This window comes from Phyllostomus discolor, chromosome 13 (assembly GCF_004126475.2).
Source record: "Phyllostomus discolor isolate MPI-MPIP mPhyDis1 chromosome 13, mPhyDis1.pri.v3, whole genome shotgun sequence".
Lineage (NCBI taxonomy): Eukaryota > Metazoa > Chordata > Mammalia > Chiroptera > Phyllostomidae > Phyllostomus > Phyllostomus discolor.
The window spans coordinates 35,876,124-36,016,567 of NC_040915.2; the positions used below are offsets into that span (position 1 = coordinate 35,876,124).

The 140,444-nt window shown below is 57.1% G+C and overlaps 1 protein-coding gene and 1 long non-coding RNA gene across 3 annotated transcripts; one reads left to right on the top strand and one right to left on the bottom strand.

The window, feature by feature from the left end:
* Positions 1–12,405: 12,405 nt before the first annotated feature.
* Positions 12,406–87,958, bottom strand: SH3PXD2B (SH3 and PX domains 2B). Of its 2 annotated transcripts, XM_028528024.2 has the most exons (13): positions 87,760–87,958; positions 63,168–63,248; positions 52,874–52,949; positions 47,147–47,223; positions 35,599–35,690; positions 34,253–34,278; positions 30,674–30,808; positions 27,749–27,853; positions 23,267–23,384; positions 20,307–20,533; positions 18,228–18,277; positions 17,230–17,355; positions 12,406–14,422 (listed from the first exon to the last, which is right to left on the bottom strand). In XM_028528024.2, exons 1-13 carry the CDS (start codon positions 87,832–87,834, stop codon positions 12,878–12,880), a joined length of 2,733 nt encoding a protein of 910 aa, XP_028383825.1. In that variant the 5' UTR covers positions 87,835–87,958; the 3' UTR covers positions 12,406–12,877. The 2 variants fall into 2 exon arrangements, with proteins under 2 accessions (XP_028383825.1, XP_035870694.1); XM_036014801.1 differs by lacking the exon at positions 27,749–27,853.
* Positions 87,959–114,231: 26,273 nt separating this feature from the next.
* LOC118497925 lies at positions 114,232–116,167 on the top strand. The gene is made up of 2 exons (XR_004900440.1): positions 114,232–114,385; positions 115,985–116,167. It is a non-coding gene; the product is annotated as an uncharacterized LOC118497925 (long non-coding RNA).
* Positions 116,168–140,444: the final 24,277 nt, after the last annotated feature.

Below are 140,444 nucleotides of genomic sequence, written 5' to 3' on the forward strand. Positions count from 1 at the left end.
CAAAGAGTTTTTAAAGTCTTATAATTCAGTAGTGCGATGGAAGGAGGATCAAAGTGCGGTCGGTAGGCAGCAGGGCAAGGCCCACAGGCCTGCTGTGGCAGGTCACCAGGGTGGACAACTCCTGGTACCTAGGGACGGGCAAAACTCAGCTGGGACTTCAGCCCCAGGGTGACTTTCCTCCCCTTGCATACGGCTCGCTGGTCATGTGCTCTAGACTCCCTGACCTTTCCTATGCTGGCCATGCAGTCGGCTCAGGCCCTCCCCTGACCTTTCCAACTGGCATGTTGCTAGTCCCTCAGGTTAGGACCCCCCGCCTTAGAGGGGCCTGGAGCATAGCCCTTAAGCATTAAGCCCCCAGCACGATGAGGTTGTGACCCACATCAAACACAACTAGGCCGAAGTTGTTTGAGCACCAGGCCCAGGAAACCTCTCTCCCTCCCCCTCCCCCTCCCCCTCCCCCTCCATCTTTCTCCTGCTCCATCCTGTACTTCTGAGAATCTCCACAGTTCATCCCCCATGGGGCATCTGGTTTGGATTGAAAATAAGCCTCATGAGTAGAGCACACCTAGAAAGGCAGGGTCTCCTACTGGGCTTTGCTGTACTTGCCAGGGGCAGGAGTGATTACTGTTTCTCGCGCTTTACTTACTCACGTTCAGCAAGGGTCCTGGGGCCTGGCGCCAATCCGGGGCAGCCCACTGAAACTCTTCCTTCAAAGTCTGCGGTGTTATCCTAAAGGTGAGGGCGAGTTTTATATTCTCCTGCACAACATGTTTGTGTTTGTTTCAAAATGAACATGTGTAAAGTAACTTACTGGTTAAATTGCTTACATTTATTTCTACTGCCAACCTTTCCCCCCATAACTTCATTTGGGTTGAAATGAAGTTCCAGAAGCAGCTTTGGGTATCTCTCAACACCCTGCTGCTGTGCACTCCCGAGAGACCAGCCCTGGGGTGAAAGTGCACCCCTGGGTGATCTCACCGCTTGCCAAATGCCTTCCAGAACAAACACAGAGTGTCTGTACACCCTCCTCTGCACGCCGAGGGTGCTTATGAGAACTGGAGAGGCTGGTGGCAAGGAGACTTTCCAGCAGAGAATGTCTGTCTGCTCAGCCCCGGGGCCTGGCACAGTTAATGGGATGGTTATGATTAAACAGGAAAACAATGTTTCCTTACTTGGGGATAATACTTCTCTGCGAGAATGTTTAAATTTTGCATTTCCATTTTGGGGATAATTCTGAAAGATGGGTAGGCATGCATATGTCAGCCTCAACAACTGTGTTCTGTTAGCAAGTTGAATTGGAGTCCCAGGCTGGTTCTTCCGGTGTCACGGGCTAATGAGAAAAGAACCGGGTTTGACTGGATACATGGTATGCACTGAATGTTTATGTCCCTTCAAAATTCCTATGTTGAAATCCAACCCCCAAGTTGCTATTTGGAGGCAAGGCCTTTAGGGGGGTGATTAGGTCATGAGGGTGGGGCCCTCACGAAAGAGAACAGTGCCCTTATACGAAGAGGCCAGATTAAGAAGAAAAAGAAAAGAGCCAGAGAACCAACTTGCTCTCTCTCCACCATGGGCAGACACAACAAGAAGTGGGCACTTGGCAACCCAGAGGAGGGCTCTCCCCAGAGCCCAACCATGCTGCCACTCTGGTCTCAGACTTCCAACATCCCGAACTGTATGAAATCAATTTCTGTTGTGTGTAAGCCACTTGGGCCACCGTACTTCATTATGGCAGCCCGAGCAGAGGAAGACAGTGTGTCGGTGATGTATTTGCACCCAAGGAGGGCTGAAGGCAGCAGAGTGTGCGGCTTTAACAAAGGGGCCAAGGGCAGAGCAAAGGGAACGCGGAGTGTTTTCAGTACATGGTGCTGGGGACACGGGACAGCTACGTGCAAACCAATGAAACGGGACCACTACACACAAAACTTAATTCAAAATGGGTTAAAGGTTTGAATGTAAGACCTGAAACCTTAAAACTCCGAAGCAGCAAACATAGGCAGCAAAGTCTATGACATCAGCCTTGGCAATGATTTTTTTGTATTTGGCCAAAGCAAAGGTGAAAAAAAAAAAAAAAACCCAAGCAAAAACAAACAAGGAGGACTATATGAAACGAAAACACTTCTCCATAGCACAGAAAACAATCAACAAAATGAAAAGAAAGACAACCCATCAAATGGGAGAAAATACTTCCAAATCACCTATCTAGTAAGAAATGAATATCCAAAAAGTATAAAGAATTCATATAACCTAAGAATAACAAAAATCTGATTTAAAAGTGTGCAGAAGATACAAATAGACATTTTTTTTACAAAAAAGACATACCGATGGCCAACAGGCACACGAAAAGGTGCTCAGCACCACTCATCATCGGGGAAATGCAAATCAAAACCATAATGAGGTGCCGCTGCACACCTGTGAGCGCGGCTGTGATTAAAAAAAGAAATGGGTGACGGAAAGGATGTGGAGGACAGGGAAGCATCAAGCCCTGATGGTGAGAATTCATTTAAAAATTAAAATTTTTAATCGGAATCACATACCCAGCAGTTCCACTTCTGGGGTTTATGCCCCGAAGAATTGAAATCGGGGGCTCGAAATTTGCACGCTCACATTCCCCTCACTATTCCCAAGAGCAGAAAGATGGAAGGAACCCAAGGGCCCATCGACAGGTGAGAAAACGAACACAGCAGGGCATAAATAGACAATGGAATAGTATTCGGCCTTAAAGAGGAAGGATATGTGGACACACGCTGCAAAATGTCTTGAAGACTTTAAGTGCAGTGAGGCAGCAGCCAAAGAACAAATACTGTGTGACTCCACTCGCATAAGGTACCTGGAGGAGCGGGATTCCTAGATGGAAGGCAGCACTGTGGTTGCCGGGGGCTGCGGGAGGGGAGAGCGAGGGGTCCTTTAAAGAGTGCAGAGCCTCAGCTGGGGAAGCTGCAAAGGTTCTACAGATGGACGGTGGTGACGGCTGCACAACGAAATGAATGCACTTAATGCCGCTAACCCGTACGCCTAAAAGGGTTGAAATGGGAAATGTTGCTATGTGTGCTTTACCGCAATGAAAAATACAGTGAAAGTAGTTTAGCAAGTCCATCTTCACAGCAGCAAAGAGGGGACCTGGTTCTCGGGTCTCCTCCAAGGCCACCCCAAAGCCATTGCTTACTCCCCAAGGGGCACAAGTGCTGTACCAGGCATCCCGATCCTTCTACGGGAGACTTCTGGAAGGCCCTCCGAGGGAACGTTCTTCTGGGCCCGAGATAAACGCAGGGAGAAAAATCAGCCCATCTGCGGTTCTTTCAAACAGAGGACCGAGCTGGCCCGGGTACTCTGCTGAATATACTCCGACATGCCCTTGGAGTCAGAGTCCTGGAGAAGCATCGCGGGGCCCAGACCCAACCGAACGCTGCAACATTCGGAATAATGATTAAATTCTAGGATCTACGATGGCATCTTCCAAAGTGTGTTTCTCTGGGATGTTCATCAACATCACATGAAAAAAAAAAAAAGAATCCTGTTGTCAAACACAGCTTGGGGACCCTGGATGGAAGCAGGGCAAACAGCTCCTTTCCCACGGAATTCTCAGAGCCCCCACCGTGCGCCGTGTGACATGGCCACCGAGGAGGGAGGCTTGGATGACACTCACGCAGCATCTGCCAAGTGGATTTGACCACACAGTGCTTTGTCACAATCATGTGAGGGACTGATATTCCGTAACCACACTTTGGAAAAACTTTCAGTGAGAACAAAGTAATAAAATAGGAGCTACACCAGGCCTGGGGGTTGGCAAACCACCGTCTTTGGGCCTGATCCATCCAGCTGCTTGTTTTTGTGCGGAGCTAAGAATGGGTTTTCCGTGCTAAACGGTTACATTTTAAATAGTTATGCAAGTCCTTGCATAACCTTCTGGGTTTGCCTCTTGGCTCCCAAGGCCCAAAATATTTATTATCTGACTCTTGAAGAAGAAGTTTGCCAACTCCTGCATTAGGCAATGAAAATATCTGAAGGCTATAAATTCTATGGGTGAGGCATACATTATTTGTATTCATCTTCACGACTCTGTTGGAAGGGCTTTCTCGCCCCCATTTTACAGAAGAGGATGCGAAGTATCACAAAGGTAAAGCATTGTCAGAGCCAGAACTCAAACCCAGCTCTGTCTAACCCCAAAGTCCACCCATTGTTCCTTTGTCGGTGGTTTACAAAGTGGGGCCCTTGCATTTCAGGGCGCGGATCGGACTTGTCCCTGAAGCACAGTGAGAAATTAGATCTTCTAATTATAAACCCTTCAGTTTATCCTTTAGATAACTTAAATTTTGTGTATATATACAAGGTCCGGCAGAAGTAATGATGTTGAGTGTGGTTGGTGGGATACACGAATGTCTCGCAGGAGCTGGACAGCATTTTGAACCTTGCACCTAAGATGTCATGTGGTGCGCTTGAGTGTGATATTGTTATGTTGCAGAACTACATGCTTATGATTTTGTAATGAAAGATCTTGTCATGTAAAAGGGACATTATTTGTGCCAGACCCTGTATTTTATTATGGTAAATCAGCTAAAATCAGCCTCATCAGCAGCCTACAGATATTTTTTGTTTTAGATTTTATTTATTTATTTTTAGAGAGAGAGGAAGGGAAAGAGAAAGAGAGGGAGAGAAATATCCATGTGTGGTTGCCTCTTGAGTGCCCCCTACTGAGGACCTGGCCCACAACCCAGGCAGGTGCCCCGACTAGGAATCCATCCAGCGACCCTTTGAGAGTTCAAGGCAGGGCTGAAATGTAGAATTGGACATTTTCACAGGCTGGCACTCAGTCCACTGAGCCACACCAGCCAGGGCCCAAGAGACAGTTTTTGAGAAGCCTACAAATTGCTCCCTTTTTTCCTTACCTGAGTTCAAAACCGAGAGAGAGGTAAAGAGGGATCTGGTGAATGGAGAACAAGATGTCCCCTTTATTCTCGAGACAGCCGTGGCAGCATCCGGCTTAGGTGAGGCGGGCTGCAGTCGTGGGTTTCCTGACCCTGCACCCCAGAATCAGACACACTCACTGACCCAGGCCCAGGCGCCCCCGAAGAGCACAGGACTCTTTGGGGGGCACCCTTTACGGTGACGCCTCCCCCATCAGGAGCCGAGTGGGAGGTGTGCCCCTGCGGACATTGGACCCCGCCCCCCACACACAGAGGAGATGGAGGGGCTGAGCTCTGCGTGCCTGACTCCTCCTCCCCTTAATATCAGTCATTGGGACAACTCCCTCTTCTCCCCCAGGGAGACAGGGAGGGCCGGCGCGTTGGCCTAATGGAGCTCTCTTCACATGGACAGGAGCCCAGGCATGGCGTGTAAAAATCTCCCACCGAACAATCTTGGACATGATATATGCACTTAGTAAACCTAAACACTGCATTGATAGCATACAATAAAAAATGTCCGAAGACCGCTCTTGTATACTGTATTGCACAAGTGTGCGGCCAAGTCCCATGCACTTGAAAGGAATTAGAAAATATAATTCACTGTAGGGTCTGGGCTTCCTGGGTCCTGCGAGATGAACCCGGGCTTTATTGACTTGAACTTGAATGCTCTGAACACTGCCGGGAATGGACAGGTCTCTAAAGGAAAACTCGTTTGTGGGGGAGGAAGCAAATTCTCCCCCTGGCGTATTCTCCGAACGGTTTCCTACCTGTGGCGGTCTCGCAGCGGGAAGTCCATCCAGATTTGGCCGAGTTCGGCCAAGAGCAAACAGGAAACTTCCAAGTTCATGTGCAGCCCTGCATTCACAGAAGTTCTGTGCGCTCTGATACCGCCAACGTTAGCAGGGAAGACTGGGTCGCACTGAGCAGGGGAGTTGCAGCTGGAATTAGGGTTGGGGGCCAGCTAAGGGTGTGTTCAAAGAGAGTTCAAGGCAGGGCTGAAATGTAGAATTGGACATTTTCCAGTGTATTATTTCCCGTGTGAAACATTGCTCCTGCCAGATGCTCTGTGAAGTGCGCATGCTCTGGTCAAGTACGTTTGAACAACCAAATCTAACCTCCCTCTCCTTCACGCTGCAAGTTATTATATAATGAGCTTCTTCGAGCAGTCCTGCCTTCAAGAAACCATTTATATCACCCAGTATTGATCGAACTAACATGTCCACTGAACACTAATTTCAAAATACTTATTGATGCGTGTCCTGGAAAAGGCCCTTTGGGAAATGGTGAATGAAGATTACAGATTTGGGAGTCTTCTCCAGGTCTTTCAGTGTAAGGGGCTTCGGAGTTAGACCCCCAGGTCCATCCCCAGATCAGCTGTGACCACGGGTCAACTTAGTCTCTCAGACTATTAATTTCCATCCACTAAATGGGTATAATTCCTACCTAGAACTGTAGCGAAGATTCAATAGATAACCTACAAGGCTCCCAACGACAGCATGTACTCAACAAAAGTTAGCCCTTTTCCTTAGGTGTGGACTTAGGGTTTTGAAAGAGGAAGTCTTTCTTGAGGATGCCCTTGAACCCAGGAAGTAATTACATCAGGGTGCGATCTGTATTTGATTAGCATCTGGAAGGGGACACGGTATCGGGGAAAAGAGCTCGCGTAGGACCAGCCATGGCACCAGCTCTGGGAGACCTGACCCACTGCCTTCACACGTAAAGTGCAGGCATCAAGGTCACGGGGAATGTTTAGGATGAAATGAGTGTATGTAGCGTGGTCCACAGGCCTGGAACACAGCACGTGCTCAGAAAACTTACGGTGACACAGTTTGCAACAGTACAGGGCACTATTTTCTGAGCACTTGAAGAGCACGCCAGGCAAGGTGTTGGCTGAGTCTGGCCATTTCCTGGAAATGGAACACGCACACTATCTCCTCACAATGGACTTTTTTTTTTTTAAAGATTTTATTTATTTATTTTTAGAGAGGGAAGGGGGAGAGAGAGAGAGAGAGAGAGAGAGAGAGAGAGAAACATCAATGTGCAGTTGCTGGGGGTTCTGGCCTGCAACCCAGGAATGTACCCTGGCTGGGAATCGAACCTGGGACACTTTGGTTCCCAGCCCGTGCTCAATCCACTGAGCTACGCCAGCCAGGGCACAATGGACTTTTTTTATGGGCGCAGACGCCTGCTGATTCCGACTCCCAGGGGGCGCAGCCCAGGAGGGTACACCTCACAGCTCCCTGCCTAATTCTCACGGTCACTCAAGTTCGGGACCATTGCCTGGGAAGCATGGGTAGCAAGAATGTGAGGACCAGATGGACACTGGACTGGAAGAGGCATGGACATTCGGGGCCCTGGGCTCAGAGGAGAGTGGCCCCGTGACGCGAGTCTCGGACCCACAAGGTCACCGTGACCATCGAGAGGAGGGTGTTGGCCAGTGTGTGAATGGGAGCTGGCTGGTGCTCGGTGCGGCATTTCTGGGGCAGTGTCACAGGAGCGATGGGGCCTGGTTCTGGGCCTGCGGGAAGGGGATGGGAGAGTGCCCCAGCGAGGAGGCCAGGGCTGGCTCCTGACCACGTCCGGCTCCCATCCCCTTCTGGCCCATGAGGCCTGTGCCCTTTGCACCCACCGAGGAAGCCCAGGCCATGGGCACGGGTCCTCTTAGGGCTAAGCGCTCCTGGTTTGGAAGAGTTGGGAGAAAACGTCCCCAAGGGGACCCGAACCCCATGATTCTCCCTTCTCATGGGAACAGATGTAATGAACAAGTGTATGAAGGACCAGGACCCCTAAGCCAGGTCTGCCAGAGCGCACTGCCTGCCTTCCTATGTCCCCTCCAAGGGGGGATGAACAGTGTACATAAGCCCCCCCTCCACAGTTCTTCTGTTCAGGGGCTCTGCCGGCCCTCTCCTCCTCTCCCTGGAAGGTGGGTGGCGGTGTCATTTTGTTTGAAGACTCACCTGGGACACAGAAAGACTCCAGGTCGGGGTTGGTTCTGTCTCAGCTCTGCCCTTGGGAAAGTACTAGAAGGTCAGAAAACGGCCTCCACCTCCGGGCAACAGACCGCCTGGGCCGTCCCTGCAGAGCGGCACCCTCCAGCATGCGCCTGCCTGTCTGTAGACTGCACCAGTGACGTACTGAAGACTCCCTCCCGGGCCCTGTGAGTGCAGGCAGAGCTGAGAACACGCGGGAGACACCCAGCTTCCCCTTGGCTTCCGGACCCTGTAGCTGAGAGAATCAAGATGCACGAGGGTCCGAAGAGAGAGGTCACTCCCATCTCCGGGCAACGCCCAGGCATAAAAGCTCCCGTAGGCTTCTGTTCTCTGATCTCAAAGCTCCAGGCCCAGATGCCGGGCCACAACGTGACGCCCCCTTCCTTCAGCCAAATAAAGTCCACAGACACCGCATTTTCACAATGGGGCTTGAAACCAGTCAAGCATGTTTTTTTATTTAAAAAAAAAAAGAAAGAAAGGAACAGTCTAATGGTAAGTATATCGTCTATACATGCTACAGCTAACTGTTCATCACCCCTCCTCCTCACATTATATATCCTCGTGGATTTTTGTGTGTGTTCAGAGGGAACAAAGCCCACCACCGGAATCTGTGTGTGCCGAGGGCAGAGCGAGCGCCGCGCGTCCAGAGGTGTCCGGCATCGCCCTGCGAGTTGACGCACGGTGGTGGGCCCATGCCGGCGGGGCCCACGGTTCCTGGAGGGTCGCAGGTGACAGCCTCCTCCCTCGGGGGCTCCCTGAAGCAGAACGTGCGGGCTGCAGCTAAGGTGGCCGCAGCTGCTCCCCACCCCCGGGAGAGTGAAAAGGGGTGCTGCTGACAATGGCAGGCACACGCGGGGGCCAACTATGGGCGCCTTGGTGGCCCCACAGTTGCTCGCTGCTGGAGCGAGCCTGGCGGGCACCTCCTCCTGGGTGTCGACAGAAGAGCCGGAAGAGAGGGCCGCTGGCTGGCGGTGGCCCCGGTTTCGGCTTCCTCAGGGAAGCAGAGACTGAGCCCCCCTTGTCCCCAACGGGAGCCGGGAAGGCCTCCTTTAGCGTGAAGGACAGAAATGGGGAGGGGTGGAACGCTGCAGCGCGGGGAGCGGCTCAGTGACCCGCAGGGTAGCACCAGAAACCAGACGTCACCCCACCAGGTGGACAGTCACGCCTGGGGCGGGAAGGGTCCTCCACACCTGGGCGGCCTCCTGGTTCTAACTCCGCAGAGTCAGAACCTTAGCCAAGGTGGGAGCGATTCCTCCAGGCTCAGGGAGGGCACCCTGTACCCTCAGGCCTCGGCGTGAGCCAGCCACCACCCGTTCAGGCCACAGTTGGGCGCATGGGACCCCACGGCATGGCTGTTGGCAGCAAAAGCCCCGAAGGAAGAGCCTGGACAACCAAGGGGGACAAGGCTGCCGTGCGTGGCTAAGGCTGTTGCGTGCCCACTGTCACAGTTCAAAGAGCAGGGCGAGGCCTCCCAGGGGCGTGCAGACCCGGCACTTGGAGACTCAGCGCAAGGCAAGGCTGGGAGGCAGGCCACGGGCCTTGGCCGTCTCGCTGTCCAGGGGCCAGCTGCCGGGGGGCCGAAGCAAGTCTTCCTCCCCACCGCTCCGTGCTGGCATCGGCACAGGCTGTGTCAATACTAGGCTGGTCCATCCCTTGGGTCCCTCCAAACCTTGGGGAGATTTGGCACCTGCCCTTGAAGGTGGCAAGTCTGTTTTCCTCTGTTCCACCTGGTGACGAAATCCCAGAAGTTTTCAGGCCCGGAGTGTAGCCTAAGAAATCGATGACACGACAAGGCCCGTGGTGGTGGTGGTGGCTCCCAGCGTCGGCTGGAAGGCTGGCCCAGGCCCTCGCGACTCCTCCAAAGTGACGGTATGACTAGCGGTTCCAGCTGGAGCCTCGTCCCCAGGACAAGGACCTACCCCCCCCCCCCCCCACCAATGGCGAAGAACGTCTGAGTGACAATGTTGAGCAAAGGCCCGTTTCATCCAGTGGAGGCGCTTAAAACTCAGATTCTTGCAGAGATCTGGCGGCACCACAGCTGTGGTTCCACGTTAAGACCTAAGGTGAGACGCAGGAAGCAAGCAGGGCCAGGAGAGCAGAGAACCCTGCCCGTGTCTGCCTGTCAGAAGTGGACGGGTCTAATCGTGGGGTGGGGGACGGGGAAACTCCAAGCCAGAAGGAGGGCCACCTGCCTCCCAGGAGGCCCCAAGGACATTTCACGGCCGGTGGCAGAGGACGTCACGGGCATCGGGGCGGGGGGAAACCCCTGGATTCGAGGCTCAGCTGGGTCACTGCCACTGTTCAGATAAAGCTAGGAATGGGGCCTCATCCTCTGGGCCTGTTTTCTCACTGCAGATCGGGGCTGACCCCCCCGCCCCCATAGGACTGTCGTGGGCACTGAGTTAAAGCAGGGACCTGCCGGGGCCTGGAGTGGGGGCTACTCCCATGGCCCAGGCCACTCCCACGGCCGGAACTCCGGGGCAGTCTTGCACACGCTCCGTCAATTGCTCACAAAGAGTGGCCACAGCCCTGGGTGGTGTAGCCCTAAGTCCACAATCAAAACCTCCCTCCCCCCGCAACTTCCAGGCGCCCCGGGAAGTGCCCACCGCTGGGCGGAGGAACTCAAGAGAGGAGTACTCAGGACACAAAGTATCCTGAGGAACAACAGTGAACGGAGAGAAGTGTGGCTCCTGTACCTTCAGTTCCCGTCAGAATAATAATAATAATAATAACAATAACAATAACAGCAACGACAACAAAGGCAAGTTCTTTCATTTGCAGAAAAAACGTTCTGGCCAGAGAAAGAACGAACCAGCCCGTTCCCACCCAGCTGACTCCCGGGAGGCGGGAATGAGGTCAAAGTCAAACCCTTTCGGTGGAATCAGCAAACAGAACCGCAGCTCGCCCAGCCAGGCAGGCAGGCAGGCAGGCAGCCGCACGCAGCCTGGTCCACCCGGCGCCTAGCATGGGGGCAGGCGCCCACAGAATTCTTGGAAAGGTCAATGAAAGCACAAAGTGAGTCAGGAAAAAAAAACTTAGAGCTTTGTCTTTTGAAATGCGTGAGTCAAATCCTGCCTAACAGCTTCATAAAAGCAGTTTAAACCAAAGTGGATCACTCAGGAAAACATGCTGCGGGGCCTCCTCCTGAGTGAGGGGACCGTGAAGAGGTGGGTGGCCCTTCTCCCCCACCCCCGGTTCTAGAGGAGCACCTCAGGGCCCTGCCCCAAGATCCTCAAGGACAGCACCCTCAGACCGACGGAAGGACAAGGACAGTACTGTACAGGCCTGAGGACACTCCTTCTTCTGCAGACACACCCAGGGTCCACCTGGTGGGGTGCGGGGAGGGGAGAGGACCTTGGGCGAGGCAGGTGGACAGCGAGCATCCCCAGGAAAGCTGGCTTTGTGGTTCCAAAAGCATTGCGGCCAAGGGACCCTCTGACCGGGCGGCTCTGGGGCAGCACAGGCCACTTCCTCCTCCTCTGCAGGGCGGGGCGGGGCAGGAGGGGGAGGGGCACTGCCCCCTCTCCCCCAGGCAGCCTGGTCCTCCGGCAGAAGCTCCTTGCGGGGAACTGGCAACCCGGGGACCTGGTTCTGGTTCTGTACGTGATCGTGACTCTAGGTGAACTGCACCCTCGACACGGGCGGGAGGGCTGCCCTGGGTTCCTCCCAGTGAGACAGAGAAGGAGAGTGCCGGGGGGGGGGGTGGGGGCGAGAAAACTATGGAAACCAGAGCGCAGCAGCAGCAGCAGCAGAGTGTGACAGGAGGCATCTGCCTGGCCCTTGGGTCCCTGTCACCTGAGGGGACCACTGCTTGCTAACGCTCAGCTCGACGGGAGAACTAGCGGCTGGTCCTAGATCCACCAGGGCCCCTCAAGGCTGGCACGAGGGACCCCCTGAGCTCCCCTGGCGCCCTCAACTCTCCCTCCGGGACCCCAGCACAGGAGCAAAACACGGGCTCGGACACCCACGCTTCTCCCTTCCCTGCCCGGTCGGCCTCCTCTGGGGTGAAGGGCACGGGCCTGGAGGGCAGGCCGGCCTGGATGCAAACCCTCTGCCCCTCCTCCCAGCTGGTGTGCCCCGGGGCACCCTGAAGCCCCGGTGCCTCCTCTACGGAAGGGGCGTGCTCTCACAAGGGAGGGCTCAGCGTGGATGTGAGCTCGGCACATGGGATGTGGCACCGACCAGCGACTCGGCAGGGGGTGCTCACACAGGAGCATGGCTTGGGAACGGTCCCCCTTCCAAACAAACACTGAGATTCTTGCTCAGGGTTGCCGGAGTGAAACGCCCCAGGGCAGGGAGGGGGCTACCTGGAGCCTGGCATTGCTGCGAGCTCCGGGTTGGACCCACCCCTTCTGGACCCATCGGGCTCCCGAGACAGGCGATGGGAGGCAGCATGGGCCGCAGCCGGTCAAACCCGAGAGACCCCGGGGCCTGAGGCCTTGGAGAGGAGGACACCCCCTTTTGGGATTGGCTACAGAGCCCACTTCCATAGGGTAAAGTCCTTTTTGGCGCCAAGCATTTTGGAAACTGGGTGAACAGAACGTCGCTGGGCTTTTCAGCACGTGGAGGAGCTGGAGTCAGCTGTCCCAGACTGCGGGGGCTGCCCCTTCCTTCGCTGGGTCCAAGCAACGAGAAACCCTTTCTGTGGTGTCTCCAGATGGGGGGGGTCTGGTCCTGGAGGCCTTGGAGAGTCCCAGTGGCGCTGCTGGGGGGGGCAGAGGAGCTTGGTGGCAATGCCACTGGCCTTCAGGCAGGGGCGGTGGGTGGAGAGAGAGCAAGCGTGCAGCCTCTGAGAGCCCCCAGGGGCTGCCGTGGGGGGAGGGCTGACCTGCCCAGGGGAGGGAAGAAACCATAGTTCTCCCGGGCCTTCCTTCCTCCGAAGCTGCGTGGAGAATGATAAATTAAGAGGCATATTAAATATGTGGGCAAAACCAGCAAGGACACGCAGGCCCCCCTCCCGGCAGCGGGGGGAGGAAGAGGCGGCTAGGGCTTCTTTCTGAGATAGTTGGAAGGAATCCACCCCTCCCAGGAGGGCGCCCCGCTGAGGACGTGGCAGAACCACCAGCCGCTACTGTTCTTCTCTCGGACCTCGAACACCGTCCCCTCCCGGAAGCTGCTTGTGTCTTCATCACCCTCGAAGTTGGCCACGGCCACGTACAGGTCCTTCGGGCTGTCGGCGCTGGGGAGGGGGGCTGCGGCCACCCTCTCCCTGTTTTCTCCCATCTTGCCCACCATCCGCGGCCCCAGCCCACCTTTGCCTGGATTGTCGTCTTGGCCCCCTGAGGAGTTGGCAAGGAAAGGTTTGGCTTTTGGAGGGACCAGCAGGGCACGGCCTGGGACAGGGACTGCCCGGCCTTCGCTAGCCTCCCGCTGCGGCTGCGGCCCTCGGGCCTCGGGGAGCGGCCTGGACTCGGAGGTTTTCTTGGGGGGCGGTGGTCTGCGGGGCGGGATCATGGGTCTCTGCGGCTGGGGGCCATCTCGGAGAGGCACAGGTGCGTTCTTGGGCACAGAATCCGTGGTCTTGGCTGGCCTCGGAGGGGCTCTGCAGGGCGTCTCCTTGGGGCCGAGCCCCTCCGGCTTGCCTGTCTGGTCCTGTGCCCGGCCAGGCCCCTCCCCCGGGAGGAAGCTGCGGCCACCGGCCACGTCCTGGCCCCCGCCGGCCTGGTGGCTGCTCTCTCCATCCAGCGAGGGCTTGTCTTGGGACTTGGCAGGCCTGAGCTTGCTCCTGAGGTGGCAGAGGTCCACTTGGTCTTCGCCCTGAGGTGGCTCTGTCCTGGGGGAAGCAGCCGGCTTGGGCCTGACCTGAGGTTTGGACTTGAAGAAGGGGTTCTGGGGCACGGCTTCCGGCTTCTCCTCCGGTGGGTCAGCCTTGGCCTTGGAGATGGGCCGGAGGTTGGGCTTCTTCACCTCCTTGGCCAAGACCTTGTGGCCACACTCCAGCCCCATCTCGTTTTTCAGCTGGAACAGCTTGCCCCTGTCGGGTCTGGGCTCTGGCCTCCTGCCGTCCCGGGCCGGGGGGCTGTGTTTGGCTGGTATCATTGGCAGCATCACGCCGGGGGGCTTGGGCGAGGAGCCCCGCAGCTGCTCCACCCTCTGCCGCTCCCGCTCCTGCAGCTCCCCCTCGGACTTGAGGATGGACTCTTTCCGGGGAGGCAGGCTGGGCTTCTCCTCCTGCTCACGCTCCGAGATCTCCTCGTAGCCCGCACACAACGCGTCCGAAGACCCCTTTCTCGGGCCCTCCTTGCCTCCCTTCCAGTCTTTGGACCAGGGTATCCCAGGGTCTGCGGCACCGAGCGGTGCATCGGGCAGGGGCCGAGAGGGACCGCTGGCCTCGCCGCCCGTGGTGCCCTCCATCGCTGCTGCGTCCCCCAGCCGGAGCTGGGTCACCTCGTTGGGCAAGGGAGCCAGGAAGTTGGGTCTCGAGGCATTGCTGGTCTTCTTGTACTTGTCAATGAAGGTGGCCGGGGCCCACCCTTCCTTGTCTTCGATCTGAATGTACCACCAGCCGCTCAAGTTCTTCTCGATCACCTGAACAGAAGGATGGAGGGAAGTACTTAGTGGGTTAGGGCTCCAGAGCCAGCGGACCAGGGTGCCGGAGGAGAGGAGACCCACAGGCAGCTGGACCTGCAGAAGTGGGGCTTTGCGCTCAGCAGGTTCCCAGACCACGTGTCTGGTGGGCCGTCTGCGGAGACCACCATGTACCAGGAATACTCACGCACAGGGGACGTTTCTCCTCTAACTTCCCCACAAGCGGTCTCCAACACCTGGACTTGCAGACAGGTGGTCCACGTGAGAGATGACTTCAGGAAGTCACGAGTGAGGGGGTGAGGAGTGCAAGAGCCAACCGTGAGCAGGTTAGGGCTCTGGGCCGCTGGGGCTTAATCCACCAGGGACCCTCTGAGAGGCCGTGCAGAATCAGACGGTCCCACTGGGGGCGGGGACATTTACCTCTGGACTCCTAGTTGTGCCCGCCCCCCAAGGGATCAATCCCCCCTTTCTGGGCAGTGCCCTCAGGCTACATAGGAGGAGGGAAGCTGTCGGCTTCGGGGACCTGCATGCAACTGCAGGTCAGACACTCAGGGGGGTCAGGATGCAGGGCGGGCCTGTAGCGGTGTCCGCTATGATTCTAAAGAGGTGCCGATGAAACCGATACGCAGCCCAAACCAGCCCTGGTCGCTGCTCCTGCGGCTGCACATGGAATAAAGCGGTTGGCTGGTGTTTGCAGGCCTTGCTGGATGAGAAACGTGTATCCTTAAACGTGGGACTCACACTCAGCTCATGCTTCCATTCAGGGGAATGGATACGGAAGGAGGTAAAGCGAACTTTCACCTCCTCTCCTTCTCCCTCTGGGGTACACACCCATTGAATGGAATGGTGGGTGGCACCACCCACGATTTTAAGATGCTGTTTTACCTGCTGCCTTTCGTTCAGGACCCTGTGTCTAAATGCACATGGGTGAAAGGTGTGCACGCTTCATGCCATGAGCTGAACTGTATCTACCCAAAATTCCTATGTTGACGTCCTTGCCCCTGTACCTTGGAATGTGACTCTATTTGAAGACCGAGCCTTGGAAGAGGTAATTAAGTTAAAGGGGGTTCTTAGGGTGGGCCCTAATCCTGTGAGTGGTGTCCCTGCAAGAAGAGATCAGGACACAAGAGAACGTGCAGAATGAGGGACAACCATGTGAGGACACAGGGAGAAGATGGCCATCTGCAGTTAGGGGGAGGAGCCCCAGGAGAAGCCAGCCCTGCAGACACTCTGATCTTGGACTTCCAGCCTGCAGAGCCACGAGAAAATAAATCCCCAGTGTTTAAACCCCCAGTCTGTGGTACTGTGGGACGGCAGCCGGAGCTAACTAACGCCCGCCGTTCTCTGGTGGGCGCCGTGCACAGGGGGTCTGATTAATGCTCACAGCCGCCCCGAGTGACGGGGATTCTGGCTCCACTGCACAGGTGCGGAACCGAGCCTCAGGGGCGCCAGGGACGCGCAGAGGGTCCAGCGAGTCAGTGGTGGAGGTGGGAGACGAAGGCAGGCCGGTGGGCTCTGGAGCCTGAGCCTTTTCCCTATCTGCCCCTGTTCCAAAAAGGGCACCCTGTTCGGGGAGGGGCTGTGCCTGAAGAAATAAAACGCTAGGAGCACAGAGGGCAGAGGGAGCAGCTCTGTGCCCCGCTGGGAGAGGAAAGGCAGCCACAGACCCGGTGCAGGAGGCAGAGGTGGGGCTCCGGGGCCTGCAGTCCTGGGCCCCAGCCCTGGCCTCACCGCTTGCTGTCTGAACGGCCCTGCACAAACCACATTCCCGAGATTCCACCCCACAAAAAAGAGATACTGGTAAAAGCGACCACCCCCACCTGCGGGTTTTCATGATGATCACATAAGCTAAAGCATACACCAGCACTCGGCAGATGCCAAAAGGTAAATGTTACCTATTATTAAATTACAGCAAAGGTTACGGAGAGAGCAGGATGCACGTGACGGGCATGTACGTCAGTCCCACTGGACTCTCTCCAGGAAAGGGCACGGATAAACGTAAGCCTTTCACCTGAGGGCGACCAGCATCTTCCCAACACTTGGTAGCTATGGTAACAACGAAAGGTGATTCTGGGCATACGAGTCGTTGTGGGCACATCTGTGAATTCAACAATTCTAACCCTACATATGAATAATAATCAAAATGAAAAATATCGATGAAAATTTGCTAAGCTTACACTCTATGCGAAGTACTATGGCAGGAGTTCTAAACATCTGTGCTACTAGTCACGACTTATGGGAGATTTTGCTTACTAGAGAGAAGCTAAGCTATTCGGAACAAAAGCAAATGCAACATCAAAAGAATGAGGGGGAAAGAAAAGAGCCCGGGCTTTAAAGCCACAGGGACCTGGGTTCATATCCTAGCGGCACCACCAACTACGTAGGTAACCTTGACCAGTTTACCTAACCTCTCTCTGTCTCAGGTACATCTGCAAAGCAGGCTGAAGATCCTGACCTCTCGGGACTTAGATTAGTTACCGAGGATGTAAGGTACCTGGCGCAGAGAGATGCCTGCGTCAGCACCGTCATTACACATTACAGAGACACACAGACTCGGCAAGGGGTCAGGTGGGCCTCACAGCTCCACCGCTAGAACACTGACTGCGGCTCCCCTAGCGAATTCTGAAGGCTAACGCGATGTTGGAGTGAACCAGGAAGCAACCCCGAGAGGAGGAAAATAGGGTATACAGAATGTATCCCAGGAAAACACCACTTGGATAAGCCAAATACTTTATATACTGCTATGAACCGATGTTAGCACGATAAATGTAAAAAAAAAAAATAAGACTCACAGCAGGCCCACTCACCTCGACCTTCAGGCCCGCCTGGAAGCTGATGCCGTCGGGGATGGTGGTCTGGAATTCGGCAATGGTGTAGTACTCTTCCTCCACCTGGGGTGGGATGGGGGGCTTGGGCAGGTTCAGACCCCGAGGCTGTGTGAGTAAACACAGTGCTAAGTCCAATGTGAGTCCATTACCATGGCGCTGAAAGAGGGGGGTGTGGGGTGCTAAGGGACAGAGGTACACGGCCGTCCTCAAGGGGGCGCTGATGGACCCACGGGACAAAACCAGGAGGACCGTTCAGAGCATTACCTCCTTGATGAGTTACTGGCCCTTCAGCTTTAGAGCAAAGAGAAGGAACATTTGCCAACAATCATGAACGTCTGAGGCAAGACCAATATTCTCTGAACTTAAGAGGCAGCGAGCGTTGTGGAAGGGACACAAGTTTGCAAACCTCTCCCATCTGGGTTAGAAACACCGATCGCGTGTGGGACTGGGGAGTCTCTGTTTCGTCTCCCGGGGAACTCGGACATGACAGCATGCCCCCGGTGGGGTCCCTGCAGGCATTCCGTAAGCGGATGCAGCGAAGCGCCCAGCGCACTGCATGTACCCAGCAGGTGCTCACTGAATGGCAGGCGGTAAAAAGAGATGACCCACTTTTCAATGTATTGGTCAGCCAGGTCCCAAAGGAATGAAAAATGCATGAAGTAAAATGTCAGAATGGCACCACAAATGGTCTTCGGGCCTCATCCCAGTTTCCGTGTTAAATCACCGTGTGTCTGAGAAGACTGACCTAAGACAAGGGGACATGGGCTCGGGAAGCACGGGGCACACCCCGAGGTCTAAGTGTCGGAAAGCCACGGGCAACTTGTTTTTCCACCTGTTAACGGGACGAGCACTTGTCCGGCCTGCCGCAGGGGGCCGCTGGGTGGACAGGAAAGGAGCTTCTTTGGGAAGGGCCAGGTACACGTGAGAGGCCGGCGTCGGGCCAGGGGCCAGCTCCCCAGAACCAAGGACCCACTTACTATGGTCATATCCCGGCGAGGAGGGGGTCTCTGCCTCATCTTGGGTGATCCTGTGAAAAGACAAGGTCTTATTTCACATGCGTGCAGAATTCTACAGGTGACATTCCTGGGGGGGGGGGTGATACCAGGAAAGACCTGTTCTGTCCTGTCCAAGACAAGGCACAATGCTCTCTACAGGCCTTAGTGAGCTGCTGGGGGCCTTCCTGCAAGAACAGCCGGGTCGGGAAGGGGCCGTTCAGACTTGGGTCAGGAAGGCCATGGCTGCAGTGCCGGAAAGCTCTCCAGGGAGGGCAGAAGTGCAGGCTTCAGGATAGCGCAGAGGTGGGCTGCCGCAAGCTCTCTGACTCTCTGAGCCCCAAGGCCCCCGTCTGCAGAAGGGGAGCAGAGCCTGCCTCCCAGGGGCGGTGGGAGAGATGGAAGTAAACAGTATGTGTGAGGCTCTCGGCACATGGCAGGTATGCCAGCCACGTTACTGCCTCTGGCTTTGTGTTCTAGAACAAATCCAAAGTGAACAACATGTAAACCAGACCAAACTCGGGCTGATGACTTCTGGAGTCTTTACTCTGGAGTGGGGCTGCCCTCACTGGGGGCCTCAGGGTCAGGAGCAGGATGCCTCTGCAGTGGTCCAAGGCTCCTGGCTAGAGGCAGAACGTTGAGAAAGGCGCCCCATGTGTTGCCAGAGCTGGCGTAGCACGGGTCCACACAGAGGTGTAGTTTGGCAGCTGGGTGTGGAGATGACTGCTAATCTCTCCAATAACCACTTCTTCTGTCTTCTATCAGCATAAGTAGCAACAGAGTTTTAGCCGGACAGCTAGCTGCCTATATCAAGACAACATTTCCCAGACTCCCTTGCAGCTAGGTATTGCCACGTGCCCAGGTTCTAGCCACAGGATATGAGAGAGCAGGAATAGTGCAGCTTCGGGTCTAGTCAGCCACTTCTCTCTGCCTTGTTCCATGGACCGGACTAGCCATGAGCCGTCTGAGACTAGGCAGATGAGAGCAACACACGACAGATGCAGCATAACAAGACCCTTGACTGCACGCAGTAGCCATGGAAGCCCTAGACATGTATCTGAACTCTTTCGTAAGAAAGAAGGAAACATCTGAATGATCCGTGCCACTGTTATCGGGTGTATGTGTGTGGTGGTGGTGGTGGGGGTGTGCGTGTCTGTCTTTGAGCATCGGAACCTATCTTAACACGGGGTTTCAGACCTTTGCTCGCTCCTCTAGGTTAATGGGGATCCTCCTGTGCTCTTGGCCGTGACAAATCAGAATCACAGAATCTAGGTGCTGGACAGAACCCCTACCACGGCTTGTCAATGGTTTCTCAGAGCAGGTCAGCAGAGAAGGTGAGGCTCAAGAGGTTCTTGGGCTAAAAGAGCCATTAATCAGCTCGAGAAGCCCAGCTGGGGGCAAATGACCTCATCCCCATGGCCCACAGGTAGCCATACACTTGAGGCTGGAGTCCTAGGAACGTAGCAGACAGTAACGAACCCTAATCTCAGGTGTGTCTGACACACTAAATGGTAAGAGAGATACTTGCTTCGAGAAAAGCAAGATGGATAAAGAACTGCCATTAGAGTAAACCCAGTGTAAAACGGCCAACTTTTTCTTCCTCTGGCTCAGAAACGAGGCCATGCGGAGAGAGCACTGGTGCTGGAGTCGACGGGCCTGGGTTCAAACCCTGGCCCCACCGTTTACTAGCGGGGGCTGCCTGGGACAAACCACTTGGTTTCTCTGTTTTCCAATCTGTAAAGTAAAAGTAATAAGCTCCTCTAAGGTCATTATGCAGAGTCAATGAGACTAATTCCAATGTTCCTGGCACTCAGCAGGGGTTGAGGAGCAGTAGCTATCTGATCATCGCGAGACGGTGGAAAACGTGGCCTGGAGCAAGGAAGCGGCGTCTCTCCACCCGGGCTCTGCAGCTTGCTGGCTGAACGATCTGGAACAAGCCACCCAGGGTTTCGGGGCCTCTGCTTTCTTATCTACAGCATGAGTGACAGTGTATGAGGAGCACTGAGCACAGAGCTGGTCCCCCAGCCTCTGGGACTGGGGGTGGGGTGGGGGGGGGTCACTCACTCGGCTTGACGTCGCCGTCTGGCACCGGGCGGCCTTCAAACCGGCCCTCCCTCTGGTTGCTGAGCGACTCCTTCTCCCTGCCCACCGAGTTCTGCGGCCGGGAAACGCCATCCAGGTCAAGGACGCCCACGTGGGCAGACGAGCCGGGGCCCAGCTTCGGGGGTAAGGGCTCCCCACTGCTCTTCTTCAGGTACGAGGCTGGGGCCCAGCCCTCTTTGCCCTGGTACCTGCGAGGAGGAGGAGGAAGGACACTGGTCAGGCTGTTCTGCCACCCACGGGAAGAAGCCGCACCCCCACTGGGAATCACATCTTGGGGCCCAGATGGCAGGAAGGACAGGTCACAAGGGCCCAGGGCCAGAGGCTGGCACAGCGCTTGCTGCCTCCTGGTGAAGCCTGAGCCCTTGGAGATCGGCATTCAAGGCCTTCCAGCCCGACCTCTGCTTGTCCCCCCCACTCCCCTCCCACCCCACTCGGCCTGCAGCCTCCCCCAACACACAGCCGTCTTCAACCGCCACGTCCCTGCTCTTGGAGATCCTGTGCCGGCAAAACCCCTTCCCCGGCTCCTCCTGCTTCTCTTTCCCAGCTCTGCTCAACCCCCTGTCCTCCCTCGAGCTTTTTCTGAGCCTCCCCCCAGGGCGCCCCGCCGCCTGCACGCACCAGCCCCAATACCGACGACGCAGACACACTGGGCAGGCCTGTCTCCCCACGGAAGACACGAGCTCTGGGGCACGGCCACGGCTAACCCAGCAGTGTGTGTCAAGGGTCTCAGTGCCAGTGACGTGCAGAAAGAAAGGGCCAAGGGGGCAAACTGCCAAGGGGCCTGGCCAGGGGGAGGAGCCTCTGCTCTAGTCTCCGTGCCTTACGGCCATCGCTGTGATGACAACAATAGTGATAACTGGTGCTCAGTGGGCACTTGCTGCTCTCCTCTGGGAACTTTACAGCCACGGATTGCTTTCATCCACCCAGTCCTAGAGGTGGCGGACAGGGACTCAGACCCAGTCTGCTGGCACCTGTGGGTGCTCCTAGCTCCCAGGCTCAGCCGCCTCTTCCCAGCAGCTCCAGCTCTGGGCGCAGGAAGGGTGGGGCTCTGGGCGGCTGGCTCCACTGGCATTCAGAGGGAATGAAGCAAGTGGGGGCTGGTTTCCCCATCTCACCTGGGATCAGCTGGGCCCCTCCCCGAACTGCAGAGTGACAGACATTCTGACAGGCCAGCTCACTGAATGCCAACGGGAATCCAGGGAGTACAAGGGTCACCGACCTCTCTGCGAGGAACTCAGCTCACGGCAATGACCCAAGGGGCTGGGCAGGGACCGAAGGCACCTCAGAGCTGCTGACGCTGTGCGTGACGGCCGACGGCACCCGTCTCTTTTGAGCTCCAAGTTCAAGTCACGTCACACTGGTCGCCTGAAGCTGGCCAGGGCGGGAGTGTTTACACCACGGAAATTGGCAAACACGGCAACTCAAGAGCATGTTCCCTTCGGAGAGCAGCTGCGACCCACCTCCCTGCACCCACGGGTCTGGCCTGGAGAACAGGTGTCCACGCCCTCAGGAGAGTGGAGCACACCTCCCTGAGCGGCAGGGACACGTGACGGGCCCAAGCACCTTGTCAAGAACTACTTGAAGAACTAGGTGGCACTGTTTCCATGAGCAAGAGATCCTCTACAACCGAAAGCAAATGTGTAAGGATACAGAGGTCTGCAGAGCCTGGCGTCTACCCATCTTAAAACACCAACCCTCTGAGCGGGAATAAACCTTGTCCGAACTGGAAAATGCCGCGCTCCGTGCAGCCCTCAGCCTCAGTACGAGACAGTTCACTCAGGCGCAGAGCCATCGGCAGAGAGAGCACACAGGCAGTGGTGAGGGGGCTCTGGGGTGAGGAAGGGAGGGGTTCAAATCCTGACTCTGCCCCTTTCTCCCTTCAGTGCAACCTTCGGGTGACCGCAGACCTTGCTGACGCCGGGCTGCAGCCTCAGGGCGGACCCGGGGCCAAGGAAGCCATTCCGAACCCCACAGCCACAGGTTTGGGGATCATGTGTCACACGGCGAGGTAGCATGTGTGTTCAAGGGGCTGTGCATCACTGTCACGACTCCTTCGGACCTCGGTTCTGCGGATCCCCTCCCCCAGGAAGCCTTCCTGACCCCGGGGCTCAGAAGCCCCTGTTCTGTGCTCCAGACTCCCCTGGGCATCTCTGCCAAGTATCACGCTCCACCCTGGGGTGGGGTAGGAGCCCGTCCTCAGTGCCTGTTGCCGTGAACTGCTGTCTTGTCTTCCTCCCTGTGGACCTCCCCCCCCGCCCCCGCTCCCAGAGCAGTGCCGGTGCGTGTCTGCGGAGTGGAGGAAGCGCCACACACTCAGCCCCACCTGAGTAGCCCTCACGCCCTGCCTCAAATCACGGCACAGATGCCTCTCAGGCTTCCTCTCCCGCCCCAGTTTGCTGTGGTCACTGGCTGGCTTCTAGGGGGACCCAAGAGGGGGTTCCCCAGGGCTCATTGCTAAACCTGGGAAAGCACCAGGCAGACCAGTGTGAGGAGCTGGCACCCTGCCTGCCTATGGGGGCTCCGATTTCACGACCCAGGGGAAGGAGCCGTGATGACGTGTTTGAAAGGCCCTCACTGCGGGACCACGAGAGACCCGCACTGGCCGCAGAGCCGGCCGCAGGGGGAGATCATCACACAGGCGGCAGCTCCGCCGCCGGCTCCTCGTTGAGAGGAGCATCGGGGGGTGGAGGCCAGTCTTGCTCAACAGGGTTACCGCGCTCTGTGGTTCGCTGTGTTTGGAGAAGGTTTTGCTTATTATGGATTTTTAGAGAAGGATCTGGGCAGGGAGCGAAGCCAAATAGCACAGAGGAGAAGTGTCCCTTTGTGGCTCGGGCCAAACCCCACCCCATCCGCCACGGCTCACAGACCTCTGGGCGGCTGGAGCCCACATGACCTGGCACCCACCCACCCGCAGCGAGTACCTGATCTTCCACCAGCCTTCGAGGTTTTTCTGGATGACCTCCACCACGGCCCCTCTGTCCAGGTTCATCTCATCCTGGTCACGAGCCGTGTACGGGTAGATGACTGTGTACTTCTCCTCTGCGGGCACAAAGGGGTGCTGGGTAAGTCAAGGCCACTGAGGGTCCCCGGACATCGATAGCCAAGGCTGTGATCTGTCCTTGCCCACCAGAGGGAAAGATTTCCTCCAGATACTTCTATGCATCCCCCAGGCCCACACGTGGCCCTGGCTGACCGTGTGCAAGCAGCAACAGCACACGGACCGAGGGCAGGTCCAGATTCCTCAGCGTCCCACATTCCTCTCACCTCCTTCAAATGTGTGCTTCACGGTCACCTTCCCTGACCTTGCCTCATGCCATATTCAGACCCACAGCGTCCTCATCGTCCTTACCCAGGTTCACTTCCCTCCCGTACCAGGGATTACGTTCTCTCTCTCTCTCTTTTTTTTAAAAAAGATTTATTTATTTGTTTCTTTTTAGAGAGGGAAGAGGGGGAGAGAGAGAGAGAGAGAGAAACATCAATGTGCGGTTGCTGGGGGCCATGGCCTGCAACCCAGGCATGTGCCCTGACTGGGAATCGAACCTGCGATGCCTGTTTTGCAGCCCACGCTCAATCCACTCAATCCAGAGAGCTACGCCAGTTAGGGCCTCTTTTTTTTTTTTTTTAAGATTTAATTTATTTTTTAGAGAGGGGAAGGAGAAAGAGGGAGAGAAACATCCATGTGTGGTTGCCTCTCGTGCTCCCCCTACTGGGGACCTGGCCTGCAACCCAGGCATGCGCCCTGACTGGGAATCGAACTGGAGACCCTTTGGTTCATAGGCTGAGCTCAATCCACTGAACCACACCAGCCAGGGCAGGGATTACGCTCTAACACACCATATAATTTACTTATTTATTGTGTTTTGTCTGGGGACTATTTCCCCTTAGAGGCAGGGATCCGTGTCTTTCCCGTTCATTCCTCTGTCTCCAACACTGAGTACTGAGTAACTGCGTAGTAGCACACAGGTCCCGGCGGCCTGTGTGGCCCCCGCGCAGCCCTCGCTGGGGGAGGGTCAGGGACGAGCTGGACCGGGCAGCGCGTGGTCTCAGGCTGAAATCACTGCTGGGGAGGCAGCTAGCACTGTCGTCACCTGGCTGGTAACTGATCTTCATTTGTCATGAATTACTTTCACGCCCCTGCGTCCAACCATGCCTGACGCTCAACTTCACGTTTTAAATTAAATTTTAAATTAAGATGTAATTGACGTTTAATGGTGTACTATTTTTAGGTGTACAAACATAACAATCTCTATAGCTACACACAGACGTATCTCACAAAGTGCCCACCTGCTTCAGTTTTCATGAATGGGACCGGGGTGCCTTTCCCCCCACTCTCCGGGCTCCTGCTCCCTCCCCCGAGGCCAGGGGACCACCCTTGGGGCCCCAGTCTCCTGTGAGAGTGCTGCCTCTAGCCGTGTCCCTCCCACGGCAGGGGCCTAGGCTCTGCTGCAAGGGCTGCTTACTGTTGCCCTCAGGCAGGGTCCACCAGAGGGCAAGAGGGCGGCCCCCATCCCCAACGCCGTGGGCAGTGACTGCTGAGCCAGAGCAGCTGAGTGTCCCAGGGGAGCCCAGCGCGGAGGGGAGAGGGCTCTCCTGTGTGGGTGGCATCCCGGCCCCCAGGGGGTGAGCCAGCCAGCTGTGGGCTGGTGTGGACGGTCAGCGTGCGGGGGCCGCCTCTCCCTTCGGGTAAACACACCAGTCTGCCTGTGGCCTGCCCAGCTGGGGCGCAGGGAGGCGGACAGCACACCGGGCGTTTATTTATTTATTGGTCTAGCCCGCTGACCTGCTCCGCGGGGGCCGAGCTGACTCGGGTTGCACAGATCCTGTGCACAGCAGCGTCAGCTGCTCCCCCGCTCGGGGCGGCTGCAGGCTGGGGGGCGGGGTAATGCAACCCGGTCTGCGCACGGAAGTGCTGTCTGCCTGCGCCCCAGGCCAAGGGCAGGTCGCCCCACAGGCCCCGGCCGCCTGGGGCCGGCACCCTCCGGCTGTCTGGCACGAGGGGATTCTCCAGCCCAGAGGCCTCTGTGGGCTCTGTGGGACCCTCAGTGACCCCTGATGAAGTTTAAGGTAGAAGACCTTGTAGATTGCATGGTGGGTGCTGCCTGAGGCACCGCCACTTAGCACCTGCCTGCCCCCGTCCACATGGTTTGGGTGAGGCTGACTTCCCCGCTTCCTGGAGGGAGAGGAGGGTCTCTGGCCCTGGCCTGGCATCCCCCTGGCCACCGGGATTGGACCAGGGATGGCATATGACCCACATGGGTCAGCTGGAACCCATCCTGGGATTTGTGTTTGGTGGGTGTCCCTGCAGGGTTCCTGGAACTACTCTCGCCTTGAGAGAATGGCTCCAGCAAGGTGGAGGGCAGAGCAGAGAGGTGGCAGGAGTATCTCAGGCCCCCAGGATGTTTTCAAGCCCCTGGATCCAGCCACACCTGCAGCTATCCCTACTCTGCGCTATTTAGTGCTATGAGTCCATATACTTCCCTTTTTTGCTTAAGCCAGTTTGACGTGGGTCTCTTTTCCTTGCAACTCAAACGTGCCCGAGGAAAAGAACGGGTCACTAGCTCAGCGTTAGAGAGGCCCCAGACATCACTCTTTAACCCGGGAACTTGAAGGCCCAGGACCTGTCCTCCCAAACCCACATGCCAACACACACACGGCACCGACAACGCACACGGCACAGACAAGGCCACCGCGTCTCACATGCAGCAGGCACAGAGCAGGCAGGTGCGTGCAGGTGCGTGCAGATGCGAGGACCCGGCTCCCAGCCCCGAACGGGCAAGCAGACTCCGAGGCAGACACCTGGACGCCAGCTGATGGCACACAAGTCCCCCAGGGTGCGGCGGCGGCCCACGGGCCGGGGCAAAGACCAGTACCTCCACGAGACTGGACGGGCGGCGTGTGGAGGGGAAGGGCAGAAGGCAGAGGTGAGAAGGATGTCCAGGGTGTCCAGGCAAAAGGGACGTGTCCCCGCTTCAGAGAAATTATTTCTGAGTCTATGCCGAACCCGGGTGTCTCAAAAGGACTGGGTTCCTGAGGGTTAACCTTGCACTTGAGTGAAGAGGCATCCGGAAGACATAATTCTATCCCTGGCACGATCTTAGAAAGGCCCTAAGAGAAGTGTGTGTGGCAAGGGGAAGAAAAATGCACAGATTCTCGGGAAAACGTGGTCTCTCTCCCATCTACTGGCTGTGTGACCCTGGGCAGGCGTCTCTGCCTTTCTGAGCCTGTTTTCTCATCTGCGGAATGGGGGTAACAATCAGCCCCTTACCGAAGCACGCCCGTGTGGTTGTCATTGGCGGTCTAGGGGAGCTGGAGTTTCCAGCTGTCTACACCTCTGCCCCCTGATCCAAGTGGATTCTGGGATTCTGTAGTATTCCCGTGTTACCCCAGCCCCTCCCCCCCGACCCCACAGACACGGAGCAAACCAGCAGACATTTTACTCCGGGGGCTGCTGGCCCCAATAAAACTGAACACAGAACCACACATAACCCTTGAGCACAGAAACATCCCCTTCTTCTCGCCCTCGGTTCTGACAGGTGCTCCGGTGGTTGGCGCTTCCTCAGAACACCTAGCTAAAAGGCCCAGGTGCTCAGCCCTAGGTAAGCACAGCTGTATGATAATGACCGGTCCCCGTTGGTTATTGCTGGGGATCTCTGTCAAGAGCTTTGCACGTGGGACCTCACTTAATCAAAAAAGGAACCCCACGGTGCAGACATATTTCTGGTTTGGGGGGAGATGGTTGCGTTGCACAAAGGTTAAGATGCCAGCCCAAGTACACTCAGCCAGTGAGTCCTGCAGCTGAGATTCCAATTTCTGTCTGTCTGACCTTAAAATCCTTCCGTTCGTTAGCTAGGTGAATGCACACGCTAGCTTTAGGGATGCTGTTGGGGGGGAGGGGGTCCGCTGGGCCTTAGCGGTTTGGACACGGCCAGAGCCGCCCCTTCAGGGCACCTGTCGGGGGAAGTTCTCCGGGAGTCGGAAGTGTGTGTCGGCCAGTGAGGGGGGTCGGCTCTGACCCTGACACCCACTCGGGGCCATTAAGCCAGCCCAGAAGGCAGAGATCTTTACAGATGGCTTTCGTTGTCTTGCAGATGAGCTGGGTGCAGCAGCCCCGTACTGTGGCCGTGAGAATGATTCAGGGGGAGGATAAGTGACCCTGTTGACAGGCTGGGGCCCCCTGGGGTTCCATGCAGGTGTCAGGCAGGGCCCAGCTCCCTCCAGGTTTCCCTGGGCTGGCTCCCAAAGGGCCCTAAGAAAGGGCGGGCTCTCCCATCAACCTTGACCCCACGCCTGGCTTCACATCCCCAGGCTGCTCAGAGGCAGACTCAGAGAGAAGGGACCGGGGGAGGAGGGGGTCGGCCAGCCCAGGTCTCCCCAGCAGGCCCGAGGCTCGCGCTCCGGCTTACCTTCCTCAGGCTGCAGGGAAAACTCGTCCTGCCCACCGTCCTGCCCTTCCAGGCAGGTCGCGGGCACCCAGCCTTGCTCTTCAGCGGTGCTGACGAACCACCAACCTGGGGAAACGAGAGTGCAGACCGATGTCGGCGGGGTCGGGGTGAGGTCTGGGTGTCAGAACAGAGTGACACGTTCAGCCACTGTACACGTCAGCCCTCAGGGAAGGCTACGAGGGCCCCTCTACTGGAGGAACACACCTCGCCACGTCAGCTGACTGCTACCTGGTGAAGAGAACCAGAACCGGCCTACCCGGAGACCTGGGCGGGGGTGGGGGGGGGAGAGGCTGTTCTGAAGAGGCGAGAGTAAAGAACGCAGGTACCTTCTTTCTCTAGGGCGTGCGAGGCACTCACTGTTGTACCTGCACTGTCTTACATGTCTTCACGTTACCATCCTCCCTGCACCGATGAGGAAACTGAGGCTCCACGGGGGGACAGACCTGTCCAAGTTCTCCCGGCGGATGGCAGCGCTGCCCGTGCCCCAGGCCGTCTGCCACTGATGCCACCGCCCCCAGTGACTCACCTGGTCCCGCACCAGTCTGTGCGGCAAGCTCAAGCTGCCTGCAGACGGGGCTGCCCCAGAGGCCTCTGCCCCAGGCTCAGGCCCTCCCCCTTCAGAGAAAAGTCTGCTTGGAGCGGGTGCTGGGCAGGGTAATGGCTCACCAAAGAGCGCCACATAATCCCCACACGGAGCCTATGCATGAGCCAAATTACGTGGCAGAGGGCCTGAAGGTTGCAGATGGGATTAAAGCTGCCAGTCAGCTGACCGTCGGATGGGGAGACGGAGGGCCCTGGATCACATGGGTGCACCAGTGTGATCGCCGGGGCCTGAACCGTGGGAGGGGGAGGCAGGAGCGCTGGGGACATGGCTGTGGAAGGAAAGCACAGAGGGACGACACTGCTGGCTCTGACGATGGAGGACGGGGACAACACACAGGCACGCACACAGGCACGCACACACACACCTCACATTATGGAGCTTTCCTTTGTTGCATTTTGTTGATAGTGCACTTTTACAATTTGAAGGTAAGACACCCCCACCGGCAAAAGATTATGACTCACTGAAGGCTCAGATGATGGTTAGCATTTTTTCACAATAAATTGTTTTTAATTGAGTTATGTACTTTTTTTAGACATAATGCTATTGCACACTTAACAGGCTACAGTACAGTGTAAACGTAACTTTTGTATGCTTCGGGAAACCAACAGGAATCCGTGTGACCTGCTTTATTGTGATATGGAAGTATCTGCTCTATTGTGTAAAACCAGACCTGCAATATCTCCAAGGTCCGACTTTATGCACATGCCTGTGCACGCACGTGTGTGTTGTGTGCATACAATTGTCATGAAGAATTCATGCCAACAGAATGGAAGGGCTCTCTGGGGTGTGCACAAGGGACTAGGGTTGAAGTCAGTGGGAAAAACAGATTTTTAACTTCATCATGAATGCGTTAAGAAGAATGTATCCATATATATGGCTTGGATAAGTAAAAAATATATAATTAAAAAGAAACATTGCCAGTTTGTCGGCCACTTGAAGATTTGACTGTCTGTTCCCCCCCCGCCCCCCCGCCCCACTAGCCTCTGGATGTGCCAGGCTTGTCCCCAACCCTCCACCCTGGCCCCTACCCTCTCCCTGCCACGCATTCTTTCCGGCGTCACTCAAGCAGGCGGCCTGGAGGGTGGGGGGACCACTTTCTTCAATCTGCGTGGGGCATCCCAGCCACACCAACAGTCTGCACGTACCCGTTCCCAGAAACCAGAAGGTCACATGGCCCGGGGCCCAGCTGGAGTTGGTTTAGAATTCCAGCTCAGCAGGCTGTCGGGAGACCTTGGGTGAGTGACCCAGTCCCTTGGAATCTTGGTTTCTTCAGCTTTGAATCAGGAATAACAATTGCCATATTGAGTAATTACGGACATTTGGTTGGCTAACCCCGATCTCATGACAGACGGGAACACCATCCACGTGCTGCTGAAGACACAGTCTTTCCCCTGGCTATTGAATCTGAACTAGTCATCGGGGCGTCACAGAGATGGGCCTGCTAATGATGCTGCAGCCGGTGTCACATTTTAGTCGCCACGAAGCCAGGGGATTTATGTCACTTTTTTCTGGAGAAAATCTGCTCACCTCCTGCTCCCTACTCTGTGCCTTCAATGGTGCCAACAGCTGCTGTGTAGCTAAGGCAGGCAAAAGGGAAGGCAACGCACTTTTCTGAGCACCTACTGTGTGCCCAGCACAGGTTCAGGCCCTCTCCCTAGGTCGTCTCCTTTAATCGTCACGCTGGCCCTCGGAGGCAGAAGTGCTCTTTATTTCGCAGACGGGGAGGTGACGGTCAGAGACAAGCACCCGCCTGGATGGCTGGGAAAGGCAGAGCTCACAGGGAAACCCGGGCTCAGCATCTCGAGGCACCCCATTCGGTCCCAGAGGGGCCAGCGTGCGTGACCAGAGGTCCCTGCAAGGGCAGGTGCGCTAGGGAGCCCGCCAGTGGGCCCAGCCCACGCCAGAGCCCACAGCTGACGGAACCTTCGTGAAGACTCCCGTGGGAATCAAAGAAAATCCACAGAGCCCATTTTCAGCGGAACGCCAGACTCTGGGCCTCCAAGTGCTTTGAAACCAGAAGGAATGTTCATGAAACGGGAACCTCAAGACAAATAAGCCACGTCCGACCTGCTGATCAGTGACGACACGCTGGTAACCTGTGACCCAGTACGACATCTGAACGCTGGGGCCAAACGGCGGCAGCTTTCTAGGAGGTCGTCGGCCCAACCTGTGGACACTGATCGGCCTGGACTGGCTACAGCGCTTCCCGAGTTCCCAGAGGCCTCCTGTCCTTGGGGCTCCGTGGGGGGATGGGGCCAGGAAGGAGGTGGCCCAGGGCCTACCTGACTCATTCTTCTCGATGATGTCCACCACCTGCCCCACACTGAGGCTGATCTCCGAGCTCTCCTGCTTCTGGTAGTCCGCCACCACGACGTACTGCTCCAGGACCATGGGGTCCGCCGAGGCCGCGTCACTCCCTGTGGATGGAAAGCACCACGAGAGGTCACAGCTGGCCACTGCCCATTGTGTGAGGGAGCAGGAGCTGGAGGAGGAGGGTGGCTCGGGAGGGCACTCCAAATAGAGAAAGAAGCTGTTACAGCGCTAGTCTCAGCCACTCATTCTTTCATCCACTCGCTCACCCACCACAGGGTACCGAGTGGCTGTCCTGTGCGGGCACGGGGCTCGGGAGTGGAGGTTCAGATTAAGACAGGATTCTTGCCCTCTTCTGTTCACAGTAGCTTTTAGACGGTAGTTCCCTGCTGCCAAGTGGTTCCAAAGAGAGCGCCGGGGTTGGTTTTTCTGCCCCAGTTCTTCCAGAGCAGGTTGCCTTCAGCACCCACACACCCGCAGCACCCGATTTATCCAGGCCAGGAATACCAGCATTTGAAATGCCAAGATGCTCAAACGAGGCTTCATTCAGGTCAGTTAGGTGTTAGGTGGAGACACCTCCTGGTGGGCTGTGAGATTGCAGCCAAGCTCTATCGTGCACAGGTCAGGGCCAAACCCTGACGTCGAGGCTGGTAAGGTAGCTAAAGCTCTAGGAGCCCCAAGCGTGAAAGGAAAGTATTCCTAGGTAAGGAAAGTCATTCTTGGGGTCCCCGGGAAAGAAGAGAGAAAGACAGAAGGGAAGGGAGATTTTACCATGGAAGAACTGCTATGGAGTATTCTTGAGACACAAGTGTCTCATCGACCACAGGCTTTCCTCGTTGGCCCCGTTTTTACCCGAGATGACACGTCCTAACATGTAAAGGTAACTGCTGTGGGCAAGCCTGTTGAATCCCCCACTGCCGAGTGATGGCACTAGCACGGGGTGGGGGGCCCTGAGGAGGGAACTGGGTTAGATGAGGTCTCGAGGCCACATGCCTCCTGCTGGGGTCTGTGCTTCTTTGAGGAGGAGATGGCAGGGAGCCCCTCCTCCATCCCCGTCTCCGCCATGTGGGGAGGCAGCCAGAAGGCAGCAGCAATGGCCTACAAGCCGGGAAGGGGGCTCCTCTCCCCAGATCCCACCCACACCCCCCGTCTGTGGGAAAACAGGCCTCTCAGTCTGTGGCTGCTGGGCAGAGCAGCCGCGCAGACGAACACCAGGAGTTAACAGAGAAGCAGGAGTTTCTTCCCAGAAAGCTGCCCGTCTTGCTCCGAGTCAGGAAAGGGTAGAAAATCAGGGAGAAAGATGCTTCTTCCAGGACCATTGATCCCCGTCATCCTCCCCGGCCCCCTGCAGTCACCGCACGGCTGTCCACGTCCCTGACTCCTTTTTCCTTTTTGCTCCACCCCCTACTCCATGCCCCTCCCCCATAGCTGTCATCCTGCTCTCTGTCTATGAGTCTGTCTCTATTTTTGCTTGTTAGTTCAGTTTGTCCATGAGAAAGGTGCTTCTTAAACAAGCACATGACCTCTTCGCTTTTGGGGGAGAGCTCTGGTTTGTTTTTTCATTCCTGCAGGAGGAACAGAATCTGAGATCCCAGCAGGCCCAAGTCTGCAGGAGCCGGCCAGCGCGCCCTGGCTGGGCAGTTCTGGAGACAGATAAGCCTTCTCCAGCTCAGAGCTCTGGCCCAGAAATCTCAGGGCTTGGCTGTCAACTTTAAGTCCCTTTCAAATTCAATCAAGAAGGCTGGTTCCAACCTAAAGGAAGGGCTCCGAGGTCAGGCAGAAAATAAGGCTAATCCCAGCATGGGCGCTTCCTGGGAAAAAGAGGCTATTTTCCACCCCGCCGAACTATAAATAAGTCACTGCAGGTGGGCAACAGACCAGTGGTTGCCGCAAATTAGAGCTTCCTCTCTCTTTTCCAGACCAGTCCCCTCATCAGGGCCGTCTGCTGGGACACTTTTGTTTTCCCAAACCAGAGCTGTCTCCTTCCTCCCTGCCTCCCACCCGCTCCTTCCAGGAAAGCTCAAAGCCAGAGACCCGTGACCCGCCGGAGAGCGGCCACTCGGCTCTTTTCTAAGAAACGTATCATTATCCCCAGGGCTCAGGGACTATTTGCAGCTGTCGCAGGACGCCAGGGCGCTGGCCAGTACCTATTAAACCGGAAAGTGGGGCTGTAAACAGGCTGCGCGGGCAGGGGCCAGAGTTCATCTCAGAGCCGCACCTGGAGGCAGAGAGAAGCTAGCACGCTTCCCTGGGAGAACGGCATCGGGGGCCTGGCGCGCGGACCCCCGGCCTTGGACCCAGGGGACCAGGACTGTTGCAGTTGTTGCTGGTGCTGCTCAGGGGCAGCACCAGTTAACAGGAGCAGAGTAAAAGCAGCAGCAAACATGCATCACTTCCAACAAGCCAGGCACTGTTCTAAGTGCTTTGTACCTGTTATTACAAATTCTATAATCATCCTGTAAGGTAGGTGACTGTTATTATCCCCATTTTGCAGATGAGGAAGCTGAGGCCCGTGAGAGGAGGCATCCTTTTTCACTTCTGGGGCCTCTGTGGGGTGTCCCTTTCCTCAACTCCCTGACGTTTCCTGGGGTCCCAGACGAATAAAAGAGCTTAGAATTCTGGAAGCTCTGAAGACCCTGTGGCTCCAGGCGTGGTGCCGGCAGGGCCTTTGCAGATGCGGGGTGGGGGGGGGCGGTGATCCTAGGTGTGGGCAGGAAACATCAGTGCTGACGGACCCAGGCCCGGGAGAACCTAACTGCTCCTTTGCCTGCATCCAACCAGCTTCTCATTTTCCACAGCTGCTCTCTCTGAGAGCGGGGGTGCTGGGCGGGGAAGGACAGGAACGCTCGGAAGGAAGAGAACTGACTTTTCCGGAGTGCAAGGGAGTGCGGGAGCTGCGGGAAGCCGCAGCTGTCAGAGCCCCGAACGGTGGGGACAGGAGGAAGCACAGACCTGGGCCTGGAGCTCAGGATGGCGAAGGGATCGGGCCCAAATCTCTCGACACTTCCACCCCACGGCCGGCCGGCACGCTGACTGACCGGCCCCTCCGCCCCGAACGCCCCTCGTTGGGCAGAGAGGTCTGCTCCCTCTTCAAGACCCGGGGTCTCTCCTTTTTAGCTCCTGCCAGACACCCGGGAAGGATGCTGTTAGTTCTGGGTTACCACGTTCCTTTGTCTAGAATAGAAGAAAGGCAGTGAGCACCCTTCAGCGTGGTTGGGAAGCTGTCATGTGACCCCTCCGGGTGCTCTCTGGGAAAGACACTGGGCCTGATCCACTTTGTAATTTTTCGGTCTAAGATGAAACAACCTCCAATCATTTTGCGGGGGAAAGAGTGTGGGGTATCGACCAATCTATCAAGGGATCAAGTATCCATCCATCCATCCATCCATCCATCCCCCATCCATCCATCCATCCATCCATCCATCACCCATCCACCCATGCTCATGGCCGTACCCCCAGTATGGAGCCCGGAGCCTGGCGCACACACCCTCGTGCTCAGCAGGGGTACGACGAACACTGAACGAACAAAAGAAAACAGAACATATTCTTACCAGATTTCTTTTTCCCGGCATGCTCCCTGCACAGGAAGGAAGGGGTGAGAAAGAGTGATGAGTCAGTACCTGCCATGTGTTGACATAAGTTCGTCTGTTAGGAAACTGAGATTCTCCATCTCCTAACGTGTCCAGCCAACAAATAAAATTTAAGCCAGCCCCAGGGACCCAGATTCCTTAAAAAAAATCCTCTTAATTTTCTCCCTTTCCCAGACAAGTGCTCTGGTGCCCTGGGGAGGAGCTGGGTGGGTGGGTGGGGGCCTCCACATTGCACCAAGCCTGACGCCCACCTCACCAGGCACAGCGGGGGCCCCGCCCCATTCTCGGGGTCCCCTGAGACGTGGACCTGGAGCAGAAGGCTCTTGGCGGTAAGCAGAACACGCCGAGAAGACGGGGCAGAAGTCGGACAGCAGTGAACGAAGCCCATCTCCCCCACGGTGACACGGGGACACTACCGCGGGCGCACGGAATGCTGCGTGAGGGCGACGCCCTTACCCTCGTCAGTCAGGTCAGAGTTCACGCATGCAATTGCATGACACACTTGGTACCACAACACAGGGTCTGCCAAGTGCCTTCCTGGGGGGATTATCCCGTTAGCAAAAAGGTTTCCAGCATTACAGGGAGAAAATCGAGGTGACCGGAGGTCCGGTTGGGACAGGTGTTGTGGCAACAGTAACATCAGCTACTTATCACTTAGTAATTTCCCTCTGCCGGGACCCAGCCCGGTACTTCTAACTCACTCGTTTACTTCTCGTAAGAACCCTAGGGAATGGGTGCTCTTTCTATGCCCATTTAACAGAGGAGGAAAATGAGGCACAGCTAGGTTAAGTAACTTGCCCTGAGCTACACAGCTGGCAAGTAGCACAGCCAGGGTCAAAACTCACGCCTATCTAATTTTTAGAAATTGAGATATAATTCACACAGTGTGAAATTCATTCTTGTGAAGAGTACAATTCACTGGTGTTTAATATAGTCACAAGGTTCTACAACCATGACTACTATCTAATTCCAGAAAATTGTCATCACCCCAAAAAGGAGCCCCCCCCCTTCCCAACCAGCAGTCACCCTCCAATCCCCCTCCTCCCAGCACTGTGCGCTGTCTCTAATTCTCCGTCCATCGTGGACCTTTCGTAGGAATGGGATCAGACACTGGGTGGCTTTTCACGTCTGGCTTCTTGAATGCAGCGTCCTGTTTTTAGGGCCCCTGCGGTGCTCACAGGGGTGCCCCCAGCCGGCTTCCTTCACCTGTAAAACTCGACTGTCACCACCCACCTACAGTGACAACGGAGGCTCCATATGCGCAGTGAGGCCCGGCCCACTCGGGGGAGGTCCTCAAACCAACTTACTCTTTGGGGGGATTCAGGTCCTCAGGTCTCGTCTCAAAGAACTGCAGCACCTCGTCACACTGGGAGATGTAGGGGGGCAGCTGGATCAGTGCCTGGAGAAGAGGCACGGGTGAGCTATAAACTCAGGGTGCTCCAACCAGGGCCAGTGGCAGGAGCCCGGCAGGAAGGGGGGCAGCTTGTTAAAACACACTGCCTGGGCTCCCCCACCCAGATCTTCTGATTCAAGTCGGGGGTGGGGCCTGAGAACGTGCATTTTGAACGTTCCGTGGCACTGCTGGTGTGGGGACCACACACACACACACACACACACACACACCCCATCAGTGTATGTACGGGGGGCAGCAAAAGTTACGTTTACAGTTGTGAGCACGCGGAACAGTCTATTCTGTATTTATTGTACTATTTGCCACACAGACAACGGTAAACCTATGCTGGCCGCACCCTGTACGCACACATGAATATTACAGGCGTATCTGCACAAAAACTACGCAGGTATTTAGACAAGACCACAACCTGTGACCCGCACGCCACGCCATTATTCTTCTGCCACACCCCCTCCACCGGAGGGTGGGCGTCTGCCGGTTAACACACCCCCGTTCGTTCAGTGGGCTGCCCGCCCTGAACATTGAGGTCGTTTCCGACAGGCCTGTGTCTATGCCCTAACTCATGGACCTGAAGTGGCAAAGGGAAGGGGCTGGTTTTTATAAATATATATATATATATATATATATATATATATATATATAGTTTTTAGAGCAAGAGGAAGGCGGAGAGAGAGAGAGAAGTATCAACATATCAATGTGAGGGAGAAACATCAATCATTTGCCTCCCATACGATCCCCAACTGGGGATCAAACCCACAATCTAGTATGTGTCCTGACCAGGGATCGAACCTGCAACCTTGTGGTGCATGGACTCGACGCTCCAACCAACTGAACCACCCGGCCAGGGTGCGAAGGGACTGTTTTACGAGTTAGGCAGAGGTGAGAAGTGCCCGGCTTTGTGGGGCTGAAACATGCAGGACCTCCCACTGCCCAAGTCTCGGCTGTATTGCCACCTGGGCTCCCCGTGAAAGGAGCCGCCACCGCCTCTTCCGTGAGGAGGGTCGGGGGGGGGGGGGGGGCGTGGGGGTGGGGGCACGAAGCGGGGCTGGGCCTCCGTTGTGCTGGTGGTGTGCCCACCCATGTCTCTGCACTCAACGGCTCAGCGGACGTGTTTTATGCCCCGCTCTGTCTGCACTGGGTTCTATGCCAAACGGGAGAGAAGTCACGGGTGCATGTGAGCATGAAAGAGTCCGACAGGAAGGCCCGGCTCCGCAATAAACAAACAGCTCCGTTGGACAAACATGGGCTCAAGCCGCCTCTGACCCTGTCCCGAGGACGCAGATCTGAGGGCAGTGGAGTTGTGCCCCCCACACACTTCTTCACCCACTTGTACGGACGTGCGCAGCACGGGCGACTCTGCCGGCCATCCCACCGGGCAGCGGAGGGGCAGGGGTGACGCGGGACCGGTTCTCTGTGCAGAAGGTCCTTGCTCCCCAGTGCCTGCCCGAGCCTTCCCGCCGCGCTCAGGGTGAGGCTGGGCTGGAAAGAGCGAGCCCTGCATCGTCTTTGCAACGAGCCCATCACAGCTCCCTCCCCGCCCCGCAAGGTGACGCTGCTCCTGGACTGTGACAGGTTAATGGGGAGATGGCTGGAGCGAGGTGAGGCACCTTCCGCAGCGTTTTCGGGCATTTTGACCCCGTGTAATTTATTTCTCCAGCCCATAAAAAATTCTAACTGTGGTGAAATACACCTAACCTAAAATTTGTCTTACCCATTGTTCGGGGTCCACACGGCTCAGAGGCACTCAGCACGCGCACACGCACGCTGTCGTGCGCCGCCCCCACCGCCCGTCGCGAGAGCGTCTCTCATCTGGCAGAACTGCACCTCCGTGCTCATTCATCAGCTCTCTGCCCCCTCCCCCGGCTCCCGGCACACCCCGCCCCACCCCACTCTGTATGTAAATCTGACGACTCTAGGAGCCTCGGGCACGTGGGACCATCCAGTATTTGTCCTTTGGTGACTGGCTTCCTTCATTTAACATAATGTCCCCAAGGGTCATGCATGCTGTGGCCTGTGTGGGCATTTCCTCCCCTTTCAAGACTAAGTAATAGTCCGCTGTATGGCTATATCGCCTTTTGGGTTGCTGACCCTATACGACCTTGGAGTGAGGCTCTGAGTTTAAAAAGCCCATCTCTGCCCTGGCTGGCATAGCTCAGTGGATTGAGTGCGGGCTGCGAACTAAAGCATCACTGGTTCGATTCTCAGTCAGGGCACATGCCTGGGTTGCAGGCCACAGCCCCTAGCAACTGCACATTGATGTTTCTCTCTCTCTTTCTCCTTCCCTTCCCTCTCTAAAAATAAATAAATAAAATCTTAAAAAAAAAAAAAAGCCCATCCCTCCCTGCATAAGACCTGCTCCAGACCTGAAGTGGGCAAACCTGTGAGATGGGTATTTAGTTGTTTTCTAAAGGTTTATTTATTCATCTAGAGAGAGGGGAAGGGAGGTAGAGAGGGAGAGTAACATCCATGTTAGACAGAAACATCAATCGTTTGCCTCTCGAATGCCCCCCAACCTGGGACCTGGCCCACAACCCAGGCACGTGCCCTGATCAGGAATCGAACCTGGGACCTTGTGGTTCGCAGGCCTGCACTCAGCCCACTGAGCCACCCCAGCCAGGGCAGAGGTGGGTGTTTCAGTAGGGTCCCTCCCCTGGTCCCTGGCTGCTCCACCCTTCTGGAGTGAAGGACGCTGACCTGGTACTTGCAGCTCACTGACTTTTGACATTAACCTTGCAGCGGCTGCTGTTCTGCAGCAGATCCCCAGGACCTGGCTTCTCCGGGCCAGGGCCAGCAAGCCCAGGAGGGCGCGTGCAGGCCCCCCCGCCCCGCTCCCATTTCTGGCCGCCTCGCCGGCTGGGTCAGCACAGCAGGTATCCTTCTCCAGCCCAGGTCCTGCTGCGGTCCCCAGCCCCCGTGGGCGTCTTCCTGAAATCCTGCAGCTCTGGCAGTCGGAGCCACATAATGAAGGAGCTGGTTACACGCTGGACTGTGGTGTGTCCCGGCTGCTTCGTGTGCAGAAATCTTGCGGCTTCCCCCAGACTGCAGTAACAGCATCCTGACTGTTGGCTCAGCAGTCAAGGGTCCGTCTGGGCCGCCACAGGGACTCCTGGGACGGCTGGCCCGTTTTAGAGATAGGGAAATGGAGGCTCTGGGGAAGTGCCCAGGCCTTCCACCCCACATCCACAGAGGGCACGGGCATGTGGCTGTTCCTCCTGCACCCCCCTCCACATCCAGACCGTGCTGGGGAGACCCTGATACCTGGCTGAAATGGAGGAGGGCTAGATGTGGCCACGTGTGACTGTTTGCAGTGAGCGGGGTGGGCCCCAAGGTGGCCACGGCCTCTGCCCAGAGGGGGCCTCCCAGGGTGCTCCTTGCTGACGTGGGCCGAGGCCCTGAACCGACCACGGGACAACGAGGTCCATGGAAACCTCCTGGCGGTGCCAAGTTCTCTTTCGGTTTTGAGCAATTCCTGGGAAGTCGACGCCAAACCAAACCCCCAAGCCGTAAACTACAGCCAAGTCGCTAATGCAAGGCAGCTCTGAAGGCTTTGATGTGTGCCCCTTCTGTTGCGGAAGGACAGGCTCGCCGAACAAACATGACCTGGGGCAGGGGAATAACTCTGCTTCTGAAGTATTCCAGGGCTGCCTGGCGTTGGCCCGGGGGCGTCCAACAGCTGCAGTTCCAGGAAAGCCCGGGTCTTGTCCTGGGGGTGGAATCCTGGCCCCACGGGCACGAGTGGCTGGTTGATGCAGGGAAAAGGAGGAGCAAGTTGTCCTTGCCGAGGGGACTCCTCAAAGGTCAGACAGGCCCAGCTCCGGATTCTGGCTCTGGGTATGCCCGTCCCCTCCCTGCCCCTCTGGGTGGGTGCCCATTGGTAAAATGGAAATAAGGAGCCCCCGCCTCGGAGGGCTGCGTCACGGAGTAAGTGAGCAAGGGGCTGGAAGGACCCCGTCGTGTGCGAGCTGCCTGGGAGAAGCAGTCCGTCCGGCCGTCGGCTCTCTGGGCTGCAGCCAGCACAGCGCTGTGGTGGTTTCCAGAGGTGAGCCTGGAGTCAGCAGACGCTTGCGCTCAATAACGGGCCTGGGCCGGAGGGAAAGCTCCGTGGTTTCCCAGCGCCCTTTCAGTCCTCTCTAACTTCCAAAGAATGTCCCAGAAAGCGGACGCTCCTCTCTCTTTATGCTTTAAAAATTAGATTCCACTGGGGTAAGAACGCTTACCAGGAGACGCCCCTCCTGACAAATCTGTGAGGGCCCAGCACAGTGCTGTTGGCCGTTGTACGGAAGGCCTCTACAGCCGGCTCTTCTTGCTGACCGAAACTCTGTGCCTACTGGTTGGTAACTCCCCACTGTCCCCTCTCCCCAGCCCCCAGCCCACCATTTCACTCTTTCATTCTGTGAGTCTGGCCCTTTTAGGTCCCTTCCACAAACGGAATCATTACAGGGTTTGTTTTTCGGTGGCTGGCTTGTTTCACTCAGCACAATGTCCTCAAGCGCCACCGGGGCTGTCACACATGGCAGAAGGGCCGAGGAGTGTTGCAGCGGTTGCACCTCCTGCATTTAGGTGGTTCCCGCATCGCAGCCACAGTGAACAGGGCGCAGAGAACTCGGGTCACGAGCGCACTGAGGGAGGGGAGGTGGTGGGCATGGGAGAGCCAGAATCAGAGCTGGACCTATCTGACCTTGGATGTGAACCCTCAGCAAGTGTCATTGTTCTTCGAGATCCTGATTTCAATTCTTTTGAGTAAACACCCAGAAGTGGGATCGCTGGCTTGTACGGTAGTTCTGTTGTTAACCTGATGAGGGACCCCCACACCGCTCTTCACGGCAGCTGCGCCATTTTGCTTTCCCACCGATGGGCGTGCAAGGGTTCCAGTTTCTGCACACCCTCACCAACACTTAACCCCCCCCCCACCAATAATAGCCATTGTAACAGGTGCGAAGTTATAGCTCATTGAGCTTTTTTTTTTTTTAAAGATTTTATTCATCCATTTTTAGAGAGGGAAGGAAGGGAGATAGATAGAGAGAAACATCAATGTGCGGTTGCTGGGGGCCGTGGCCTGCAACCCAGGCATGTGCCCTGGCTGGGAATCGAACCTGTGACACTTTGGTTCGCAGCCCGCGCTCAATCCACTGAGCTACACCAGCCAGGTCATTGAGCTTTTTAAAAAAGATTTATATGTGACTCTTTTTTAAAAAAGGATTTTAAAAGAAATAAAATCTTTTTATTTTTCGAGAGAGGGGAAGGGAGGGAAAAAGAGAGGGAGAGAAACATCGATCTGTTGCCTCTCGCACACCCCCAACTGGGGACCTGGCCCACAACCCAGGCATGTGCCCTGACTGGGAATCGAACCAGTGACCTTTTGTTTCACAGGCCAGCACTCAATCCGCTGAGCCACACCAGCCAGGGCTCACTGTGTTTTTGATCGACATTTTCCTGATGATCAGTGACACACTGAACATTTGTACGATCAGGTATATGTACCTGTTGGTCATTTGTGTATCTTCTTAGAAAAATGTCTATTCAGGTCTTTAGCCCATGGTTTAAAAGGAGTTATTAGTAGTGTTTTTACTATTAGATAGAGGAGAAGTTCCTTTCTGTTTTAGAGATGAACCCCTTATCCAGTATGTGGTTGCAAGTATTTTCTCCCGTTCCACAGGTCCCCTTTTCACTCTGCGGCTTGCTCTGCTGTGCAGAGCTTTTTAGTATGAGGTAGTCCTACTTGTTTGTTTTTGTTTTTGCCGCCTGTGCTTCTGGTATCATATCCACAGGAGCTCACGGCCAAGAGCTCAGCAATAAACCCATACGTATGGCCAACTGACCTTTACCAGAGGCGCCGAGAATGCACAGCGGGGAAAGGACAGGTCTCTCCCACAAGCGGCTCCGGGGAAGCTGGGTGACCACATGCAGAAGAGTAACACCGGGCCCTGATGTGATGCCACACACACAAAAATCAGCTCACCAGGGAGTGAAGGCTTCAGCAGAAGACACACTCCCAGAAGGACGCACGTCTCGGGCCTGCCTCCCGAGAGCGGCGCCGGGCTCCGCGGAGCCTCCGCCGTAGCAGGTGGACAGGCTTTTCAAACGTTTTTGTTGCTGCTGTTTCGTTTTTATTTATTTTTTCTTTTATGGCTCATGATACCCAGTTGTACCTTCTGGTTCTAATCTAAAATCACCTCCAAAATATATACTTTTCTGGAAGTTAACAAAGTGAGTGCAAAATTTAAAGGGAAATATTCATAGTAATACATATGGGGGGTAGTATATGGTAAAAATCTCGAAGGGAGGTCGCCAGGGACTGGAGTCTGGTAAATACTATCACACGGCCTAGAGAGTGCTTGAAAATACGACGGCAGGGCGTACACATTCACAGATGCATGTGTGAGTGTAAGTGTGTGTGTGTGTGTGTACGATTTAAGCTGCGCCCTAATGACGGCCAGTTAATTGCTGAAGTCCGTCCCGCACCAGGAACACATGCTTCAGCAAGTAAAAGACTGCTCACTAGTCCTCACTTCGGAAAAGGCTCCTTCACAGCTTCAGTGACCTTGACCTCTGACCGATGCCATAGCCTTCACTCGCCAGCAGACCAGCCGCCAGAAATGACCTTCTTTCCTGGTGAAGGAAGGGTGTTCCAGAAATAGTCTCACACTCGACTCTGGCCCTCGTGTGGATCGCACTCGGTGCGCCCAGCGTGGCCGTCGGGTGCGGGGGGGGGGGGGGGGGGGAGGCGGGCGCACCCTGGGCCTGGAGTCCCGAATCCCCTGTGTTCCGCCTCTTCCTGAGGATGTCACATGGTCAGGGTGAGCTGGTCCCGCGTCTGTCTCGAGGAAACTTCCACGCCAAGTGGGCTCAGACAGACAGCTGGTATCTCACCGAGCTCCCGGGACCACTCGAGAGGCTGTTGGGGGAGCTTGCAGGTGGGGCAGGGCTTGGCCGAGTCTCGTTTTCATTGTGTTTTGATGAACAGAACTTCTTCAATGTAACGGAGTAAATACGTCGATCATCTTGCCGTTGGTATTTTTGGTGTCTTTAGAAAATTCCTCTCTACCTAGAGATTATAAAGACGTCCTCCTATTTTTGTCTTGTAGAACCTTTTATAGCTGCCTCTTACATTTCGGTCTTTCATTTCCTTGGCAATAATTGCATGTGTGGTGCGAGGGAGGGGTTCATTCCTTCTGTTTTTTTCACATGTGGATGTGCATTGATGCAGGCATCCCATCTCTCCTCGGTGATCTGCAAGGCTGCCTTTGTCAGTGACCTCTGTGGCCAAATACACATGGGGCTTTTTCTGGGTTCTCTGTTTCGCCCCGTTGGCTCACCTCTCCGTGGGCCAACGCCACACTCCGGGAAATGCCGCACCTTTACAGTGGATCTGGGAGAGCAGAAAGCTGCTTCCACTGCGATGCGCACACACCTGGTAGCCCGCTGTGGGGGGCGTCTGGGGTACTCATCTGCGTGTACCTGGTGGAGACCACCAGTTTCTGTTCCAATAAAGGTGACAGTGACAGATCGAACTGGCCCGCCACAGTGACATGGACAGACAGAATGCCATGTGAAAGCCCACGTAGCCTGAAGAAGACTCTGCGGGCCTTGTGAAAAAGGGGGCAGTGTCACCTCCTTGCAGGAGGGCAGCTCGCTCCAATCTGAGCCCAGGGGATGGGGCCAAAACGAAAATCCCACAATACCCGCTCTGCCTCCGGCACTGCATCGACAGCCGGGGGCGGTCACTCCCACCCCGAGCTCACAGAATGCACGCAGGTTCCCCCCCCCCCCCCCCCCGGGGTTAATCCAGGCAAAGTCCAGGTCTCCTCACACTCCCGGTCAGAGGCAGGCAGCGGCTGCTGTCCCTTATCGCTTCAGACTTTAAACCTCCCTTCCCACATCAAACGTCCAGCACTTGGGACTCCCTGGGCGGGAGGAAGTTGTGACAGGAGAGAAGCTGGGTGGCTGGGGGAGACGCGGGAGGGTGCGCTCTGGGCTGAGAGACGACGGCTGGTGGGGAAGGTACCAGCTGGGACTTCCCAGCTGCTCAAGGTGACCCCAAGGGCCCAAAGTTCTTGCCAACGGCTCGGACAAAGGACTTTTAAGCTTCAGATGTTTGGAAAGCCACAAGGAGAGCTGGGAGACGGGCCTCGTATGTTTGCGGCTGGCTGTCCCTGTCTCTTACCCCTTTATATGTACGAGTTCTATGAGATATGTGCTTCAGTATTTCGGCCCCTTGAACTTTACATTCTCAGAGAGGCCGTGAGCGTCAGAGGGGTGCCCAGGCCTAAGAGGTCTGGTTCAACGCTCAACCCCGCCGATCCGTCCCCGTGGGCAGCTCTGTAGGGCCTCCCTGCCTCACAGACACAGTGGAATAAGACACCCACCGGCAAGGTTCCCGGAGAGATGAACCGAGGTCGAGTGTGGTAGAGAAGACACACCATCCAGAGGGATGGTCCACCCCTCTGTGACGTCTCCTGCCATGCGAAGGGTCACCTATCCATCCCTCCTCTGCCCCCTTTACATTTTTTTCTAGATTTACTAAAATATGATTTCTATTCCCTAAACATCACCCGTGATAAGTACACTAAGCTCGATGATATTTAGTAAATTACAGAGTTGTACAACCGTCACCACAGCCCTACTTCTAGAACTCTCCGTCACCTCAAAAACTTCCCCCGGCCTCATCTGCAACGGAGCCCTCCGCCCAGCACCCCAGGCCCAGGAAACCACTGGTTTGCTTTCTGTTTCTATAAATCTGCCTTTTCTGCACATTTCACATAAATGAAATCATACGTTAGGCTGTCTTTTTCATCTGGCTTTTTTTTTTTCCATTGAGCATCATGTTTCTTGAGACTCATCCACATGGCAACATTTATCATTATTGCACTGCGTTTTATTGCAGAATAATATTCTATTCTATGGTCATTCTGCATTTTATCTGTTTACCCGACGAGGAACATTTGGATTGCTTCCGGCTGTGGGCTGTTAGGAAGTGAAATAATGATGTGCTGTGATGCGAACATTTGCATCCAAGCCTTGGTGTGGATGTTAGTTTTTAATTCTCTTGGGTATATACTTGGGAGTGGCCATATGATACATTTCACTTCCAAAGACACTGCCCAGCTGTGTTCCGAAGTGGCCTCCCAGCCCACGTTCCCAGCTCGGCGAAGGCTCCGTCCGGTCCCCCCACGCCCTCAGTAACTCTCGGTCCTCTCTGACTCGTGACGACGGCCAGTCTAGTGGCTGTGTGGGCATCGCCTTATGGTTTTATATTGCACTGCCCTAGTGATTACTGATTAACGATGCTGAGCCCTTTTTCATGAGCTTATTGACTATCATCTACCTTCCTTCTATTCAAATCTTTTGTCTGGTTTTAAGCGGGGTTGTCTTTTTATTACTGCGTTTCAAGAGTTCTCTACATAGTCTAGCCCTGGCTGGCGTAGCTCAGTGGATTGAGCGCGGGCTGCGAACCAAAGTGTCGCAGGTTCGATTCCCAGCCAGGGTACATGCCTGGGCTGCAGGCCATGACCCCCAGCAACCGCACATTGGTGTTTCTCTCTCTCTCTCTTTCTCCCTCCCTTCCCTCTCTAAAAATAAATAAAAATAAAATCTTAAAAAAAGAGTTCTTTACGTAGTCTCAATACAAATCCCTTATCAGAGATATGAATCACGAATATTTTCTCCTCATGTGTGACACATCTTTTTATTTTTTTTGTGGTATCAACTTACAGAAGTGTGTCAGTTTAATGAAGTCAAATTTACCAACTTTGGCCCTGTGGTGTCCTATCTGAGAACGGTTTGCCTACACTAAGGTCATGAAGACTTTCTCCCACGTTTTCTTCTAGCAGTTCTGTAGTTTTCGCTCTTACGTTTAGGTCTGTGATCCCCTGTGAGTTGGTGTTCTGTGCACGATGGGTCCAACTTATTTTCTGCATGCGGATGTCATGTTAACTCACACCGTTAGCTGAAAAGATGATTCCTTCCTGTTGAATTTCTTGGTACCTTTGCTGAAAATCAGCTGCCTGTAAACCCATAAGACTTTGCTCCTAGACTCTCAGTTCCGCCCCGCGGACCTGGGTGCGGATCCCCGTAACAGCCCCACGCCGCCTGGGCTCCCGCAGCCGTGCAGGGAGTGTTGAAAACGGGCAGCACAAGCCCTCCGGTCTCATTCTTCTTTTTCAAGGCTGGTTTGGCTATGTTGGCTTCTGTGCATTTCCCCAAACACTTTAGGGTCATCTTGTTAACTTCTAAAACACAAAAAGCCTACTGGGACCTGGACAGAGATCGCACTGGCTCTGTCGATCAACCCGGGGGACACCCCCACTTTACCGCTGCTGAGCCTCCCTCCCATAGACGCGGAAGGTCTCCCCGTTACAGCGGAGCTTCCGCAGTTTCACTCGGCGGTGTCTGCGATGTCCGTGCACAAACCTCGGGCTGCTTTTCCTCGTGCTCCCCTGCGTGTTTCACTCTTTCCGGTGCTCCTGGGAGTAGAATTCTTTTCTTAATTTCATTTCTGGGTTGTCCGATTCGTGAGGATGAATCACATTGAACGTATATCTAAATGCGTGTAGAGACACACAATTGATTTCTGTGTACCGATCTTGTATCAAATGATCTTGCTACGCTCGTTATGAGTTCTGATAGGTTTCCGGTGGGTCCCTTTCGGTTTTCTACAATAGAATCAGGTCATCTGTGAATCATGGCGTTTTCCCTTCTTCCTCTCCAACCTGTATGCCTTCTTTTTCTTTCTTTCTTTTTTTTTTTTTTGCCCGCCCGCCCCGGCTAGAACTTCAAAATAGAACAGAAGTGACAAGAGCAAATGTACTTGCTTTGTTCCTGGTCTCCAGGGAGAGAGATCATTAGCTGCTCCATTTTTAAGGCATTTCTTGCTCTTCCTACCCTTTCCCCATCACCGTGGCTAATGACTTTAATTTAGAGAAGTAAGTACTAAAGATAAGAGAAGCTAAACAAACTAACAAACATAACAAATATGCTCTTTTCCGACCACAGCCTCGATTCAAACAAAATGTAAGCAAGAGCAGGCCCCTTGTGTTTTAAAACATTCAAGAGATTGGACACCGGCTGCCCCGTGTGCACTTTTGGACCGTTCACGCGCAGTGGGACACTACCCAGCCAGTAAGGGGAGGCGCAAGAAGGTGTTTTAATAGCGTGGGAAAGCCTCACATTATAACACTAAAGAGAGCAGCAAAAGTAACACAGATGGGATGGTCCCGATGCCATAAAGAAACGCACGTAGGACAGAGAGGAAAGAAAACATGTAGAACTCTCCATCACTGTTGCCTCTGAGTTGAAGGATCACGGATGATTGTTTTTTCTAATTCCTTTCCTTTTGTTTCAACCGAACAGCTTTTCACAGTGAGCCTCCCACAGCCAGGGAAGGAGAAGGGGAAGAAGCCTGCCCACGGGGCAGACACAAGCCGCTGTCACACACACACACGTACCTTGCAGTACTCGTCGATGGGGATCAGGCGCTTGACGGCCACGTCTCGGATGTGGCTCCGCCGGAAGAGAATCTTGCCTGGATGAGAGAACACACGGCATCGTCAGCGGGCAGCAACCAGCTCTCAGCCAGCGGCAGGGTGCGCTGTGGGCGTCTCCGGGAGGCCCGAGTGGGGCCCAAACTCCGGGCTGTCATCAGTATCCCCTGTGGGGCCTGCACGGGGCCTGGGGGACCCCCTGCTTGGTCCTCCAGAGCCCTGGTCACAGCCCTAGTGCGAAGGCTGGAGGGAGTGGGCCCGGCGGGTAAGTTACGATGAGTTAGAGGAGGCTGGCACCGACCCGTGGGGGGGCAGGCACCCCTACTCCCGTCTGGCGCTCTGAGGTCCGCCGTTCACCTCCAGGGTCCTCAAGCTGCCGGGGCGGTGCAGCGAACACTCAGACATGCCCCAACCTTGTGGTTCGGTCTCCGATCCTCGTCCACCTTCTTTCCGCCCTAGACTTAAGTTCCCCGGCACACCACATGATTCTGCACCTTTCCCTCTGCCCGGAATACCCAACCTCACCCACCGTCCCTGTTGGGAAACTCGCACCCACTGCACGTGGCTAAGAGTTGCTGCCCCTTCCTGACTGTGCACATCTCCTTACCCCTTTGCCGGTGTTCCCACCAGTCATGGGGCTCTGCACAGACAGGGCCCGGCTGGGGCTCCGTCAGGGCTGTGCCCTCACCACGGGGCACTAACATCTGACCGATGCAGGGAGGTGGCTTCCACACGCAAAGATGACAGACCCCTCGGAGGTCTTCCCTGACTGGTGTTTGCAGCAGAAGGATCCCGGGCCTCCCTCCCTCCCTCCCTCACTGCACACGGAGGGTCCACCCACTATGTCCCCGGTGCCACCCTGGTGCCGCCCCGGGGTGAGGAACCGCAGCCTCCAGCGCAACGTACAGGTCGAGGAAGTGGGTCACAGGCAAACACGAGTACGTAAATGATGCCCCCAGCGCCCCTGGAAATACCCAAGACACTGAAATGTTATGGGCAAGGGTCGTTTAAAGCAAGTCTGTGGGTTCCCAGGAGTCCCGTCAGGAGAGGGCAGCCAAGCGCGTGCACCAGGCTAGCCTGGGCTCTGGGTTCTGAACGTGCCACCCACGGGCAGGGACAGGGAAAACCAGAAAAAAGACATCATGGAAGGCCACAGAGGTGGGAGACGGAGATGAGCCCCTCTGCCATGCTTAGGGAGGGCCTCTGGTGGGTGGGGCGGGGTCTAGGGGTCAAAGGCGCAGGGAGACCACAGCTGTCCAGACAGCACAGCACGGACACCCGCTGGAAGCTTCACCGACCCTGGTCTGAGGTCGAGGGGCGGAGTCTGGGTCCCGAGGCTGGCGGGGCGAGGAGCGCTGAAGCACTCACCGTTCTAAGACCAGGCCCGGGCGAGTGGGAACAGGACGCTAGGACAGGATTGACAGGGGGGCCGGGAAAAAGCCGATTGATTCTGAAGGATTTGCAGTGCAAGCTGTCAAGGAAGATTCGAAGCCAAAAAGACCATTTAGCTAATTCCACATTTAAAATAATCAGACAACTTGCTTCTGGGTACAAAAGCACCATCAGGAAATTAGGTAGCTACGGTCAGCATGACTGAACCTTTTTTTGCTCACGTTCACCAGCCAAGTCACCGTGAGATAAAACACGAATTCCTCATACTCCTTAATACCTAGGAATCTCCTTTCTGGATGATGGTGATAGGTTTGGTTCTGCTTAGGAGTCGATCAAATTTCTGATGCACCATGATCAGAAAAGAAAAATCGAGAAGAAAGCGCATCCCCGAGGTCAGAGGGTTTGTCTCTGAGGAGTGGAAGAAAGAGACTTTTGTTTTCTCCTTTACACTTCTGCCAAAGCTCCTACCAGAAACATTTAAGGCGTCTAGAATCAGAAAATGTCCATGTCATTCAGAACAACAACAACAAAAAAGGCAAAGAAGGCAGCCAAGGGGGAAGGGGCTTGCAAGCTGGCTTTCCTGGAACGGTGCCCCTCACCCACGTGGTGGGTGCAGGCTCTAGGTGGACCCTCAGTGTGCCCGCGCTGGGGGCCTGCCTGGGGGCACTGACAGAGGGTGCTCCCCAGCAGGCAGGGGCCCTGCTGGCGTTTTGGGTGAGGCCGTCCTCCCTCGAGGGGGAGCGCCCCGACCTTGCAGGATGTTTGGCATCCCGGGCACAAAGCCAGAGAGGGCTGGTGGCCCTCTCACCCCCCTCCCTCTCCCACTCCGTGAGAATCAACTCACCACCGTCGTGGGTGGGAATCAGAACCCTTAGCCTCGTCCCGAGCCTTCGGCAAGGCCAATGCCTCCCGCCCTCTGAGCTCCTTCTCAGAACGGGAGAGGAGTCCCTGCCAAAGCCGTTTGGTCCCATTTGGGTATAATTTCCCCTTCTGTGAGCCGCAGGGAGGGTGCAGAGTGGGGGGGGGGGCACGGGCTTCTTCCTGAGAAGGGGTGAGCCGGCTGGACGACGGGCATGGTGCCGGCCGCGCTGGCGCCCCTCCTGCCCCGCCCCCCACCAGCGAGGCCGGCCCGGGGCCACCACCATCAGAGGGGATTCGCCCACCCCCTGGCCGGCAGGGGCTGAGAGAGACGGACAGAGAACTCAGGTGCCTTCAGTGTCCCCACAGGGTGTGGCACAATGATAAAGGCATCGCTCCCCGCCCTGCGCAGCCTCAGTGGGACAGGAGTCTCTGGGCACGTGTCAGGTGTCCTGCCGCCAGAGGCCGGGCGTCCCGGTCCACCCCGTGGGCTTGCAGCCCCTTTTCCCTGTGGGCATCCCCGTCACACACCCCGCGCAGGGCCCAGGCCCTCACAGACGGCTAATGTCCTTCTGTTTTGCTCCCTCCGTTTAGAAGAGGCTGCACTACACTCTGCACTGGAGAGCGTGTCTGAGCTCTCAGCTTCGTTTCTTAAGACCTGCCTCCTGCTGGCCCATTCGCCATTCGCCCTCCGCGGGGCTGGAGTCACTGCTCGGGCCGGGCCGAGTGGCCCGCGGGTCTGCACCTGATGGGACGTGTTTCTGCGTGAGCCGTGGGGAAGAGGGCGAGCGAGCCCGCACACCCATCCCTTGCCGGCCGGCCGGGCCGGCCTGCCTGGGGCGGAAAGGGTGCGCAGTGTGGAGAACAGCCTTCGGTGGGAACGAGCAAGCTTTTGTTTTCCACAGTGGAGGAAGGCCAAACTGTAATTTTTAATTTTCAAGCTGCGTCCTCTTGCCAAGTTGGCCTCCCCAGCTCTTGCCGGGGGTGGAAAATTGCAGAGGGCGGCTCTCCCCTCCCCCCGCCTTTGTGCTCACATGAGACCTGCTTTTGTTCTGCGGACGTGGCGGGCTTGGCAGAAAAGTGACCCCTAGGAGAGGGGACTTTGTCCCATGGGTCCTTGACCTTGGCCTAGGCTTCGAGGAAAAGCGAGAGGTGGCCCGGGAAGGGATGCTCCAGGCGTCCTGGGGCCCAGCAGGACCTCTCCAAGTGACAGTGGGTGTCCTGACTAGGGAAGTCGGCCAAGGCCCTGAGAACGGCGTTTTCACGAGTTCGTGGGTGGAAAGGAATTACGTAACCACGAAAGCTTTCAGGGGCTTGGGAGAGGGTCAGCTCAAGTTCCTCCCCGTCCTGGGAAGCTTCTCCAGAGCTGGTTTTGCCTCTCATCCAGGAAAGACTTATAACTCACTGCTTTCCTTCCCCTCCTCGGAGAAAATCTTCCATTTAGAGCCCAGCTCAGCGTGAACATTCAGACTGACCACCGAAGTCCGACTGCAAGATACGAAATACCGAGCAATGCCAAAAGAACGTCGCTGGACCCTGTTCCTGCCTTTACGGAGAACCTACTATGTGTCCGGGAGAGAAGCCCGTGAAGCAGGGACCATGTCCCATTTGATAGACGTGGAAACTGAGGCTCAGTGGGGGCGGGGGGGGCGGGTGGAGGTCACAGGGCCGGTCTGTTTGACTCCAAAGCACGTGCTTGGAGCACTGACATTTGGCTGTTGCAGTTGGCACTCCCGGGTGTCTCCAGGAGGGAAAAAGAATTCCAGTGCGATTGCACACTTTCCCAGTGGAAGAACTGAAAACATTGGCTCTTTTAGGCAAATGACCCTCCCAGTGGATGCGCGTCTGGCAGACACACCTTCCCTGTCCCTCAACCCAACCCTGGAGTGGGGGAGGGGGAGCCTGGCTCCTGTGTGACCTGGGGCGTCTCCCCCACCGCTCGCTGGGCCTGCTCCCACTTCTGCAAAATGCAAAGATCCGAAGGGCCCTTCGGGCTCGACGTGCTTGTGATTTAGGGGGCCTGCCGCCTGGCTGAGGATGCGTGCGTAAGGGCAACGGGAAGCACTAGCCTGCCGCCAGCTCTGCGCCCAGGCGCTTACCGGCCCGGCCACAACGCTGCTATTTACGCGCCAGCGTGAACTCCAAGTTGCAAATGAAGAAATGAAACTCGGGGCACCGAAGCAGTGCCCCCCGAGGCACCAGAGCGCACGAGGAGAGCGCTGGGGTTGGAACCCAGGCCATGTGACTTCGGGCACAAATTTTGGAGCCGGGCCCTACTTGTGTGTTTGGGTCCCAGCTCTGCCATTTGCGCGAGTGACTATAATTTCTCTGAGCCTCAGTGTCTGCAGCTGTGAAATGGGCACCTTGGTAACGCCTACCCTGCGAGGCTGTTCCGAGGACGAAGTGAAGGAATGAACGAAACATCCTTAGCCCAGCGACGGGCACACAGTACACAGACACCCAGTCAGCGGCCGCTATGGAGACAGCAGCACTGGTTCAGGTAGCCCGGTTTCTGAGCTGAGGCCTGATGCTATGCCCTTGGTAAGGGATTTTTGGGGGAAAGGGATAGGAATGCCTCAAGAGCAGGGCCCCTTGTCACATCTACCGCTCCACGGCGCCCGGAGAGGTGCCTGGTACCCAGGAGGTCCGAGGTAGGTAGGCCGGTGGAATTTCTACAGTGCCCCCCCGGCCCCACAAAGATGTCCCGCCTGAATCCCCAGAGCCTGTGCCTGCGATGCGATGTCACAGCCGTGGTCCTGTCACGCTGCACACCACGGCTCCCTTTCAGAGAGGAAGACTCCCCTGCATTAGCCAGGTGGGCGCAACGTAGCCACAGGCGCCCTTCAAAGCAGGCACCTTCCTCCAACGGCTCACAGGAGGGGCCGTCGCAGACATGGAAAGCACAGGAAGGATCCACTGCCTCGCTGCCGGTCGGGGGGAGGCGGGATGCAGGCAGCCCGCGGAAGCCCTGGCTGGCGGCGGAGCGAGGAAACAGGCTGCGGGCATCTCGGTTCCAGAGCTGCATGTCACCGGATTCCTCCCCAGATGCTCCACCTAGGAGCCCAGCCCAGCCAAGGCCTTGATCTTGGCCTCGTGAGACCCTAAACAGAGCCCCCCTACTGAGTGCACTGGGACTGCTGGCCAAGAGAACTGTGAGGTGATACACGGGTGCTCTTTTAAGCGGCTAAATCGGTGGCAGTTTGTCATGCAGCGACAGAAAACTGACGCGGCAGCCGTAATAGATGCCACTCATTACAAAACTTGACAAGCTTCGTTATTCCCATTGTAGAGGCGAGGGAAACTGAGGCCCAAGCTAGTAAGTGGGGTAACATCTAACCCCACGGCATGTGCTCTTGGCCACTAAGACCCACAAATGCCTGAGACCCTGGGCACGGGGACGGCGCCCCAAGGAGGACGTCTCAGAGCGCCCGCCTCACCTACCGGGCAGAAAGGGGATGATCCGCTGTTTGGGGTCCTTCTGGCCGCCTTCCGTGGGGAACTTGTCCAACATCTGCATCTGTGAAGGGGGAGGACGAGAAAGAAATATGAATGCATCTCTGACATTCAAAGGAAGCATCTGAAGTATGCGACCCGATACACAAAAGCTCCCACTGTTTGGCTTTTCAGAAACCCAAACCGATGGGGACGATGACGTAAACGGGACCCAGGATCTCCATGACAATAACTCTTCAAGCCCCATGGCTGCCAGATTCGTGAGGGCCCAGAGGGCTAGGAGAGACCATTCCAGGTTTCCCCAGGCGTGTCCCGCCCCAGGGTCTGAATGTGACAGCACCTGCAGGGCTACCAGAATTCCACGGGTGGCGGGTCACTCTGTTTCCTAAGAACTGCCAGGTGGTGCCAAGGCACAAACCACGGAGACCAGTCATGACACTTGCCCACCCCACGACGATCCCCCCCCGGGGGGGGGGGGGGTTTGACAGGCAGCTCTGTGCCTGGCGCCACGCCGGCCTGTGGCACGCAGTGGTGAAGGACTCACCGTCTGCAGAGGAGGCTGCAAAGGAAGTGGACCACTACTACAGGTGTAAGAAGCGCCGTGAGAGGGAGGTGTGGGTGCTGTGGGGACAGAGGAGGAGCGGAAACAGGGCACTCCACTCGTGCAACAAACGCCTCTCCGACCTTTGAAGGGATGAATGGGAAATACCTGATTTGATGTACGAAACCACGGAGATGGGCTACTGGTGGTCCTGGGGAAGCGACGTGCCCTGGGCCTCATCTTTGAGTCAGTCATTGTGATACCAGCCTGCACGCAGGGTTACTTTACAGACTAAAGCCGGGCTGTGGCATCATTAACGCTGCCATCCGATGTCTGGTCCTGTGTTTGTGCATGTGGTAGATTTGAACCTCTTCACCCCTTTGAGGTAGGAGGTGGTCAATTAAATGTGAGCGGAGGAGATTTGTGTCACTCGGGGTGGAGGAGTTATGAGTGGTTCGTGACTCTCTGTTTCCTTCTGCCACGGGGACTGGCCACATTCCAGACGGTGGCTTCTCTGACAGTGAGGGTCCAGGGCCCCCGACCACCTTTGATGGACAGGTAGCCCGAGGGAGAAATAAACCCTTGTTGTACAGAGAGGATACCTGTCACAGCAGCACATCCTAACCCATCCTGCCTAGTGCATGGGCCCAGGACTCAAGCAGAGAGAAAGCTACCCTGGGGCTCAAGATGTGTCCCTCTGACAGAATGACGGAAGCTTCCAGTAGCCCAAAAGAAATAAGTACAGCCGCTGGGTAAGCATTTAGGGGGTAGGAGAAGATCTGACGCACACGAGAAGGAAACCATGTATGTGCGCCAGGCACGGGCTGGATTCTTTGCACACATGCGCTCCCTACATCTTCAGAATGCTCCTTCAAGGTGGACATTGCTACCCAGGAAATCAAAGCCCAGAGAAGTGAAGGAATGTTCCGTGAGCCTGTGACCAGCAGGAGGTGGGGCCAGACACTGAGGCCCATGAGCTTCTTCGCTACCATGTCACGGAGAAGCACCCCCCCACCCCTGAGGGACTGTGAAGACAGTTAAACAGGACTGCCCCTCAGCACTCAGGGAACAGGGCCATCGACCCCGGCTGGAGCTCCCTGCGTCCTCCGTGCTGCTGTGTGACACCCCTGGGGCGGGGGGTGAGCCACAGCTTGGCCAGCACCCTGAAGGGCTGCCCGCGGAGGCTGTGGTTTTATTCGTGCGGCAGGGCGATGGGGAAACGCTTGGTCTATGTGGTTCAGCAACTGGTGGGGCCACAGCGGGCCTCGCTGGGAAAGGTAGGCTTCCGTTTAGGAATCCAGGGACTCTCCAGCAGTGGCACACAGTAGGCACTCAGTACGAACGGACAAAAGCGATGAACGCAAATGACTGAGATTTTGGGGGCAGCAGCTTCCGGAGATGTTTGCCGTGTACCCCTGACTAATAATATTCATGTTTTCATGTTGCTAATCTCAAATAATAACCAGTAACCTCTACTAACATGATGGGCAGTTGCCTGTTCTCAAGCCTTCTCACACACATGATTTTGTCTGCCCTTCGTAAGAATACGGTGACATAAATGCACCGCCCCATGTCACAGATGGGGGCGCCAGGGAGCAGAGAGGGACAGTGCACTGCCTCAGGTCCCTCGGCCAGGTGGCCATCCAGCCAGTTCAAACACCTTCATCTGAATGCCATTCTCCTCCCCGAGGACCACTCTCTTAGGCAGTCTCGGAGGGTCATGTGAACGTGAAAAATCAGCCCAAGATGGGGAAAGTTTAATATTCCGAGCACCGGCACACAGCACGCTTTCTCTTCAAAAGCAGGGGGATGAGCCAGTCCCTGCTGTAGGGGGTTTTAAGGATTTATAGGTGTTGTCTAACGTTATCTTCTCTTTCCTTTCTCAGTTTTAAGACAATGTTGGAACACCATGAAAGGGAACTTAAAAAAAAAACAATGCATGCACCGGTCATCCAGCACAGCCCATGCCTGTGTCCACTCTCCTGGATGCCCAGGGGCCCATCTGAATGGGCACGCCCACCCAGAGGCCCCGTCCAGCGCTGTAGCTCGGCCCCCCGGCTCCGAGGTCTTCACTGCTCTCTCACAGGAAGTGACTCTCACGCTTTGTCCTGACTTGCTTTTACCCAGAGGAGCGTGGCCCAAAGGGCAGAAGTGTTATTTATTAATTTGAGGCAGCAGATGTGGGCTTAATGCTGCAAAGTCTAACCACAGGTATTTTACCCCCGGGGGCCAGACAGCCCCGAGTTTAATCCCCAAGCTTCCTCAGGCCAGCTGCACGTCCTTAGCCAGATACTGCGCCTGTCGGGTCTGATTCAGCATCTGCGTGATGAGGAGCACAGACTGCAGGGGGTTTGTGGGAAGGAATGCTGAGTGGGAACTCTTTGGGGGCATCGGGGGTGCTCAGGAAGAAATCAACCATCCCTGCACTCTGCCCGTCATGAATATCTTCTTTGGAAAGTTATTTGGCCTGGCTGGTCGGTGAGGCTCATTGAATAGAGTGCCAGTTTTCCGACCAAAGGGTTGAAGGTTCAATTCCCAGTCAGGGCACACGCCTGGGTTGCAGGCCAGGCCCCCAGTAGGGGGCGTGTGAGAGGCAACCACACATTGATGTTTCTCTCCCTCTTTCTCCTTCCCTTCCCCTCTCTCTAAAAATAAAAATAAGTAAAATCTTTTTTTTTAAGTTACCTGGGAATAATTTCTAGTAGTTTGTGAGGTGATGTGGGGTTTTTTGGTGTTAAGTATACATAAGATAAAATTTATTACCTCAACCACTTTAAGTGCACAATTAAGAGGCACTAAGAAGGTTCACACGGACGCCACAACCCCCATCGTCCATCTCCAGAAGCCGAGCCGAAACTCCGCATCCATCAAACGCTAACTCCCCGGGCCCCTTCCCAGCCCGGGGCACTCGCCATTCTACTTTCTGACTCTATAAACCTAACCATTCTCGGTATCGCACGTAAGTGGAACCATTCAGTACCTGTTCTTTGTGGCTGGCTCATTGCACTTAGCATGTCTTCCAGGTTTGTCCATGTTGCATCCTGTGTTGGAATTTCCTTCCTTGTCAAGGCTGAACGATATTCCTTTATGAGGCTGTGGGTGTGTGTGTGTTTTAAAGATTTTATTTATTTATTTTTAGAGAGCGGGGAAAGGAGGGAGAAAGAGAGGGAGAGAAACATCCAACATGTGAGAGATACATTCATCAGTTGCCTTTTGCACGCCTCCAACTGGGAGTCTGGCCTGCAACCCAGGCGTGTGCCCTGGCTGAGAATCGGACTAGTGACCCTTTGGTTCGCAGGCTGGCACTCAATCCACTGAGCTACATCAGCTGGGGCTACGAGGCTGTGTTTTAAGGTTGGCAAAGCCCAGCCTATCCACGGCCCTTCAGCGGCCAGAACTGGGCTGTCCGACGGGACTTCCTGCCACAATGGCGACGCTCTGGGTCTTGCCGTCCCTGACGGTGGCCACTGGCCCTAGGCGGCTCCACTAAGCACTGGAGATGCGGCACCTGTGGCTGAGAACCTCAACTTTTAATTTTATTTAACGTTAACTAACCTAAGTTACGTTTAAACCGCCTCACATGGCTAGTGTTGACCCCACCAAACAGGCCAGGGCTGGACTGCAATGCTCATGCCCCACTTCAGCCCATACCCAGTCTCCCTTCGTTTCCTTTATCATCCTACTGGTCCCTGCTGTGTGCAGGGACTGGCCATCATGGGTCTGGGAGCTGTTTTGCTTTTGGCGTTAGTGTGTCCGCATTCACAGGCCCCACACAGCTTCTGTCTGGGCAACGGTCACCCTCAGCAGCCCCTGACTTTGAAGCACACCAGGCAGCATTCCAGACCCTCCACGGGGACTTCAGACCCAGGCTGCCTGCAGCAGCGGGACCAGAGGCACGCCCAGTGAGGTCCAACCATAGATGGGATCCTTGGAAACCAGAAAAACCCCGCCCCTCCCCATCCCCCATAGTAAAAGGAAGTGGTGCTCAGGGTGAGGACTAGCAACCCGGGAGGAAAGTGAGTCAGTCTGGAGGGGGAGGGAGGGGGAGCGAGCCACGTCAGGCGGCCACATCGCAAGCCTCCAGCCGGCCTGAGCAAACACTCCCTCAGCAGTTTCAGGACCCCGGCTTGTGGTGGAAGGAAGCAGACTCGCTGTCCAAGGAGAACACCGTGGAGGCCCACACGTGGGCCGTGTTAGCGGCAGGCCGGACGGGGAGGGGGTGGCTCCCCTGTCTCACCAGCGCCCCATGTCCCAGAATAGCCGGAGCAGGCTCTGGAGAAGGGCCGGGGTGACTGTGTCATGCAACCGCTGACGGTCGGGAAGCCACGTGGTCCCCAGAACAGGACGTGATAATTCACCTGGGCCTGCTCCGCCGTGTGTGGTGGGCTGTGTCCAGGGATTCTGTCCCCTGATGAGCTGGTCTAAATGTCAGGGTGCCCTGGTGTCCTGGTGTCCACGCCACACAAAGCCTGCACCCTGCCAGCCTGTCCCCTTCTCTCACCCTTACTGCCCCTCCCCTGTCCAGGCCCGCATTTTCTCAGCCAACCCCCTCCTCCACCTCCCCCCTGGTACAACTGTGGGAGGCACACCCCAATTCCAGAAGATAACGTCAGGGGAAAGAGTGTCTCTGAGGTCCCCGCCAAGGCGCTGGTTGGATAACTACCGTTGGTGCAATCCTAGCAAGCATTGGCTGGGGTCTCGCTGGGGCGCCTTCGCAGCTGGGCGAGGCCCACATGGGGAGTGAGAACCGTTCCGTCACCACCCCTCTACCGGCCCCCAGAAAAGACAGGGGACCACTCCCCCTTTCCTTTGGCTTCTGGGGTGGAGCACAGAGACTTCTGGGGAGGCATGTCAGTCCTATCTTCATTGAAAGGAAATACACGGTGTTTGCGGTGCAACGTGGGACAGCCTCTCCCATCACCAGGTCTTAGGTCCGTCCTCTGGGGAGAACAGTAGGCGTGGCTCCAGCTTGCGGTCCGCTCTGTGATTGGCTGCGTTTATGAAACTGCTCCTCCCAAAAGCAACAGCGCTTGCTGTCCACTCTGTGATTGGCTGCTTCTACGAAACCCCTCCTCCAGAAAGCAGCAGTGCTCTCTGGGTCCCCAGGGCACGCAGGGTTCCTGCTGGCAGGACACGTGGTGCTGGCGCTTCCCCCGCCCCCCAACTCACTGCCAGGCAGAGTGACCCAGCTGGCTCCGTGCCTCCATTGTCAGAATCCTGCAAGACGCTCAGCTAAAGCGTGGCTCGCTCATGTCTCTGCACCTTCACACACCCGGGTTCCTCTACAGGGAACGCCCTCCCCCGTCCGACCCAGAGGGTAGACTCCTTACTCGCTGTCAAGACCCTGCTCAAGTGTCACCTCCTCCAGGAAGCAGGCCCTGCCTGAGCTCCCTGGCTGGCACGGAAGTCCCCTTCTGAACACCTGGGGTCCGGCTCAGCCATCGTGTTATAACTGTGCTTCCCCGAGGGAAGCCGGGACTCCAGCGACGGCCATGACCCTCGCCCTGGGGGACGCAAGGAACCAGCGGGGAAAACTCAGAGGGCAAAGGTCGCATGGCGCAGGGCAATGTGGACTCCTCAGACACCTGAAGCCCGTTGGTGAAGGACCCGAGTTCTGCTCGGAGCAGCCCTCCGCAGGGTAGACTGCCTGCATCTTACAAAGGGATGCCTTCACTGGGCGGCTCCTGGCAGAACTGGAGCAGGCAAACGTATCTTTGGAAAAACGGATTTGAGGGCAGTACTGGATCCCAAAGAGGCAGCGGGGTGCCGCTCTCAGACTCCGCCACAGCTGGGCTTGAATCCTAGCCACGCTGCTCTTTTCCCCAAGTCGATGAGCGGCCCTGCTGGATACAGCTTGGACCTGGGGCTGCCGTCGTACCAGACCATACCTGCCTAGATGTGAAGAAAGTCAAGTGGAGACGAGCAGGTCCTACGGACACTGTGGCCCCTGGATCCAGCCACACCTGAAGCCAAGTGCCCGTCATCTTGTCAGTTACCGTTAGCTAACCAATGTTCTTTTTGAATAATCCATCTCGACTGGTTTCTGTCATCTGCAGCTAAAACAGTTCTGGCTAAAACAAGCTCTCGTGGCCAGAAAGTGGCAGCGCTGGGATGAAAGCCCAGGGTCCGACCCACTCTATGAACCTGGCATCATCTCCTGCTCTAAACTGGGCCAATTCCTGATTCTCCCAGCAGCCAGCCTTTGTGCAGGGCTCAGCAGCCCAGAAATGGCTCTCGTTAGCATCATCACTTCCAAAAAAACAGAAAAACAAACAAAAAAACAACCCAAGACATACAGACGGACTTCATGCACCATAGAACTCACCCTTTAAAAGTATACAGTTCAGTGGGTTTTAGTCTACTTAAAGGTTGTGCAACCATCCCCACTGTCTAATTCCAGAACATGTTTATCACCGCCGAGATACCAGTACTCATCAGCCTCTCCCAGCCCCCCCCCCCGCCCCCTCCAGCTCCTGGCAACCACTAATCGGCTCTCTCTCTCTGTGGGTTTGCCTCTACCCGTCACACGTCAGCACTTTTAACTCCAGAGGAAACTTGCGAAGTAGCCACTAGACAGCAGGGCGCTGGACAGCAGAGTGGCTGAGACTGGGGGCTCCGGTGTCGCCTGCCAGCTTCACATCCCGGTGCTGCTGCTCTCCAGCTGTGTGACCTAGGGCAAACCACTTAGCTTCTCTGAGCCTAGGTTTCGTCTTCTGTGTAATTTGATAAGTTTGATTTGAGGATTAAATGGGTCTCTGCATCTAAATGCTGAGCAGTCCGAGCTCCAGGAAAGCTAGCTCTTTCTAGTATCATCACCCCTCGTCACTGATGAGGACCATCAGGCACAGAGGGGTTAAGGGGCGTGCCCAAGGCCACACAGCCCAGGTGGCCGGGCCCCAAGTCTCCTGACTTTCTCCATTACACCACACTGGCTTAGCTGTTCCTCCACGAAAGCTTGGCCTTCCCCAGACTCTCGGAGCCAAGTTCCTTCTGCAAAAACCAAGGCTACTCGCCAGACAGGAGGGAGGGGAGGCCGGGATCATGAAATCATCTAGCGCTAGGGTGCCGCAGCCCCGCACGGGCCGGCCTCCGCCTGGTCCTCGGGAACAGCTGACTCTGGGTCCCGCCCGAACTCCTTCCAGCATCGCCCTAGGGGCTGCGGGGGCTGCAAGGCAGGTCATTTCCAGGACAGCGGGACCCTCTGGAGTTCCATGACCTTCCCACACCAGCTGCCCATCTGGGATTCTTTAAGGAGGCCGAAGCTCTGTCTTCGGAAGACTGTGTTTCAGGAGGGCAATCCGAGGCAGTTATTTCTGTTCCAGCAACCCCGCCATCATTACCAAGTATGCTGAGTGGGCCAGAAAACCTCACCCCTAAGTTCTGGTCGAAATGAGAAAGTTGAGTCAGAATAGGAGAGTGGAGGGAGCACAGGTTTTGGGCGTGGAGCCCTGTGATCCTACCTCAGCAAACACTCCCAAACAGTGTCACCCCGGGCAAGTCCCATCTGAGCAGAGGGACCGCAGATGGCAGCTGACACGCTTACAAAGAAAAAGGTAGGACTCTGTCACACTAGATGCACAAGGAAAGTGCTTTCGTCCTAAACGTGCAGAGGGGGAAGCGGAGGCTCTGAAACATGCAGAGGCGATGCCACGCTGAAACCTGGAAGCAAGAAGCTGAGATTTGAACCCAGGCCTGCGGGACCCCGGCAGTCAAGGTCTGAGGCCCTGGGCTATCCCGGAATAGGAAGCTGATGACACAGTCAAGTTCCTTGAGCTCTGCCGTTTCCCTGCGTGCTTCTGTGGCCTCCTCCCCACGCCTCTCCTCGAACCTACCCCCCGGCTCATGCTGTACCAATGGCCCCACTTCTCCGGCCACAGCTGACAGGCTCAGGGTGGACCCTGATGCAGGATGATCTGCTTCTCAGACCCGGACACCAGAATCTGCACCGGAAACTCCAGTGTGTTGACAACAGGGAAGGATACTCCCTCTTGGGGACAGAAGGTGCCGTCTGCGGGATGTGGAATGGCCAACAGGCAAGTGGGGGGAGCTGGTCTGCAGAGGCGGCTGGGAAAGGAAGCAGACTCGACGGCAGATCGTGTGGCCACAGTGACCCTGGCCGGGGAGCTGCTGGGCCTCCTTGAATCGGACCGTCTGATTTTGTTACACCGTGAACATCACTAGTTCATTACACTGTGAAAACACAGGTACCTGGTGTCTCCATTCCTTCACATTACACAATGACTCTTGGCAGTTAGGTAGGCGTTGGCATTAGATTGTTTTAGTGGTACTAACTGCTTAGAGGAATGCATTCTTATCTCCCCTCACCCCTTGGAAATAATAGAACACAGGCCCTGAAAACCTCATTGGATGTTTTCAGGAGCAGATGAGGTCCCGTGGCTGGTATCACCCAACCCTCCGAGAGCACAGGTGAGGCGAGGAGGCAGGCTGGAGTGTGGAGGACGGGCTGTCTTCTGCCGGCCCAGCAGTACCTCCCCTACCTGGGATCCCAGCCGTTCTCTCTGGGCCTCAGCCTCCACCCCCCCCACCCCCGTGGGGGCAGAGCAGGAGCCCAGATAAGCCCACCAGCCACTGCATTCCTCAGTTATCTTGAGGAGGCTGAGATGAGCCTATGAAACACAACCCTGTGCCTGCTGGAGTGTCTGGGAGGTGACCTTTCACTCTTTTCTGGCTGAGTGTGTCTGCCTAGAGCATTCTGCAACCACGTGGGATCTGAGAACAAAGCCAATACGATGGAAGCAGAGATACAGAAGGAGAGGAAGGAACTGGGTGAAAGGACACAGTGAAACGTGCTGGATCAAGCTGTGCCTGAAGCCCACAAGGTTTCTTCTCCAGGGACGTTCAGTTAACACCAGCAGGGAAAAAAAATCCCCATTCGCTTAAGCCAGTTTGGGCTGGGTTTCTGTCGCTTGCACCCGAAGCACCCTAACTGGCACACAGAGGAGAGGAAGAGGGTCAGCTCAGGGTGAGCCCCCCACTACACAGCAGGGAGGACTCGATGGTTCAGGAAGCCGGGCAAGTTCCTATCTCCTCCTTCTCCTGAGGCCTGTGTTTTCAGAGAACTTTATCACATCGCATTAGGCACTGTGACTCCTCATGCAGACACACTTGCTTTGAGTTGCTGGCCTTTGGTGACATCAAGATGAAGCTACTGCCCCACATTACAGTTCTCGGACCCCCGTGCAAGTGGGATTGCACCGAGCTTTCCACATACACCAGGTGCCCTATGGGACTGGTGGCGGTCCTGGTTGCTTGTTCATTCATTTGTTCACCAAACATGACTGGACACATCTGTGTCCTTGAATGAAACACAAGTCCAGGGTCCACACTCCAAAGCCACACAGACCTCCAGACCGGGCCCCACTCTGGAGCAGTCGGCAGGAGGCTCTTCTTTACTTTGGAAAACATTGATCTCGAAAGCACAGAGCAAGGAAGCACGTCACTTAGGTCCCCAAAGGAATGGATGTTGTTAAAAACAAAATTGAATTCCCCACAAATTTGGGTGTCACCCGTGTGCAGGAGCCACGCCAACCTTTTCTATCTTCCCATTCTAGTGCATGGGCCGATGGGAGCACATGACGTCATTTTTCATTGTAGGAAATAAAAAAGAACCCTGTACGTCCATGGGGGAGGGTTGGGTCTGGGCTCTGAAATCCACACTGGAAAGTGGGTCCTAATGAGAGTCCCTCCCACCCGCAGCCACTGGAGGCCCAGAGGCCTTACCTGGAGGTCGAAGAACTTGCTGTAGCGCCGGTAGATGGCCTCCGTGGAGCCGCTGGACCACGTGACCCGGATGATGTAGACCTGCGGAGAGGGACAGAGGACACAGGAGTTAACACCAAGTGGGCCCCGTTCCATCTCCGGGACTCGGGAGCAACGCACAAGGACCAGAGTCAGGATGACCTGGGTTTGAATCCCGGCTCTGCCGCCGACTGGCTGTACAACCTGGAACATGCTACTTGTTCTCCCTGAGCCTCCTCAGCTTCCTCCTCAGGAAAATGGGTACGACTGCCTCTCCCCTTCTGAGAGTTGTGGGTTAAAGGAAATGAATTCTGGGGAAGCGCTGGCACCCTGCTCCTCTCAGGAGGTGCTGCGGTTTTTAGCCGGGAAGGATCTCTTGCTCCCCACAGGTCAGAGAGCCGGGGGCTGACTATTTATTTGGCTAGAGTCATTCTCAAAACTTCGACTGTTGCCAGAAGTCACAGGGACCTGCAGCTCTCGCCTCCTCATGCTTCACACGAGCTAAGCCACCACACTATCTCCTCCCGCCAGGGTCGGGGTCCAATCCTTCTCTCCCTCCGAGTGTCAGTTTCTCCACCCGTGAGACGGGCCACCGGCACCTGCTCAGTGTGACCGGGTGAGGATCCGATGCGATTCCGAAGGTGGAACCCCTTTATAACCACAGGGCCAGGTTCCAACCTTTGTCACAGGCTGGAACCACACCAAAAATGACATCGATGACGACTTCAGGCAAATTGGGGTGGCAGCAGCAGCAGCAGGATCCAAGGCACCTCTCTGGGGACTCGGGTGGCCTCGGGCGCCCCCTGCACACTCGAAGGCTGTGATCGGCACCCCCAGTACCCAGTCCTGGCCGGCACATCATCTGGTGTTGCAGGGTGGTTTTGACAATTACAGAATAGGGGCGGGGCGAAACAGAGCTTCCGCTTGTATTATACTACTTATTAACTACTGTATTATTTTCCGTAGGGACAACTGTAAACCTAATTTTGCCCCACCCTGGAGGTAGGTGAAAGCTCTTTGGACGCAGAGAGATGCTGTTCGGACCCGAACTGCTCCGTGTTGTTAGCGGCCATGGGGGCGCGCAGGCCGGGTGCCTGCCCTCCACGAGCCAAGGGTCAGCCGGACAGAAACACACAGGGGACGAAGATACAGGACGTGCGGCGGGATGATTAACCTTCTTCCACCCAGGGCGCTCCGGCTTTCCTCTGGGAACCTCCCTTCCCTCCTCGGCACAGTTCCTTAGAGACGGAGGCAGGCACTAGTCGTTAGTCTCGGTAGTTAGCCAAGGGGTGAGCACGTGACCTGCGCTGGGCCAATCAGAGCCAGTGACAGTCGGCTGGGCCAATCAGAGCCAGGGAGAGTCGGCCCTGGGACTTGGGTTCCAAGTCTCAAGAATTTGGCTCAGAAAAGAACACCCCAAAGGTCCCCATCCCTGGGGGATGTTGAAGCCAAGTTTGGACGGCCATCTATCTGTCAAGGACAACGCCAATGTGGATTTAAAAAAAAAAGAAAAAGGAAAAGATCATCAAAGATTTTATGTTGTCTTAAAACCAACCAAAAAGCCTACATCCATAAATGGGAAAAAAATCTGCTTACACGATTCTTGACCTCTTGTTTACCGTTTTTAAAGATCTGTCCGTCCAGTGCAAGGACGCTGCGGCAGGTCTAATTGGATTGTTGGAACCAACCCCTGAACACGAGTTGCATGCTATCTGCATTCTCATTTGCTTCTGAACGAGATGTGTCCCCGTACAGGGGTGTGGCTCTCTGCCAGGGTTTGGGCGCCGGTGAAGGAGCAGGCAGGCACACCGGGCTTCTGTGCCAGCTCTGCTGCTGGGCAAGACTCACAAGGCACCGGCCTCTCTGGACACAGTGTCCCTCTCTCTCTAGCACGGGGACAGTGACCTCCCCTGAGGACTCACTGCAATGACTGGCGCACATGCCCCGGTAGCAGTGGTCTGGTGTTCCTTCTTATCTGATACCCACGCCCCTTCTCCTTTTGGCAACAGCACCCGATTTCCTTGGAGGATTCCCTCTGCCCCACCCCGCTCTGTCGTCGCCTTTGTGAAAGGGAGTGGGCACGTGTCCCAGTGTCTGGCCAACCAACCAGAGCACTGCCCGTCCCTGGGCAGCGAGACTCTGTGCTGGGACTCCGGATGCCCGAGCAGGGAAGAGGCCCCTCGCCCACTTCAGTTGGCTGCGGGGCTGAGTCCCATGACATCATCACAACAGAAGCCCAAATGCCTCCTTTCCTGTTTAAGCCACTTTGAGTTAGTTTCTGTTCCTTGGGACCAAGGCAACCCTGGCTTTCCCATGGATCACACAGACCCATGCTTCGTGGACAGATGAGGAAGAAACCAGGCTCCAGGCGGTCGAGCCCTCGCAGCCATGAGACCTGGGGTGTGTGGGAACGGAGCTGGGCATTGTCCCCTGTCGTGTCCCCCACCTCCTTGCCTGTCCTCTCTGCCCCTCGTCCCCCAGCCCCTCCCAGACCGGGGAGTCTCAGGCAGCAGCTGGGGCCGCTGCTCTCTGGGAGCAAGGACCCACAGAGCCCGCACTGGTGTCTGGGGGCCACGGAGCCTTCCCCCTGCTCCCCCACCGTAGGCTCTGATCAGGAACCGACCTTGGTCGAAATCACTTCTTACGCAACCTCCGCACACAGCTGGTGTGCTTCACAAAGTCCAGACTCCCCAGGCCTGGGTCCCCCCTCCGGGGCCCAGTGTCCCCAGGTCCAGGAGTCTTGGGCCCCTTCACTTCCTCTAAGTCCTTAGGGAGACGCAGTGGTGGCGACAGGCAGGCTGGGGGTGGGGCTGTGCCACAGCAGGGAGCTCAAGGGAGAGCCGGGCCAAGGACCGGGAGATCCCCGAGAACCCGCAGGCTAAACAGCCCAGACAGAGGTTCAGCAGTGCAGGGACTTGCCTGAGGCCACAAGTTCCAAGTGCAGAGGACCTGACCCAGGTTACCTCGAACCTTGCCGGCCTCGCTGCACCAGGGCAGCACGCCCCCGCCCCAGCAGCTGGCCGCAGCTGGCCGCAGGCCAGCAGGGAGATGCCCGCTGGTTCTCCTAACTGTTCCGAGAGCGTGGGGGTGGTCTGTGGCGTTCAGGGGTCAAGAAGGCCTGGACTCTGCTTCCACCCCCACTCGCTGTGTGGTCTTGGGAAAGTGGCCTAACCTCTTTGCCATGCAGCTTCCTTCTCCATAAAAACTGGGGAACGTAATAGTTCTAACCTCCGGGTTGGGGTGACAGTTAAATGAGAACACGCGTGTACAGGGCTTAGCATGGTGTCTGGCCCCTGTGGGTGTTCCGTAAAGAGAAGCCGTTGTCCTCGCCACGACGAGCCAAACACAGATACTCAGGGCTGAGGGGGACCTCATCTCTGCTCACTAGAGGGGAGCCTCCCACAGCCACCCACCTGTCCCCATGGGCGTGCAGAGGGACTGCCCTCCACGGTGCTGGGTTCGCAGGCCCAGGTCATCTGAGCCTGGAGCACAAGTTCTTGAGCTGCTGGAAGACTCAGCGTCCCGTCCCCTCCCACGCCCACCCTTGGGCTCCAGCCTGCGGGGAGGGGTCTCCGTGTCTGGTCCGAATGCCAGGTCACCACACAGCCGTGAGCCTGCGTGGTGTCAGGGCCTCGCCTGCTCTGGACTTCCTGCCCGGGGCTGAGGACAGTCCCCGAGTCCCAGGTCAGTCCGCCCTCCCCAGGAGAGGCCACGGAGAAAACGGAGAACCCCACCAGCTCATGCATGGTGTTCGGTGTCCTGCAGCCTGGGCCACAGCGACCCCTGTCCTCGGGCCTCCAGAAGCCCCTTTCCTCCACTCACGCTGCTTTCAGAAGACAGAAAAGAAAAAAAAAAGCCCCCCGGCAGATGCTGAGAGTCCATCATGGATTCCCCCCACTTTGGGGAAAATGCCACCAGTCCTGCCTGTCCCACGGCCACAGCTGACTGGCCCGGGGACAGTGGCCTGGTCCAGGCCGGCCAATCAGCTCTTCCCAGGCATCCGGAATCAGACCTGAGCGTGCTGGCTCCATCTGGGAGGATGGCTGCAGTCGGGCCACCTCCGCACTTTGGGACAGATGTGTGGCCTGCAGAGAGGCAAGGAGGGCCCTCCAGTTCCTGCTTCCAGGGCCCGCCCACCTGCCCGTGGCTTCTATGACGCACGAAGAGGGCCTGGGCTTTCCTGTTAATTCCCCTTTGGGCATGAGGAGGGTTTTTGTGTAACTACTGGAATTCTGTGATGTATAGGGGGAAGTTCAGGCGCTACCGCAGGTAAAAAGGACAGGCTAATGCAATGTAACCTCAATCTCAAAAAAATATATACACTGTATCTAAATATAAGTATTTGCATAGTTACATTGTATAAAGTCATCCTGAACACCGATTTAGCAAATTCTGGACCACTGCTTCTAGGGGAAATAGGAGGTTAGGTTCCTATGAGCTTCTGGTTACATTTTTATCATAGCCTTGTGTGTTTCTGATTCAAGAAACTTTATTTAAGGTATGTTAATTCACTAACATTGAACTCATGGCCAGCAGTTCTCTAAGTCACACCTGAATGAAGCGTACCCAACCCTCGTATTTTCTCTGTAAGGCACGGCCCAGCCCTCCTGAGTTTAGGAACAGACTGCACGTCCGTGCTACGTTCGGGGCCAGTTTAAACCCTAAAATGACCAAGGAAAAGCACATAAATGTTTTTAAAAATTGTGGCATGAAGATACAGCATGAGAAAGACACCTGTTTGGAGCAGAAGAGCAAAAACAGGGAGGCAGAGCATCACCTGGTTCAGCCTCAGCCACGAACGTGCACCTTGGAAAATGAAAACGAGATTCATTTCTAAAGTTTTTGCTGTTGCGCACACGCCCGTGCGCATAGCGACCGTGACAGCGCGCTAGAGCATCCATGTTGGACGAGGAATAGATTTCAGTGGGCAGGCAAGTTCCCAAATACGGAATCTGCGAATAACGCAGGATGACCATACTGTGTGTACATATGGATGTGCATGAATATAAACCATTGCGATGTATCTTTTTTGCGCTGGGTTAGTAGGAATATGTAGAACTTTTTTAAAAATTCTCTTCTTGGAGATTTCTTGTATCTTCCAGATTTTCTGCAATGAATTTTCTTTTATAATTGGGGGGAAAAAAAGAGCTGTCACTTTCCTAGGAGGACAGGAAAAAACATGTCCGTGGCCTTGAACTCCAGGCCACTTTCTCCCCCTACCCCAGCTCAGTCGTGAGGCCATAGCTCTGTAATATCCTTCCGGGTCATGGAGCACCTGCCGGGCGTGGTCACAGCTGATGGCGCAGGCAGGGGTGGCAGGAAGGCACGGCAGTGGGGCCCCGTGCCTGACCTCGCTCTGAGTTACGGGGAGCCTCTTGTCTCCTTGAGCTTCTGTGTTCTCGGAAAAATGGGGGTGCTCCTCTCTTCTGCCTCATGGGCGATTGTAAAGATCAAACGAGATTCATTTCGAAAGCTTCAGAAATGGAATCCGCGCGGGTCAGACGCTCTGCGTATGGCTGGATTGCAGAGAGAATGCTCGATGAACGGGTCCTACCCCCTCCATCCCCAGCGCCCTTGGCAGGCCCAGCCTCACCCAGTGGTGTGGGTGCTGCCAGGGCCTGGAGGACCCCCTGTAAGCCCACAGGAATGTAGGTCCCATTTCCAAGGGACAACCGCCTAGGAGTCAGTTCATCCACGAATAAAAATTTCAGCCAGAACGAAGCTTAGAGGCTACTGAAAAACACCAGCAGCCGGGCCTGGGCGAAGCTAAGGAGGGGCTAGAAGTGAGTGCAGGGCCCACACGCCCCTGACAGCCCTGTGTCCACAGACCCACTGGCCCAGATCCCTGCGCATGGCCGAGGCTCTGGACAGGCCCCAGAACTCCATGGTGACTCCGTCCCCAGGGCAGGAGAACATCACACAGTGGCCGCCCCTCCTCCGGAGCGCTGTGATCTCATACTTCCATCTTGTGAACTTGACGACAGGAGAAGGTGTTTTGCCCATGAATAAAATCTCTGAGGCTCAGGGGAATGCCCTCCAATCTCACTCTGCTTTGCAAATGTACCCGGTGGGGCTTCCAGGGCTGGTGGAGACTTGGCTACCGTTCCTGGGTGGCACCAGGGAGAACCGTGGGCTGCTGCAGTGGCCGCACGATGTCGGGGTTCCGTTTTGGTCGGGGTTGCAGTGGCCAGAGGTTTAATTGTGGGGGGAGGACTGGAAGTGGGGGTGCGGAAGGGTCTGGTCCAAGGGCTTCTTGAGGTGATGGTCTTTCCTGAATTCCCGTGTCTCTAGGAATGCAGGCATGTGGGGTGCAGCGGCTGCTTCTAGGTGACACGGGGTCTCGGGACTAAGACGCAGGGAGCCCCACGGGGAGGAAGCAAGCTCCTGCCAGTCCCTGCGCATCCTCGGGAAGGTGGCAAGACCGGCTTTTCAGCACCCTCTCCCCCACCTGCCGGCCTCTCTTCTCCAGGAAGAGACAGGAGACCCCCGGGCAGGCACCGCTAGCCAGGAAGAGCGTTAGCACACCGATTTTCTTTCTCCTTTCGATTTAGTTTCCTTCTGTTTCTGGCAAGCGCTCCTGGTTTTCCATGTATGGTAGACAGCTCAAGTTTCCCTTTAAAAATAATTTAAGTAAAAAAAAAAAAAAAAGGGAATCCACGGGAAGAAAAGCACTGAGTTAAGGACGTGCAGTGCAGGGGTCTGCAGGGGCAGGAGCCGGCTCGGGGAGGAGGACAGGGCTCTCTTCGTGGGATCCCACGCCGCTCTCACCCCACGGGGAGTGCTGTTGTTTACAGCTCACGGAGCCCACAGCTTGTGTCCAGGTGTAAGTCCTCCCCGGCTCTGCACGGCTGGTGGGTGGCCTGGACCGACTCAGGAGGCAGAAGCAAACATCTCGAGAAAGCACCAGCGGGGCAGACGCGGGCCGGAGCTGGGAGACACAGCCCCAGCAGGACAAGAGTTCGGAGACTGGCGAGCAACGTCCGCCAGGGGCACCGGAACGCCGGGATGCGTGCCCAATGCCGGGCATCCCTGACCCAGACCGACCCGCCCATCTTACACACGGGGACGCGGAGGGGCCGAGAGGGGCGGCGGCCTGCTCAGCGGTGCCCTCTCCCCCGTGGACTCTCGCCACTATCCACGACAGGGTGCAACTCTCCTTGCAAGCTCCTCGTGCCCCTCTGGGCCTCCAGCACAACGACTTGCCCAGATGACTTTAAATCTGGAGAGCTCTTAGCAGCGATTAGGCGGGCGGTCCAGCTGGCTGGCAGGAAGCCCCGGGATCCTGGTGAGGGGGCTGGGAGTCTGGGCTCTCTTCCCCGGTTTCCGCTGGGCGGCACCGCCTGGAGCCTTCCGTGTGTGGACGAGGGTGACACCCAGCAGCCTGGCCTCGTGGGTCCCCACTGCCACAGGCCGCCGTCATCCACGGAGGCTTGAGACGGGGCCTGGGCTCTTCCACTGCCCACGGTCCTCCTTGGCCTGCACAGGGGGGTTCCAGGCCTTTAAAAGGTTTCAAAGCCCTGCTCTAGACCACTGCTGATTTTATGGTTGAGATTAGGAGTTCAGGGAGGCCGCGCAGCCCGCAGGGAGCAGGGCTGGAAGCAGCGTGAGCAAGAGCAGAGCCCTTTTTCGGTGGAGGGAGGGGAACCGTCTCTCACGCAGCAGCAGCAGCACACTGAGGGGCAACAGCTTCTGCTCGCAGGCCATGCGGTGCCCGCAGCAAGCCTAGCCCAGCCCAGCCCGGACAGCGACAGCGACAGCCGTCTGACTCTGCAGCTGCCAAAGCGACCAGGAACCGCAAAGCACATGCAGCCCTGACGTTAGCAGCAGCGCTGGTCCCAAGTTCCAGACGAACCTCCTTCCTGCCGAGGAGGCTCCCAGGAACACGTCCGAGGATGCCCAGGAGCCTAGAGCCCTCGGTTTAAAACCACCACCTTTGAAAGGTGGGTGCGCCCCTGCCCCGTCCCCATCAGGCTCCCACGCCGGCTGGCTGGGTTTCCGGGTTGGCGGATCCCGGGAGCAGCCTGGGAACGACCGACCGGCTGGGCTCCAGATCACTTCTCTGGCAACAGGCCGCTGCAGCCGGAGGTGGTGCAGCACAGACAGGGGGTGGGGAACGGGGAGGAGAAGAAAGAGCAGAGAAGAGGAGAGAGGGAGCCCGGAGCACTGGCAGCTGGACGGGCTCCGCAGGCTTAACTAATGGGAAACACGACGCCGCTCCTCCCCGCGCGGAGCCCACGAGCTGAGCTCCCTCTGGTCCCGATCCCCCGGCTCTCCCCAGCTGTCTGCCCAACATCTGGCCTATGTAGGTCAGCGCTCCCGGCCTCGTTCTGGAGCTGCAACACCCTGCTCAGCTCGAGTCCCCAACACCGCAGAGCGACCTCGCGGCACCGGAAGTGCTGAAGTGCACGTGCTCCTGTGTTCACGTCCTTTCCGGACAGATGCTGTGGAGTGTCACCGTGCTTTTGAGACCCAGCAGGGAATCACGGGATGTCGGGCTGAGGCCATGCCCAGGTGACCGAGGGCCCGAGACAAGATGTGGCAACTCTGCTGGGGCGTGTGTCCCGACTCTGGCCCAGGGCTCCTGGGTGCTCAATGAAGATCGTGTGCAGTCCTCGTGAAAGGCCTGCCAGGACGGTGGGGCCGCCCTCGGGGTGGAGAGGGGAGACCCAGGCACCCAGCGGTGACGCCAGGCCTGAGGTCATGCAGCCGGGAAGCAGGTGACATCAGATTCAATCCCAGCCCCTTGGGCCTCCGAATCCTGTTCCTTTCTCCCGACAAGGCCAGAGCTTTGCTGTCCCGGCAGCCGCAGGGACCCCCAACCTCAGGCACCGCAGCAAGTGACACACTGGGAGAGTGGCCAGTTGCCAGTGTCTTTCTTCTTTTTTAAAAAAGATATTTTTAAATTTATTTTTCGAGAGAGGGGAAGGAAGGGAGAAGCGAGGGAGAGAAACATTCATGTGTGGTTGCCTCTTGCGTGCCCCGCCCCCACCCCACCCAGGGACCCGACCCGCAACCCAGGCATGTGCTCTGACTCGGACTTGAACCGGCGACCCTGTAGTTCGCAGGCTGGCGCTCAATGCACTGGGCCACACGAGATGGGGCCCAATTTTTCTTCTTTTCAATCTTTTTAATTAAGTGAATGCTCGGAACAGGGCTTGAACCCAAGTGCTCGTGGCAGACGAGATGCTCCGGCTTGGGGCTGAGCTCCCTCATCCCCCAGTCCACGGGGCACGCCTCGAAGGCGCAGGTGGGGGCTGGAGCCGAGGGTCTCTGGCCCACTGCCTGGTGCAGCAGGGTGCCAGGCCGGGAGGTGGGAGGGGGAGGGGGAGGGCTTTCTCTAAAGTGAAAATCGAGTTGTGTCTCGGTGCGCCACTTGGAACATTTCAGACCATTCACTTATTTGTGCAGCAAACACACACAGAATGCCTCCCGTCTGTGTGCCAGGCTCCCTTCCGGGGGCTGGGGACTCGGCCGTGGACCAGGCAGACAGGAGCCCCTGCCCGCCCGCAGCTTCCAGCCTCGTCCGGGAGACCACAATGGCGCGCCGTGCGGTTTCGGGGGCCTCTTCCTGCTCCCACTTGGCCAGGCTCTCTCCTGCCACCCGGCCCGGCCCGGCCCAGGCCACCGCCTCTCCCTTCACCTGCTGAGCAGGTAGCTCTTGGTTTCTCAGAGGTCGGCTTACGTTCCCTTCGGCACGCGCTCCTCTGTTTGGGCGACTGTCACCCCCACTCCCCTGGGAGCCCTCAAGGGGGCAGGGGCGAGGTCTGTCCAGGTTGCCACAGTCCTCCGCCACCCCCTGCGCCTGGTGACACTGGGCTGTCAGGAAACAAACAGGCCGAAAGACAGACAGGCCGACGGACAAAAAGCCAAGGCGGGGCCACACGGTCAGGAGTCACGGTGACCTCCCTCGGGTCTCTCGGGGTCTGGAGAGGACGGACGCTGCTGCAGTGGCTGGATGAGGGGCTGCGCTGCCGAGGGGACGGGGAACAGAGCCGGCTTTGTCACAGAGGAGAATGCGGGCACGGGGCCCGGCCCAAGGACAAGTCCGAGGCCCCTCCCGCCCCCCCCCCCCCCCCCCCCCCCCCCCCCCCCCCGTCCCCCAGGCTCCTCTGAACAGGGCAGGAGAAACAGAGCATGCAGGGAGCCGCTTCCACTGCTGGCGGAAGCCCCAGCAACGCCCCCCCCCCTTCATTCAGAGCCAGGCCGCCCCAGGGAATTCTGGGGGCGATGGACTCGCTCTACTTCCCCTGCAATTGCTGGTGGGTCAGCGGTCACCAGAACCTTCATGTGCACGGAAACCCACAGAACGCCAAACCCAAACGGGGAATTTTCCTGCACGCGCGTCAATTAAAAATGTAAAACAATCCTCACTCTTCATTGTCATTTAGGTGAGGGAAAAAAAAAAAAAAGACAAGCACTGGCTTTAGAATGGCCGGGTGTCCCGGCTTTATGGTTTGGAGAGGCCTGTGGGTCACTCCATGGCCCTGAGCCTCCGTCTTCCCGTCTGTGCAATGGACAGAATAACAGCACCTGCTCTTCAGGGCTGAGGGTGACGCGATCTGGGGCACAACAGGGGGCTGGCCCGGCGCCTGACCCCAGGCAGCCAGCGGCGCCGTTCCTGACAGCCCCACTGCGGCGGTGAGCTCCACCGGCCCGACAGAGTCCGTCTCCCCGGGCCAACTCCAACCTTTCGAGGTAAGCGGTGCGAACAGGCCAAGGCAGGAATGTCCCACTGTGAAACCGATCGGCGGCCCCTACACACAGGGCTGCCCACCCTCGGGGCCCCTCTCCCCCTCGCTGCCGGAGTCTTATATCCCCAGGGCTGGCGGCAGGAACCGCGTGCAGGGGAGGCCGGCAGGGCACCTCCATTCTCCTACACGCAGGACTGGTAGAAACACGTCCCGGTCCGGGCGTGTAGCTCCAGCCGGCACCTCTGGCTGCCAGCTCACGTCCTTGTGCACATCTGGCCCAGAGCGGCACGGGGAACTTTCCAATGGCAAGCAGAGGTGCTGGCAGCCGGAGCCCGGGCTCGGCCGAGACCAACCTGCAGGCTGGCTTTCTAGGAAAGCCTCCAGGGCGGCGGTGGCGCTCCCCGAGGCCGCCAGGCCTCCCCCCGGGGAGCCCAGAGCAATGCAGGAAACAGAGGTGAGAGATCTCAAGCCCGGGCCTCGCCGGTGCTCACCGGGCTGCTTGCAGAGACCTGGGCAGCCGACACGAGCACCCACTGTGTGCCAGGCATGCAGGCGGGAGGGGTGAAGCCAACACCTAGCGAAGGCTGTGACACAGTGGGGAAAAGTCCAGGGCATGCGGTCATATGGGTCTCGGCTCTCCCCTCATGGGCCCAGCCCAGTGCCTGGTGCACAGTAGGTACTCAAGACAGAAGCCATTAGAATTCTCTCACAGGCCACAGGTCCCCTAAGAAGCAAGCACTTCGCAGCTGCTGCAGGAGCACAGAGTTGCTGAGGGCTAAGTGTGCGGTGGAGCTCAGAGAGGTTTCCCGGAGCGGGGAGAGCTGCTCTGGATCTTGGGAGAGGAGCAGGTCTCCAGCCGAGGGCCAGCACCTAAGGGGCCCTTAGACTTGCTCACTCCCCAGCCCTCTGCTCTCTGGACACCCTCCGGAGCGAAGCTTATTTATTATCCACCCCGGTTCACCGCAGATAAAACAGACGTGGAGAGAGGCAGAGTCGCTGGCCCAAAGCCCCACCCGGCTGGTGAAGGAAGATGCCAGAAGTGGAACCCAGGTTTGTCTGACTCCAGAATGCCACTTCCTAACCAACAAAAGAAACGAGTCGTGTGGACTGTTCACTGCCCCTGGCTCTCCAGCACAACAGAGCTCAGTTCGAATCCTGCCTCCACCACTAACCAGCTGGGTGACTTTGGGCAATTGTTCTCTGTTTTGAAAAGTAAACGTGAAGCCAGGCACAGCCTGGGAGAGCAGCGGGTGCTTTGCAACGTGGAGAATAAAGGGGCTCAGAAGTGAGTGTATGGTACCAACCCCCTCTGCCACCCCCTGCAGTGGTTCTCAAACCTGGTTGCTCAGTACACTGCAGGGTGCTTGTTAAACAAACAAACAAACAAACAAACAAACAAACATTTGATCCTAGCCAGCCCCTCACACTGCCTGGGTCCAAACCCTGGCCTTGACTTCCTGGCTACACAGGCCTGGGCAGGTTCTGTCTCGGCCTGCGTCCTTATCTGTGAAACGGGGTCACAGAGGTGCCTTCCTCGTGGGTGAAGGTAAGGACCAGGTGATTCAAGCATGCAAACCCTCAGCACAGCGCCTGACGCATAGTAGGTGGTACTCAATAAAGGGTGGTTGTCCCATCTCCCCTCACTGACAGCCACTGGGGACGATGACAATAAGGTGTGTGCAGAGGCCTGGCTGGTCTTGATCCTACCAGCCAGGGGTCACGAGACCCCCCCCCAAGCCCAGCACCTTTGAAAACAGGGAGGTCAAAGGGGCTTGGGCGGGACCTCCCAGTTGGAGGGGGCTCAGTGGAGGAGGTGGGGGCCAGAGTGGCTGGGGAGGTGTGGGGGGAGGACAGACCAGGGAGTCCCAGCAGCTGACTCTGACCCTGGGTCCTCCCAGCCCCCAGGCTGCCTCCCCCCGGTCTCTCCTCAAGCCACAGTGCCCCAGCCCAGGCCCAGGCCAGCCCTCCTGCCCACTCTGCTCGCCCCGACGGGGCTATTTCTGAAACACAGCCTCTGACTGGAGTGCCCTCCTGCTCAGAGTCTCCCAGTGGCTCCCTTTTAACAAAATGAAAATCAGCAAAACAACGTGGACTCACATTTAACGGGCACTTCCTTACTACTTGGCCAGGCTCAGGTCAGGCACCGTATTCTGCCGTGTATAATGCGCACCCACATTTTGGAGCGCATTTGTTATACCCACGTATAATGCACATCCTTATTTTCTCTCAGAAACGTGGGCAAAAAAGTGCACATTGTACAGGGCAAAAATACGGTAATCTGTATATCCTTACGGGGCAGGTACTAGTGTCATCCCCATTTCACAGACGGGGTAACTGAGTCTGGAGAAGCCAATGGCCTCGTTTCGTTCAGGCTGATGCAGCCACCAGCCTAGGTCTCTGCAACAGCTCCCTGCCTGGCCTCCCGCCTGCAGGGGTCACTTTGGTTCTTCCCCAGTGGGGGGGCTGTGGGCAAGGGCTGAAGGGTAGGGGTGGGGGTGGGGGCTGTGTCTGGATTTCGAGCTTGAATGCTACGACCTGGACATTCAACACGTGAACAGGAGGGCTTGGGGAGACCATCCCCAAAGTCTGGAATGAGAACAGACACAAGTCCCTACTGTCAGTTTCCATGCCCTCAACCAAAGCCACGGCCACTGCAGCAGCAGCAGCAGCACACTGCAGGAGCTGAGACTGTCTAAACTGGGCCAAGAAATGTGGGTCCCCCAGGTGGCGTCTCGGGCAGCTTCCTTATCTGTGAATAAGCCACAGTCACCAGGTCCCAGGGCCCCAAGAGAAGGCTGGGAGCTCTCCCAGCCCCAGGGTGAGGCCACGCCACGTGGGACAGGCAGCCCAGTCTCTCGAGGGAGCAACACTGCAAATGACACAGACTCTGGGTTGGACAGGGCTGGGCTCCCAGCGCCCTCAAGCAAGCCGCTCAGGAGCCTCAGTTTCCCCATCTGTAGCACGGGGGTGCTAAGAACAGTGCCGCCTGTCTCTCGGGGCTGCTGTGAAGTGCAAAGGGCATAATGTCCAGAAGGTGTCTAGTGAAGTGGTGGCCCTTCACCCCCTTCCATGTCCTCGGAGTGGGTCCCTCAGGCCCCACTCAAACCCAGGTCACTAGGCTGAACCAAGCACAACGGCCCTTATCAAAAATCGATGATTTCCTACGGTTCAACCTAAGAGCATCCCAGGAAGTCAGAGGAGTCCATCTGCGCCCACCGGCCTAGACTAAGAATTACGGTTGCGGTACTTTTTCCCCAAGTGTTTACTATGTATCGTATACTGGGGTACTCCTCCACTGACAGAGGAAAAACACAGGTTCCCGAGCCGTTAAGCACCGCCCCCCCCAAGTGGCACAGCAAGAAAGCAACAGATCCAGGACTTGCACCCAGGTTGGGGGGTCATTAGGGGCATGGGGTTCCTGCCCCAGACAAGGCAGAGGGGCTGCATAAGCGGGTCCCAAACTTTGTACAGCCAAGGGGTCCTTTCTCCTGCATGAAATCACGCGTGGCTCCTGGGGGTCAGGTTCCGTGGGTGCCCTTGGCCGCCGAGCCCCGCACGCCTAACCGCTGGGCTCCCCGTCTTGCCCAGGCGATTTCCCCGCCTGCGTTCGGGCCCCAGCGCAGACTTCCATGCCCGCTTCTGGAGCCCCACGCACAACTCCCTGAGACCGGGAAAAACGGAGCAAGGGAAGGAGGGTCCCCTCCTTAACGCTTCCCTGACCCCACCGTCCGACACTGTCCCCTCCCTTGTCGAGAAAGCTGGGGTACTACACGAAAATGGGGTGCTAACTCAAAACAAGGCAACTGCTCCCAACCATCAACTACGCTGTTCCCGTCCTGCAGTGGAGGGAAGTGAGGCCGGGGAGGTCCCGTGAGAAGTTCGGTCCAGCTGGTGATACGCAGGCAGAGGTCTTGCCGACTGCCCACGCTTGCACCCCCAGGGAAGGGGCTCTGGCCGGGTTTCTCCCCAGACCCCTCTTCTACACGCCGGTGAAGTAGTTTTCGAGAGGGAAGTCACTTGGTCCATGCAATTTGTCTTTTTCACTTGCATTAGACGGTGAGCGTGTCTCCGTTTCATTGGAAGTTCTTGGAAGAAAGCGTTTTTAGAGGATCCTTACTAGTTCCCTGTAAGGTTACATATCCTCTATTTAATCATGCCTCCAATGATAAACATTTAGACTATTTTCAACATCGTGTTTAGTTACACCACGGCCAAATATCCGGATCTGTAAATCTTACGGGAAAAAACCACTTTAAATCTTAGGGCCGCACCCGGGCTGATCCACTGAGAGCGTGTTTCCCCACCTGTGGTCATTCGGGGCCATCTGCATCATCCCAACCGGGCGGCCCATCAAAAACACACAACCCGAGTCAGACAACCAATGGTGATGACGACGGTGATGGTCAAGGTGATACTAACGGGTGACTATTTATCCGGCACTTTTGTGCGCCGGGGCCTGCTCTAAATCCCTTACGTGAAATAACTCCCAGGAGGTGCTCTTCTCACCCCCATTTCACAGATGAGCAAACAGAGGCACGGAGACGTTAAGTCATTGGATAAGGTCCCACGCTCGGGCGGTGACTGGCCGAGCCCGGTCAGACCCCCGGCGTCCGGCTTCCATGCCCCAGTTCCGGGACTTCCCCCAGCAGCCAGTCCCACCTCTTCTCCACGCCACCGACCCTTCTGATGAAGCCCACGGACCCCTTCTCGGGAGGATTTAAAGCGAGTGAAATGGCGCTCCCAGGGCTCTAAGGGACAAGTGATGATTGCATCGTAATAGAAATGTTTCCATCGTAATAGAAATGTTTCCAAAATAAAATCACGTACACCTGTATGTACCACTGCAACACACAACGGAATCTGTCAGGGGGTCAAGGAACCTCCCCATTGTGAAGCAGCGATGAGAATAAAGGGTCTGCTGGGATCTACGCAAAACCATAAAGTGATAGGAGTATTGGTGAGTTTCTACTGGTGACAAGTCACGGGAATCACTAGCATCACCAACGGTCGTTGGCGTCCTTCATAATGAAGGGAAGGCTAGATTACCGTTGGAGGTTAGAATAAAATGATACTTTCCCTCTTCCAAGTTCAAGGGTCCTCTGAACTCTACCCACACGGGAAGAACCGGGCTAGTCAGCTTTCCCTGCCCCAGAACACCCGTCTCCTTCCGACGCCGGCTCCCAGCACCCCGCTCTGTCCCAGCAGGGAGGGGAGAGCCCAGGCCTCAGACCCGGCCCTGTCCCCCACCCCCACGCCAGTCCCCGTCACAGCCCTTCGGCTGTGGTGACACAGCCCAGAGTGTGACCTCTGTGAGGACAAAGGCTTCCTGGTCATCTCAGTGTCCCTCGGGCTCGGGGCCAGGCCTGGCTGAGGACAGACAAAAAAACCACATCTGTGCAATTGACTGGCAGCCAAGGGTGGCCCGAAGCCACAGGCTGCTGATTCACACCTTGGCTGGGAAGGAGGAAACGGTGACGCCACGGCGTGGGCCTCGCGCTTCCTTTGCCAGAGCGGTGAGCGGGGGGTCCGCGCGGTGCTGCGTAATTAGGCGGAATAGAAAATACTATCCTCATGTGCTTTGAGGCAATCTTTCTTTTCAACTTTTGGGGTGAGTGGACTGTGCCCCATTTACAGTCAATGACAGGCAGCAGAGCCAAGTGTGATCCTGGGCACATCGCTTTCTTCCTTTCTCTCCTTCATGTGCATTTATTTATTTTTTAGAGAGATGGGCAGGGAGGAAGAGAGAGAGAGAGGAACACTGATTGGTTGCCTCTCGTATGCACCCCGACCTGGACCAAGCCCGCAACCTAGGCACACTCCCCGACCAGGGAATCGAACTGGCGACCTTTTGGATCGCAGGCTGGCACCTAATCCATGGAGTCACGGCAGCCAGGGCCCCCTCCCTCTTTCTGATCTCTATCTTCTCTGTCCTCACATGGCCCTCCTTATTATGGACAGGCGCTCTCCTCCTCCAGCCTCCTGGGCTGGTCAGCGCTCTGCCCCTTTGGTGCTTCCTGTGCAAGGCCTCCCTCTCCATCCATTAGGCTGAGAGCCGGCTCCTCTCGACCACTCCTGTGGTGTCCATCTCGGACACCTGTGGCCTGGGGCCCCGTCCCAGCCCGTGCGCACTGGGGCCCCGGCCCTCCTGCGGGTGGGGGTCCTTGCCTTGTCTTCTTTTGTGGTTCTCGGCCCAGCCAGGAGCCCCAGACACTGCTGGCCCCTGCCTACCGGACAAGCCTCAGCTCCGTCACGCCAATCGCCCCTGCTTGTCCCGAACACGCCACAAGCCAGAGTCTCCGCTTCTCTGCCCTCCTGTCCTCTCCACCTGAGATCCCTTCGCCCTCTCCCCTTGGCAACACCCCTCTGTGCTTGGCGATGGCCGCGTGTCACCGCTGCTGTGTCATCTTCTCCAAGTGCTCCTCCCCAGAGCCCAAGGACAGGGACCTCTGCTCAGTCCCCAGGGGCCAGGCTAGCCCCGAAATGCCCTTCGACCTGTTTCCTTCGAGCCACTGACCTTGAGGTCCGAATCTCTGGCTCGCACATCTACAAATCACCGCTGGGCTTAAAGGCACCCGGCCCCAGGGGGACTGATGTCAGTGCAGAGAATTCTCGAGAAACACTGCCGACCTTAAATTAACAAGGACAAAGGTTTCTTGGGTGTCGCTGGTGTGTGGACAGTGGTGGTTCAGGAGCACAGGATGCCCAGGAAACTCTGAATTTCGAACACACAATGAAGACTTGTTGTAGTACAGTACACCCCCAATCGTGCACGTCTGCGTGACATGCACATTTGCCCGGGCTTCCTGCATCTCCGGGGGGGAGCCAGGCAACCCCGGGCCCTGGCGCGGCCTGAGAGCGGCTGCAGACGCGGGTGGTGGAGCTCCGCCCGGGCGCACCGGGCAGAGGCACCGCCAGTCCCTTCCCGGTTCTCCACGAAGGAGGCCCTGGGCTCGGGCTCACCGCCCGCCGGCTCGCGTCGGGGCCAGCAAGTACAGGGAGAGAACGCCCTGCAGTGTGGAGAACGGGGTGGGGGAGGACAGCAGTTTGTGGCAAAACGCACCGCTGCGGGCTGCTCCCCGCCGAGGCTGAGCCCCGGAGGAGCGAACCACACCGGCCCCTGCCTCCTGCTCCGCCTGCTCCGTCGTGGGAGACGCTGCTGTGTCTCCTGAGTGCACTGCAGCAACCAGTCCCCACGGCACGGTGGGGGGCAGGATGCCAGCTCCACCCAGGCACTGGCAGACCCCACCGAGGGGCTCCATGGAGTTCCTGGGCATGACCCCCAGCCTCGAAGCTCCAAGGACAGGCACCCACCCGCAGGCGCTTTTTGCACAAAAGCTCCTTTCATTTCCTCCTGAAAGCCACCCACGTCCCAGAGGAGGAGGCTCAGCGCCAACAGCCAGGGAGTGATGGAACCGGACGGGAACCCGGTCTCGGAGCGAGGAAGCCACGCGTGCAGCCCTCCGGCCACACAGCCTCCTGCAATGAGCCAGCCTGTCTGCTCTCCTTCGGCCTGCGTGGGTGCTCACCGCTCGCACCCACCGGGCCAACGGGATGCTCAGCGGGTGCCTGGGGCAGGAGAAAACCGAGCCACGCAAAGCAGCACGGTTCTGCCCACCACAGCTTCATCTCCGAGGGAAGGGCGTGCCGATCTGCATCCAGGACACAACTGTCCTGGGTGAGAAGTACAGTGACTAGCGGGTCAGTGCCCTAGTCCTTTTGGGCAGCGTGATAACGGGCCGCTCGCCGACCCCCCTACCCCTCCAGGTGGCTGACATGTGGACGTACATATGAGATGCCCAGGGGAGTGGGGCGCAGGGCACAGCTCTGCCCTGGATGACCTTTCCGGTGCCCCTGTGACCTTGGCCGGCAGAGCACTGAACTCAGACCTGCGATTCTTTCCAGCCCCACTGAGCTGCAGGCGCTGTGGGACCAGGGCCCGGGCTCGCTGAGCGAGGAGCATTTTAACTAGAAAAGCATCTGCTCAGGCCTTCCCTCGTGGTATTTTAAACTCATCTCTTTCCACTTCTCGGGCTCTCAGCCTGGAAAGCCACAGGCAGAGACCTCCCTCTGCGTGCGGCAGGCGCAGGAGGAGCCTGGGGGGGCCGAGGGCAGGCTCTCCGAGGGGGAGCGGGCCGGGCGGCAGGGTGTGGCACCTGGCTGCAGCCACCGCAGCCGGGCACGGAGTTTTGCAAATGAGCCCTCGCTGTATTTTTGTGTTTTTTTAAAAATTTTTATTAAAAACAGGAATATGTGTTCCCTGCAGGGCGTCTGAGAAACAGGGAAAAGCACAGGCAAGTAAAACAAAAAGGACGACATATATTTTATCAGCTGTATTTCTGTGCTCGGACAGACACCGATTTTCCTTCTCTATTTGTAATCAGGTGGGAATCAGCCCGAGTCTGTCTGTCGTTTTGCAACCAGCTTTTATTATTTACTATTCCCAGGACAGAAGACGGAATACACTGTTACCATTCTGATGGCATTCTAGCACAGGGATACAGTCTAGAGTAGGGCGTTTCATTCCTCTACTGAGGGGCGTTTAAGTGGTGACAACTATTTACTGTCATAAACGATACTATGTTTGTATACATTAGTGTGTCATATATACTACATTGAGATACTATGTTAGGATAGCTCGTCGTTATCCAGCCCTTACTATATGCTAGCCCCATTGAATCCCCACATTAGCCCTACGAAATTGGAACTATCATCCTTCCCATTCTAGAGATGAGGACACTGAGGTGCAGGGAGGTACTTAATTTGTCCGAGGTCACCGTTGGGAGATGGCAGAGCTGGGATTTGAACCCAGGCTGTCTGGCGTACTTTCTCTGCTTACCAGAAGCACAGACTGGCACAGATTCAGAGCTTGAACTCAAGTGACATGTAAGCAACCTGATGGTGTTAAAGGGCCACCCCGTCTGACCTTGAGACAGCTGCAGGAGCCCTGGGAGTGTAAGAGGAGCAGGCTGGGACAGCCATGGAGGAGGACGGTCCCTCAGGTGCGGTGAGGGAGGGCCGGGCCCCTGGCACCCCCAGTCCGGGGGGTCAGGATGGTGCGCCCTGGCGGGTGACAGCCACTGCTTTTCAATCACAAAAAGCAATAGCCATTTTTTAATAAACCTGCCCACAGGGCCTTCAGGCCCACAGAGGGCACCACCTCTCTGTGACACCGACAGAGCCCAGGACAAGAACACACCTGCGGAGCAGGTAGACAGGTTCTGCCTTGCTCGGGGTCTGCCCCGGCGGCAGCAGGAGGTCCGGCTTGGGCAGGCACTCCATAAATGCCTCTGGGATGAAAGTCTGTGGGAAACTCGCAGCATGGCCCAGGGCAGCGGGAAGGAAAGGGACAGGGAGACTTGGATCATGGCTATGGCCATCATTACCGGTCCTCGCCAGGACTAGCTCCCCTGACTGCCTCTTACGCAGGAGGCATCACGCTCAGCGCTGCGTGAAAACGGTTCATCTCCCAGCTGCCCTGGACCGTGGGCAAGCACGGCGACCACCTCCCTTTCCCAGACCCCAGACGGCAAGGTCGCCCAGCTCAGGAGAGCCTGGGGAGGACTCAACGCCAGGTCTTTTCATCCTGAAGGTCAGGGGGGCCCTACGAACTGTGCGTGTGGCCGGCACCCACCCCGGAGCCAGAGGGGGGGAGTGCAGACTGGGGGCCCAGAAGCGCACAGCGGTCCTGGAAGGAAGGCCCTGCACCCAAGTGACAGACAGGGAAACCAGGTGTGAGGGCCGAGTGCCCGGACGAGTTGTCTCTGACTCCTGAGTTCTCTCCACGCACGTTTGCGGCCCTGCGTGTTTCTGCAAAGTGGGGTGCTGGGGACGGATGGGGCGAGGCGACTGGCGGCTGGAAAACAGGATGCAGCTCATGTGGGCGGCAGATTGAAGGTCTGCTCCAGACCACTGAGCTCGCCGGCCAGGGGCCTCCCACGGGCCAGCGGAGATCACCAGTGATGCCTAACAAGGCGCGTCCTACCCTGCAGGTCTCGGCTGCTCACAACAGCGACCCCTGGGCTCTCCCAGCCTGGCCGGGGAGGAGGGAGGTTTCAGGGTGGGCGACACAGGGGCTGCCAACCCATCGCTGCAGGGGCACCACCGACGGAGAGAATGACGAAGGGATGACATCTGCTTGCATTTCACACATCATCCAGGCGCTGGGCACAGGGGGACCAGGGAAGGGCCAGGACAGAGGAACTGGGGTCCAGAAGCTTAAGTGGCCCACTGAAGGTCCCCTGGCTCAGGGGTGGGGTTCCAGGGCTGCCGCCTCTCCCAGGCCCGGAGGCACCTAGCTCCACCCCCACACTGCCATTCCTTGCTGTGTGACCTCAGGCGGTGGCTCCACCTCTCTGAGCCTCCAGTCCCAAGGGGAAAACGGAATGCCAATGCAACGCCCTGAAGGATCCGGGCCCCCAATGTATAAACACGTCGCACAAATTGATGGAAGACAAACAACCCCACATACCCAAAAAGGAAACAAAAAGATCAGACAGCCAATTCAATGAAGAGGAAACTCAAGTGGCCCATAAAGGTGGGGAAAGCAAACGGCCGCCATGAGATACCATTCTGCACCCCCAGACTGGCAAACATTCAGAATGTCAGCAAGAACCCCAAAGGTGAAAGTGCAAACCCAGGACCCAGCAATCCCACTCAGGGCCAATGTGCAGGGAAGCAACTCTGTGACCGTGGACGACTGAGAGCCCCCACAGGAGCCCAGATAAACACCAGCGGATTCACACGTGGAACATTAACCGGCGGTGAAAAGGAACCGGAGCCAGAGGAGCAACCGAGATCTCCAAAGCGTAATGTTTTTATACAGTTTTAAACCATTCGCTACAAGATTTGGCGGTGGGGGGGGGGGGGCGGTGTTAAAAAGGTAAAAACATTCAAAGGTGCATGGGATGGGAGGCAGAGGGTCACAAACAAGTGTGGCGAGGGGTCTTTTTTGGGGTGACAGAAACGTACAAAACTGGAAGGTGGGATGGCTGCAGAGCTCTATAATCCACTAAAAAAATCAGCAAATTGTACCGTTATAATGGATGAATTTTATAGTATGGAAACTATACCTCTATGAAGTTGTTCAAGGGAAAAAACCTATCTAAGTGTCTATTTTTAAAAAGTGTGTGGGAATGACAAACAGCAAAGTCAGGCCATTGGGGGTTTTTTTTGGGGGGGGTGTTGGGGAGGGTACACAGGGGGCTTTGCATCTGCTCACACTCTCCCCGGGGTGGCAGGACCGGGGCCCGAGAGGAGGGCACCAAGTGGGACGGAAGCCCAGACCCGTGCCCAGGGCTGCCTGATGCCCACCCCTCCCAGAGTGGTGGGGTGGGCACGGCCTCTCCCTCCAGCAGGGAACGGCTTCAGAAGGGCAGTGGGGGCCGAGGCAGTTTCCGGTGGGCCCCGATCCCCTGCCGGCACAGCACTGAATCTGCCCCGCTGCCGTGCATGACTCGAGCTTCCGTGCAACCCGTGCCCCTCTTCCCCCGATGAACCGAAGAGGCCGGAAGAGGGGACAGAGGCTACCTTGAATCACACGGTGACTAAACCCACATGCAGGAAAACAAGTTCTTGGCGAAACCCCGCCCCATGTGACTTCAGCGTGTTCCCAACCAGAGTGACACGGACACCACGGGGCAGGGAGGCGGGCCCTGAGCAGCTATGGAGAGCCCACCCCGCCGGTCACATGGTCCCTCCCCCTAGGGAGTGGGCACCGTCCCCTCCCAGCCTACAGATGAGGAAACTGAGGCTCTGAGAGGCCACACAGCAAGTCATGAGGCCAAGATAGGACCTTGAATCCGTATTTGAACATTTAAAGGTTGGTCTTAACAGCCTCCTAGAAAGTGCTAGAAAGCTTAGAAAGATGCCTCTCAGCATGGCTGCACCTTCGAAAACCGGCAGAAAGGGGTCTGACCAAGCGGAGAGCAGAAGCCGCAGGTGGTGGTCCCACGGGGTGGCAGACTCCCAGTTTCCAAGGCAGCCCCTTGGGGAAACTGAGGGCACAGGGTCTGGGAGGCGGTGTGGTCTGGCGGGACGCCCCCTTGGGGGTGCAGCGGGCTTGGATTTACAGCCCTGCTCTGCCCCTGACGGTGACCTCGGGCGCGGCACCTCCCCTTTCTGAGCCTCAGTTTCCTCATCTGTCACGTGGGCTGCAGAACCTCTCTGCCTGCTCCGAGTGGGACGGGAGAGGGCGGGAGAGAGCGAGCGGAGGACGGTGCCAGGTCGTGGTGGCTGGGCCTCCGCGCTGGGTCTGCCAGCTCACAGAGCGGGTGGGAGGCGGCAGGGGGCACCTCAGACACCCGCCCGTGGCCCGTGGCCGTGTTGGTGGAACGGTCACATACCAAAGAGGCGGCTCGGTGCCACGCTCAACAGGCTCCAACAAGAAACCAAGGCTTGGCAGCATTTGAAACAGTTCACAGAAAAAGAAAGTGAGAGAGAGAGAGAAGGAGAAGGGAAAAAAAAAAAGACAATTTAACCTAGTTTTGGAATCAAGGGAAACTTCGCTCTATTTAAAGATGCCACAGGTCCAGGAAATAGCTCCCCACCGCCTGGCTAAGGGCTGAATAACCAGCTGCCCAGCCAATAACAATACAGACTCACACAGCACACCCTTCCCCAACGAGTGCGGAGTGGACTCCAGCTCTCTCCTCGCAGGATTTTATAGGCTACGCGGGGAGGGCATGTCGATCTGCTTTATAAGAAGGAGCCTCTTAAGAAAACAGACCCACAGGCGACTTGTGGGGAGGCCAAGGAGCTGGATTTAGCCGGCCAACGCCCTCTGCTATTCATTGTTCTACTCTTTCTTTGTTAGGATTTTCTCCCTCCCTCTTGCTCTTTTTTCCTTCCTGGTGAACTTCCCTGCAGCCGGGCGCTGCCCAGGCCCCCTTCTCGTCATCGGAGACAGGGCGTCTCTCCCTCCAGCGGGGACGCCTCCCCCAGGCCTCCCTTGGGCCCGGCATCCCGCAGCCCCATTATCCCTCTACCCCGAACTTCTGACATGGTCCCAGGGCCCCTTGAAGCCCCCGGATTCAGCTCCGAGGCTGCTAAGGGAGCCGCGTCCCACCTGCAGGACACGGTCTGCCCCAGTCACACCTTCCAGAGGCAGGGAAGACCTGGACTCCGCTCCACCTTCTAGAACCTGCAGCCTCTTTGGACCTCACTCAGCCTTCCCTTCTGCAAAACGCAGCTGACTGGCCCCTGTCCTCAGGTCCTCACCAGCACTACACGGGATTGCCATTCCAAACAGAGAGAGAGAGAGAGACACCGGGAGAAAACTTTCGCCCATTGCAAAACAGAAGTCATTGCGGAGAGGGGGTAGGGACTTTTTTTTTTTTTTTTAAGCTTTTGAAGATGCAGACACTCGTCAAGGGTCCGTTCTCAGAGACCTCCTCCCTCGCTCAGGCCGGCTCCTCTCTCTCGGAGGCCGGGGCTGAGCGTGGGGATCCCCGCAAGGGCTGGCTACCTGTAGCTGTTCACTGGGGTCCGAGTGCCTGTGCCCCAGAGCGCGGGGCCTGAGACCAGGCGCCCCCTTCTCTCTGTCTGTCTCTCCGTCCCCTACCCACATCGGCTGGGGCAGACTCTTCCGCGGGTGGGTGGGACAGGAGTGGGGGGGCCAGGGGTGGTGGAAAGGGTGAGAGGAGCGGCACGGAGGCGAGTGGGGGGCGAGGAGGGAGGATGGGAACCGGACCACAGCAGCGGGGCAGAGAGAGGAGGGGGAGGGGCCGGGAGAGACCCGGGCGGCGCGGCGGCCGGGCGGGGGTGGGGTGCCGAGGAGGGGGTTGGGGGCCAGAGCCGGAGGCAGAAGTTTTCAGAGCCGGGGGGCTCCCGATCGCCGCCGCCGGCGGGCAGGGGCCGGAGGGGGCGTGGGGCCGCGCGACACTCACATAGTGCTTGTTGGGCACCCGCCGCTTCTGCACGTCCAGCACCTTCACCTCCACGATGCTGCGCCGCGGCGGCATGGCCGCTGCTCCGCGGGGCCGAGCGCGGGCGCGGGGGGCGCGGGTCGGGAGCCGGGGGCCGAGCGCGATCCGGGGCCCGGGCCGAGCACGAGACGCCGCTGCTGCCGCCGCCGCCGCCGCCGCCCTCCGCTCCGCGCGCCCTCCGGCCGGGCCCGCCAGGCCTCCGCCCCCCGGCCCGCCCCCGGCCCGCCCCCCGCGCCGCGGCCAGCCCCACTTAAAGGGCCCGGCCCGCACCCCCGCCCCGCCGCGGCCCGGCTGGCCCACGTCCGGCCTCCGCCGGGCCTTTGTCCCCGCGCCCAGCCACCGCGACGGGGGAGGGGGCGCGCGCGCGCATCCGCCGTCCGTGCGCCGCTCGACTCCTCGGTCGAGGCCTGCGCCCAGCTCGCGGGAGGAGTCGCGGTCCAGCGCCGTGTTTGAGGGCGGTACCCCCGGGTTCAAACCCCGGCTCTGTGACCTTGGACGAGTGGCTTAACCTCTCTGGGCTCAGCACTCATCTATATAACATGGGCCGAGTCGTACTGCCTACGGACCAGGGCTGTCCTCACAATGAAGTGCCCGCGAGGCCGCCGGCAGTGTGTAAACGCTGCCGGTTGTACACCCAGCCCCGAGCCCTAGGGGTTCCGGGAAGGGCAGGGGCACACCCGCGGCCTCTCCTGGGCGCGCAGTCTGAGACCAGGGAGGAAGCCAGAGAAAACCCGCCCCAAGCGCAAGTGCCACATAATATAGCGCAACAGTTCCCTCAAACAGGGTAATAGGGTGGGGAGTGAAGGAGGGGCCCGTGGGTGCTGGTGGTCTAGGCCGTTAGCCCCCAGAGGTGAAGCACTTCCTCCATGCCAGGCGCGGTGCCTCCCTCCCTCTTTGCAGAAAACATTCTCGGAGTTCTCAGGAGGACTCTGGGAGGAAACCATGGTGGGCCAGCCCATCTCACAGAGGAGGCCACTGAGAGCAGCCGGAGACTCCCACGGCTGGTGGCTGGTGGAGGCACGTTTCATAGGCTGCCGCCGAGGGTGGCAGGGCCGCCCCACACTTCACCCAGTGCCTCCCAGTCCTGGCTGGGCGCTGCGTCCTTTTCGGGAGGGGTGAGCTGAGTAAACGACGGAATGAAGGCACACATCACCGCTGGGACAGCAGGCGTGGGCTCCTGGCCAGTGCTCTCCCACACTAGGAAGCAGGGCTCTCCCCAGCACACCACGCAGCTCCACTCCAGGCCGGAAGGAGCCCAGGGCTGGCTGCCTCTGACGCTGGGTCTCGGGTCCGCCTTCCGTGGATCAGCCAGGAGAGCAGCCCTGGCCAGGCCCGCCGCTGGGAGTTTTGGTGCTGACTCGCTTTGGATCGGCCCCTCCATCGGCCCCTCTGACTCCTTGGCCAGGTCTTGCCACCCTGCTCTGGTCCCAAGGCTGTCCCCTGGGTTCCTGGTGTGTTTGTCCGGCCCATGGGAGGCCCGGGCAAGAGACCGAGGGCGGGAGGAGAGAGGTCTGGGTATTTATTTCCCCCAAGCTCCCTTCCTGCAAGGGGTGTCCTTACCAAAGGCACTTTCCCCTGTGGGTTCCTGCAGGGTGCCCTCACCCACACCAGCATCCCCTTTGGGTTCCCCACGCTCTGCGTGCACCTTTGGGAATAGACTCTGGGTAAACTTTCTCTGGGGACCCAGTTCGAGTGCAGGACCTGCTCCCTGCCAGGACCGTCAAGGGTTCGTTCCCGTCCGGCACATTCTTCCGACGCACTGTAGTAAGTCCCAGGATTAGAAGTGTCCAGTGTGATGAAGACCGGGCTTTTCCGTGCCTTTTACCTCACCCTCTGCATGAGTCGAGCCTTCCTAATAAGGCAGAACCACAGAACGCAGCCGCTGGAGGAAATCTGTGAATCAGCCAGCTTCCTCGGTTTTCCCAGAAAGGTGGTCAGACCTGCCCCCAGGGGCTCACTGAGCCGCACAGCCGGGTCCTCGGCCCCTGGGAGTGGGTTCACCTCTCCTGGCCTTGGAGCACAGACCTCCCTCCCCACCTGCCCGAGGCTGAAGATGCAACACCTACGAGCTTCTGGGCCCTTCCTCTTTCTTTCTTTCTTTCTTTCTTTCTTTCTTTCTTTCTTTCTTTCTTTCTTTCTTTCTTTCTTTCTTTCTTTCCTTTCTTTTTTTAAAAGATTTTATTTATTTTTAGACAGAGGAGAAGGGAGGGAGAAAGAGAGGGAGAGAAACATCAGTGTGTGGTTGCCTCTCACGTGCCCTCTACCGAGGACCTGGCCTGCAACCCAGGCATGGGCCCTGACTGGGAATCGAACCAGCGACCCTTTGGTTCACAGGCCTGTGCTCAATCCACTGAGCCACACCAGCCAGGGCTGCCTTTCTTTTTAAATCCTGGTAAAATAATATGTGACCGAACACGTACCTGCTTAACCATTTTCCAGGGCACAGCTCAGTGGCCTTAAGTACATTGACTCTGTGGTGCAGCCGTCACCGCCATCAATCGCCTGCGTGTCCTGATCTTCCCAGACTAAAAAACTCCGGCCCCGTTAAACACTAACTCCCAGTGCCTCCCCCGCTCCCCGCCCCGGCAACTGCCACATTCCTTCCAGGCGTGTGACCTAGGCCAAGTCCCTGTCCTCGCTGGGTGTGCCCTTAGACCCCGTCTTTTGAGATGAGATATGATAAGCATCACTCTGACCCCTTAGGCTTGTTCTGAGGTCTCAATGGGATCATTCGTGGAACACACAGGCTGGTCGGCGAAGGCAGCAGCTTTGCGTCTGCCTTGCGGAAATAGCATTTTTGGTATTTTTCCATTAGCCAGTCTGACACAGTTAAGTGCTGTCTTTAACTGCAGGTACATCCCAAACCTGATTTTCACCCTAACGCTGCCCCGAAGTGCTTCCACTCTCTCCTAGTCCGGACCTTCTCTTCAGCCCCTGGTTGCGTGTGTGTGCGGCCTCGTCTCCCACCAGCCGCCTCCGTTTCCCTCCTGCGCCAACAACAGAAGTGACTTGGGGTCTGCAGAAGAAGGTGCCTTCTGTGTTTATTCCCCTATCCCCATGCCTTGGCCTAAGCTTCTTATTTCCCCCACTTTGCCTGCTGGCGACCTCGTTTATCCGGCCTTCGAAACCCCGCTTGGATGGCACTTCCTCCAGGAAGCCCTGACTCCCAGAGAGAGAATTGCTTCCTCCCCTGGCTCTTGCCTCGCCTCGCCTCGGTGCCTTGTCGCCGCCATTATTGCCTTTTCATTGAGCTGACTCCTCTGCCAGACTCGGAGCTCCCGAGGAGCTGGCGTGGGTCCTATTTGTCTCAAATCTCCCGGCATCTGGCACAGCCCAGCACAGACAGGCCCCAGGGACACGCTTTTAAGATGAATGAACCTGCCTCCAGCTCCACAACTCTAACCCAAGTCCTCACCCACGGCGGGTGAGCCCCCGGGGCTGGGCCTGTGCTGGTCCCTCCCAGTTCCCCGGGGGGCCTCCTCGTGCCAAGCTTCGCTGCGCCCACCATGCTTCTGGGAACGCTGGCATTTTCCCTGATCGGGGTGTGGGGAGGACAGGGCAGAGACATAAATCTGCTGCCTTAGCTGATTTATTCTTCTAAACTCCTGTTCCAGGAGTGCGCCGCGCAGGCTGGAGAGCTTGCAGACTGTAGAAAATCGATGCTGGAGTCGACGAAGCGCAGAATTCCATATGGCGGGTTTCGCTAGGAGGGGGGCTGCATGTTCCAGGGGCACCGAATCCATCAACCTGCATTAGGTTCTGGTCTTCTCTGGGGCTGCTGGTGTCTGCCAGGCTGGCGGGCTGCCCCTGTCCCAAATCCCAGGTTCCCAGGATGACAGCCAAGCCCAGCGAGCCGAGTCCTGCTCCTTTTCTGCCTCGCTCCACCCACTGCCTCCAGAAGGAATCAGGCTCCGTTCCAGGACGAAGGCAGGGGACTTGGAGAGAGACTCTCTCCCTCCAAGACGCTGCTGTCTGATTGGCTGGCTTGGCAAGATGCTCATCGTTAACACGGCCAAACCTGGAAATACTTAGTGGTCCTGAGGAACAGATCAAGACGGTCAGAAACCCCGTCTGAAAGCAAAGTCCTAGGTACCCAGGCTGCAGGGCAGGTCTCAGGGGCTGGGGAGGGGGGCATGAGAAGCTACATCTCAGGGGAGGCAAGGAGGAGATTGAAATTTTCTTCCTTCCACCTTCTCCCGTTTGCTGGCTGCCAGCGTGATCTTCTTCCTACAAGGAAGCTCTGTCCGTGACCCTCCCTGGCTCAGAGACCCTCCCTGGCTCCCCCGCCCCCCACGCTGCTCACAGAGGGTCACGTGCTCTAGGTTGGCATTCAAAGCCCGCCCGGCCCAGCCCCTTCCGCACTGCTTTCATCTCTACCTACTTTGTATGTATAAATGGTGCCTCTATCTGTCTCCTTCCCACTCTGTAAGGGGAGATGTGTGTGTTATAATGTGACTTTTATTGACTGCCTACCATGTACCAGACATCCCGTATTTATTTCTCTACCTAATTGGCCCAGCACATCTGCCGTGTCAGCCTTATTCTTCCTGTTTCCAACGGGAGAAAGCAAAGCTTGGAGCAGTGGCCCAGGGCCACGGGGCGGGGGAGGGGTGAAGCTGGGATCTGAACGTGGGTGGACGAGGCTGCCTGACCCACGTTCTTCCCATGGAAACAAGAGCCCCCCTGAGGACGGACTGCTGTCTTCCGAATGTTTGCGTGTCCTCCCCTCCACAAGTGGGTGCCCTTGGCCCTAGACCAAAGGTTCGTGTCCCTGCCAATTTCACGTGGAAATCTAAGCCCCAGTGTGAGGGTATTGGGAGGTGGGGTCTCCGGGAGGTGCTAAGGTCATGGGGCGGAGCTCCCACACAGGGAACTAGCACCCGTAGGAGCCTCTAGAGGGCGCCCTAGCCCCCTCCACCGTGTGAGCTCCTGGTCAAGGGTGATGATTCATAACCCAGGGAGTGGGCTCTCACCACACTCCAAAAAAAAAAAAAAAAAAAAAAATGCTGGCACCCGGGACTTGGAATTCCTCGCCTCCAGAAGGGGAGAAATACATTTCTGGTGTTTATAAGCCCGCCAGACTGTACCACGCTGGTACAGCAGCCGGAACGCACTCAGCCACCGGAACGCGCTCAGTCCCTCCAGCTGGAGGTAAGCATCCCCTACCTCCAGCTGCAGGGGCCGCGAGAGAAGGCAAGTTGGGGCGGGCCCTATGAAGGCCAAGTCCTCTTGACCCCCTTTCGCCGTCCCCCCCCCCCCCCCCCCGGGCACGGTGCCCCGCAGCCACCCCGGCCTGCGCTGCATCCCCCCACGCTCACCCCTCAGCGCAGGTGGTTTCGTCTCCCTGGAACGCAGTTCTCCGCGCCGGCCAGTTCCTGGCTTTCGAGGCCGGTGTCGAAATGCCCTTCTTCTGAGGCCGTCTCGGAAGTAGACACCCCCTCACCTCCCCCCCCCACCCCGTATATTTCTTCACAACATGGGTCCCTGTTGTCAGCCTCTTACTGATCTGTTAACGAGAAAATCAGCTGCGTGAGGGCAGGCTGGTCTGTCGCGTGAGTTGTCACGCCCCCAAGCCAGCTCAGGGCCGGTGGGCTCTTGGGGAACAGTCGTGGAACAGAGGGATGCTGTTTTTTTTTTTCTATGCACCCAAGAGGCAGGGCCCCTTCCTTCTCAGCATGTCTGACCTGCCCCCCCCTTTCCCGCGCCCCCGCCGGTAACGATGGGGCAAATGTTTCTCGAAGGAACGAATGGATGGATGTGTGAGTGCATGAACTATCATGTTGGTCACAAAAATGTTTGCGTTGCATTTCAGGTCAGCAGGCACACACGCCATAAGACTCTGAGAGGGGCGCGCGGGTCACTCCCCTCTGGTTCACGGAAGCCCCGAGAAACGTGCGGAGAGGCCAAGTGTGTTGTTAAAAGGTTGCGGGCCCCTGGGCAGCTTCCGCAAGCCAGACTGGGCGCAGTTCCTCATTCAACCACTAGGTGGCAACCCACCCAGGCTGCCCCTAATGCACTCCCACCACTGCTTCCCCACGGACCCATTACTGTTTAATCACCTCCGGTGCTTCCCACTGCCCACATTCCCATCTAACTGCTGAGTTATCCTGTAAGTTTGTTCCGTTGGATATAAAGATTTTGGTTCAGCCATTCCTACTCACATAAAATGTATCAGAGCGTGATCCCCAAGTGCAGGTAGTCATGGAGCTGGGAAGTGTTCACTAGGATTTCTTTACACAAGTACTGACCACTTGTACAAATGTTTATTGAGCACCTAGTATGTGCCAGGCACTGTACGAGGGGCTCGGGATACACCAGTGGACTAAACAGGTAAGGATGTTTTTTCTTGTGGCGCTCACATCCTTGGGGGGAAGACAGACAATAATAAATAAGTGTAGGAAGTAAGGGCATCGTGCAGCCCTGGAGAAGGCAAAAATGTTACGAACAACAACAACAAAAGTAACACGAGCTAGTGGGGACTGGGAGGCCGGGGGTGGGAGGAGCGGGAGGCAGTTTTAAATGGGGCGGAGCCGATAGGCGTCGTGGAGAAGGTGACTTTGAGAAAAGGCTTGAAGGAGGGGAGGCAGTGAGCCACAGGTGCCTGGGGGAAGAACCTTCCAGAAGCAGGGAGCAGCAGTGCGAAGGTGGGAGTGTGATTGGCATGTCTGAGGACAGAAAGGAGGTCAGTGTGGCTGGAGGGCAGCAGGGAAAGGGAAGAAAAGCAGGGTGGGAGGGAGGGGTCAGAGAGGTAAGGGGCACGTGGTCCCACAGCACCTTGTAGGGACCGTGGCCGCTCTGGCTTTGACCCTGAGAAGACGGACAGGGGCAGCGTGATCTGATGTCTGTTTCACAGATGTCGCCCTGTCTGCTGGGAGGGGAGTAATTTCTAGCTCTCTTGGGTGCATGCTTGGATTGCAGCCTTCCCCCTCCTGGCGTTGGCATGGGTCATGTGACATGCTCAGCCATTGAAATGTGAGCGGAAGCGAAGCGGCTCACTTCTGCAGAAGGGCCGAAAGGCAGTGTGGCCTCTGCTGTGTGCCTGGCGAGGCTCCGGGCAGGGGCTGCTCTGCCGGCCTGGGTCTTGCAGACACTGTGGCGATGCTACGGTCTGAATGTGCGCCCCACCCGAAATCATATGTCAAAACCTACCCCCCAAGGGGATGGTACTAGGAGGGGGCCTTTTTGGGCGGGCAGTGATTAGGTCATGAGGGTGGAGCCCCCACAAAAGGGATCAGTGCCCCGACACAAGGGGCTCCCTCGTCCCCTTCCACCATGTGAGGTCACAACAACCACAAGTCTCTGGACCACGCCTGCATGCTGACCTTGCACTTCCCAGCCTCCAGAGCTGTGAGAATGGAAACCTCCGTTACTTACCAGCTACCCACGCCTGTGATATTTTAGCTCAGGCTGAGTGGACTAAGAGAGAGGAGCAGGGCCCCTCCCCAGGCCCGTGTGGAAGGGGGGTGTGGCGCAAAGCCTTCGCCGGGGAAGTGACTAGGCTTCTGAGTGTTCTCGTTCCTGCAGGATAACCTGGCCTGGCCTGCCTGCGGGACGCAAGAGGGGGAGGAGAAGACCTCCTAGCAGGTTACCGTGATCGCCCAGGCCAGAGGTGGTGGTGGCCTACGCGGGGCGTTGGCCGTGGGGATGCTGAGGATGGTGGATTCTGTACATGAGTTTTACCTCCTCGGGTGCTGGATATTATCAAGCTCATTCACCTGTTCTTGGGCCTTGTTCTGTGAGAGAGTTATCTGGAAATACTTCAATCTAAGTTTCACATCTTATCTTTATGTGTCTTGGGCGGTAGCAGGCTGCATTTAATCCAGGGTTGATTTCCCCCACTCCTGAGGCCAGAGGCTTCTTAGACATTCAATGACGCTCTGTGAGTTAGGAGGTTGTCCACCCTTGCTGCGGGAGAGGGGCACTCCTCCTGGCCCTGGGTGAGCTCTGGGCCCATTGCCCCCTCCTCTCTGCAGGGGACTCTCCTCCGGCCTTGGGGATTGTCTTCACGCGTGTGTGCTGGGAGCACGTCCCTCACTGCTTGGAGGGGCCCTCTGCAGCGCTCCAGAGCTCTCTCTGAGCACCCTTCTCCTCTCCAGAGCTTTGCCCTGCAGACTCTGGCTGTCTTGGCTTCTACTATCCTCCCCCCTCCTTTTCTGCAGCTCGGGCAGGCGGCCTGTCGTCAGGGCGTTGCAGGGCTCCTCTCGATTTTTTTCCTTTCTAAGGATTTCATTTGTTTCTTTTTAGAAGAAAGGAGGGGAGAAGAGAGGGAGAGAAACATCAATGTGCAGTTGCCTCTCACACTCCCCCAACTGGGGATCTGTCCCACAACCCAGGCGTGAGCCCGGACTGGGAATCGAACCAGCGACCTTTCAGTTTGCAGGCCGGCCCTCAATCCACTGAGCCACAGCAGCCAGGGCTCTTTTTTTTTCTTGTTCTTCAGGAGCTGCTGTCCTTTGTTGCTTGTGTTCACTGTCCTGACAGTCATTGTTCCGATAAGTGTTACTGATATTCCCATTGTACGGACGGGCCGCAGTGCAGGTTCAACCATTCATCGGTTGATGGGCATTTGGGTTGTTTCCACCTCTTGGCTGGTGTGAGTAGTGTCACTGGTGTCACCAGAGAGGCCAGAGCAGATCTGCCTCGGGCCAGCCGGTCGTGGGTGGGCCCTTGACCTTGTGCGGGAAAGATTTCCCAGTGTGAGTCCAGGTGGTTTGGAGAATCCATTTCTTAGAGCTGGAGACAGGGAAACTGAGCAAGGGCGGAGGGTGGAAGGAGCAGCAGGAGACCAGGAGACTAGGAGGGGCTCCGCTCCGGCTCCCTGGACGTGCTGTGGGAAAGAAGTGAGCCAGGCGGGGCTGCTCTGAGCTCACTGGGAAGGGAGAGTCACGGTGAAGGCAGCAAGCCAAGGCGGGGCTGCTGTCAGCTCTCCAGGGAGTCAGAGAAACGGGGGGGGGGGGGGCTTGGAGGCAAGGTCAGCCCAGAACGGGCTGCTGCCGCCCCCTGCTCTCCTGGTTACAGCAAGTCTCGCAAGAACCCTTCGAGTTAGGAGGGAAAAGTGAAAATGCGGGCCTGTGGCATCCTGTGTCTTGAGGGTTTTTATCTCTCTCCTGCAGGCCTGGCATCCTAGGGGAGGTCTCAGGGGAGGGTCTTAGCGGAATACGCATCAGTTTCCAGGGGAGTCCTTCAGGAGGCCGACTCACCCAAGTGAGCACATAGTGGGGGTTAGGATCAGTCTCTGGTCGGCTTCACTGCTTTACTTATATTTTGGGTCCGTCTGGCTCTGACCAGGTTTTTCGGTATTTGTTTCCCTGACTTCACCCGTCCTTGGGTTCGGCTGGCACAGGCACCGCAGACTGGGTCTCTCTTGCCTAACTCCCCAACTAGGGTGTTTTACGCTATGCACTCTCTGGTTGGGGAGGGGACGCATACACCATGGGCTCTCAGGGGTCTTTGGTTAGGGAAGACAAGATCTTGTGATTCCCTAGCTGTCTGCACGTTGGTCAAATTGTTCGGCCCGTTTCATTCGCTTGTCTCAGTTTCCGCCCGTCCCACTCGCCAAGGAATTTTCCTGGCTTCTCACTGTCCCGCCTGCCTGCGAATGTAGGCGTACACATACGTTTTGTTTGAACACCTGTTTTCAATTCCGTGGGACCCATACCCAGGAGTGGAAACGCGGGGTCACACGGCAACTCTGTGTCTAAGGTACCGAGCAGTGGTGGGCTGTTTTCCCCGGCGACGGCACCACGGTTCTGCATGTCCATCGGCCTTGCGTGAGGTCGTCGCTGTCCCCACACCCTTGCGGACGTCCACCGCTTTCCGTCTCAAAGAGTCACGGTCGTGCAGAGACCACGTCGTGGCGTCTGACTGTGGTTTGGATTTGTGTTTCCCCGACGGCGAGTGAGGTGGAGCATCTTTTCGGGCACTCGTTGAGTGTATGTGGGACTCAGATGCTTTGCCCATTTAAACACTGGTTTGTTGGTCTTTTTGTCGTGGTGTTTTAGGGCCTCTCCATATGTTCTAGGTATAAGCGTCTTCTCATAAATGAGGTCTGCCTGGGAAAAGTTCGACCACTGTTGATGTAACGAAACGGGTTGTGCGACATTGACGTAACCTGGCAGCCAAGGAGAGTGGACTGGAATGCACATGCGTGAACAGTGATGACTTCACTGTACTGGTCAGTGGGGGCAGCAGATGCCATTGAGTGAGCCTGTGGGCTGTGTGGCCGTGCATTCCAAATGACCGAGTGACTAGAGCAGTAAATCTGCATCAAATTTTGCAGTAAGCTTGAGCATTCCTCCACGACAACTATTCAGATGATTCAGAAGGCTGTGGCTATGAGCAACTGGTGACTGGCAGCTTCATCAGGACCATGTGCCTGCTCATACATCACATCTTATGAAGAGGTTTTTGGTGGAACATCCAATCACCCAGGTGACTCAGCCCCTCTACAGCCCAGAGTTGGTGCCCTGCAACTTCTGGCTTTTTCCAAAACTAAAATCACCTTTGAAAGGCAAGAGATTTCAGACCATCAATGAGGTTCAGGAAAATATGTTCGGGCAGTTGATGATAATTGGGAGAACTATGTGAGGTCCCAAGGAGCCTACTTTGAGGGGACTGAGACATCAATGCCCAGTGTACAGTGTTTCTTGTATCTTGTATCTTCTTCAGTAAATGTCTCTATTTTTCATATTACATGGTTGGATACTTTCTGGTTGGACAGACCTCATACATGATTTGCTAACGCTTTCTCACATTCTGGAGAAAAAGAAAGAAAACAAAACCCATTCATCTAAATAGATTTTGGACCCAGGAAGAAATCAATAAATGTGCTCTCACTGTGATTAAGAAGCTGGCGATGTTCCTGCCTCACGCCCCAGGGCCCAGGGCTGTCTTGGTGTGAAGAACAGGTGGCAGAGGCTCCTTCAGGCAGGAGAGTCGCAGGAGGGCCAGGGGACAAAGGCTGGGGCAGGAAGAGCCACCTGGGAGTGGAGTCAGGAGCAGGGTGTCCTCGAAGGTGGCAACAGGCCCTTCCGGAGAAGCTCGTCGAAAGGGAAAGGAATTCGGGAGACTGAAGCTTTGCAAACGGATGCATTAAGTGGCGCTGGGGACGATGGGAAGTGCCATAGGGACTGGAGATCAATATTTGCTGCTTTCAATTGACCAGACCAGGAAGTGAGAGAGTAGAATTGGCCCTAGAACGTCAAGATTCTGAATGAAATGAAGCAAGGGGAAATAAGATGAAAAATGGAGGGGAGGTGAATGCATCGTGAAGTTAGGGAGGGAAAAGGAGCAATTCAATCAGAGAGGGATGAATAATTGAGCTGGCTGTAAAAGGCGGCTGGCACAGGGAGGGGCTGGAACGAGCACAGTGAGAGATGCCCGGCGACGAGCTGAAAGGGGCTGGAAGAATGAAACGGCAGGAAACCGGGCTCTCCCGGCCTCCAGCCGCACACACGGGGCAGCGCGGATACGCCCGAGGACATCCTGGACATCAGCTGGGACGGGCTCCCACGGAGGGTCAGCCCTCGGCTGGCTCTAGGCAAGGCCTGCGTTGTGGCTGTGCTGCTCCCGGGGCCGAGCGCCTGCAGCGCCCGCAGTGCCCGTGGTCCACAGTGTGGCGCCCGCAGCGGGGAGGGGCGTGGCCTTGCGCTCGGCGGGCGGGGCTTCGGGAATGAGCCGGAGGCCTCTGCTCTCAGGGACAGCCCACGGGGGTCTTGCATGTACCATGGTGGGGTTTTGCTGGCCACTTTACAGTTTGAGCAAATTCTTTTGTATATTTTCTTTCCATAATTTTTTGGAAGGAAGAGGCACATAACTCATATTATAGTACCTAATATATATAGTATATATAGTGTATATGTAATATGTACATATGCTGTATAGTACACTATATACTATATATACCTATGTACGTATGTATATAGTCTGTATTTCTATATATGTAGTCTCTATATTAGGCTATTACACATAATAGTCTATATATAAATATATAGACTATATATACCCATATATCCATATATGAAATATGTATCAAATAATGTACACTTTTTTCACATAACAAAGGCGCTCTCTGGAGCACCAAACATGTAAAGCAAATACTAGCACAACTAAAAGAAGAAATAAACAACAGCACGTTAATAGTTGGGGACCGCCATGCTCCACTCTCAGCATGCCCGGGGGAATGTAGACAGAGAAGCAATAAGGAAACGGGCTTGATCCACGTCATAGGCCAGATGAGCCTAGCAGGCACACACAGAACATCTTCTAAGAGAGGTCACACCTCAGGACACAAAACAGGTCTCCACTGTTGGGAACCGCCCTGCCCAGTTTCAGAAGCTGTAACCCCCACTGGCTAAGGCTGAGTGAGCGGCCTTCAGACCATAAGCCATTAAGGAGACAAAAGCTTATCTCCCTGGCAGGGGCGCTGCCTCTGCTCCTTTTACTTCACCCTGCCTGGCCCCCAATGCTTGGTCGGTTAGCCAATGACAGGTAAGACTCCCCAAGGGGGAAATGACCTAAGACAGGCACAATCACAGGGAGGCACCAGGGAAGGACTTGGGGGGCTATAGCAAAAGGGGTGATGGACCCTTGCCCCTTAGCTTTGACATAGCCTGAGTCCTCATTCTGTCTGGGAGAAGTCTCCTAATCTCCTGGCTGCCTTACTCCCCCTGCCTGACTTAAGCCTGAAACAATGACAGAGGGTGGTACAGCCCTGTGCTGGAAAGGGCAGGTTCCCCGGGCAATCAGGCCTAAGAAAGAATATGTAAAATCCTGTGAAACCTGCTTTGTTTAGAATGTTCTCAGTTAAATGATAAGGGTCCAAGCAAGGAGTTCATTCCTCAAAGTTTTATGGCTCTTTAGCTAACAGACCCTGACTCAAAATAGGCCCTCAGAGTTCTTTGTTATCTATTGTTTGATCCTTACTGCCTGATAATGATTAATGAGCTTTACCTGTATTTTTGTGCAAAAGAAACCCAATAAAAGCCCGCTGAGGAAAAGGCTCTGGCCCTTCCCCTTTGAGAGATCGGCCACCTTTCCTCCCCAAGCAGATCATGTCTTGATAGACTTATTCTCACCTGTGGCAGCTGGAGGGCTCCCTGTGGGGGGAGCCCCCCCAACAAATTAAAAAAAATAGAAATTATATTTTCCGACCATAATAGTATGAAACCAGAAATAACAGGAAAAAGGTAAAAAGGTTCACAAACATGTGAAAACTAAAAACAACCTGTCAGTGAACAACCAATGGATCAAAGGAGAAATAGAAAGGAAAATCAAAAAAATATTTTGAGACAAATGCAAATGGAAGCAGAACTTACCAAAACGTATGAGATGCAGCAAAAGCTGTTCTCAGAGGGTCATTTATGGCAATAAATGCAAACAGTAAGTAAATACCCTAGCATTACACCTCAAAGAACTGGAAAAAGAAGAAACTAAGCCCAAAGTTAGCAGAAGGAAGAAAAGAAAGTAATTAGAGCAGATATAAACAGAATAGAGAACAACAACAACAAAAAAACCCAAACAAACAAACAATGGAAAAGATTTACAAAATGAAGAGTCGTTTCCTTGAAAAGATAAAATCGGCAAAACTTTAGCTACACTAACCAAGGAAAAGGCGGGAGAAACCAAATAAGTAAAATTACAAGTTAAAGAGGAGACATTACAATGAATCCCACTGATATACAAAGTATCATAAAAGACTAGCATGAGTAATTATGTGCTAACAAATTATGTGCCAATTTAGAAGAAATGGATATATTTTAGAATAGTCCAACCTACCAACACTGAACAGCGGGGAACAGAAAATGTGGACAGACTCATGATGACTAAGGAGACTGAAATGTAATCATAATCTTTTAAAAATTCCTAACAAGAGAAGTCCAGGACTTTTATAATTCACTGGTGAATTCTATCAAACATTTAACATAGAATTAACACCCATTCTTCTCAAATTCTTCCAAAAAAAATCAAAGAGGTGGAGACACTTCCACACTCATTGTGTGAGGCCAGCATTACCCTGATACCAAGGCCAGATGTGGGCACCACAAGGAAAGAAAACTGCAGGCCGGTGTCTCTGATAAACACAGTCGAAAACATTCTGCACAAAATCCCAGCGGACGGAACCCAAAGGCCCACGACACGGATCATACACCGTGGTCAAGCAGGACTCGTTTCTGAGGGGTGGGACGGCCCGGCACAGGCTGGGTGGTACACAGATACATCACATGGATAGAATGAAAGATGTGAGTCATGGGATCATCTCAACAGCTATAGAAACAGCATTTGACAAACTCCAACATCCTCTCATGATAGACACTCTCAATAAATTGGGCTTATAAAGGAACGTGCAACATCGTAGTGGTCACTCACGACAAGGCCAAAGTAACACTCTGTTCCACAGGGGAAGGTTGTAAGCCTGGGCTTTGGGACTCGGGTCTGGGTTTGACCCTGTGTCTGCTGCTGAGTTGACTGAGTGGCCTTGGCCAGGGCGGCAAACCTCTAGGAGCCTCGTATTCTCTTCTGAACATGGGCCCCCCAGGGTTACTGTGAGGGTCAAACGAGCTGGTCTTGGGCAAGAGCCTGGCACGGAGCGGGTGATCATTAAAAGGTAGCTTTACCAGCTGGTGCATGAGCCTGGGGCTGTTGGGGCTCTTGGCTCTTTAAGCGCGAGTCCCGGCTCCTGCCAGACGGGGGCAGTCTCTGCCTTCTTATTCCCCATGTGCTGGGGAGGCCCTCCTCCAATAGCAAGCTAACTGGCCACCAGGGGGCTTTGTCACCTCTCTTGAGAGCATCCTCTGGTGGGCAGATAGACGGAGTCTTGGACTAAGGCAGACCCATCAGGTTCTAATTCGTTTCTCACTCAATCGCTCCCTTCTCTGAAATGAGGGGTCAGACAGCCCATCACTCCATGCTTCCCAAGGTGGGGCCCGACACCCCCATTCCAGGCCCCCTGCCCCGCCGGATACTCCGCGTGAAAAGGAAGTCGTGGGGCGGCAGTGCTGAGCTCGGAGCTGCGCAAAGGTGCGCCCCCGCCCATTCATCTGCCTCCTGCTCCGCCAGCCCGCGTGGACGCAGGAGGCGTCGGGGGTGGGGGGATGATTCAGCTCCAGCCTTCGTAAGTCATTCACAGTTCGTAGCGGTTCCACATGGGGCCAGTGGGATGAGGGCGTGCTGGGCAAGGAGCTGGGCAAGGATGCAAGGTGAAGTGGGTGAGGCCAGGGGAAGAATTAGGGGTTTACTTTTCACGTAATGAGAAACTGCTGCATGATTTTTTAGAGCAAGATGGGACCCAAAGTTGCCACTTTCTAGAGGGAAGTCCCTCTCTGAGCTCTAGGTGGTGGGGGCCACGGTGCCTAGCCAGGGGGCTTGGGGTTGCCCTGGCGCTCACCCATCCACAGTGGGCCCCGCTTCTGGTCCGGACGGGCCTTTCATCCCCCTTACTGCCCCTTGTGCACCCTCTACACGGCCTTCAGAAGGGTCCTTGTGAAGGGTAGCCCTGCCAGTCCTTATGGCGCCCGTCACCCGCTGGAGGAAGTCCAGCCTCCTTTGCCTGGTTGGTGGGGCCCCTGTGACCCGGGCCCTGCTCCCCCCCCAGCATCGCCCCTTGCCTCTGCCCTTATTCTCATGTGTCTCCTGGTCCGGGAACCAAGGGACCCTGTTCCTTCAGACCTCTGGGCCTCTGTCATGATCTTCCCATGGCCTGGAATGCTTCCTCCCTCGGGCTGATCTAGCGAACTCATCATTCACAGAGGCCCAACTTAAAAACACTTCCTCCCAGAAGCCTGCCTTGATTTCCCCGTGCTTGACACGGGGCCTGTTTCCATTGGTACACTTTTGGTAGAATGCAACAGCATTCTCAACAGAAAGCCACTGAAGCACTGAGAAACGATATTTTGTTGAACGAGCAGCAGCCTGGATGTAGCCAAGTCCCAGAATCGATACTTTCTCAAGCGCCCCCAAGGCTCCCTTGGCCAGGATTAGGTCCCCTGCATGTTCTACAGCAACCCCAGGTTAGGGATACGGGGTTACCTGGGGAACTCTGACCCACCTGCTTCTCTTGTTGGAGCTAGTGGGAAACCATCTGGTTGAAATTGGGTTTTCGTTAGCGAGGGAGGAGGAAAGGCCATCACTTAGCGTGGTGTCTGCCTCTGAGATGGTCGCAGTGGTCCCACCTGCTGGCAGGCACAGCCAGTGAAGTCTCCTCCCGTATTGCATGGGCTGGACCACGTGACCAAGCTCATAGGGCAAAAGTGATGGTGTGTATGTCTCTCCTCCCCCCCCACGAGCTCACAATGCCTTGATTTTCCACTTGTCTAGGCTCTGGGGTCAGTAAGTGTGCACATGTGAGTGTGTACATGTGTGTGCGTGTGCAGTCCAGTTGCCAGTCTTCTCCTCGAGGCTCCTTCCCGCCAGGCTGGACTCAGGAGTGTCCCCTGTCCTCCGTGTGTCTGGGGCTGGCTTGGGCTGTGGCACGGAGTGGCCTCAGAGAATGCGGAGGGAATCAATGAAACGAACAGGATGCCGGGGCGGGTGCAACCCACTTGGCTGCCATGGCAACTGAAGCGTAGAGAGCTCTGCGCACGCAGCCTGGGCCCCTCTGAGGAGCTGGGAGGTTTGGAAGTAATTTTTTCTGTGAAATGACTCAGGAAGGGGAAGGCAGTTTCTGTTCTCGCCACCCTGGAAAGAGGGTACCGGAAGAAAGGGGGCGGGCGGGGGGGGGCAGACGGGTGCAGGTGCCAGCTCAGCGCACCCCCAGGTACACAGCCTCTCCACTCCACATCCTCAGCTACACCCACCGCAGCCCCTCCAGTCCGCCTGTTGCTTACCGACCACCTAGTGTGTGCTTGTCTCTTGGCTGACCGTGTTCTGCCCAGCTCCAGTCTATAAGCCTCACAAAGTCAGATGCTCTGCCTGCCTGTCTTGTCAACAATGTTGTGCCTGGCACATAGTAGGTGTGCACATTTTGTGAGTGAAAGAATAAGTAATGTGAGTGAGGGAGTGATTTAACTCTTCACGTAAGAGATTAAAGCAGGTTGGCCACGGGAAGCATCAGGCACCAGGGGTGGAAGGGTGTGTAGGATGGGAGAACTATTCCAGGCACAGGGAACAGCATGTGCAAAGGTCCTGGGGTGAGAGAAAGCTTGTGATCGGAACCCACGCATGCCTGTTAGGCTTCATGAATGGCTCGTGCTTTCTGCCGCATGGCCTTGTGGGAGAAGTCGTCTTGTTAGCATCACCCTCAGCATGAAACATTTTTCTGTCCTGTCCAAAGAGGTGGTCACGGGGGGTGTACCCTGTCATGGTCTGGAGAAAAGGCCGCCGGGGCCTGGCTTTGCCACCGAGTCGCTGTGCTCACCTGGGGTGCTTGCTTCGGTCTCCTCACCTGCCAGGTGGGCACAACAGCAGGACCTACCACATAGGGTCTCTGTGTCGTAAGTGAACTTGGGGCTGTAAAGTACCGAGACTCTGTCAGATGTGACCTCACGGGGAACGGAGCTGTGCAGGGGCAGGCCGTACTGGGTGTGTCGCTGGGGCAGCCAGGGCAAGGCGGGGGTGGAGGGTGGGGGGTGTTGAGCAACCCCTGCTGGGGGGTGGGAGCCTGCCGGCAGGCCCCCACCTCCACACCGACCCGAAGGAACATTTGGTCTAAAGGCTCTGTCCCTTGGCGTGAGGCCCCCAGCTCCGGGGAGTTGGAAACGGTGTGCAGGGCCCACTGCCTCCACTTCCAGACAGTTCCAGGGAAAACCAAGCGTGGCTGCTTTATGGGAGTGACACACAGCCACTGTTTCAAGGCAGCCGCAGGGCTCCCACGGTGTGGTGCGGTGGGTCCTCCTGTCCTGGGCTCGTGGGAGGAGCTGGAGCGGCGGAGCGGCGAAGTGGCAGGGTGAGGAGTGGGGCCCTCCCCTCAGCTGACTCTCGGGCAGACCCCTGGAAAGGCAAGGTGGGAGGGGAAACCAGACAAAACAGGGGGACCTCCCCCCGCGGGGCCTCCTCATAGGACAGAGAAAATGTTTGAAATCGGAGGCCGTGCAAAGCCATTAGGGTGTTAAGTCAGGCAGGAGGGTCCCTTTCCCAACATGACGAGACGGGGCGTGGGGGTCAGAATCTCACTTTCATCAGGCATGTTTGAAATGTCAAGCGAATCTTTTCACATATCACTTGTGTCATTGACACACAGAATAGAAATGTTTTTAAAAACATTATGAAAGGGTTCTTTGACCTTGGGGTTGGATTGGTCCCAAAAACACTTCTCCTTAGGGTTCAGACCTAATGAACGCCGACCTCTCCTCCCCGGGGCTTCCTCTCCCCACCCCCACCATGTGCTGGATTTTGTAAGATACCAAAAAAAAATGATGACAGTTCTAACTAAAAGACACCCCACTCCCTTTGCCCAAAGGCCGTGAGAAGATGCCTGTTCTCACGGATGTCTCGGCCTTCCAGGAAATTCCCCAGCTCTGGAGGCAGAGCTGGGGGGTGCACCACCCCCCGAAGTGATTAGAGGTAGTGCCCCGTGGGGGTGGGGGTGGAGTGGGGGGTTAATGCCCCTCAGTGGGTGTGTGGGGGGTGCCGATCACCCCTGGGATGTCTTTTTATTGTCCTGGTGGCCTGGGGGAGGGTGCAGGGAGCAGGCTGGGCCCTCCCCAGTCTGATGTGGCCCCACCCCCTGGCCCCATAGACTTCCAGTTGCTCCCCAGTGTCGATCCCATAAACTTTCCCCCAAATCTTGGTGTTGTCCCTCCAGTGTCATAGAAAGAGCGTGGAAGAGCCAGACCGATCTGCCGCTTGCTGGCTGTGTGACCGTGGGCAAGTTGCTTGGCCTCTCTGTTGCCCTCTGAGCTCTGTAATGGCACTCACCGCCGCTCCCTCTCCAGGGCGTCAGGCGGAAGGAAGGAGCTAAGAGGTGCGATGTGTCCAGGGGGAGGGCTGCCCATGGCCAGTGCCCAGTCTGTGTGCCTGGCTCCCGGTGGGGTCACAGAGGGACCGTCCCTGAGCACATGTCCGCCCTCAGGGCAGCTCTGGGCTGAGTCTTTGGGCTGAGTCTCCAGGCCTCCTGCAGGGGCGGAAGGCTCGTCCTTCTGCCTGATCTCTGCAGGTGAGCTGGGATTGTTGTCAGAATGACCCAGGCCAGCCCGGGCGCACCACCCCCGGGGCCCTGTCTGCCCCCTGGGGCTGTGCGGGGAGGCCTCCAGCTGCCCTCCCAGACGAGCTGCGAGAAGAAGACTGGGTGACTCATCAAAGAGAGGCAGGCCAAGTCAGGGGATCAAAACAAGATGGAGAAAGACTTGTTCCCCCCAGGGATTATGAAACGCTGGGCAAGGGACCCAGACTTCATCAATTATTCACGGGGCCTGAAGGAACCCGTGCAAACAGCCCCAGCTGGGGAGCAGGGCGGCGGAGTGTGGGGTAAGGAGGGGGAGAGGCCCCACTCCGTGGCAGCCCCTCCCAGCCCGGGATAAGCTAAGTAAGGCACTTTGGGGTGACGGCTGTCCCCCTTTGCTAGAGGCCTTGCATTGGGAGGGGCCCACAGCAGCAGGCCCACTGAGGGCCAGGCCTTCCCGCGACCTTTGTGTCGTCGTCCTCCGACTGCGCTGGGTATGACGGGCGGTTGGTCCCCCTGTGCGGATGCGGGGCCAAAGGCAGGGACTTGCCCAAGGTCACACTGCGCTGAACGGCCGAACCAGGAACGAATGAGAGGAAATCACTCACCCGTGCGGAGCGCCTGCCGTGCCTGGTGCTCTGGGAGCCCGGTAACCAACAAAGCGAAACTCTGTCCCGTGGGCTTGTGTTTCATTTGTGAGATAAGATACAGTAAACTATAAAGAAAAGCGTGCGATAATTTTGAGCAAGGAAACATGCTGTGTGAGTAAAACAAGTGGGGCGGGGGAAACAGAGGACAAGAGACAGGGTGGTGTGTAGGGACAAGCTGCCGTTTTCGAGGGGGTGACAAGGAAGGACGAGGTGACATTTGAGGTAAGCCCTGTGAACACCCAGAAAAGCACTTCTGGTGGGGGAACGGCACACGCAAACAGAGGCCCCGAGGCTGGTGGGTACTGGACGCGCTCGAAGCACTGCCAGCAAGCTGGTGCTGTGCAGGGAGGGCAGGGTGGTCGGAGATGGGGCTGGCGGGGGGGGCGTAGGGCGGCCAGGACGTGGGGGACCTTGGAAGCCACGGTAAGGACAGATCCTTACAGACCAATAAATACTAGGTGCTGTGGTCTCGAAGGCGTACTGCCCACTCGTGGTCCCCCCCACTGCCCGAGCACCAAGAGGGAGCCAGGAAGACTCCGCCGGCAGAAGAACAACATTAGGCGTTCACACGTCTGTCTTCACCACCATCCTCTGGCTCCTCCCCGTTATTTCCTCAGCGGGGCAGCCAGTGCCGGGCCTGGGGGATTCGCACGATTCGCAGGGGGAGGCACCCCTGCCTTGCAGACGGAAAGCTGAGGCTCCCCGGGGACGGACTTACTCCAAGTCCCACAGCTGGAAGCGGGGCCGCTCTGCACCCAGACCTGAGAGGTGACGCTTTTAACCCAGGGCAGGTCTTCGAGGACCCTGACAGTCTGCTGCTGTAGGACCCCCGTCCCCAGACCATGGGCCCCCCCAACCCCCCTTCCTGCTCAGGCAGAGCACCAGATGCTCCAATCTCCAGCCTCCCCCTCCATTAGCATTATCAGCCTCCGATAGGGAACCACCAGCCCCGCTGGGGGTGGGGTGGGGGGATCTGGTGAGGAATTCCACCCCAGCGCCTCCCTGACCCACTGATGCACGAGCAGCTGGGAGGATGGACCCTGGGGCCTCCTTCAGAGTGAGAATGAGGCTGGAGCCATTTAGAAGCAGGTCTTGAAAGTCTCCAAATAAATGTTCTCTGACCCTTTGGGCCGTCCAGGAATTCTGCTCCTTCACGCTTCTCCAGGGGCAGTCCCAAGTGTGTGCAAAGATCATCGTGCACGCAGTGGGGACACACGCGATAGCCAAACAGCCGTCTGTGACCACTGCCCGCTCCAGCCGGCTGGAGCCCACGTCCGGACCTCCCCACTTGTGACATATTTTGAGAACCAGCCCTGCATGTAATGAAGTCTGTTGCATTCCCAAGGTCAAGAGGGAAAACCCCAGAAACAGCCTACATGTCCAACAGGAGGGGACTGGTTGAATAAATGGTACCGACATAATTTTAAATGCATAGCAATTAGAAACCACGCTTCTGAAGAATAGATAAGGTTTGGGGAAAATCTTAATAATCTATTGTTATGTGAAAAGGGGTCACAAAAGAGCATGTCCCCGGCCTTGAAGAAATAGTATCAATTTTTCCGATTCTGACCACAGGGCACACTGAGCTGACGTTTCTCCTCCTGCACCACAGCCGATGGCAACATCGGAAACATCTCGAAGTGCTGGATGATGTAAAACTAAAGTAGTGCAAACACTGTGCTGAACTTAAAATAAAGGGGCATCTCCTCTGGGACCAGGGACTTGGCCTGACATGCATGTGGCAGGTGGGCGGGCGGTGGAATTGAGAGGCCGTGACGGGGTAGGGAGCTCAGCAAGGCGCTCCTCCGCCAGCATCGCTCAGACCGCCCCCTGAGCATTTCCAGAGCGTTTACAGCTCTGTGCACGTGGTGCAGCCTGGGATGCAGGAGAGAGTGGCGGTCCCTCCCCTCCCACCCCCGGGTCCCTGAGTGAGGGCACAGGGAACAGAATTCTGCACCGTTCCCTGACAGACATGGAGAGGAAGTAAGACACGAACCTCTGTGGTCAGGTCAAGCCACTGCGAGTCTGGGCATGTTTATGGCCACGGTGTGACCTCGTCTATCCTGACGGCGGCCCCGGCCCTCCATGGAAACCTCAGTCCGAACATGGTCTCCGCGTCAGGCTCTGGGTAAACATCAAAAGGCATTGCCCAAGAATCCGAAATCCCAGGCCCGTACCAGGTGAGCGAGCGGAGACTGGGTGCGTACCCTCTGACTCGCAGGGGAAGCCCGGGCCGAGGAAACCTGGTGGCAACCTGTCTTGACGACCGAAATCGCAGGAGCTCCTGAAAGGGCCGGAGCTTGGAAACCTGGTGTTCGAAGACCTTTCTCTGGCCCCAGGCGCATGAGAAGCCACAGAAATCCCAGCCCTGGGAATACACAAGCCTGCAACAAAAACTACAAATTTACAAACGGAACACGGTGAGCCACCGAGCAGAGGCAGCCGGGAGAGCACACGGGGAGACGAGTCGCACACACTCTCTGAGACGGCAGGACGGTCAGGCGGACACCAACACACATCCCCCCCAAAGGAGTCTGAACAGCGCAGCCTAAAGTTACTTCAGGTAGTGCAATGAAAAACACGAAGTTAAAGACGCAGCAAGCTCCTCTGGTCCACTTTTGGCCTAAAAATTCCAGCCCACACTCACCCTTGGATTCACACATCCGCCGGGGGTCAATGGCTCCCCGACATTTCTGTGTAAGGTTCCAGATTCGCGCTGTTCCCTGTATGTCGGTCTTTTCCTATGCATTACAGAGATGTTCCCATCTCGTGATGGTGAGAACAAACAAAATAAATATGCCCAAGTATATACAGGTGTGTGCAAATGCCTGGCAAGCATGGCAGGCATATGAACACACAACTGAGTGTGCACATGGGCGTGGGTATATATATGGGTGGTGTGAGTGCATGTGTGTCCACGGGTCTATAATGCTTGCACAGCAGTAGTGTGCCATTTCTACAGGCATAAGTGTGCAGGTCGTACCCGTCTGTAGAATGATTTAAACGGCGGCTTTCAGGACAAACGTGGAACCATGAGAGGAGACGCAGGACCCTGAGAGCACGGGCAGCCGCACAGAAAAAAGACTGGAAGGAAGTTGGTCCTCATTCCCCTTCTCGTGTTGCTTCCGGGTGGCCGGGAACCAGGTGGCTTTCCTTGTCCCCTTCAGGGTTTTCTGCTGTTCCCCATGTCTATTGTGACTAAAAAGGATGTTGTTGGTTTTTTTTCAGTGTGCATTAAACACTGACTTTGTTTAACCACACAGGAAATACATGGGTACAATGCAAAGAAGTGAAGCAATGGAAAAGAAACGAAAATATAAGAAAGCAAAGGGTATTACTTAGGAAAGATATCTTTTTAAAATCCAGGGTTGGAAGGTTCCACCTTTCCATTTTCCGGGGTGGGGGGGGTATTGTCATTTGGGGGAGGGGAGCAAAGGGGGCTCTTCTTGGCTTAAGCCCGTCGTCGGTTCCCACGCTGAGGCCCGGAGTCCATCTCTGGGGCAGTCGGGGACCACCGTGGGGGAATTCCCGGGGAGCCCCACCCCTCCTGAGTGGGGAGTTGGGAATAGATGGCCATTTCATGGTACTTTTTGAGGGCTGCTTAGCTTATTTCTTTAGAAAAAAAAATATAGCCATACAAGTTGATTGTAGAAAACGTGGAAATGGACCAAAAAATGCATAGAGGTGCTCTAAGAATGGTTGAGAATCGCCCTGTCTGGGGTTCCGTTGTTGCTCACTTTCTTAAATGTGTGCCAGCTGCCTTGCTCATGCCAGACGCACAGAGAACACAATAAGAATGTGAGATGCACTCCTGACCTCAGGGTCTCATCATCAGCTTGGGAGAAGCGGCCACAGAAACAGACTGTCCAACTCTATCTAGCATGAAGGAATGTGCTAGAAGAGTATGGTGTGGCCCCCAGGTTCCACAGAGCAGCCGGGGGTCTTTAGAAAAAGCAGGAGCTCCAGGGACCCAGGCGGCAGGAGTACATGGGCACTCTCCCGGGAATGCATCAGGAACGACTGTCACCTGGGCTAAGTCACCTGTCCCTCTGCTAGGAGCATCAGGGACAGCAGCCAGTCTGGGTCAGGGGGGCGGGAGGCACACAGGAAACCAGGCTGCAGGCACCAGGAAGAGGGTGCTAGGTACAGGAAGGCCACCCCCTGACTTCCTCGACCTGCCCCTGAGTCCAGGCTCTGCGTCCCAGTAGCCGTGTGGGTTGGGGCAGGTTGCTCAGCCTGCGGCCCCTTCTGCTCTCTTATTTCTGCAATGGGAAAGATACCTCCAGTTCTGGGGTTGGGATGAGGATGAGCCGAGCGTTCTGTGCAATGAGATCAGCAGGAAGAGGAGTCGTGGGTCAGAGTCACAGAGTTCAGGAGGAGGCGGAGCGGCGAGGAACCCTTGACCCCAGGCCAGGTTCACTCTCGGGCTCCCAAGACCACAGCCGCCTCGGGGTCTGGCCGTTTCCCGGCTGCAGAGATCAGGCCAGTCATGTTCCTGCCTTGGGCCTCAGTTTCTGCATCTAAAACGCTGTGGCTCTGCCCTGCCTGCCTCTCAAGGTGGCTACGAGGATCCAAAGTGAGGAGAGCCTTGTAAATGGGGCCCGTTGGGGTGGGCCTCTTGGGGAGGGGGGCGAAAGAGCGTGTTTTCACTCTCAGGAGGGGCACCAGCAGCACAAGGGAGGGGAGCACAGTGAACCAGCTACCACTCCCAGGCTGGTGGGTGCAATATCCTAATAAGAGCTTCCATTTCTTCAGCTCCCGCCCTGAGCCAGGCTCTGTATAAAGTGCTGGGGCCACCGAGGCAGCACAAGGGACACAGCTCCTGGCCACTGGGAGCTTAGGCAGGGGGCTGGAGTTCAAATAACCTGGGAGGTGCTCTGAGGGGGCAGTAACAGGGACCTGAGTTGGTCTGGAGTCAGGGAAGGCTTCCTGGAGGAGGCGGTTCTGAACTGACAGCCGGGCATGAAGGGGGTCACTGGGCCTGTAGGTGGAGGAAGAGCCCTCCGAGCAGTGGGGCGGTGCTGCGGGAGTCCTTTGGCAAGAGGGAGGGCGTTGTGCTGGGGAAACCAGTTCAGGCTGAAGAAGTGCAGGCTGGGATTGTCAGAGGGACACTCTACCTTCTAGGGGGGACAATCTACACCAAGGGGTCTGTTCGGAAGCACATTCTGTTGTTAGGATCCCAAGACAGGCCAATGAAACAGGAGCTGTCACCCTCCCGGGGCACGGGCCCTCGGGCAGGTCGAGTGCCTCACGCAGGGGCACTCAGCCCACAGGACGTGGAGGGAGGGTGCCGACCCAGGGGAGCGTGGTGGAGAAGACACCTTGAACGCGATGGGAATGTTGCAGAGATGAGGGGGCACACTCCCCTGGGGATTGGGGAGCCACCGAGGTCCTAGAGCACAGCAGCCACTTAGCTCTCATGTCAGAGGGCTCGTGATGGTTGCCAGGGACAACTCGATCAGGGCCGGCCACACCACGTGCCACATTTGGTCATGGTCAGCAGTGACCTCGGCCCTGTCTTTCAGCAGAAAGCACTGCTGGTCAGGGAATCGGAGTCCAGCTGGAGGTTGCCGCTGTGGCCCCTCGGCCCTGCAGAGGAGGGCCAGTTGCTTCCTGTGACGGGTCTGTTCCGGGGTGGTGGGGCCGGAGAGGGGGCCCGGGTTCAGAGCACCTGCTGCTTACCAGCCCGGGACATCCCCCACGGGCCTGGGGGAGGTGACGAGATGCCCTGAGCCCCTCCCGTCCTGGCCTCCGCTGACCCACCCTAGCATCCAGAAGGGCTCAGAAGTGCCCCCCAGGCCGACCGGCGAACGTGGGTCTTCACCACTTTCCACCCCTATTGCAGGGTTCCCTGCATCAACACCTTGCATTCACGGCAGATGCGTGTGGCTTTCTTTTTTCTTTTAAGATTTTATTTGTTTATTTTTAGAGAGGGAAGGGAGGGAGAAAGAGAGAGAGAAACATCAATGTACGGTTGCTGGGGGCTGTGGCCTGCAACCCAGGCGTGTACCCTGACTGGGAATCGAACCTGTGACACTTTGGTTCACAGCCCGCGCTCAATCCACTGAGCTATGCCAGCCAGGGCTTCCTTTTAAGGTGGTGGTAGGAAGTTAGTTTCAATACATTTCCAATAACTAGATTTGGATATTAAATCAGGATGCATTTACAGAAAAGCACCCTTAGTGAGGAATGCGGAGGAGACACGGGGTGTGAACACTGGCCTGCCACTCAGGGACGGCGGGGGTCTGGGCAGCATCGCCTCCTGTGAGCCCCACGGCAGCTCCGGAGCGGGGACCGTCACCCCATTTCATAGCTGGGAAAGCTGAGTCCTGAGAAGTGAATGGATCTCCACTCCTTCCGTGTTGCCCCACGGCCGGCAAGGAACAAGCCTGTTCTGGAACCTGGGTGTCCCTGACACCCCACTCCACCCTACCTCACCCCGGAGTTCAGCTTGTCTGGGCAGTGGAGTGAGGCTCCCCAGGCTGCTCCTGGGCAGTTCAGAGCTCTCCTGATGACGGGGGTTCGAACCCAGGCCCTGGCTCCACCATTTACCAACCTGTGGCCTTGGACCAGTGCCTACCTTCCTCTGTGCCTGGTTACCCATCTGTAAGATGGGAACCACACCTGTGCCTGGGAAGACTGTTAAAAGAATTTAATGAGATGATGTCTTCTGTTATTGGGACAGCAGAATCCAGAGCCATGAAGCCTCTTCCCCAAGTTCACGCAGGAGGAGCGACCAGAGGCAGGGCATGGATGTAGTAGGTCCGTTGGGCTCTCCAACGGCTGGGTTTGCTGACCCCACGGCAGGAGACGCTGAGAGGATCTACCATGGATGGAAAAGGTGCCTGAATGGCGTGTCCTTGGGGAGCCCGTGGACTCTGCCAAGATCCCCAGGAGCAGTGCGGAGTCGGAAGCGAGGGAGGGTGCTTTCCTGTGGGAAAATATCAGGCGTTTCCACTTATCGCCGGATCACTGGGCCCCGCCGCGAGGTCCGAAGACAGATGATGTCACTGATCCTCTGTGGCCTTTGGGGTTAGGGAGCCTCTGGGGAAAGCAGGCGGGGGAGGAAGGGCTGGAGCCTGGAGAGACAGATAAAAGGGTCGCAGAGTTCCGGCGCCTGGCCCGGGGCCCGAGGGTGCCTGAGCCAGCTGCACCGCGGGCGGGGAGGCTCAGGGGACGCAGAGGCTGAGGCCGGGGGTGGCGGAAGGGAGGAGAGGTGCCTGAGCGCGGCGGGGGCTGCACTGCAAAGCTGAGGAGTGGAGATCCATTCCTTCGGAGGATCGTTACTAGGATTAAACTAGAGATATATGTCGAACGCAAAGCACACCGTAGGTACCCCAAACGGTAGCTGGTTGTCTTTTTACTGCGAAGCCTTAGGGTGATCCCCAGGAAAGGGGGAGAGGATCAATTTAAGAACAGCTGTACTTCCCACCAGAGCAGCCCAGGCCCATCCCAACACAGAGCACGTGGTGAGGACGAAGAGGGGAGACAGCCCTGGGAGCTTGGACCTCAGCTAATGGTTCCAACGGATGGGGCGTGTGTGTCGGTGGGGGGGGGGGGGGGGGTGCGGGCAGGGAGGAACAGGGCAGGATGGAGAGATGGTGGTCCATGGGGGAGTCAGGCTGTGTTGCATCGTGGCGGAGCCTGGGCACCGTCCTGTACCCAGAGTTAAGCAAGGCAGCCAAGCGGCCGTGCTGATCGGGGCTTTGGAGCAGGGATGCCGGGGATGGGAAGACGGGCGGAAGCAGGAGAGAGGACAGCTTTCGGGGCCTTGGGGTCCTCTAGGGTCGCTCCTTTGCCACGCCCCTTCTTGTTGAAAGTTTTTCCTGGGGGAAATTATAGTTCACAGACAGCTGTAGGAAATCATTCAGAGCAATCCCTTGTACATTGTGCCTCATTTCTCCCAATGGTGACATGTTCTAAAAGGAGTCCTTTGCCACTTCTGACCTGGAGGGTAAATAGGGTGATGGAGGCACCGGTATGTGGATGGACAGGTGCACAGGGAGCTCTGGTGATTGGGTGCCTCCTTTCCCATCACCCTCTCTCCCTCCATGAGCCAGGGTCATTTTACAGGTAGTTTTGGAAGCCTTGCAGCAAAAACGCGCAAGTTCATCCTTACACACCCCTTCAGATTCTTTTTCTATCTCCTCACAGGAGACCAGGCCGTCCCCTTGGGCATCACCCTTGACATGACCATACCCAACACACAGTGTAGCTGAGACGATCCTTTGACCGACCAAGGTTCAAATTCCCTTTACATTATAGGGTGGTGGTGCAGGGAAGTACCTGCCCAGCCAGGAACTACATTTCCCAGCACCCCTTGCTGGTCATGTGACTGGTTCTCACTAGTGCAATGTGAGCAGAAGGGATGATGGGCACTTTGAGGATTAGGTGCAAGGTGGTGGCGATACCGTCTTTCATCGTTTTTTTCTTCTCCTAGTCTGCCGTTCGGGTGACAGCAGGGTGACCTTGTGACTACAAGATGGCAGGGGAGCCACAAGAAGGAAGGGGCCTCTGTCCTGGAACAAGCATTGGAGAAGAGCCACCCAGGAGAGCCGGGGGTCAGGGGCATGAGCATCGGACTTTGTGGGAGTGAGAAATAAACATACGAAAACGTGGCAAATGCACAAATGTTGTAGCGAACACAGTCTAACAACCCACTGTGCTCATCCATCACTCAGCCTCCGAATTGTCAGCGCTTTCCCAGTCCTTTACCCACCGCTCTCACCCTCCTTGTGCATTTGTTTGCTGGGGTCTGTAAGGCACTTTCCAGACGTGCACAAAGACAGACCCAAACAAAACAAAGTGTCAAACACCCTTCACAGCGCTAAGCCACCGAGATGAGGGGCCATTTGTGACAGCAGGTGGCCCGGACTAGTGCAGTGGACACTGGGTACCCAGCTGTTGGTCAATGTCACTGACCTGTGTTCGAGACTGCGCGGCCCGGAGGAATGCGTCTGGGCCCAGAGCCGCGAGAAAGCCAAGTCGTCTTTCTGTCTCCGTGAGAAGTAGTTCTCTCCGTTCTCTGGCCCAGCTGCACCCGGCCGCACCCACCCACCCTCCCGGCCCCTGCCTCCTCCTGGCTCCTCCCCTTTCAGGCCTTGGACTGCTCAGAGGACGAGCAGACCCTAGGTGGGATCAGGATTAGAGGATTTTCCAGGCCATTCCTCGGCCGGGGCTAGGCCGGGTGTGGCGGGGTGAGGCCGGAACCCAGAGCAGGCCGAGGGATGGAGGCTGGAAACCCAGAGCTTGTGAGCAGCAGGGGTTGGGGCCAGGGCCGCGGAGACTCTGGTGCCTTTCAGCCTGGCCCGTGTCCATGACCCTGAAGCACAGAGGCAGGAGGGAGGTTTGCGGTCAGACCTGGGGTGGGGAGGCGCGAGCCCATTCCGAAAGTCATCGTGATTGAGCCCCCGGTGGGGCAGCCCTGTGCCTGGCGCCAGGGCCCGCTGGCGGCCTGGATCCCGGCTCAGCCCCTCCCCTCAGCGCGGTGACCTTGGGCATATTCCCTGGGAGCCTCAGACTCCCCGTGTTGAAAATGAGGATGGAAATATCAGCCTCCCCAGGCCCTGGGGAAAGCGGCCGTGATAAGAGCCTGGCACCCCGTCTCCGTGACTCACAGCGATTGCTATTGATTTCTGTTAACAATAAGGGCAAGTACAGGGAGCGGGAGCGGGCACCCACCCAGGGAGTGGATCAGGCCAGGGGGAGGGTGCCGAGCCCCTCCCTCCTGGGAGCTGTTTCCCGACAGGGAGAAATGGAGAAGGCAGGAGCCCAGCGCCTGCTCTGGGAGCGGCTGGCTCTATTTTGCGTGTTGGGGGAGCGAGGCGGGCGGGATCCTGCGACTCCGGGGCCCTTTCCTGGAAAGGGCTGGGCTGGCCGCAAAATGCTTCCTCCCTCGGAGACAGCCTCACAGCTGTCAGGAAAAAACAGCTGTGTGGCTTCCCTTCAAAGAGGGGAGCCCTCCGTCCTGTGGGGACAAGGGCAAGGCACGGCAGAAAACAGGAATGCCCAGGCACGCTCTCTCTCGGGAGGGGTAGACTGGCTCCCAAAGCCTGGGTTTCTGGCTGTGTGACCTCGGGCACATCCCTTTTGCTCTCTGAGCCCGAGTGGTCACGCTTTAAGTGGGGATGGCGATGCTTATCCCACAAGGCTGTTGTGAGAAGAGGAAGTCAGTGGTCTAAACTGCCTTGCACAGGGCCTGGTGCGTGGGAAGCAGCTGAGAAAGGTCCCTGCAGATCCCTCGCACCCTCAGACTAGATGACACTCCCCTCCTTCTCTTGAGCAGCTTCTCCGTGTCAGAGGTCCCGTTGCCTCTTCCCGTCCCTGCGTCGACTCTCCGCGTGGGCTCGTCCATTCCCACAGCAGCATGCCCGCTCCCAGCGCGCCGCCTCCACAGACGGCACCTGAAGCTGCAATGCCCCTGCTATTGTTGCTCACGGTTCCTGCTGTTTTCCCGAAGCTGCATGCATCCCCTGCGCCCCCCTCCCCTACCCCCGCTGCCTTCCCCATCCTGGGAAAGAGCCTCCATTCAGCTGGAAGGTCGTGACTATTCTGCCTCAGCCCCCAAGTCCAACCTGCCAGCAAGGCCTGAGGCCTCTACCTTCAAACCCCGCCCCCACCTCCACTGCCACCTCCGTGGTGGTCCGCCACCTCTCTCCCGCACTGCTGCGCAGCCCCGCCCCACACCCCCTGTGCCCTTGGCGCCTCTCCCACAGCCAGCTCTCCACGCTGCAGCCACCCCTTTTACTTTTAACTGTTGATTTTGACATAAACCGTAGGCTTAAAGAAAAATCGTAAGAACAGCACAAAAGTGTTCCATAGGCTCTTCAGTTCCCTACAGTTTATTTATCATTCTTGTCACACATACGCATACGCACACATTTTTTTCCTAAAACGTTTGAGAGTACGTGGCAGACACGATGCCCCTTTGCCCCTAAATATCCCAGCGGGGACTCCTCATGAATGGGGCTTGCTCTCACGTCACCGCAGGATGGGGGTCAAAAACGACCCATACGGCACCGCGAGCAATCCACACGCCTCACGCATGCTCCGCCCACCGTCTGGAAAGAACAGTCTAGAGCGTGCATTGCATTCTGCTGTCACGCCCCTGTAGTCGCCTTCAACTGGGAACATTCTCCATCTGTCTTTGTCGTGACCTTGGCATTTTTGAGGAGCCCGGCCCAGTTATTTTGCTGTATGTCCTTCAGCCGGGTTCTGCCTTATGCTTCCTCCCACGGCCAGCTTTTAAAAAGTGAATGAGACCTCCCCACTCTCCGGCTCCCAGTGGCCGTCCCTTGCACCCAGAGAAAATGCATGCTTGCTGCCAACTCTGTCAGGCAGCCAACTGCCTGACTGCCCTAAGGCGGGAGGTCAGAAGATGGAGTGGGCGGGACCCGCCGACTGCCCCGCCCACTTCCCCGCCCACTGCACCTTCTGACCTCCCTCCTTAGACCCATCTGGGTTATTCTCTGTGCTTGGTCCTGCTTGGCCTCTCTGCACAGCCCCACCCGCCCTCAGACTGCACAGCGCAGCTTCCGCCGCTGGCACGTGGGGCCCGGGAGGGCAAGGGTCCGACTTCTCTCGGCCGCTGGCTACCCGACATCCTGGTCCCGGCACTCCTCCTGGGGCCCACGAAGCATTTGGGGACTCCCTGTCTGCTCACTTCTCGCGGACCCTTGGCCCAGGGTAGTGCCCCCTTTTCTCCAATAAAGCGTCTCCCTTAACCCATCCCTTGCGATGTGGTAGGATTTGGCTGAAGCCCACGTGTGTGATGGTAGAGACCCTTCAAGGGTCCTGTGTATCACACAGGCAGACCTGGCGTCCCAGCCCACCCACCGCGTTACTTCTGGCGGTGCAGCGTTGGGCAAGCTACTGAGCACCCCTACCCTCTGTGCTCTCACCTGGGAAGAGGAGACAAGAATACTCAGCTCCCGGAGCTGCTAGGTGGAGTGAAGGTCATGAGTGCGGAGTGTCTGGCACACAGCAGGTCTTTTGTCCCGTGTCTCTCTCTGTAGTTGGGGAAACAATAAGACCCACCATGTCTTCGGCAGAAATTGGCAAGGGGCTGCAGTGGGTTGAATGGGGCCCCCGCAAAGACATGACCGTGTCCTGATCCCCAGGGCCTGTGCATGCGACCTTATTTGGCAAAAGTCAAGGTAATGAACTATCTTGAGGTGGGATCACCCTGGATTGTCCAGTGGCCCCTGAATCCAGTGACAAGTGTCCTTCTGTGAGAGAGGCACAGAGGACAAGACAGAAGCATGGAGGCGATGACGTGAAGAGGGAGGAGGGGCTGGAGGATGCGGGGACAATCCAAGAGATGCCCAGGACGGCCGGCAGCCGCCAGAAGCCGGTGGTGGGGAGGGCAAATGTGCGAGGGGGCCCGGCCGCTGGGGTCCGTAGGCTGCTCGGAGCCGGGCAGAGGGAGCCGGTGCCGGCCGTAGACGGGCCTTGTCCCAGATGCTGACGGCCAACCCCAGGGCTCCTGGGGCCTCCGAGGCCAGTGGGATGTCGCCGTTCCTCTCGGTGGGAGTGGGGGGAGGGGGCCACTGGCTGGTGGGGGCAGGCCGCTGCCCTCGGTATTGCATTGCTTGGACAGCACGGAGCAGCAACCCCTCCCCCCCCCAGGGCTGTGGGGCCTGCAGACAGCTCTGCCCGCTGCACCGGTCCGTCTCCCGGCTCTCACCGTTTCCACCGCATCGCACGTTTCCCTGGGAGCCTTGGCATCCTTCGCCGGGACCTAACTCACGATGCCTGGCTCCTGCCACAGCCCAGCCATTTGCACGGTGGCCCCAGGGAGCACGCAGGCAGCACAGAGCCCACGCCCTCGTAAGACTGGACGCCAGCCTTGGGTTCACTCTCATCCCCAGCGTCTCTGCAGCCCCCAAAGGAAAGCCATGCCCGCTGGCGGGTCGCAGGCAAGCTGGAGCTTCCGATCACCCTTCTTTGTGAGGTTCCCTGCTGGAGCTTTCTCCTGGGAAAAGCCACCTCCCAGGGGGGACAGAGGGAGGGCTGGGGCGCCCAGACCGCCTGCATGCTCTCCGCACTGCACGGCCCCCCATTGGGGCCAGCTCACGGGGCCATGACGGTGTCTCCCGTGTGGTGCATGCCCTCGGCAGGAAGAGGAAAGCTGCTCCGGGCACCACACACCCCAGGGAGCGTGGACCTCAGGAGACACGTGGGGAGCTAGCGAGGAGGTGGCGGCTTCACACCCTGTCCCAATGGAGGTAGCAGTTTCCTTTTTGGGGACTGCCAGCGTGACCTACACCCTTCTACCCAGGATGCTAGTGCAGCACTTGGATGAAAAGGGCAGGTGAGGATGCGCTCTGTGCAGACAGAGACGGAGCCAAAGAGAGAAGGGTCCCTGCTCGCCTGTTCCACACACTGTTCCCCTCGCCTCAACCCCCCCTCAGCTGGTTCCCCAGAAACCCCCCCCGGTGCTTTGTAAGCCAGCTGGGGGGCCCCCGCCCAGCCAGCCCCGGGCAGCCTTCCACCGCTGTCCATGCTGAGCTGCCCCTGCTGGGGGTGGTTGCAGCCTCTTCAGTTGGATGCCGGGCTGTGTATCTGGACGGGTCAGGCTCTGCCCATGGGAATGGGGGCCCAGGGCAAGGAGGGGACCTTCTACGGCCAGGGAGATCCTGAGCAGCCACCCGCAGTCGTCGGCTTCCTTGACCACTCCTTGCCAAGGGCAGGCAGGGTCCCAAGGGGCGGGGTGATGGGGACCGAGCAGGGGAGGGGAGAACAGGGCCCTCCCCCCTGCCCTGGCCTGCACCGTCTGGCCCCAATGTGTCAGTGTTGGGGAGCTGCTTGGGCCATCCTATGGTCTGGGGTGACCATGTCCAGTATCCTGTGACCCTTCCTCCCAGCTGGTCACACACTGCAAGGGCAGGGCTGTGGAGTAGAAGGTGTGCGGGATAATGTCCCCTTGAGTTCATGAAATGAGGGGTCCCCACTAACACTTGACCTGCAGGGGCGATTAGGATGAAATGATCTATAATTAGACCAGCTTGGAGTGGGGTGTCGTTGGACCTGGGTTTCCCATCCGTAGCTCCCAGTCCATTGTCCACAGCTGCCGTACCCACCCCTGTCCCGGCTCTGGTGCGGCCACAGCCGCTGCTGGCTGGGGAGTTTGCACAAGGGGACCCTTCCGCTCAGGCCAGCTGCTGGCCACTTCCTGAGGCTTCAGGGGGCAAGAGAGGAACTGGCTGGGGACGTTTTACTTGTTCTAGTGTATTCTTGTCGGGTGAGCGTGAGGCTCCGGTTCCCTCCCTCCCTCCCCCCTCTCTTCCTTATACTGTTGTGCACGCGAGGACTTTTTGTTGCCAACAGCAGAAATCAATCTCGGCCGGCTTAAGCAGAAAAGGGGTCTGTCGCAAGGATGCCGGCAGGCAGCCTGCACGGTGGTGCAGACAAGCCACTCCGAGGGCCTGGTCTGATAAAAACTCTGTGCGTCAGTTTCCCCGTCTGTAAGGTGGGAGTGGATGGGACTGACCTCACAGGGTTGCCGGGGGTGGGGTGGTATGTAAGTAGTTCGTCAAGGTTTCTGATGCGCAGTGCCTGGCACGCGGCTCCGGCCTTGGTAAGTGTTAGTAATTTCTGTCCGTCAGAGGTCCGCTGCGGGCACAGGGCCCTGAGAAACTCCAGACAAACTCTGTTTCAAGCAGAGAGGCCATGTGCATGTGACAACCAAGGGACCTCGAGGCACAGAGCTGTGAAAGGCCTGAGGAAGTGGTTCCCACCCCACCAACATCACGGGCCGGAACCTCAAGTTTACAGGCTGTGCGAGTTCAGAGCTCTCTCGAGGTCTCCAGCTCCCGGCCACGTTCCTGCTGGTCCCCAAGTCCCTGTCCCCCCGTGGAGCCCGCCATCTTGGTTGGGCTGTCTCCCGGTTTTCCACAGCATATCTGCTCTTTCCCAGGATTTGGAACTCTACCAAAGACTTGAGGGGTGCCGGCGGGGAGTCTGGGTGTGTCTCCCGAGCTCCCATTCCAAGTCTCCCGTGGGAATGGCTCTGCCACCCAGCCTGCCTGCTCCCTCCTCTAGGAAAGCCGTTCTCAGCCAGGCCCGATCCTGCCTCCCAGGTGACATTTGGTGATGCCTGGAGACACTTCTGGTGGTCACCGCTGGGAGGGGGAGGGGGGCTTGCTTCTGGCAGCCGGCAGGTAGAAGTCAGGATGCTGCTGAACACCTTACAATGCACAGGCCAGTCCTGCACACCAAAGAACTTTCCAGCCCCATAGAGCATTTCCCAGGGCTGAGGACGAAAAATCCTCAGCAGAATTTTAGGGATTCTGCTGAATAAAATGGTCTCTATCTTGTACAAAAGTACAAAGAAGAAAGCAAAAAAAAAGCAAACCCAATATCACTACCCAGAGACAGCCACAGTCTACATTTTGGTGACCTTCCTTTGGAGTTCCTCTCTCTGCACGGGTACCTGTGGATGTACCAGCGTGTATCATCTGATAGAAAGATGCTATCTCACCCTGGCTGGCGTAGCTCAGTGGATTGAGCGCGGGCTGCAAACCAAAGTGCCGCAGGTTCGATTCCCAGTCAAGGTACATGCCTGGGTTGCAGGCCTTGACCCCCAGCAACCGCACATTGATGTTTCTCTCTCTCTCTCTTTCTTCCTCCCTTCCCTCTCTAAAAATGAATGAATAAAATCTTAAAAAAAAAAAGAAAAGAAAAAAAAGAAAGATGCTATCTCTTTGTGAGCAATTCTGCAACCCCCGGCCCCCGCCCCTGACCAGCGTTTCTCGCTCAACAACACAGCACGGGAATCTTTTTGCTGTCAACAAATGGAGATTTGCAGCATCCTCTCTAGAAGCCCGTGTGGCATTCCGTAGTAGGGATGTCACACTTTATTTAGACAACGCCTTATTGATGGATGTGTAGATCATTTCCAGTATGGTGCTGTTATAAACACTCCTGTGATGAATACCCTTGTACATACATCTTAGTGCGCCTGTCTGAGTAAATCCTCAAGATAAATTCGAAGAGCGGAGTTGCTGACCGAAGAGAAACATGTCCTTTTAGGACTCCGGGTCCTCGGCGACGAACCGCCGCTCGAAAAGGAAGATTGGTTTCCACGGCGTCTCGCAGGGCGCAGGAGGGCCCTTCTCGGGGCCCTCGGGCCCACTCCGGCTGTTATTAGTGGTCTGAAGCAGCAGAAGGGTTTTTTTAAGCATTAGCAGAGAACGGCCAGGAATGCTCAGAGCTGAGTGTGAGCATTTCTCCGTGGCAGCTGAGTGCTGGGATTTGATGAACTCCTTCTGGAGCTTGATTTCGTCTCTTCTCGCCGATCCGCCTCTCCTGGTGGAGTCCTCAGAGGGGCCAGGGCGTGTGAGGGGAACTGGGGAACAGACCGGGGCTCCCCTGCCCCCCATGCCCCGTGGTTCTCTCCATTTATTTGCTTGGAAATGCTCCTTGGCCTCCCTTTCGCTGTGCTCCCTGGTTTTTAAGGACTCAGGAGTGTGCTCCCGTCAGGGTGGTCTCTGTCTGTGACCTTGACCGGAAGCCACCTGCTGTGTGTGCTCTGAAGGGGGCGTTTTCTCCTCCTAGTGAAGACTAACCCAATAATATAGCTCATGGACTGAGTGGTTTCGCATTTAGCGGGTGCGGGTTTTCTTTGGTTTGGGGTTTACGTTACTCCTCTCAACAACCCCACGAAGCAGTTAGTGTTCATCTCATCCCTGTTTTTCTCAATGCAGCAACCGGGGCTCAGAAAGAGGCAATGATGGGCCCACATCCCACTGCAGGCGAGTGGCAAGGCTGGGATTTGAACCCGGGACTTCTATCCGAAAGCGTCCCCAGGATTTGTCTGAACCAGGCACAGCAAGACACACAGACACAGAAATGACTATCATGGAAGGAGCAGTTTACACTCACAGATTCCCCAGAAGCAGGAGGGATTGCAGGCCGTGGGGCGCTGCCTGGGGAAGCCCCAGGGTCGGCCAGGAGGCAGAAGGAGCAGGGGAAAGCCGGGGCGATAGCCTTTACTGCCAGAGGTGCCTCGCCAGCAAAGCCCCAGAGTGAAAGGCTGTAGCGTGCATGAACTACATTTTAGAACGGCGTGAGATGTTAGGGTTTCTCAAACCGGAATGCGCCTTGCCGTTGAAGTGCACATTTCATATGTCACCGGGCAGTCGAGTGCATCAGTTAAAAGAAAGATCTGTTATTGGATGACTGCAGTTCAAATCTTGGTCCCACCAGTTCTGAGCTGTGTGATCAAATTGTTTCCCCTCACTGCAAAATGGTGCAAAAATCACGCCATCCAGCGCGTCTAGTTGTTACGAGGATTACGTAAGAAAGTGGCTCTGACGGTGCACAGTGCCAGGCACACAGAAGAGGCTCAGTAAATACGAGTTGTTGCTTTATTTGTCACCCCGAAAGCCCAGATCAAATGCACGGTTGTAGAGTCAGGGACCCTGACCGGAAGCCACAGAAATGGACTTTGATGGACACAGGGGACTTTGAGGAGAAGCGTTAGGGCTCAGGGAATGGCAGGGAGACCGTGCTCCCTGCCGGGCCCACCCACTCCCATAGCGGCCGGCCGCGGCAGCCGGCAGGGGAGAAGGGGTGAGCGGGGAGGGAGAAGAAGGACCTGTCTCCCCCTCCTTGAGGCACAGAACGTACAGTCGAACCCCTACTGAGCGCCGATGCGCAGGGGCTTTGCCTGGGTGATCTCACGTAACTCTCCTAACGCCCCTGGGGGATGGGTGTTGTGAGGCCCATTTTCCAGGTGGAGAACATGGGGCTCAAAGACGTGAGGCAGACTTGAACTTGGGCCTTTGCTATCCAGACGGCTGAGGTGTGGAAAAGGGGGCTTGGGAAGGTGTGCCGATGAGAGAAGTACGTTCCAGAAAGATGAACCAGCGTTATTCAAGGCTGTATGTGCAAGGTGCCAGACACTTTGCTGAGCTGCTAGTTAGCACCCCTCACAGCTCGCTGTGTGTCTTATCTGAAGTTGCAGAGAGAGAGGCAGGAAGCTGAAGGAGGTGTGGCCTGCAGACTCGCCGCCATAGAGAGGCCAGGAGAACCCAGGTTCTGGCTCATCCCTGAAGGATGTTCATTCTGCCACACCAACCCTGCGGCTGGAAATGAACAGCAATGGGACGCGCACCCTGCCCCCGACCTGCCAGTCCGTGTACTGACCTCTCCTGGCGACTACCCCAGACGTGGGCCTGTGGCCCAAGCAAGCCCAATCAGAGTGAGCTCTCGGCTTGGAAAGATGCTTCTGGAAAGAGGCGTTATTCCTGCCTGCCCTGAACCGAGAAGGCTGGGGCAGAAGATGTGGTCGCGGAGGAAATGAGATTGGGCCGTGGCGTTGGTGTTGCGCCGCGGGGGCCAGGCGGCAGACGTGGGCGGTGGGAGAGCCAGGGTGCCCGATGCCTGGGAAGAGGTGGGGGTGGGGTGGGCAGGGTGGAATCCCGGACCTGACACGGCATCCGGTGGCCAGCAGTGCCCCTGACTGAACCTGGCGGGCAGAGCCCATTGGTGGGAGAGACCGCGCCACAAATGACCCTGGGGAGAAGCAGGCTCGGCTTGTACTTTCCCTAATAGCTGCCCACCAGTGTCCCACGTGGGCCCTCAGGCAACTGCGTTCATGTCACAGTAATACGTAGAGACTGAGGTCACAGTCGCAAGGAGCTCGGCCTCCGTGGGAGGGCGCGGTGCCTGTCTCTGAGTGACGATGAGTTCTTTCCGTGCCTGCGGCGCGCCGGGCTCACACCAGCCCCCGGCTCCGGCACACCCGATTCTCCCCTGACACGCTCTTCCCGCGGCTCTTCCCCCGGCCACCTTGGTGTCCAGGTCTCAGCACACATGTCTCTTTTCTCAGAGGCCTCCCTGGGTCCCCGAGGCTGGGCTGCAAGTGCCTACCCACCTCTCACGGTTCCGGTCCACCAGGCAGGGGTCAGCCTGCCCTGCCACCAGGCTGGAGGTTCCCAAGGTCAAGGACACCTTCCCGAGAGGCATTGCCTGTGACCCTCACAGTCACACTGGATTTTGGGCTCAGGAGGGCCCTGGGCATGGGGTTGAATGCTCCGTGGTCTCCATCTTGAAATCCTTATTGACTGTATCTTTGAATCTGTGTTTTGTAAGTGAGGTGCGGGGGGACCAGGGAGCATGCATGGGGCACTTGGAGCCTCAGCTCATGCGCAGTCCTGCCTCCTGTCACCTTCTCTGGAGGGGCTCTGAGAAGGACACTTACTCTTCAGCCCTGTGGTGCCCAGGACCCTGCCCGGTCTCCCCCTTGCACCCCAGTTCCCCGGTCACTGCTGCCATCTTGGTAGTGTCTTGCAGCAGGCACGGTCCCCACCCCGGGTTAAGCACAACAGTGGTCTGGTGGGTGGCCAGCCCGAGGCCATGTCTCAGTGAGCTCCAGCCTGATCCAGGTTCCGAGTGCCCTTTAAACATCCTCCAGGATTGCCCATCTGCTGTGGGGAGGGGCGGCGGCCCATGGGAAGGAGAGGTGTCTGGTTGGATGCCCCCCGACCCTGCCACATGGGGTCTGGACAGTAACTGGCAGAAAGGGGAACCCTGCACTCCTCAGACCCAAATGAGAATGCAGGCACCAGTGAGCCCCTGTGCTCACCCTGCTGGTACCCCCGCACCCAGAGTGCTCCCGTGGCTGACTCCATGCCTGGGGAGCGAGGGTGAGGAGGGGGTGGTGGTGGGGGGTCTCCAAAGCTTCCTTTTCTCCTTTTAACCTCCTGTGTCTGGCTTGTTTATCTCTGTGGCTCACCCGCTCCAGGCACCCTCCCGGGATGAGCCGCAAAATACAAATTATGTAATTGCATGTAATTTTGTTTATGCATTAAATGCCCTAGTATATACATGTAAAACTGGAGTCACACAATAGAAAGATGAACAGTACATTTCTGCTGATGGTTTAAAATGTGCCTATTTCTTTACTGAGAATGACACCAAATGACAAATGAAAAGCACCGTAAGGTGTCCAAAGTAGACCATGAAAGAAAGAAGAAACTTATTTAACAGTCCTTTTCTCCTGCTCTTTAAACAAGGAGTTGTGTTTGTGTCGCCTGGGTTGCCCCAGCTCACGTTTGCTGAGTAAAAGACTCAATAAATATTTTTATTAAAAAGTGGGGCGCGCTCATTATCTTCCACTCCCGACAACGCTGGATGTCATTGGGACTGCCCAAGCGTGGCGAGAGACGGGGGCATCTGAATAATACAAGTGCCCGTGAACTACCCGTGCCTGTTGTGGGATTTATTTGCCCTGTGTCTGCGAATCTCCAGGATTTTCTCAGCAGCGACGACGTTCCAGTCTCATTGCCCGCCGGGCTCTGGTCCCGCTGGAATAGCTTGTATCAGACTGAGCCTTCCACAGACGGCAATTACAGACTCGGCAAAATTTTAAAACTGCTATTGAAAGATGCCAGACAGCAAACAAAAGCAGACAAACACTAGAGGGACTTCAGCCAGCGAACACAGTAACCCTGCCGACGGCGACGCGCACGCACACATGTGCGCGCCCGTGACAGAGGGGCTGAAGCTCCGGTGGGAGGGTCCGTCCTGGGGTGGCGCCCCGTGGACGCCCAATCCATTTCCGTTGTCAGGTGAATGTTTTGTTTGACGTACATCTTTCTCTGTAGGTCAGGTTCATTGAAACATAATTTATGCAAAGGAAAATCCGCACTTCGGTTGTGCCGTTTGATGAGCTTCGGTGCACGGATCTAGTTGTGTAACCTCCGCCGCCCAACTTCCATTCGGCCGCTGCTGCGGAAAGAGAGCGGGCTCCAGGGTGCACTGGCCCCGAGCTCTGCGCCTTACTCGCCGGGACCTTGGGTGTCCTTCCAGTGGGACGGAGATGCTGCGGGGGCGGTCCGGTTGTGGGCTCCCGGCCTTCCTCCCGTGCACACCGTAGGATGGCGCGTTCTGGCCGTCCGGTGATTGGATGGGGCCACGTGACTGGTTGTGGCCACTGAGCTGTGAGCTGCTAGCAGAAATGTCACGTGACGCCTTCAGGCCCTTAATTACTTGAATCCAATTTAACCTTTTTGTGCCTCGGCCCACCTGCACAAAGGTGGGGCCTTAATGTGGGTCATAGTTTACTAGTCAGTAGTTGTCCCTCCGCTGGCCCTCGTCTTGTGCCATTTCGCCCTTTGCTGTACATTCGCTCCATACCTCGAGCTGGGGCGCTCTGCCCGGGGCCAGGAGTAGGGTGAATGGGGCGGGGTTCCGGGGCCCTTCTCTTCCTATCACAGAGGGGAACACGAGAAGCAGCGGGGACAAGGGGTCGCTTCCTGATCTGCTGCGGTTGGTGACCATGCTGGGGCAGGACTTTGCTCTTCACACCCCCGAACTGCCCCGCCCCAGCGGGAGAGGCCACGGGCCTGCTGGCACCCGGCGGCCCTGTGCTTTGCTGAGGGACGGGCAGCACGGCAGCTGGGCTCCGTGGGCCAGGTGGCTGAGGGGCGCGTCTGTCCCCTGGGCATTGGCAGCCACTCTGGTTACCCGCTTGGATTTCCTCACTCACCGGGCTCCGCACTGGGTGGGCGTGAGGGGGCTGGCGCCCCGCTCGGCACCTGCACTGCACCCCGCTGCTCCCAGGCCCCGGGGCGCCACCCGCGCCGGGGCCCTGACCAAGGCCACTATGGAGAGAGCACGTCTCCAGAGAACCTGTCTCCAGAGGCCACAGGGGGGTTTCGAGACCCTGTCCTTGAGGAGTGGGCTGAAGGCCGGGAGCTGCCAGCGGCTGCAAGGTAGGGAAGGCTTCACTGGGCAGCGAGCACCCCCTCACCCCAGCACACAGCCCCGGGGAGGGTCAGGCCTGGGACTCTCTGGGGCCATGACGGGGCCCACTTGTGGAATTCGACCTGCCCAGCACCACACATGGATCCAGCCCTGACTCGGGCCTGGCCTGGTGCTGAAGCCTCAGCCCACCTCAAAGCTGAGTTGCCAGCCCCGGGTCCCTGGGCTGAGCAGGAAAACGGGGAATGCTGAGGAGGAAGGCGCCAACCAGCAGGTTGTTAGGAGGTTCAAAGCCTCTTTAAAAACAGGTGCAGCCCTGGCTGGTGTGGCTCAGCGGACTGAGTCCAGGCCTGTGAACCAAAGGGTCACAAGTTCCATTCGCAGTCGGGGCAGGCATGTGCCCAGGTTGGGTTCCCAGTGGGGGTTGGTACACGGGTGGCAACCACACGCTGATGTCTCCCTCCCTCTCTTTCTCCCTCCCTTCTCTCTAAAAATGTGTATTTATAAAAACAATGCACCCATTGCACAATTAAGCCGTGTTAAATCGACCATGAGCCAACACCCTGGGTTTTCTCACAGCCCGCTCCTGGCTGTGGATGGCCACACCACCCTCTCTGTGCACGCGTGGAGACACAGCGTGAACCCCAATGGGTGTGAGGCCTCCCTTAGGACCTCATTTCACTTCAGGCCCCCCTGCAGAGGATAAACCTGAGGGGTGTCATCATAAACTAGAGGGGTGTCGGGAGGAAGCAGGACGACCCATCGGGAGACATGTCAATCATTCCCCAGAAAGCCGGTGGGTGCTTGGGTCAGGGTGGTGGCCGTGCAGAGGTGGTAAGAGGGGCTGAATTCTGGACACGTTTTGAAGCAAAGCAGATACGGGTGGGAGAGAAAAGTCAGGGTCGGTCTGAAGAGCGTTGGCCTGGAGCTGGCCTGCATGGGAGTCTGGGTGCCGTGGCCCTGGACGGGGAAGGGGGAAGGGTGCAGGAGGAGCAGGTCCGGGGCGGGTGCTTGAAACTGAGCGTTCAGCCTGGTGTGGACCAAGTGTGAGTTGCCTATGACGTCATGTGGCCAGGACGCCTTGAACTTGCTCAGGCTTGGTATTTCCAAACCTTTTGCTTTAGGCATCCCCAGGGCTGACGACTCTGGGGAAACTGAGGCAGCACATCTATTATGCTCCTTGGAAGCTTGGTCCAGGGCAGCTCTCTCTCTGCCTCCATCCTAGGGGGGACTTAACGCAAGTCCCTCACTGACGCAGAGCAGGTGAGGGGCTCTGGCCTTTGGGGGTGATTACAAATTTGGGAAGGGGAGCCCCTCCTTCTCCTTCTGGTACCCTCACCCTTTGGGCCTTGCCGGCTGCAGGACTGTTGCTCCATCTGGCTGGCTGAGCCCTCTCCCTCTGAGTGAGGTTAACCAACAAAGTGCGTTCGTGGCAACAGAGAGGGCATGCGCGGGAGTGTGGGGGTGCGGGGAGAACTTCTCTGTCTGGATCCAGCATCTGGAAGAGATGCGTGAGCCTCGGCTCTCCACCAAGAACACCTGCCTTCTCCCCCGAGCGCGGGACTGCCCTCCAGCCTCCAGCAGGGAGAAAAAGGGCCCTTTGTTTCTCCTGCACCGGACAGAGGGCTTTCTTGTCTGTTTGTTCAGCTAATAGGTTCTGCCTGATTGTGGGCCCTTAATAAAGGCATCTGTTTGGGTTTCACGAGTGTATTTGCATTCCCAAGTCTTCCAGGGCATTCCACAGGCAAACACAGCCAACCCCTTCAGAACTCACACCCCAGCAGGACATGGGCTGGGACGGAACTGGGAGCTGCTAGCATGGATGTGTGCAGGGCAAGCACCTGGCGTGGCGTGAGGACCTACTGTGCGTTGGGGGAGGTGGCCAGAGCCCTGCTGTGGGGTCAGACAGGCCTGTATCACCTGTGTGGTCTGGGGCAAGGGACTCCGTTTTCTGAGCCTGTTTCTTCACGTGCGCTGAGTGGCTCACTGAGTTGGTTGTGTGGTGTGATGTGCTCAGGGTGGCGGTGTCGTCACCCCATCCACCCCTCACTGTATAAAGTAGAGGTCGGACGTCCCCACTGCGCAGATGAGAATGCCGAGGCTCGGGGGACGCCATGCAGCTGAGAAATGAGCTCGGCTGGGTTCCACAGTCACTGCGAATGGCTAACGTCTGCCTGGGCCCTTAGCCAGGTGCGCTCTTGCGCCTCCACCGCCTGTTCAGCGGTTGGAGCTCAGGGAGACACATGACCTCACCCCCCCACTTGTTGGCCCAGCTGCTGGCTGCTGGCTGCTGGCGGGCGGGGTGCGGGACGCGGCCTTCTCCCCATGGACTCCAGGCCGGCCCCAAAGTGCGGGTTTGGGCCTGGTGGCAGCTCAGCCACTGTGTCAACGCCACTTGCTGCTCTCGGCCTGCAGGTCGTGGTGGGACGGCGCTGCTGAGGCTCCCTGCTGGCCGGCCAGCCGGAAGGTGCACCCCGGGGGCATGGGTCGCCATGTAGGGACCAGACGCGGCTCCTGCAGGCCGCAGGTTGACTTTGCACACAGACGTCTTCCTCCCCTCTCTCCCTCGGCTTCCTGGAAGATGGCCCACCTGATTTCCACAAGTGCTGTCGCTGTAATTAACCTTCACCGAGCTCTGCCTCAGGCTTTAAGGCGGGGGAGGAATCTTGAAGCCACTTCTCATTTCTGCCACTTGCTTGCCGAGTGGTCGACCTCCCTGAAGGGTTTCCCCTCCCCCTGCACCTCAGTTTCCTCGTCTGAGAAATGAGAACGGCGATGTCAGAAGGGGTTAATGCCACGGCGTGTTCTTTAACCCCAGGGAGGTGTGGGGCGTGTTGGTAAGTCACAGCCAACCCCACGAGGGCAGCCCCGGGTCTGCCTTGCTCCTCGGCCGCATCCCTGGCACCTGGAACAGGTCCTAATAGGGCCCGGCAGGCACGTGTCTAATAAATAGTTATAGCAGTCGCCTGTCTCCAGGGTCTTCCACCCAGAGCTTCGTCACCCTGGGAGAGGCTCCTTGGAGAAGAGACAGATGGCACAGTTCACACGTGCAGAGATGCCTGCGAGGCGGGAGCGTCTAATTAAATCAGTAGCGTCATTGTTCTGGACAGGGTGGGGGCTGTGGCACTGTCCCACCCAGGCGTGGGGTGTCCGGAGCAGGAAGGGCAGCCAAAGCTTGGTGCCTCCTGCATGCCATGCACCACGAAAGGCTTTTTCTATACCCGAGCTAGTTAGATCCTCTCCAACATCCCTCAGAGTGAGGGATCGCCCCCATTTTGTAGAAGAGGAAATCGAGGGTCAGGAGGGGACTTGTCCAAGGTCACACAGCAGAGATGAGGGAGGCAGCTGGGCACAGGCCTCGGAGTGCGGTTCAGTTTCTTCCCTCTGCTCTCTTCCTCGGGCAGCGGGACCTCCGTTTTCCCTCGGGGAGGTCCCGTCCTCTGCGCCTGGGACCCAGACTTGGCTGCCCCGAGGGCCCGCCCACTGGTGGCTGGCTCGGGAGTGGGTCCCAGAGACAAGCAGGGCCACCAGGAGGGGTCCCGGAGAAGAGGAACTCTCTCTCCTGGGGGAACAGGGTGGTCCCGGGTGGCAGGGGCCCTCTTGCCCCTGCGGGGAGGACCCCCGAAGACCGAAGCCGACCCAGATGACAGTAGAGCCCCGAACGCAGTTCCCGATGCCATGGCTGAGCCCCTGAGGCCAGCTCCACCCCTGGGCTTTCCCGTCTTGGTGGTCCCTGAGCACCTGCCGTGGCTGGAGCCGGCCGAGTTGGGTCTCTGCACCCGGCCACCCAACCATCCTGGCTTGTATGAGCTGGTGCAGGAGACCGGAGGAGCCTGGAAATGCCAGAGCAGGAGGAGGGGTGACCCGTGTGGCTGAGCTGGAGAAAGAGCTTCCTGGGCGGGAGAATATTTGAATTGCTCCTCGAAGGGTCGGGGGAGTCCAACCAGCTAAAAGGGTGAAGCTTTGATTTTTTTCTGTCTCTCACTTTCTCTCTCTCTCAGTCTCCCTCTTGTCCTCTCAGTTTTCTTCCCCATCTCCACCTCCCTTTCTCACTGGGGCAAAGCCTGGTTGTCACGGACAGTTGGACAAAGGTCTCTCCCTCGCCTCACGACTGAGCCCACCCAGCTAACTCCCTGCGGGTGAAACTCAGAGCAGTGGGAGCAGAAGCGGCACCTTCCCTCTCGGGCGGAGGACCAGGACGGGAGCGTGATACAGCACCAGCAAGGGATTGGGGGTCGGCGGATCCGGGGGCCCGTTCCAGAACCACCGCTTCTCATAGCTGCGGGCCTTGGGCAGCCTCCCAACCTCTCAGCCCAGCTTCCCGGAGCCTCCATGTCCAGGTCTGTGGAATGGGCACAGGCTAGTGCTCCCAGGTTGCAACAGCAAACCCCACGAGGGCAACCCCGGGTCCGCCTTGTCCTCGGCCGCATCCCTGGCACCTGGAACAGGTCCTGACAGGGCCGGCAGGCACGTGCCTAGTAAATAGCTATAGCAGTCGCCTGTGTCTGGGGTCTTCCACCCAGAGCTTCATCGCCCGGGGGATAGATAAGCATTGGTCCCTTCCTTACCAAACTGCAGGTCAGGCCGAGAACCGTGCGTGGTCTCCCATCTTGAGGGCTTCCAGCCTGGACAGGGGCGGGGAGTGCCTGGCACAGGGCAGGTACCTCGTGTCTCCTTCCTTACCCTTCTTCCAGAATCGTCCAAGGAATTCACTTGGGTGGTAGGGCTTTGGGCCGAGCCCACGGAACAAAGGGCCAGCAAGTGCCCCCCGAGCCAGGGCCCCGCCCCGGGCTGCTGACTGACAGAAGGTTAGGTGTGGGCACGTGTGGGCCCTGCAGCCGGGGCTGGATCCTACAGGGCTGCCCCACTCCCTGGCCCTGGATCCCTGAGTGACTTATTGGACCTCTCTGAGCCTCGGTTTCCACATCCGTACAGGGGGCTTGGGTTTGCCTCTTGGTTATGGTAAGGCCGAAGTGAAATGGAGTCTCACTTGGTAAACATAGGATAAAAAGCCACGTACTTATTGTTTTTCTCATTTCATCCTGACCACCGTTTGGGGGAGGGTTGGATGTTATCAAGCCCATTTCATGGATGAGGAAACTGAGGCCCAGAAAAGGTTCATGACCCATAGGAATGGTGTCCGTGTTTGGATCCTCCCCCCAAAGGAAGGGTGCAGAGCCCCTGCTAGGACGAGGGGTGGTGGGCTGTAGCCATGGGCCTCCCCCGTGAGCCACAAGCTCATCAGTTCGCCGGCTCCCCCACCCCTGCCCTCTGTTTGCCCGGGACTGCTAGTTCTCTGCGAAGGGGCTGGGCTGAGCTTGCCTCCCGGCGCTGGCCCCAGGATCCCCAGCGGGGAGAGCGGACGGGTCTCAGGAGACTCCTACCTCGGACCATTTTTCCCAGTGTCCCCGGCCAAGGGCAGGGAGAGTAGCAGCTCAGAACACATCGACCCGTCCCACAGCTCACACCCGTGGGGGAGAGCTGTCTTCTCCCCTTGCAGCCCGGGAAACGCCAGGGCAGCGTTCTTGGCCCGAAATCCCCTCTCCACACCTCCAACCCTCCCTCATTCTTCGGCCGCTCCTTCCCCATCCCTCCGAGGACAGAGAGCAGCGGTTCTCAGAGTGTGGTCCTGCCCGCCGGGGGAGGCAGGGTCACCTGGAGGCTCCTCGGAAATGCCAGACCCCAGCTCCACGCCAGCAACCATTCCAGTCCGGTTCTCCTGCCGCCACAGAACCCCACGGGCTGGGCCACTCACACCACAGACACGCACTGTCCCGCAGGGCTGGAGGCTGGACGTCCAGGACCGGGTGTCAGCAGGACTGGTTTTTCCTCGGCTTGCAGATGGCTGCCTTGTCACGGTGCCCTCTGCAAGGTCTTCCCGCTGCGTGCGTGGGTCTCTCACTGTCTGTGTCCTGTGTCCTCTTCTTAGAAGGACCCGGTCAGATAGGATGGGGGCTCACCCTCTTGAGCCCACTTTAACCGAATTCCCTCTATAACGGCCCTTCTCTGAATGCGGTCCCATTCTGAGGACCTGGGGGCTAGGGCTTCAGTGTGTGAATTCTCAGGGGACACAATTCAGCCCTTAGGACCCACTGAGTCAGAAGCTCTGGGGCGGAACAGCGTGTGTATGAAGGAGCCCTCGGGCGATTCCGGTGCAGGCTCTGGGGTGACGGCGGGCAGCCCAGGGTGTGCGCAGGGCAATTCCTTGGGGTGCAAGAAGAAAACAATAAAATCCCTGTTTATCGTTTTACCTCATATTTCATTTATTTAAATTACATATAAGTATGTTTTTCAACTCACGCCATAGGTTAGCAGAGTGGCACACTAATGATTTTTTAAAATTTTTATTTTATTTATGTATTTTTTTAAGTTCAGTCTTTTTTTCTTAAGATTTTATTTATTTGTAGAGGGGAAGGGAGGGAGAAAGAGAGGGATAGAAACATCAGGGTGTGGGTGCCTCTCACGTGCTCCCACGTGCCCCCACGTGCAGGCCCCCAGGTCCACTGGGGACCTGGCTTGCAACCCAGGCACATGCCCTGACTGGGAATCGAACTGGTCGGTGACCCTCTGATTCACAGGCCCATGCTCAATCCACTGAGCTACACCAGCCAGGGCTAATGATTTTTTAAACTTTTTTAAAAAGATTTTTTATTTATTCACTTTTTTAGAGAGGGAAGGGAGGGAGACAGAGAGAGAGAGAGAGAAACATCAATGTGTGGTTGCTGGGGGCCATGGCCTGCAACCCAGGCATGTGCCCTGACTGGGAATCGAACCTGCGACACTTTGGTTTGCAGCCTGTGCTCAATCCACTGAGCTGTGCCAGCCAGGGCTAATGATTTTTAAATGAAGGAGTATACAGGCCTTGGGGGTGTGCTGAAAAGTTTCTCTGCACGGGGTGCACGCCCACAAAGTGCGGGGTCCACAGGGGTGTACACCCGCAGGCAGGGAGGCCGGCCAGGGGGCGGCTGGCTAGTGAGGCTGGCATCCAGAAAGGAGTGGGGCAGCAGGGAGCCACTGAAGGTGTTTGAGCAGGAGAGAGCCCGGTCAGATTTGCGCTGTAAAGGGGACAGCTGGACTTCTCTCAGGAGAAGGTGTGAAGGGGGCAGGAGGGCAGTTCCAGCAGACTTAGCTGAGGCCTCTGTGCTCTTGGGAGCTGCAGCTTCGGGTGGGGGGCAGGGGGCAGAGCAAAGGCACGTTCTGGAGGCCCACAGCCTTGCTTCGAATCCCATCTCTGCTTCTTGTCCGCTGTGTGACCTTGGTTGCAGTGTTCGACCTCTCTGGGCCCCGTTTCCTCATCTATAAAATGCGAGCCCCCTAATAGCCCACAGCGGGCCGTGGTGAGGATGGGACGAAGTCACACCAGTAAAGGACTGGAAGCAGGGCCTGTCCAGAGAAACCCGCCCTGTGTGCCTGTTATTATTATTATTGCTGTTGTTATTGTTGCCTCTGCCCTTTGCCTGAGTGCACCTGCAGGGCGGGATGCCTGTGTGATCCCCCCTGCGTCTCCAGTAGTGGGCCCCACCTGGCCGTGCGCCCTCGGGCAAGTCCCTTCTCCATTCGGGGCCTCAGTCTCTCCCTGTGCACAATGAGGACCGTGGCTCAGGACTGTGGCTTAGCTCCGTGGCTTTAGCTCCGGGTTCCTGGGGGCCCAGGGTTCCGTGGAGACGGCCCAGGGTTCCGTGGAGACGCTCCAGGGGAGGGGCAATCTCTATTTCCATTTATCGTACAGACTAGGACAACCTTTCCGATTTCATTTGAACAAAGGGATCCAGTGTTTGAACAAAGGCTTTTAAAAAGACATAAGTACCAATAGATGAGACCTCCTCAAGGGCCGCCCAGGCCCAGAGATGAATCTCTTTGCGAAATCCTAATGGGCTAGCAGCTGAAGCCGCCCGTTATAAATGTCTCCCTGGCACGGAGTTCGAGTTTCCCGTGTAATCCCTGCCCCGTTAGGCCCGTAATGCTGGCACCCGGGATATACGGTGCCGCTCAGCCCGGGCGGCGGGCCGTGCCCCGGGATTTATGAGCGGCTGCTGCTTTCCCTCACACAAGCGCGGCCCCTCGGTTCCTTCCATCTTGCCTAATAAGTCATCTCCCTCACCCTCGGTAATCTCTCTCGCTTCTCCCTGGACCGCCTCCAGCTGGCCTCCGTTGGTGCTGTGGGCAGGGCAGGTGCCCATCGTCGGGACAGCAGCCGCCCCACGTGAGAGGGGCCTGCGCACAAGGGGGCTGGCTGCTGGAGCCCACCTTATGGCTGCGGCTCTCAGAGCTTCGGGGAGCGTCCGAGTCCCCAGGGAGGTGCACTGTAAAGGCAGTTTCCTGGGCCACAGTTCTTCTGACTCGGGGGTGGCCAAGGGGGCCAGGAGTCTGAAGGTTTCAAGAATCCCACGTGGGCCCCTGAAGGAGCAGAGACATTGGCCTGGGCTCAGATCCAGCGGTCCAGTCCCTTTCCCTCCCTCTTTCCCTCCCTCCCTCCCTCCCTCCCTCCTTTCCTTCCTTCCTCCTTTCCTCCCTCCCTCCCTACATCCTTCCCTTCCTCCCTCCCTTCCTCCCTTCCTTCCCTTCTTTCCTTCCTTCCTTCCTCCCTCCCTCCCTCCCTTCCTTTCTTCCTTCCTTCCTTTCCTCCCTCCCTCCCTCCTTTCCTTCCTTCCTCCCTCCTTTCCTTTCCTTTTCCTTTCCTCTCCTCTCCTCTCCTCTCCTCTCCTCTCCTCTCCTCTCCTCTCCTCTCCTCTCCTCTCCTCTCCTCTCCTCTCCTCTCCTCTCCTTTCCTTTCCTTTCCTTTCCTTTCCTTTCCCTTCCTTCCTCCCTCCCTCCCCCCCTACCTCCCTACCTCTCTTCCTCCTTCCCTCCTTTCCTTCCTCCCTCCCTTCCTCCTCCCTCCCTCCCATCTAGCCAGCCAGCAGACCCTGACCGAGCACCACTCACACTGGGCAGCATGCAGAGAATAAAAGACAAGCCCAGCTCTGACCGCCCCCCGGCCAGGTGCACAGTACACGGTGGGAGCCCCCGACTTGGCATCTCACAGAGCGAAGTGTCAGCGGCAGCAGGTTAGAGAGGAGGTGGCCCAGACTCTGGGATGAGACAGACGTGCCGCGCAGTAACTTGGCGACCTTTCGACAACTACCTAACCTCCCTGAGTTGTCTTTTCCTCGGCTGGCCGTGCGGTGGTGACAGTGACAGCAGGTGCTGCTCAGGGCGCTGGGGAGATGACACTGGGCCGGGACATGAGACTCTCGGCGGACGCCCTGCACACAGCGGTTCTCTGTAAATAGCAATGATGTCGTTTCAGGTGGAATTCTCTTTTGATGCTTAGGTTCCTCTTGAATCCCCCAAGCAATTTCGCTTCCAGAAACACATATTTCTAAACTTTGGTTTTTAGATTTCTCTTCAGATCCAGGTCCCTTCTCCCCAGTACGCCCTGGGCTGGGGTGTGATCCGTTCTTCTCAAAACAAGTCCCCGGCCAAATCTGCTCTTGGACGGGGGCCGAGAGCTCGGGCTCTGGCACCGGGCGGGCCTGATGATGGACTCCAGCTGTGTGGCCGCGGCGAGCCGTGTCGCCTCTCTGGGCCTGAGAGAGTATCTACGCCGTAGTAGCATCGAGGCGTTAAATAAAACTAGACAGACATCGCCGATCTAGGCACAGAGGAGGCCACCCTGAAAGAGTAATGGATACGTACCGAGTGCTTGCAGTGTGTCGCGTGTCGGGTCGCACACCAGGGACGTAGCAGTGATCCCAAACAGGTCCAACGATAAGCGAATGAATAAATGCATAGATATGGTGGCACCAATGACTTTGGAGACAAATGAGGCAGGGGCAGGAATCGAGTTGGACGGGGTATTGTGTGTGTGTAGCGGGGGGGAGGGTCTAGTCTAACTAAGATGCCTCAGGAGGTTCTCATGGGGAACACACTTGAGGAAGAGGAGAAAGCAAGCTGGTCTGTCTGGAAGAGCATCCCCAGCAGCGGAGACAGCACGTGCAAAGGCCCTGGGGCACCAAGGGGGCCGGCGGGGCTGGAGCTGTGAGTGACGGGAGGAGGACAGACCAGAGATGCAAAGGGGTGGGGGGGGGAGTGGGGGCTACAGTTAAACCTCGCCGCGATGCTGTGAGCGGGGTACAAGGTATTCGGACACATAAAATACTAGATTTGGTTACGGAGAGTCACTGAAAAGTTAAGAGTCCGAGCTGAGGAGGGGGACCAATGACTGGGGGCGTTACCACAGTGTGGGGTGGGCGGCATGTTGCTGCTGCACTTTGGGTTTTACTCCGGGCCACGGAGGGGTGGGGAGCAGGGAGACCACTCCGAACGTTGTGTTCAGGTGATGATGACGGTCACAGACCCAGGCGGAGGTGGCCACAGGACCGGACTCCGGTTCCGTTTCCACAGCCGGTCTTCCCCCATCGTGGTTCCTTCTCCCCAGCCCCTCCGTCTCCCGGGTGGGCTTCCCTTTGGCGACCGCAAGAAGCCGAGCACGCCCCTAGGCCAGGGCTGCCTCCGCAAGCAGAAGTCCAGCCTGCCCCAGCCTCCCTTTCCCAGGGGCACACGGCAGCGTTCCCTAAGAGCTGCGGCATGAAAACACCCCAGGAGTTAACCGGGGCTCTGAGCTCCTCTCTCCACTCAAGTCGTGTGTTTAGCTTAACCCGTGACCTCTCTCTCTTGACCTCTCCTCCAACCGAGCAGATAAATGGCCTCGCTCTGTTCGGCGCGCGGCTCAGGCCGCCATCCATCAGCTGGCTGCACACGCACCCACGCTCCCTCCCCCCAGCCGACGGGAGCCTTCGAGACAAGCCGCCAGTGTTGACCTCCGCCTGTCCCGGGCGTGTCCTGCAAACAGCACTGGTCCAGGGTGGGGGGGGGGGTGTATTCAGGGTCATGGTCCATTCCTCTCGGCCCCCAGAGACCGCCAGGCCGAAGCCAGGCCAGGGTGAAGCGGACACACAGACCCAGGTCGTCTGTGTGAACTGGGAACCCTCCGAGGATGGCTGAGTGCCAGTGTCCCTGACACCAAGTCACGCCCCTCTTCCTCCAAGCGTGGGTACCTCCTGTGTGCCAGGGGACACCCAGGGGTGCGGACAGGATTAAAGCCCCCTCCTGCCCTCACAGAGCTTGCCAGCTAGTGGGGGAGGGGGGCTGGCAACCTTAACCCAGGGTCACAACAAGGAGACCTCACTGGGTGCCGGAGCTGTTCC

Coding starts and splice junctions, on each gene's coding strand:
- SH3PXD2B (XM_028528024.2), bottom strand. CDS start 87,834: ATGCCGCCGCGGCGCAGCATCGTGGAGGTGAAGGTGCTGGACGTGCAG. Junction 47,224..52,873: donor GATCATCCCCTTTCTGCCCG/GTAGGTGAGGCG, acceptor TCTCTCATCCAG/GCAAGATTCTCTTCCGGCGG. Junction 35,691..47,146: donor CCATCGACGAGTACTGCAAG/GTACGTGTGTGT, acceptor CCTCTTCTCCAG/GCACTGATCCAGCTGCCCCC.